General features: G+C 37.9%; 1 protein-coding gene and 1 long non-coding RNA gene across 2 annotated transcripts in view; one reads left to right on the top strand and one right to left on the bottom strand.

Annotated features, from left to right (window-relative positions):
- Nucleotides 1-72,863: 72,863 nt before the first annotated feature.
- On the bottom strand, nucleotides 72,864-135,959 carry NDFIP2 (Nedd4 family interacting protein 2). The gene is made up of 8 exons (XM_014862924.3): nucleotides 135,429-135,959; nucleotides 102,497-102,662; nucleotides 97,790-97,923; nucleotides 92,344-92,437; nucleotides 83,681-83,805; nucleotides 78,620-78,686; nucleotides 75,842-75,947; nucleotides 72,864-74,426 (listed from the first exon to the last, which is right to left on the bottom strand). Exons 1-7 carry the CDS (start codon nucleotides 135,747-135,749, stop codon nucleotides 75,844-75,846), a joined length of 1,011 nt encoding a protein of 336 aa, XP_014718410.2. The 5' UTR covers nucleotides 135,750-135,959; the 3' UTR covers nucleotides 72,864-74,426; nucleotides 75,842-75,843.
- A 4,379-nt stretch (nucleotides 135,960-140,338) lies between these two features.
- The window catches only part of LOC123289737 (uncharacterized), a 15,499-nt gene continuing 11,658 nt past the window's right edge, over nucleotides 140,339-144,179 (top strand). Inside the window, exon 1 of the long non-coding RNA XR_006533849.2 lies at nucleotides 140,339-140,557. This is a non-coding gene — a long non-coding RNA (uncharacterized lncRNA). The remainder of the gene's footprint in view (nucleotides 140,558-144,179) is intronic.

The raw sequence follows: 144,179 nt of genomic DNA, 5'->3' as shown, positions 1-144,179 counted from the left end.
GTCCGAACCGTTTACCATATACAGATTTTACCCAGGTAACACTTTAACAAGCTACATTATTTCTGCAGGCCACCAAGAAGACTTTCTTTTGCCCTGAAATATTAGTGTAGCTTCCAAGTGAAAAGGCCAGTATCTTGTCAGGGGCCTCAAGGACATGTACAGTTCTCAGGAACACTGAATTCTAATGCCCTTTTTAATCCTCAGCAATTTTTTGAAACTCTGCATGCTTTAACTTCACCTACAAAAGACCTAACAGCGATTTTCTACAGAACAAACATCAGCCGAGAGAATAATTGTAAGGCCTTTTACAAAAACAACTGTTAGGACTATTTAGAGAGAGCCAGCAACGTACAAACTTGTCTCCACTTGCTGAGAAATCCAGGAGCTGTTCTTACCCACCCTGACTCACACAGTAGACAAGCCTCCCAGCTTGGATCATGATGGGTCTTGTCATAATTCAGCTGGAGCCACTGGTAAATATCCACCTGTCTGTTACTCATTAATAGAGAGAGACAGGATGTCAGCTGTTTCCGTGACTTGGAGAAACATGGGCTTATACCACCTTCTGGCTTGCTCTCAAAGTAATATTAGAAACAATAAGGCAGACAAAGATTAAAAAAAGGACAGGAAGATGCAATGTCAAAAATAAAAATAAATCATCATTGTCTGATGGATACAAAGATTACAGCCTTTAACTTGCTTCACAGGTTTTCATAATTCAACTTTGGCAGTTTGGTCATCTTCTTAGAAGGTGGTGAAAAATAAGTCTCCAAACTGATAGACATATTAGGAAATTTTACTCTGCTAATGCTAATGGGTATTTTGATCTTTGGTGGTTACTAACCCCCATCGCTGATATCTAGATTATATAACTGGTGCTAACTTTTGTTTGGGCAGTAAATAATTTGTCAGAGTATGTTTAGTTATGATATGATTAGAGATCTTCCAATTTGTGTATTAAACAGAATTGTTTCCTGTCTTCAATTGTAATCCCAGAATGCATTTCCTGTGTCAGTTACAGTACTAGTGGTTGTAACAAATGAAAGTGAAAATTCATTGGTTCAACCCAACAGAAGTTTGTCATTCATCTAACAGTCCAGGATGGGGTTCTGGGACAGCTGAGGGCTTTCCAGCACACAGGGAGTCAAGGACTCAGGCTCTGTCCATGCTTTGGCTCTCCCATTCCTTAGAACCATGTCATCATCTGCATTCAGCAGTAGGAGAGGACAGGAATCATGAGGAAGGCACAGCACTAACCAGATGCCTTGGCCTAAAAGAGATACATGTCACACACGGGGCCCGATCTAGAAGTAAGGGGACTGAGACATGCAGTCTGGCTAGGCAGCCACTTCCCATAGTGTCTACAGCTTGGAAGGAAGAGAGAGCATAAATTCTAAGGGATAGTGGGCCACCTGTGTCACAAGCACACAGCTATATAGATGAGATGCACAAGGCAAATTATTCTCATATGGCTCCCCAATTCATTGGGTAATGCCTGAAATTTTACAAAGTTTCATTTATTTAGGTTAAGACTGTGACTGCCTGTTATAAGGCAAACATTCTTCCAACTGTTCAATTATTTACATTGCGAATGGCTTTCTGCTTTTTTCTTTATAGAAGAAATTGATAGCGTGAAAGAGACATGAGAAGACGAGAGCCTATGGATAAGGAGGGGAGAGAAATGACCAGGAGGAAGGCCATGGAGTTCCTCCCTCTGAGGCTTTCTCAAGCCTATAGCCCTGGGACCCACAGTGACATTTTCATCCCCAATGAAACTGTGAGACAAATTCTGACTTTTGCAGTGGAAAACTAAGGATCCTGAACTCAGTAGCTCTGGAAACTCATGGTCAGTCACACCTACAGCCAGTGAGGCTCTGGTCTTATATCCAGGACTAGTGCTTGGCCTTTTGTCAGCTGCCGTGACCAAGTCCCTGCCTTAAACAGTTCCTATAATTGGTTCCTTACCTCCATTATCTGAATAATGACTTAACTTTGCATGGCAATTTCATTAACAGTCTCATATAATTTCTACAACAATTAACGAGTAGAGTTGACACTATTATTCTCTTTATAAAATTAAAATAATAGAATCATAGTCAAATCAACAATCATTCATGTTAATGTAGCCATTACATGGCAGAGGCAAGACCAGAAATCAGACCTCTCATTCCCCATCCAATATTCTTTCCACTATGAAATGCTGTCTTATTGGATATGCTTCTTCCTTTAGGCCTGAGGCATGAGGTCCTGTTTGCTGGCACAGTCTTCTCACCCTCTCTGTGTCTAGAGTTCTGATCCTTTGATGCTTTTATCCCACAGATAATTAGTTATGGATCACTACTATGTGCCAAGCACTCGATAACCAAAGAAATAGGCCGAGCCCCTTATAGAGGTTAGTCTATTCAACAAATTACTGTATAATTTCACATTATGATGAATGCTACAACAGAAACAAATGGTACAATATAAGAAATGCAGATGGCAGAGGTAGAGAAATAGGGAGAGAGAACCTACTTGGACAGGGCTGCCAGGAAAACCTCTCTGAGGAGTTGACATTTAAGCAAAGACCTGAAAAATGGTGAGTGAGAGCCAGCCCTGATGGTCCAGGGCTTAAAGTTCAGCGCTCTCACTGCTTTGGTGGCCTGTATTCATTTCCCAGTTGCCGAACCATACCAGCTATCTGTCATTTGCCATTCTATGGTGGTGGCTCACAAAGAAGAACCAGAAAGGACTTACAACTAGGATATACAATCATGTACTGAGACCTTGGGGAGAAAAGAAAAAAAGAGGAAGATTGGCAACAGATGTTAGCTCAGGGCGAATACTTCCCTACAAAAAAAAGTGGTGAGTCAGCAGTGAATAGTAAGTGGTGGTATTGTGGTGGGTGGGAATCCCTGCGTCAAGGAAGAGCTTGGCAGTTTCGAGGAATGGGAAGGAGGCCAATGTGACTGAAGTGTGATGGGAGAGAGGAACAAAGATGAGTTTGGAGAAGTAAGCAGGCCCGATCATGGAGGAGTTTGGATTTGATCTGATTTGCAATAGGGATTCGCTGAAGAGTTTTAACAAGAAAGTGATGTGATTACACTTATTAAAAGATTACTCTGCCGGTGCAATGGAGAATAGAGGGAAGAAGGAATGGATGAAAGCCCAGAGGCGAGATGATGGTGTGTCAGAATATGGTAGCTGCAGACCGATGGAGCTCCGTGCACAGCGTTGAAGCGTATTTTGGAGGTAGAATGATAGGACTTGCTGATGGACTAGTTTTGAGAAGCAAAGGAAAGAGAGGAATCAAATTGTCTTTTCAGGCCGTTGGCTTTTGCAACAAGCCTCTAAAGCTGGTGTCTTTTTCAAGTGTTCACCCACCCTGATGGTAGATCCTGGCTAAGCTTTTGAATTGGGGTGGGATGGAAATTGGCCCATTTTGTAATGACCTTATTTTTCAATTTTAAGTTGCATTTTTCCCGTATTTTAATGACTCTGGAATCAGGATGTGTCTTCACATCAATATCAAAGGAAAGCTCCAGAGAAGAAAGCTGTGACATTGTCATTGCTTGTAACTATGTGAACTTAGCCTAGGGTAGAAGGCACCTGCTCATCACATTGTCAAGTTACCTAGGTTATCTGAATTGATTGCACAACAAATGGTGCACTTTAACATGTCTTATTTAACATGTTGGCATAGAGATTACACTATAAAGTAGTCTTGAAACAATAAGGAATTGTGTATGCAGAAGAACAAGAAATAAATTAAATAAATAAAGCTGGGGGACACAAATTTACAATAAATGAACCACACATCTGACTCTAGAAAAGTGTTTTAGTATAAAACAATGCACTAGTGTTTTCCAGGCTTTGAAACGTAAGAGCCACAAAAAGATAAACTGGGGTCGACGGGGTGGGAGGAGTGGCTGGAAGAGCTGTCATTGAGATATGTATAAATGTATTGCCTGTCATACAGCAGGTAATGTATTAAAGGCAGTATAAATTGCTCAATTCTAAGGATTTCCTCATAGAATTTTCAATGCTAGGAAATGTTCATTTGAGCCAATCAGGTACTGAACATTTATCTGACTGAAACATTCAGCTGAATTTCAAAGAAGCTATTTGAATTCTAGCGAGATGAAATTCAATTAATTGTAGTAAGATGATATGCCACACATTTCACTTGAACTTGGATTTTCTCTACTTTAGCAAGGAAACAAAGGATCTTGACTGTCTTGTTGAGGGGAGGTGCACCCCCACCCCCCAGCCCCAAAGAAAGCTAAATAGACTTGGGGCATCTAACATCTAAACCCTGCCCAATAGGCCATCAAGCATGACAAAGAGAGAAAGAGAATCAACTCTTTGTATTCCAGAAAATTAACACAGCCTGTTCTCTGGGTGGGTGACCAGAGCTGATACAAAGCAGCCAATCTGTGTACCATAACTCTGCACTCAGGGGGCAACCCCTGGCACTGAGAAGTGGCATCTTTGGTCAGGCATGGCACTGATGTAAGGACCAACCTCAACAAACCATGCTGACCAGTGCCAGGAGCTAGGTGTGGAAATAAAGAAAGGCCAACCAAATGAGAACAGGCAAAGGTTCTTTATTCAGCGATTGCTATAGCAAGGGAGTCACCCACTGCCACTTGAATTTTAGGAGAGACCCAAAGGCAGGCACAGGAGTGGGAAAGCTTTATGGTGGAGAAAACAGAAGGCTTCAAGTGAGCCCTGATTGAAGGTTGTTGGTATGGGGAACTGGAGTTAGGCTAACTAGAAGCCGGGCATCCTAGGTGATTGGTTAGGGGTACGTATTTGGCTTTCTCTAGCTGGTCTCATGTGGGAAACAGACATAAAAATAGGAAAGCTGTCAGTTATCAAACAAGTCCTGGCCTTTTGGGGCCAATTGTTAGAGAGGTTATTTTGGGGGTTTCTGGGCTGGTTGCTCGAGATAGCGGTCTGACTTCCTACACGTCTGACTTATAGATATTAGGCTGGCTTCCAGGTTGGTTATGGGAGATAATTGCTTGGTTTCCTGGACAAGTTGCGACAGACTGTGGGTCAGAGTCCTATTTCTGGTCTGGCCATTCTCTGTTTGTATATTTCAGTCTCTCACAGGGCTCCAGAGACCTTAGCCCAGTGGGGAGCAGCAGGGGCTCAGGCAGGGAAGGGCCATGCTTGGCAGCAGCACCACCCAGCATGACCAGCAGATGTTTCTTGTAGCCTACTACCTACAGGAGGACAAGGCATGGTACCATTGCCAGAGCAGGAAAAGACATTTGCTGTGGGACTCACCCAGATAAATACTAAGTATTTATTTCAAAAGTACTGAGGAAGCCTAGAAATGGAATACAATTAAATACGGATCTGAGCCGAACTGTGGGCAAGCAGGTGGGAAGAGAATATAATTCAGTGAAGTAATCAGAAACTCTTATAAAATATCATCTTTTCCATCACTTTTACTTTAATCATAACCTGTGATATACCTGTGAGTATAATTAAGTGAGAGCCATTGATGATTAAAAAATATTAGCTAATAGATCTAGGTTTAATGTTGGAATATCAGTGATAGCCTCACACACGCAGTGTTCTTGGACATAACACACAGTTCTTAATTAAGGTAGCATGAAATTATATATGTGCTTCATTATATGGATAATTACAAAACCCAAATTCAAGAAGGTAAAATAGCATTAATATTACGACCTTAATGAAAAGTTGCAACAAGCATCATATAAACAGATAATGTGGGTGGGATTGTTTCTTTAAGCAAGAATCTATTCCTTCTTAACACTGTATTTTAGTTGACGACAACATCAATGAAAAATAATTTCTTTGACCTATTTTTTGAAAAATTACTTGAAGATGCTCAGTAATTGATCTGGGTTGCGCTCACATGTACTAATACCACATTCATTGCTTGCCTGTTACAAGCAAGACACTGTCAACATTGTTCATTCTTCCTTAAATATTAGAATTCCATCTGTTACAACCACTGTGTTATGAGATGTTTTGTAGTACATGTTAGAACAACCCCACACAACAGACATCCTTATTCCCATTTTACTGGCATGGAAACTGAGGCTTAGAGAGGCTTCAAGACCAAATCAAAGTCGCTCAGCTAGTAAGAGAGCCAGTCTCAAAGTTTTGTCTTCCTCTTCAGAGCTCTGGCTCTTCCTACTCTTTATTTCCATGCGGCAATCTTCCTTACAGAGAAAATATTTTAATGGGACTCACCAGATATACCAGAAAACATACAGAAATGTGTACTGCACTTCAAAGTGTTTACTTCAGGGGGCTAACCACCAATTTCACCTTTGAACTCTTTTTTTGGAAAGTGCCTTCAGAGCCTGTTTACAAGCTGCAGAAGATAATGAGTCTAAAACTTATAATCACCCCTCAAAATGGGAGTAAGCAGCCGCTTCCTCTGTGTGAGTTTGGGGGCATGAAAATGCCTCAGCGTCCCCCCAGATAACTCTCTCACCCACTGGGTGAAGCCTGAAATCTCCCCAAGAAGAGCTTAATCCCTTTAATTTAAAAGTTTGATCTTGTGTTAAAATGGAAAACCCTGCAAGAGGAATAACAAAGGATCTAAAAGCAAAGTCCATGTACCAAGCTGGCTCGCTCTCACTACAATTTATACCTAATTCACTCTTATCCTATTGAATGCTCATTTATTCACATTTTTTCTCACTTTTGCTCCTTAGTTTGAAAACCAAATTCATGCTGGAATGGTAATATATATGTTTGCATTTAGTGTCTTACTTGCTCAAGGTAATTTGTATTTTAACAGTAGTCACCTGGAAATATATTCTAACTGGTAAAATTTTCAAGCCAATAATAAAAATATTTTTGTAGATGTGTCTTCCCATCCTGATAATCACTCTTTTTCAATCTCTTGATTCCATCACTTCTGACTAGCATAATGGTTTTGGAGAACCACTCAAATTCCATAGGGAAACTTGTTTTATAGGTCAAAAATCTCTAGGAACTTTAGTCTACACCAATTTTTTTCCACAAAAAGAAAAGTGGAATTATTGAGTCTTTTTTACTTTTCATGAAGGGAGGTCTTTCAAAAAATAATTATTGATAGAATTCATTTGTTATTTCTTTTAGCAACCATGCAGAATTATTCATTTCACTACCTAAAACTGAAACGTCAATAAAATCTTATTTCCAAATCATAGAATATGATGTTTTAGAATTTAGAATACGGATGTTTTTATCCCCTTACATGACCAAACAGAAAGTTAAGTCCAACCATTCAATTTAGTGCCTAAACAATCTTAAATGCTTGTTCAATATCCTCTTCACCTTGTGCTGCATGGAATGCATCCAGGTATGAATAAAAGAAACACAGTCACCAACCGTTTGTGCAACCAGCACCTCATACATCAAATACCATGTTACATTCTCATTTGTTGCTCCCTCAACTTATGTCACTCATTTAACATTGACTTAATACTTACAAAAGATATTTGATAAAAAGGCTTTCCATCAAAGAGGCATAATTTAGGGTACATATTTTGCTTCCTCTTTCTAAGTCTTGATGCAAATAGCAGTGAAACTGAGATTATTTATTCTCACTCCCAGCCTGTAGTAATCAGTATTTGAAGCAAAAGGAAAAAACAAATCTATAATCACATTACTCAGTCTTTAACCTTGACTTTGTCCCTACCCAATAGATCGATAACTAACAATATTAAGAGGTGTTAAAAAAAATTGGAAGGAAAGAAGCAAAGACAGAGGAAAGGAACAGCGGAAGAAAATAAAATAGGTGTTCTAGAGAGGGTTGCACCTGCTTACAGTACAGCAAAAAAAAATTAATGTCAGGGGCTGGCCCCGTGGCCTAGTGGTTAAGTCCACGCGCTCCGCTTCTGTGGCCCAGGGTATCGCCGGTTCAGATCCTGGCACAGACATGGCACTGCTCGTCAGGCTGTGCTGAGGCAGGGTCCCACACAGCACAACCAGAGGAACCCACAGCTAGAATATACAACTATGTACTGGGGGGCTTTGGGGAGAAGAAGGAGAAAAAAATAAAAGAAGATTGGCAACAGGTGTTAGCTCAGGTGCCAATCTTTAAAAAAAAAAAATTAAAGGCAGACCGTCTTTGCCTTCACCCCTCAAGCACTTGATTAAACAATTTGCAAAATGGTGGGGCAAAGAATTTTTTCTTTCTTCATACATTCTCCGCTCTTAATGTCTCAATACCTTCAGTGAGTTTTTTGGTTCATCAAATCCCCTCTTCACATTCTATTTAAATGACATTAACGTTTGCCCCCTGGGAACAGGGCTGATAATATCAATTTACTTAACAAGGGCTATGAAATTTGAGACAGACTGTGGGAAAATGTTGGCTCAATGGATAGTACTATATGTCTGTTTCTCTTTTCTGGGCCAGAATGTCAGAGAGATAAGTCTCTGAATTCCCACAAGTTACTTTCCCTGCCCTGGCTGCACACTGCATGGCAGATGGCCGAGTGTGGACTAACGTTCTTTAGTAACTTAAGTGTGGAATGGAACCGAAGCCAAGTTACTATCTTCACGTTTTTTTTCTTGATCAGAGAAAGCCTTGAAACTCATGACCCCATTCTTAAACAGTGAAATGTCTTTAAAAAAAAATCCTGGGTCACTTAACAAAACAGGGAGAGACTATATTCTATGTATTTATCTCTAAGCTACAAAGAACATTCTATAAGAGCAGAGGCTTTTGATAAATTAATAGATATTTTCCAGGCAATATTTTTCTTTCCTTGAAAAATGTTTATTATATCTCATAGATACAAATAGTATATAAAATATTCTTTACATGCAGTTTACATAGAGTGTATATAGAGAAATAGACTATACCAACATATAAGAGGACTCCTGGGTGCCCCTCTCTGATCACTTCTCCCTTCTCTCCAAGGGTAATCATCATTCTGAACTTATTATTCATTCCTTCCTTTTTATAGATTTACTTTGTCTGTGTGGATCACAAAACAACGTACTGTTTAGTTTTGCCAGTTTTTTGAGATTTACATAAAATCACACAGTATGCATGCTTACCTGATTTGCTTCTTTCACTCAATATTTAAGATTTATGTCAAGACTTGTAGCTTTTCATTCATTTATGTATCTTGCTACATAGCATAGTATAAATACAACAAGTTTTATTCATACATTCTATAACTGGTAAATATTTGGATTTTTTTCTGGTTCTTGACTCCTCAGAACTATGCGACTGTGAACATTTTTGTACACATCTCATGATGTCCTTGTGCAGGAATTCTTCAAGAGTTACATCAAAGAGTCCTAAACAAATTCTACCGACTAACACTCCCACTAGCAGTGGATTACGTTTCCATTGATCCATATCCTTTCCAAAACTTGATAATATCTAACTTAATTTTTGCCACTCTGTTAGGTGTTAAATGGTACTTCATTTGAGTCTGACATTTCATTTTAGTGATTACTAGTGAGATTAAGCACCTTTTCATATGTTTATGAGCCCTTCAGTTATTCTTTTCTATGAAAGTCTCCTCAAGTCTTTTACTTACTTTCCTATTGATTAACTTTGTGTTTCACTACTTGATTGGTAGGAACTCTTTATATATTTACAATACCAATCCTTTGTTAGTTGTAAATATTTGTAATATCTTCTCCTAGGTTTTTGTTCATTTTTCATTTTCTTTGTAGTACCAAAAGTTAATTTTAATATAGTAATTCAATGATTCTATTTATGGTTTGAATTTTTGGTGTCTTCTTTAAAAAATTCTTTCTTACCTAAAAGCCATAAAGTTATGCTTCAATATTTTTTCTAAAAGTTTTATAGTTTTGCCTCTCACATTAAAAGCTTTAATCCCCTGGAATGAATTCACCCAGCTTTCCCTCATGTTACCAATTTACGTAATCAGAGCATAGTTATCAAAACCAGGAAATTAACATGGATACAATACTACTAACTAAACTGCAAACCTTGTTAAAATTTCATCAATTTTTTCCCACAAAGACCTTTTTTATGTTTGAGCATCCAGTCCAATACCCCACACCTAATTTAGTTCTTATATGTTCTTAGTCTCTCCTAATCTGTGAGTTCTTCCATCTACTGTGAACTGAATGCTTTTGACGCATACTGATCAGTTATTTTGTAGAATGTATGTCAATGTTGATCTTTCTGATGTTTTCTCATGATTAGAACGAAATTATACATTTTTGTTAAGAAAATTCATAGATGTGATGGGGTGCCTCCTCATTTCTTCATACGAAAGGATTTATGACACCAATATCTTAACCATGATCACTTGGTAAAGGTGATGTCTGCCAGATGTCTCCACTGTAATGTTATTTTTACCTCTGCAACTGATAAATATCTTGGGAGAGAGACTTTGGACTACGTTAATATCCCATTTTTTTCAAACTTTTGCCCAGTAATTTTAGCATCCATTTGAGATCTCATTTTCAAAAATTATTACTTAGGGGTTTGCCATATGTGGTGTTTATATTTCTGTCATTCCCTCTACATTTATTCTTTTGAATTATTCCATAAGAAGGGACTATGCCTTATACTCATATTTATTTACCTATTCAATTATTTATATCAGTATGGACTCGAATACTTATTTTAATCTACGGGCTATAATCCAACACTTAAGCACTTTGTTGCTTAGATTGGTCCAGTTTTGAACATTGGAGCTTCTTCATTTGGTTCCTTGTGTCCTTTTGACATGCCCCAATCCTTTTTATTTTTTTTTTAATCACTTCCTTTTTTTCTGGTACCACAAGATAGTCCAGGCTCATCTTGTATATTTCCTGCACCAATCATGTAGTCAACCATTTTTCTGAGAATCACTAGTTCCTCTTATTGGAGAATGATATTTAGAAACCAAGATCTGGGTGATAGGTTTGCTTATTGCTACTGGGATGCCATTGCTCCTAGGCCCTCTCAGTAGAGAGAGCTGGGAAATAAACGTATGTGTACTAACTCACACCCACACACACATGTATTCCTATAAGTGTCTATCTGTGTGTGTATATATATATATATCTATATCTCAAATACTTTGAGTTCATACTGACACCTCTGATCCCAAATTAACACAAGATTCATTCTAGCCTTTCTCTTTTCCTTATTTTTAATATCTTCTTGACAGAGAAACCTGACTCTCAATATCTACAATGCATCCATTTATTCCCTCAGTCTTAGTAGACACATAAAGTAATTACAGAATTGTTAACCCAACTCCTATAAGAAACAGATTTACTAACTAGAGTCAGTTTTTGTTTACAGAGTTGGATTTTCTTTCTTTTCGTTTTGTTTGTTTTGTCTTTGCCTTACAACATCTAGTCAAAATACACTTTTCCAAAGTTACTCCAATTAGTTCTAATCTTCCCCATCCCCCTCAGAGCTTATGTTATGTATTTGTAATACAGTTAGGTTCATTTGTTACTGTTTACATTCCATTTTGGGATCTCTACATCCTGGTTGACTTTAATTATTTTTGAGTATATGAAACATTACTGTGGTTCTTCGAGTCAAAGCTATTGAAAATTTATACCCAGAGTGTAACTCTTCCACTCCCACACAATCTTATTCTCATTTGTCCTGTCTCTCCACCCATTTTCCATCTATGTATTTCTATCTTTCTTCTAGTGATTACCTTTACACATATACTCTTTTTAATGCCTTTAGGGCCCAATTTTCTCATTTACCTCTTTATTATCTAGTTTATCAGGGGTTTCTTCCCCCAATATCCTTCAATGTCCATCTATTGCTTATACAATTATTGGCGTTTTCTAACTTCTTCTCTCTTTTTCTCCCAATATTTAGTTGCATTATTTCCACTTTGTCACAGTATACGATATTTTAAAATTCATTTTCCACCTTCATTCTTACTTTCATGTGGTCTTAGATGCACCTTCATATGTTTTTTAAATGCTCACCATCAGTCTTTTTGCTGAAGTTTTACCAGTCACCACCTGGATAAAGCTCACCCTCTAGCAGATTTCTCAAGAAGTGATGAGTACAGAACTCTCCAAGTTCTCGTAAGTTGAGAATTATTTTTCTATAGCCTTAATATTTGACAGTCACCTTGGTTGAATGAAAAATGCTTGGCTTTCACTTTTTTCACTGATTTTCTTTTTAAATGTGCTCTCTTGTTGCCTTTGCTTTGTAGGTGAGTTTTCAAAAGTCTGATGCCAATCTAATTGTTTTGCCTTTGGAAGTTATTAGAATATTTTACTTGAAGGCCTTGAGGTGTTTATCTTAATCTTTGAAATCTAATAATTTATTGACTATTTGGGGTTTATATATAATCATATTATCTGAAATAAACGATATTTTCTTGCTTTTTTCCCCAATCTTCTTCCTTTCTTCCTCTTTCTGTCTGGCCCTCTGGTCCTAGCACAAGCTAGGACCACTTTCTTGATTACAGCCTAGTCCAGTCCCGCTCCCTATGAATAATTCTCTATAACTCCTGGCTCTCTGCTCTTGGTTCTGCCCTCTGAGTCATCCTTCCTTTTCCATAAAAATAGCCCGAGGTTGCAGCAGAGTAGATTTCTAAGCTTGTTCCTGTTGGCAGTGAGTTGGAAATCCATAATTTTCTTTCCACTTTGGGCTGGCTCTGCCCCCTTCAGTCCAAGCTAGTATAAACAGATATGTAACTTACCAATATAAAATGTTAAGATAGATAGCACTAAATTAAAAGCATACTAAACACTTACATAAAGAGGTAATTAAGAAAATAAGCAGTTTTAGGCTCTGATGCCAGGTAGACTTCAGTCAAACACACAATCTACCGCTTGCTGACTCTGCCAACGTGGGCTTGTGTAAGTTCTCTATTTCAGTTCTATCATGCTAAAATGTAGACGATGGTTGTAAATGAGTAAACATTTAAAATACTTTCAGGACCTGCTGCACAATGAAAACTAAATACATTTCAGTTATACATTAAATACATTTTGGTTAAATACATATTGGCCAAATGGTTGTTATTCCTTCCCACATAGCATTATATTCAGCACAGACAAATTAACAAGAAAAGACCGACAGCAAGAATTCAGCAAAGAAAAAAGAACTATAAACTATTAAGCCATTTTGACCAATATTTTTAAAAATAAACACATTCCTAAGGGAATGGATCTTGAAAGTTCTCATCACAAGAAAATAAATTTTGCGACTACATATAGTGACAGATGGTAACTGGACTTATATGTGGTGATCATTTTGCAATATACACAAATATCAAATCATTACATTGTACACCTGAAACTAATATAATGTTAAGTCGATTATACTTCAATAAAAAAATAAATATGAAAAGTAGTGGTAGAATTTTTCTTGCCAATTTTATTTTGTTTCATTTTAGCTTTTAGGTAAAGGCAGCACCACTTCATAAATAAAACTTTGACCAGAAGTTAGAAGTCTTGGCTTTTCATGATGGTTCCTCTTCTAACTAGTAGCCACTGGATGTGCTAACTCACAACCCTCCTGAGGCTTAATTTCTCTATCTGCAGAATGGGAATTCTATCCCTGTCCTATTCTCCCTCCATGGTTATTGTCACTATCAAAGGAGACAATGAAGCTATCAAAAGGAGAAGAAAACCATCTTTGAATACCCACTGGATGCCAAGTGCTTGAGATACGTCCTCCCACTTAAATTTCCAAAAGACCCTGAAAGGGAAGTATTATTTTGAGCAACTTACATATAATAAAACTGAGACTCAAAGCTTAAGTAGCTCATTTTGGGTTACATGCTGAATGGTGGAGCTGTATCTCAATCTCGATGTGTCTCCAGCCCACACATGTTGTCATGACGTCGTACTTGGAAAACTGTTATCCTCTTGACATTATTATGTCCCAGATCAGATTACCTAAGCTGAATGAGCCCAACTCAAGGAGACTGAGGCCTGGAAGCAGATGTGCTCGTTTAGGTGGGGGATGGCAAATGAGTGTAGCAAAGCATGTCCTCAAAGGTCAATGAGAGAGCCAGAGCCTAGGTGGGTGGCAGTAGTGCAGTCAGATGGATAAATGTAAGAAATCTAAATGGAGGGAATAGGACAATCTGGCTAGAAAGGCATCCGTAAGGGACCCAGAGATGAGGAGGCTTGCAGCCAAGGCAGATAAATTAGCTTCAGCATAAGGAAACAACCACACGTAGTGGGACCTCTGCCTTGGGTTAGAGCTCAAAGGGCAGGAGAGATTTTCATCCATTTTGCTCACTGCCACATTCCCTATGCCTGGGAGATAGCAGGTGCTCAAATAATTTTTGAATAAATCTGGGGGTCTAAGAGGAGGTCAACAAGGCTCTAGAAAGTTACTGAAATAGGTGAAGCTGGATTATCAGAACTAAAAGATCAGCAGGAATGACTTACTGCTGAGTCAAGAAACCCTGTCCTAGAGGGAGCGCTGACTGAAAGCCAAAAGTGGACCTTGGAATTCAGGTAAGGTTAGACGTGCAGGTGGGAGTCAAATGACCTGACTACAGGGAAGAAAGGACGAAGGGGGAAAAAAGTCAAGCACCTACCTTCCTTTAATGTTACCTCACATTGCTTCATGAAAGTCCTCAGCTGTCCCAACCCCATTGCAGCTGCCTGTAATGCTTTTCTACCTCCAACCTCTGTCTTGGATCAACGACAGTTGGGCATTCTGGTACGTTCACAAATGGGCTCTGAAAACATTCTTTTCTTCAGGTATCCAGATCCTAGTTCTCTCTCAAAGTTCACTTTGGAGACAGGACCCTAGCTCTTAATCCCAGCTTGTTCTCCCAGGATTCAATAAGTGTTCCCGTAGGCTCAAGTTTCTGGTGGCCCTTTTGTCGATACAAAACCCAAATTCATAACCTGATTCCCTTTTGAGACAAAGCATTGCCATCACTGAAAAGAAATATCAAGGATGGGCCATTACCTCCCCCGTCAGATAAGAACATCCATATTGACTCCTCCCTGGGGACTGGGTCCAAATCTGTTCCTTGATCTGTGAATTTATGGGAAAGGACTTTGCCTCACACAGTCCCATCCTCGTTTTTCACTCTCTCCCCTCAGTCCCCTCCATGTCATTGATCTCTCTCTCCTCACTGCATCCCTAAAGTTTGACAGGAGTTACCATCTTGTTTCATGGCCATAACTGACTATTTATGATATGCAGGTAATATGTCTTTATCCTGATACTTGTTGTCAAATACAGGTCTGGAAAGTTGCTTACTTCGGAAGCTCTCAACTCAGTAAGAGATATGGTCCTACAGCCCATTAGAAAGCTTTGGACTTTGATTTAGGGAAACTGCTCATAATCTGTTCTAGGTCATTGAAAATAGCAAAATTAAGGTCTCCATGGTCTTTTAGTATATTTATCTCCAAATGCTGAGAAAATACTGTATCAGGTGAGGTGGACAAATGAGTTGGTTAACAGTATTCTGAAAGAAGATAAGATTTAACGAGCAGTCACCCTCTGCACATTAGGAAAAGAATAGCCATCACTAGTACAGAGGATTCACATGTATTTCTGCTAGAATCTGAGCTCAATCAATATATCCACTGCTCATATTTATATCTACCCAACGCAAGTAATTAAGAGTAAAGGCAAGCACTATCTATCCTCATTTTAGCACCTGATTCGCAATGCAAATACTCTTAAAATATTTACTGATGCTTAAACATCAAATTAATCCCAGCAATTTCCTATATTAACTAAGAATCTGCTAGAACAAAGAGCAACAGAACATGTAGCTATGTTCTAAAAAGTGGACAAAGGGACACACTAAATAGGGTGATCTGGAGACAGCATAAAAGGCAGATGTCATCAGGAAGGTTATACTCTGAATTTTGTTTAATGTAGGGCAAAAAGAAAAATTGCTTGTATCCTCACTGCATTGTTTCATAGAAGACCCTGACATATTTTTGCCCCTCAGAAGGTTACTGAATTTGAGAATACGAATGCTAATAAAAACCTTTTGGCTTCTTTTCAGTTCCTAACACATTCTCTAGAGTTCATGCTCTGGTTATCAGGAGAAATCTATGGAAAATAAAGCTGAACAGAACTGCAGATTATCAACTGGCTTAACCTTGTCAAGCCGGGATGTAACCGGAAGTGCCATGTGACACTGACTGACAAAATGAAAATCAACTAAGGAAACACACCGAAGATAGTGAAAAAGTTAATGAGGCCTGTACTCTACCATGGCCAAGATCAGAGAAAAGTGATATACTCATTACATGTTTCCGCAAACAGGTAAGTTCCAGCAGCCTTTAACCTTTCTGCAGCCCTGGATATGCCATCTTGATGAGGGGCAATGAGGGTCATTTGGAGATAGAACATTTCCCAATGTCTTAATACCAAGGTTATTACAGTTCAAAAGTTGTACAGTGGACCATGTAAGGTCATAAATTAGAGAAAAAAGATTTGGGGATTATAGTAAAAAATTTTTTATTTCCTAGGGTTTTTTATTGTAGTCTTTTTAAAAATTGTGCTAAAATATGCATAATATAAAGTTTACCATTTTAATCTTTTTACAAGTATAGTTCAATAGTATTAAGTACACCTACACTAATGTACAACCAATCTCCAGAACGCTCTTCATCTTGCAAAATTGAAACTCTATTTCTATGCCCATAAACCAATTCCCATTTCCTCTTCTCCCTAGCCCCTGACAACCACCATTCTTTCTATCTCTATGAATTTGACTCTTCTAGGTACTTCATTTAAGTAGAATCATCCAGTATTTGTCTTTTCATGACCTGCTTATTTTACTTAGCATAATGTCCTCAGTGATCATCTGTGTTGCACGTGTCATAATTTCCTTCCTTTTTAAGGATAAATAATATTCTTTTGTCTGTGTATACCACATTTTGTTTATCCCTTCATCCACCAATGGACACTTGGGTTGCTTCCACCTTTTGGCTGTTGTACAATGCTGCTATGAACTAGTCTTTCTGTTTTAATCCTATGTTTAACTGTGCCTCAGATCCACATTCGTGAAAAAACCACAACATCAAGTCACTCACATTCCTGCTTGAATGGAAAGACAACCACAAAATATGATACGTCTTCTGCTAAAATATTAAATTATACTAAAGAAAGACAGAGTCCTCAAACATTATACTCCATGCTCAGAAATGTTTGTTTAGTGCTTTTTGTTGGTGATGTTATTTATTTTAATGAAAACTTCCATTGTATCATTCAAAAACATTTTCAGTCAACTAACACACACTCCATACCTGTTGGTTGGTCTTGTCAGCATGCTAATCTTGATTCTGAGGAGAGACAGCTAACTACCTGTTTCTCTGAGAGACGACAGACATCACAACACTTACCATTATATCCTATGGTTAACTGAGAATAAATAGATTCAAAATGATCTTTTTTAATATAAGAATGTACAAGGAAAGAAGAGAAATATTTAATTGGAAAATTCTAGACATTCAAAGACTAAATGTAACAGTATCAGAACATGGATAAGCATTTTGAAAAGGCAAACTGCTATAAAAGCAAGTACTCATATTGCACTAAATCACTATGACAATTGTTGGAATGACACTGTTACCATTTTCTGTGTGGACTCATGAAAATATCTGTCAGACAGAGACAGTAAACTGCTACAGGATTTGGGATAGTCACTGCTGACTACGACATTCAAGTTAGCTTTAAAATTACTGCAATTCTAATCAATCTTAGTGTATTTTTGTGGGGCCTAAGATTAACATAAAACAAAAGTATTGTTAAAAATAACTACTATTGGGGCTGGCCCCGTGGCCGAGTGGTTAAGTTCGCGCGCTCCGCTGCAGGCGGCCCAGTGTTTCGTTGGTTCGAATCCTGGGCGCGGACATGGCACTGCTCATCAGACCATGCTGAGGCGGCGTCCCACATGCCACAACTGGAAGAACCCACAACGAAGAATACACAACTATGTACCGGGGGGCTTTGGGGAGAAAAAGGAAAAAATAAAATCTTTAAAAAAAAAAAATAATAACTACTATTAAGATATAAATCAAATGATCAAGTTTGGAATCAAGAAATCACGTTCTTTTTTTTTTTCAGTGGTACATCATTATATTATTATATTTCAATTTCTGGGTAGATTACGTCATGTTCACCACCCAAAGACTAATTACCATTCATCACCACACACGTGTGCCTAATCACCCCTTTCATCCCCCTCCCTCCCTGATTCCCCTCTGGTAACCACCAATCCAATCTCTGTCTCTATGTGTTTGTTTGTTGTTGTTTTTATCTTCCATTTATGAGTGAGATCCTATGGTTTTTCACTTTCTCTCTCTGACTTATTTTGCTTAGCATAATACCCTCAAGTTCCAACCTTGTTGTCACAGATGGCAAGATTTCACCTTTTTTTATGGCTGAGAAGTATTCCATTGTGTATATATACCACCTCTTCTTTATCCATTCATCCCTTGATGGACACCTGAGTTGTGCCCAAGACTTAGCCATTGTGAATAATGCTGCAGTGAACACAGGAGTGCATGTATCTTTACATAGTCGTGTTTTCATGAAGAAACCACTTTCTAACTGAAATAGAGACACAGTCTTGGTATATTCAGAAGTAGAAATCTGACACTGTTATCTTCATTTGTTCAAGGGTGTGTGGACTTCACAATTTTCATTTCAGTGTAAATGTCTGATCAGCACTGACAAATGTGTGTACAAACCTGAAATCCGAAAAGGCCACTAAAGGAAATGCAGAGAAACTCATTAATTCCTTTTCCGTACGGGGCACAATATTAGATGTCTTTATATGCTTTCTCATTTAAGCCTGTAACAACTTTGCAAGGAAGGCAAGACTACACATAAATAAATTGGAGCTTAGAGAAATTATGTCATTTGTCCAGGGTCACATAGCTAGTAAGTGATAAAGCAGAGACAAATACTCAGTTCTATCTGAATCTCAAACCCACCGTCTTCCTTTAACATGATCTTAAATTTTAGAAACTATTCCTCTAATATTGCTGTACTAGAAGGCCGATGTATTATTTTTAGCTACACTTTTTTTCCAAATACTTCAAAGTTTGAACCGATAGAACCATGAGAATCTAATACATAATTGAGTGTGCACTAAAGAAGAAACACGAGATTAAACTTTGTATGTAATATTTTCTGGGTACTTCATGATTCTTAATTATTATCTATTCTAGAATGTAGTTTGAGGTTTTCTTTTGCATGTATATACCACTTGTCATTTAGTAGAATCACAAATACATAATGTTGTATGAAAGATGTGTCAACCACCTCTTTTAATATTATTGTCTACATTTAATGACTAATAAGAATTTTTTGAATAAAGGAGTAATTGAATGAATGCGCAAATATGAAAAATTGAAAAAAAAATGCTGAAATGGCTTACAATCTACTATAGAGGTTTCAGACAAGTCAGGAATTCCATTTCAGGACATGTGTCTAGGAGCCAGGAAACAGCAGATGTTCTACAGTTCACCAGATCTTTGAAGCATAGAAAATCCAAGAAACAGCCAAGCAAAATTAGATCCATCTTTTTTTTTCTTGAAAGTTCAGTAGGTTAGCAGGTTCCTGCCCACTGAAAATTAACATACCTTTTTCTGGCCTAAATCTTAATGGTGGCAACTCTCTGTTACCTTAATCCACCATGATATTTCAGGATAAGCCAGTGGCCTCCATACCACTGGAGTTGTCCCCAGTTTGTTATTTCCCCAATTAATCTGCGGGTACTTCTCATGCTATTAGCACCTGTATTTCCTAAACTCTCAACCTCCTAGTCCCTGAAATCTACTTGTGAGCCTTATAAACTAACACTATGTAGAGAGTAATTGTTCCCAAACTCGGGCTGAGTGGAGGCAGTATCAGAATGCCTAGGGTTGAATGGGTGGGATATCAGAAGATCCTGTGAGATTTTTTGAACCTGTACAACCTTGCCCCATCCTTTCTCCCCTCTGATGTTTTGATGTATACCTATAGGACCCCTGCAAAAATCTTGGAGAAGAGGCATAACATACGAACTTTGAAAAATTATATGCCACCCTGGGAGAAGGGTGATATGTCAGATTCTGGGGCAAAGGGCCAATGTGTTTGGCTTGAAAAAGCCCCAAAGTTATCCTGATGCACATAACTTCTTGAGACCTACACCACCAGTGGCTCCCTGGCTTTTAGCTTTTGTGATCAGTAAGCTACAAAAAATATTCCTAAAAAAAAATTCAAAATGAAGTCATTTGGAATTTAAGATAATTTGTTAAGTGTAAAAGATTTAACTCATTGAAAGACTCACGTTGCTAGAACAAATAAAAATTTTCACAAGCACATCATGCTACGTGGTCTATAATGGGGTCTCTAATGTGTAATTAGCACCTGACTAGTTACAAACCAAGCTTCCCTCCTTCCTGCCACATATCTTCACCATGCCCGATGAGAAGACAGGAATTGTTATATCCATTTCAGGGATAAAAAAACACGTGCTCTAGGTGGAGAAATGTGCTCCCTGAGGCAACATGATCTGGAAATGGCAGAATCAAAAGTAGAATCCTAGACTTCCCTGTAGAACACAGAACTGAGAGTAAGGGTTTAGGCACTTTTACAGCAATTTACAAAGTAAATTTTGTCCGTTAAATCTAAAAGTAAATAAATTAGGGTTTGTACTTTGTATGTCTTAGGGGTTTTATTTCATTTTTCTCATAATTAATTTTACTAAATTCTAAAAAGTATAAGTCCACAAGAGTTTGAAAACTAAAGAAAAAGAAACTAATCCTTTACCACAGAAAGTTTGAGAAGCACTGTTGGACTCTAAAATTCCTCCCACAACAAACTCAACCCCTACATAGATATGGGTGAAACTAAGAAGATATTAGCAATTCTATATACTACCTCAAAATATTTTATAAGTAATAGCAAAAGAAAGCAAATATTCACAAAATATGAAAATTGATGAGAATCAGGGCTGCCCCAGGGAGAGAAGCCCAAGGCGTCCTGGCCTACATGCCGATCTATATCATGCCCCAGGAAGCATAGGATGTCCTGACCTGATTCGACCTGATTCCTATCCAAAGTTATAGGACCACCCAATACCCAAACCCCATCTGCACTGATACCATTTTAGCAATGTTTTTCATGATCTTTCCTTTGTCTTGTAAAGAAATAACTCACATACTTATGCCTTATAAATTTAGCCCTGCCCTCAACCCATTACACTCTTCACTGCCCATGGGTCCTGTCCCCATGCTTGCAGCTCTGCACTGCCCATGGGTCCTGTCTCCATGCTAATCTCTGAATTTAAAAGAGCACTATTGACAAACCTTGAGAGTCCAAGAAATCTTTCTTTTGACTCCTCGGCTCGCTGAGCCCGCATCAAAAATGTTCTAACCAGCTTACAAAAGCAGCACATAATGCACAACGAGGTCAAGACTGCTCTTTAAAATAGCAGAAAAGCCAAGGACAGAATCTGAAAATGAAGATTAAACGTTACCATCAAGGAGGCAAGATGAGTTTGATAAAGCATAGTTCCTTCTTCATGGCACATAGACGAAACCACAGCCCCGGCACTGACCTTTCCAGGTATCCTCTGGTCGTCAGCCATTCCCTAAGGTCACTGAACCTCTCTCCCGGAGAGAACATCCAGTGCCTTCCTCGTCACTCCACAGGTCAGGAATGGGGTCCCTGGCACCCAGGAGAATAACAGTGTTATCTACTTAGCACAATCTCGTAGCAGTTTTTTTCAGAGAATACTTGAATTCAGGTTCAACACAAATTACAGCATGAAAACAAGATGATTTGGGAGGGTAACAAACTATGTTCTGCAGTTTTTATCTGTGGTAAATTGGTCCTTTAAAGCCACAAAGTTTATACTAGAACTGCCATGAACATTCATGTAAACAAGAATTGTTTTGTATTTAGGTTTCTTTTCATTGCCTTAATTTGCAGGTAATTATACTCCTTTGTTCCACCCCAAGTAGCACTTTACCTTTCTTGGTATTTACACATCCAAATAATTGCAGATAGTTATCAAGGCCTATCTTTGCTGTCTCTAAGCCAAGGTGAACCCATTTAATTCCTTTAACCTGTCCTCCTAAGTCAGTCCCTCCAACCCCCTCAATCATCTTCCTGACTTCTTGTCTGAACTTTTTCCAAGAAAATGTCTACATCTTTCCTGGTCTCAGGTTCCCAGAACAAGTGTGGTTTTCAGGTGTCATTTCATCTGAATCACTTCCCTACCCTGGGGTAAATCTCTTGAATTCTTCACATCCCTTTGTTCTTTCCCCCTCTTCCTATATCCAGGGTGGGTCCAAGGTATTTCACTGCTCAAGGCAAAATGATTCTTTTCCTTTCCTTCTATGCCACATAATTGGATTCATTTCAGAAAGCTTCACACTCTTTCCTCCACCCTTCTCCTTTTCACTTCTGAATTATAGATACTCGCTAAATTATCTGGCTACAAGAGACCATAAATAAATCCAAAGTCTTGTAGTATTTGGAAAGGTGACAGGCTCTAGGAGGCAGAACTGTGAAATCTGGCAATTCACTTAATTTCTAAAAGCCTCAGTGTCCTCATCTTAAAAGTGCACAGTAATGAGAAAATGTGTACAAAAATAAGAAAAAGTACACAAAATTATCTGCAACATTTAAGGGGTTACATAAAGTAAGGCTTTTTGTTCTTTTGTTATAATCATTCAGCATTTGTTAGAACAATTAGGTAACAATGACTTAGAAAAAGTAAACATGGTGTAAGGAAGAAATACTATAGGTAATCCAGACTTCATGCTTCCTCCCTCGAAAGTCTTCAAAATCATGAAGGATCTGTTGTATAAATATATGTTGAGTCAGCCCTAGTCCTACCACGGAAGAGTAATTCATACACTCCTCAGAGTCTGTGTGTTGTCCCTTCCATTACTCCTAAGAAGCAGCCTTTGTGTATCTACCAAACCTCATGTCTTCAAAAACCATGGTACAAAAGCTAATTTTTCAGTCACGGTGCAAAGGGGAAGGAATTTAGAGTATACAGATTATCAGACTCATTTTTTAAAAAGTTATTTTTTTATGCAGAAAATTTTTAAATATAAAGCTGTTTGCTATAGCTAGCTTTAAAAAAGTCAGACCATTTTACTAAACACACTCAATGTTGAACACTCTCGGCTTTTGTTCAAGAGTAAAAGCATTTCTTTTCCACATCTTTTCTGAGACATTGCTCACTGTCTCTAACACTCACATTGTTAGGATTATCAGCCTACTTGCAATTGCACAGCCTTCCACAGGATAAAGACTAAACCCAATAGTAAAGGAAGACTCTCTCACCTCTCCACTCCCACTGAATGTTTGAAAGTGCTGGGTGCTGGCCCAGATCCTGCTCCAGGATAGAAACGCTCACTCTTCACTTACCGGGTGTGTTGATGACCAACAGTTCTCAGTTGCACCTGTCTCCAGTAATTGCCTTTCATTGAAGACGGTCCTCTCACCAGAGGCTCACCGCCCCTTACCTGTGTCCAACGATTGGTCAATTAAGACGTTAAAGGCCTTAGAAGTGGCTGAGGCTTTTGTTGCAAGAGTGTTGTAGTCACCTTCTCCAGGAGCCCAATCTTGCTTCATTCATTCCCTCTAGAGGTTGAACTCACACACTCTCCAATGAACTTCCTGCACCTGATTCTCTGTCTCAGATTCTGCTTCCCAAGACCCCGGTGTGGTCTGAGGAAGGAGACTCTGAAGTGGGATTTTGTATAAGGATGAAGAGTTGGCCTGCCTGCCGTAAGGACCCCCTCACTGGTAGGGGAAGCATGGAAGGCTCCTCGCATAGGGAGCAGTCCAATTGTTAAAACTTTCACCAGTGGAGATCTGGGCCTGTGGACTCGTGGAAGGGAACACACAGGCTGATGCAATATGTCAGCTATTTGGAAGCACATTGCTGGGATCAACCAATGATTAAGGGGCAGACAGTAAACAGCTAAGAGTGATTAATCACCAATTAAAGTGTTTGTGTCCAAGCGGGGGCCTCCTTAGCAGTGTATAAAAATGACTGTCATCTTTTACAACCAGAGGACAAGAAAAATTTGGGATTAGATCCAGGACTTAATTTGAGAGTATCAGAACTCAAGGAGAGGTTTTGTTCTCACTTCCTTGGCCCGTTTACTACTCCAAGGTCAGGACCCTGATTGGGAAGTAATGGAAACCTAAGATATGGGGTGGGGATATCTGAGTTAATACATTAAAAAATCACGAGTACCCAGATTTTCCTGAGCACTCTGGGCCTGCGGAAGTGGTCCTCTCCTCCCTGTTAATGACTAGTGACTGACCTCCCTTTCCTAAAAATTATGAAGAGACGTCTGCCTTACAATACCACACACACACACACACACGCAGACACACACACGCGCAGACATGTACACACAAAGGGCTCGATCTACTCCCACCTCCTGGCCACCAGAGCAATAATTAGAATTAAGTCAAAATATAGTCCCACTGAAGAAGTATTGGGTCTGCTAAAAAGGAAAGAGATTATACCTTAATACTGCTGCAGGATCCCAGGGTGTACCAGCAGAAACTGGAAGAGTACATACGAGACTGAATTCCGAGAGTACCACGTCTATAGAAGCAGAACATACAATTGGCCTAGAAAGAGTTTCTGTTATGGCAGCACTCTCCTGTGATCCAGAATTTAACACCCTGGCAAGGATCCAGAGAGACAATACTAACACGTTGCTAGGATGGCTCTGGGAAGCTTGGAGAGAGTGATAGCCCTCATTAAATGAACAGAAATGCCGGAACTATCACGGTTAATAGTGAAGAAGGAATCAAAAGACTTGGAGAGTGGGCACTCTATAGTGGAATAAATAAATGGTAAGAATGAATGAATAAATGACATTGATCTTACTTTCCTCAGTAAGGTATATTTACACATGCTGCCAGAATTATAGTTCTAAAATTCAAATCTGATCACATTACTCCTTATTATCACATACCAAACAAAATTCAATTCAATTGTTTTAGATTTATCATACATATTTCTTATTATATGTGCCTGACATATTGCTACTCAAAAAATACTTAATGAATAAATCAACGGACCTAACAAGCTCTCAAGACTCAGCTCTTCCCACTACCTTCTCTTCCAAAGCCTCTCATTTAAAAGGACAGATACAATGACTTTCTCACCATCCCTTAAATACAACAGCCATCATGCCTGTGCCTTTGTATAAGCTGATTGCTCTGCCTCAAATGGTGTTTCAACATTCTTTGTGTTTTTGTCAAATCTAGCTATGTATCAGAATCATACTTTTTTAAACTACAGCTATCTGGGTTACCTACCAGTCAGCCAGATAGATTCTGAATCAACGGATCTGAGATAAAGCCTAAACATCTGGATTTTTTTCAGTTCTCAGGATCATAGTGATGCAAAGCTAGAATTGAGATCTAGAAAACTGCCAAGCACTCCTATCTGAATGAATTTTTTCTCTACCAGTTATCATGCAGGCAGCTATTTTAATGTCCATTATGTGAGATAGAAAACTTCAGCTAATGTTGAAGAGATGGTTAACGTTGTCATAAAGATATACTTAAGAAATGTGACATATTTCCATATCCAAGAGTTGGGGAATTCATGGCAATCTGAGAACAGAACCCTCCTGAATGTAAAGAGTCTACTGTCTTATAAATTTTGTTTAAGACTGCAATGGCGGCTGCATTATATTTAAAATTATTGAATTTTAGGACTCAGATAGACTTGTGAACTCATTCAGTCTAACTTCCTCATTTTACAGAAGAGGAATCAGAGGTATTGGTATTAACATATTAATGGATTTCATTCCGATGGCAAAAGAACTCTGAAATGTATATTTTACTGTAAATTTTTCAAATTATGCTTTAGTGAGCTCAGCAATCTCCTTAATCACTGAAGTCCTTCAAAAATACTGAAACTGATCCGTGGAGGCCATTGTGCCATTGGGTCAATAAGGAGCTGATTCCATCTATAAGAACCTCTCAGTTGTCAACCATGACTTCTTTCCATCTGTTAAAATGGTCAGTTGATCTGATCATTTATAAAACATCTAACTTGAAAAACAAGGATTCTAGAAATCAAGTTGAAAAATCTTGACAAATTATTGTGTTGTGTTCCAAGATGGAGCATATTCTAAAACAGGGTGGACCATGACAAGTTTGTGGCTCAGGTTTACTTTCAGGAACCATTCAAGGCTTCTTAAGTTTGATTAGTGAATCTAAGCAGAACATGTAACTTTCTAATCATAACAAACACAATGTTCAAAAAGAATACTAGTTATTGGCTTTCAAGAGAATTCCATCTCAAGTGAAACTGATAAAACATTCTTTGTAGACATGCATACATCAATTTATCTGTATACAGTGCCAGTTTCTGTAACACCAAGAATAAATACACTGCAAATGATACTAGTTCTTAAAAGTTATCTTTAAATGTTTACTGCCTGCCTAATTGAAGATACTTGTGACCTTAGGTTTTTACAGTATGTCGCTATTTCATATATCGACACTCCAAAGAAACCTGTCAAGTTTAGACTAAATATGTACAAGGCAAGATTTAGTATGAAATATATCCCAGAGGACTTCAGACATCTTTAGCGTACATATGAAGGTGCTCAGAGACAGAATGCCCACAATAGATCTTCTCCTGCAAGTCTGTAGGGTTGTGGTTTGGTTATAAAACCTGAAAGTCACATTTAGGTAGCATCTATCATCGGTCAACTATGCTTCAGACTGTGAACAAGTAGGTGAACTGCTAATTTGTAATGGAGGGAGAGAGAGAACCAGGCCTGAAAGGATCAGAGTTCGAAGGGAGATTATTTCTTTATTAGTTCATTTATTCAATAATCCTATGTTAAGCACATTCATTACAAACACAAACTGAGAACTTTTCATTGATAAGTTAACGGGTTATATAATGTAGCTTTATCTGCTAGAGATTTATTGAGCTGGGAAAAAACTTATTAGTTCAATCTGAAAATTGATTTAGAGAAAGAAAAAAGATATTCTCAGTTAATTATCATACTATAGAGATTATTGAAACTATTATTTAGGAACCATAGTGAGGCTGCCCTCTGGAAGTTTCTAAATAAGGAAAATAAATTGCCCTGTGAGCCTCAAATCAAAACCAAAAAGTGAAAAATCAACAAGCAACAGGTCATCCCATGTATGAAGGAGACAGAAAATATTTTAGGCTGGCATGATTCTAGAGGCCATTTGAATATATGGTCAACTCTGTTTTCAGGCAGTGGATAACGTATCCGAGCATTTTTAGGCAGTAACTAATTCACCCTGATTTAAGCCTTAGGGCTGAGTCAGGGGTAACAAACAGGAAGAGATCCTGAGCATCATCTAAATTTAACAAGAGCAGCTCTTTCCAGGCCCTTCAACTCCCATCAGTTTTTCTAACTGTTGAATTACATGCAATATTAATTAATTTTCAACACAAAAATAGTAAGGTAAGAGTTGACAAGATATTTTTAAATAGTCACATAATACAATGTGTATCCCTTCTATTACTTATTTTGTAATTTCATTATATCACATCTGAAATTTCAAAAGTAGTAATTTTTTTCTATGCCATCACATTTACTGTTTATTAACTCATGAATCATATCAGAAGTAATAAATGCTGTATTTAGGAAAAACAATGGCACATATTATGCCAGGAAATTCTAAAAACAAAAGAATGGTTTGGAAAAAATAGATCTCAACATCACATTAAAGAAATATTTTTTTTCTGAAGAAGACTAGCCCTGAGCTAACATCCATTGCAAATCTTCCACTTTTTGCTTGAGAAAGATTCGCCCTGAGCTAACATTATGCCAGTCTTCCTCTGTTTTGTATGTGGGTCACCACCACAACATGGCTGCCAATGAGGGATGTAGGTGTAAGCCCAGGAACTGAACCCAGGCAGCCAAAGTGGAGCACACGGAACTTAACCACTAGGCTGTGAGGGTGGCTCCCCAAGAGATTTTTTTGTTCTAACTATATTAGAGTAAATATTTGGAGCTTACATGCTCATATTTCTGTTTGAAATTTTTTTTCAACTCTTTCTACTCAGTCAACAACTTTGTCATTCTGAAAGATCTCTAACCTCTCCTAGGCCATATAATTTTTTATGAAAGCACTCAGCTCTCAAAAATTCTAGTGTCCCAAACCTTCATATTTGAAAAAAGAACAAAAGACAAAAAAGAGTTTAATCAAATCATTTGAATTTCTTTTTTTCCTATCCGGAAATAAGAAACATTTATAAATAGTTAGTGACATATGGAGAAAACCTTGTGCTATATTGCACAGTATAGAAAATACTTAGGACCTTTATAATACAATATTATGTTACCTTAAAATGTTTTAAGTCCTTTGTCTTTCTCAAAAAAAACAAAAAAAGCTTGAAAGAACTCACAAACTCACAGTAAAAGATATCTTAACATCTTAACAATAAGCTTACAAAAAGAAATTATAAAATAAAGACTAATAATTGAGGAGAAAACAAATGTGCCAACCATAACCATAAACATAACTGAGAGCAAAATTCATCTGTGATCTTCCTGAGAGAGAGAGCTAAAACAGGAAATACAGTCACCTAGGTTGGTCCTTTGAACAAAGAAGTGGAAACACATCAATTTCTTGACTAAAATAGTAAACATTATTAATATCATCTAGCATTTTATACATGTACATTATGTGGCTTAATAGCTAATGTTCTTGACAACAGTTTTCCAACAAATACAGAAGTCCACTTTAAATGACTCTGATATAACCCCTATTTTCCAGAGAGCACATCCTGGAGATAAAAATAGGGTCAACATAGCAGTAGTCTCCGATTCCATCCCAGTTAAGAAGCACAACCCATTTCAAATTCCCCAACAGAAGAAAAATTCCCAAGAAGAACCTTCTTTGCCACTATTTGGCATCCACCATTTTCTTTCCTTCTGTTTCTCTAACGATAGCTCCTACCACTGCTGAGGCCCAAAATGGCAGCTGTATCACTGTAACTCACAGACTGGTCATCAGCAATGGTTGAGAGTGACACTGATATTACTGCTGAGATCCATAAACCTCCAAATTGAGATCACTTCATATCCTCAGTTCTGACGTCTGTTATGAAACTGCCAGCTCCCATTTCTGCAGAGCTGCTGGCACTAGCAGTGATGAATAAATCATTGGGGACTTTATTGAAAGTGTTTACTTTAATTTTTATTGAGGATGTATTAATATCTCCTTTATCCTACAACATGTGGACTCAGCCAGATGATAAGGTGCTACGTACAGGATCACCAACGCTCTCCAACTCTGGCCTGTCTTCTGTCAACCAAATGAGAGCATCTTGACTTCTCTTAGGACAGTTCTTTCTCAAGAGGCTTCTGAACACTCAAGTAAATAGATCCCCTAAGGAACCGCCCCACCCATCCTCCAGGCATACACCAGAGCATCCGAACCCCCAACATCTCCCTCTTTATGCCTCCATGTGGATTTGTCCAACATAAACATTGCCAACTCCACCACAAACTTATTCTCGCCCTAATCTTCCTCATCTCAGGAAACGGCACCTGCATCTACTCAGTTGATCAAGCTAAAAATGTAGAAATCACCTATAATTCCTCTCTTTCCTTTATCCTCTATATATGATCCCCAGCAAGACCTATCAGCATCATGTCCAAACACATCAAATCCAACCAGTTCACATTTATCCTTCTGTGAGAGTGTCCTGCTTGGTTGTCCTGCCTCCACTCTTGCCCCGAGCTGTCGGGTCTCCACACAGAAAGCAGAGCGATTTTTTTGAAAGTGATTATATCCTTCCCTGCACTACAATGAGAGAGCATCCGAAGCCATGACCATAGCCTGTAAATCTCTACATGATCTGGCCCTCCCCACCTGTGCTGTTTATCTATTGCTGCGTAACAAATTACCCCAGAACTTAGTGGCTTGAAACAACGGTTTTTATCTTGTAGTTTCTTTGGGTAAGGAATCCAAGGGCAGCTTCGCTGGGTGCTCCACTTCAGGGCTCTTCCAAGCTGCACTCAAGGTGTTGGACAGGGCTGCCGGTCATCTCAGTGCCGGACCCAGGAGGGGCCTCTTCCCAGCTCCTTCACACGGTGGTTGGCAGGATTCAGTGCATCGTGGGCTGTTGGTCTGAGGGCCTCAGTTCTTTATTGGTTATAATAGGCCGAAGTCTGCCTCTGATTCTGTGCTACATGGGTCTCTCCATAGGGCAGCTCAAAATGTTGCAGCTTGCTTTACCAGAGGGAGGAGTAGAAAGAGGCAGAAAAAAAGAGAGAGAGAAAGAAGGGTGTCGCAGCTTTTTACAACCTAATCTCAGAAGTGACATTCCATCACTTCCGCATGTGCTATTGGTTAGAAGTGAGCCACTCAGTCCAGCCCACATACAAGGGGAGGGGATTACATAAGGGTGTGAACACTAGAAGGTGGGAACCCTTGGCAGCCGTGTCAGAACCTGCACACCACAGCTGCTCTAACTTCATCTCAACGCCTCTCACCTTTGTTCTCCAGGCTCCAGACGCACTGGCCTGCATCCTGTCCTGTGAGTACAGTGAGCTCGGCTTTACCTTAGGGCCTTGCCCGAGCTAGTCCTCTGCCTCGGAAGCTTTCTCCTCAGATCTTCATGTGATTAACCCTTGTGAGTCCATGTCTCTGCTCAGAATCCTGCCTTTCTGTGAACCTACCAGCTAAGGTTATGAGCATCCCCCTGTCCCTCTCTGTCCCCTAACCCCTGTTTTATTTGGGGTTTTGGACTAAGTCACCAAAACAATTATTCCTTGTTTCTGATTCTTCCTGGAGGACCGAAAAACAAAACCAATCAAACAAAAACAAAGAATAGAAACACTTAGAACTGGCCAAGTTAATGGGCAGATAGCAGAAAGAATTCCCCAAAAGAGTAAAGCATCAAGTAAATCAAGAACAGCCAATGCTCCGCTTCTGTCTGGTCAGGAAAGTCGTGTTGACTTCTCTGTTCCCATGGGCCCTGATTGCACCCCGGGAAGCCATACAGCAAAGAGTAAGAATGTAGCAAGTGCGTTTCAGGATGTTTTTCCCAAATTAAGTATCTGCACAAATTAATAAGGTTAATTTATCACTAGGCTTGAATTTTCCATTTGTCCCCAAAGTACAATCAATCAAACATTAAAAAAATAGAAAACATGCTGATCTCCAGAATAGAGGTGTTGGCATATGTGCTGCAAATAGGAATAATTTCAATTAAAACAAGTCCATCTCTAAAAAACAGGCACTCTTAAAACTTAACGCAGTGAAGAATCAAGAAAGCTTGGTTTGCTGTGAGAGGAAGTTCTTTACTTCTCGGCGAGTCAGAGCACGCAGAGAAGTCAGAACTATTTCATCAGATTTGCACAGTGGCTCCTTACGAACTGAAAGGACTCTTTGGCCATAATCTATGTACTTCCCAAAACAATGACACTGTGATTACAGCACAGGCCCAACATTGATAAGGATGTTTTTATTACCCAGGGAGTTGACTTCAAAAAGGTTCGGGTTTCACGTGCAGAATTTAAGACAAGATTTAAACAAGTAAATAAGCATTTGTTTAGGTTGTTCTTTTCGAATGTTGGCAGGAGAGTGAGGCTGGTTATGAAATGTTCATATGCTGCTTGCCATGGTGTCACCTGAACTGGATGACCTCCCGTTGCTGTTGGAGTCCCAAGGCCACAGCAAGGTACATTAATCCTTGGAAAACACAACCACGGGATACATTAGCAGGCAGAACTTGCAAAACACTACTGTGAATGAGCAAGGACTCCTTTAGTGAGTATTTACAGTTTGTTTCGTAGCCAAGTCTCTTTGGACAACAAGCAGACTTGGCACCACTGGGATTCACCTACCGGTGCAAACTGTCAGAGACTTCATGAGAGCAAACTTCCCTTTATTTCCATTATAACGTCAGTCACAAAATTGGTGAGTGATTTCAGAGGGACATTTTGACCAAATCTAAAGACCAAAAATCAAAAAATTCAAATTACACTGTTTCCTATTTCCTAAAGACAAATTTATCCTGAGAAAGAGAATCAAACATCTTTAGCTTAAAAACAAAAACTGGGGGCTGGCCCCGTGGCCGAGTGGTTAAGTTCGCGCGCTCCGCTGCAGGCGGCCCAGTGTTTCGTTGGTTCGAATCCTGGGCGCGGACATGGCACTGCTCATCAGACCACACTGAGGCAGTGTCCCACATACCACAACTAGAAGGATCCACAACGAAGAATATACAACTATGTACCGGAGGGCTTTGGGGAGAAAAAGGAAAAAATAAAATCTTTAAAAAACAAAACAAAACAAAAACTGGACCAAAAAAGTGCAAAGATACACTACCCCCTTTGATAGAACGGCAAAACATCAACAAAGATTTCCTGTTAGTTTACAAGTTTAGCTTAATTCTAATAATCAAACACACGAAATTCTGTGATTAGAAAAACTAAATGAAAAACAAAGAAAAAATTTTTAAATAACTACAAAATTTCTGAAATAATAGTGGTAGTCACAGAGACTAACCCTCCTAGATATTAAATCAATTATAAAGCTACAGTTATTACAAACAGCACGGTACTGTCATATGAACATGCAGATGGATCAACATAACAGAATAGAAATTGCAGAAATAAATGTGCTTAATATTTGATAAAAGTGATACTTCAAATCTATGGATAAAAAATATTCAATAAAAGGTGTGAACACAAATAGGCAGCTAACTAGGGGGGAAAAATTGGATTCCTGACTTCATAACGTACATTAAAAGAAATCCCAGTTCAGTCAAGTATTTAAACATGAAAATAAAACATTAAGAGCATTGGAAAAAAATATTGAAAACATTTAAATAATCTTTGAGCAGGGAAATCTTTCTAATATTGATATAAAAAATCCAGAAATCATAAAATAAGGCTTTAAATTTAATGACATAACAATAGAACATTTCTTCGTGGTTAAAAAAAGAAAAGAATACCATAAATCAAGTCAAAATGCTTAAGAACAAACGAGGAACAATATTTGCAAATCATGTCAAAAAAGTCTACTTCCTCTAATACCAGGTGCTTCTAGATATCAATAAGAAAAGACTAGTAAAAAGTAAGCCAAATTTAGAAACAGACAAGTCACAGAAGAGTAAATACAAATTTCTCTTAAAAATATGAAAAGGTCTTCAATTGAAGGATAATTTTTAAATGCTGATTAAAACTAGATGGAAATTCCATTTTTTACGCATCAGATTGGCAATGTTTGAAAAGTATGATTGCCGTATGATGGCAATGGCAAGTATATAGTGAAGCAGGAATTCCATTGCTGCTGGAGTGGAAATGAGCCCAGCTTCCACAGAGAGCAAGCGGCAATATCTATCAAATTTAAATGCACATACTTATGACCCAGAAATTCCACCTCTAGGAATTTATCCTATGGAAATACTTGCACATGTGCAAAATGACATCTGTATAAAGATCTTCACTGCAGCACAGTTTGTATTAGGAAAAGTTTAGAAATTGCCATCAGTAAGGTATTGCTTAAATAAATGACCAGTCATCTAAACCATGACAGATACTCTTGTCTCTCCAATAATCACTCCCTGTCTTCTGTCTTGCTACAGGCCATATTTTGCTAATCCTCTCCCCAGCCCTAGGAGATTAATCTTGAAGAGTCTAAATGGATCGTGTTCATTCCATTCTCCTTGTTGGAATCAATAAAATCTCCAGACCAGTGTCTCTGGGGGAACCCAGTGCCTGGAGGATAAGGACCAAAAGAAGCTTTACTTTTCCCTTAATACCTTTTTGAACTCTGAATTTTGCAACAAGAACATGTATGTATGAAAAAAAAGACATAAAGTTTGTAAATACAAAAAAATTAATTAAAATACAAAAAGTTTAATTAAAAAACTGTCCTAAAGAATAATTTTGTTTGTTTGTTTTGAGGAAGATTAGCCCTGAGTTAACATCCACTGCCAATGCTCCTCTGTTTGCTGAGGAAGACTGGCCCTGAGCCATCATCCATGCCCATCTTCCTCTACCTCATATGTGGGACGCCTGCCACAGCATGGCTTGATAAGTCACACTAGGTCCGCACCCAGGATTCGAACCAGCAAACCCTGGGCCGCCAAAGTGGTGCGTGCAAACTTAACCGGTACACTACCCGGCTGGCCCCCTAAAAAATAATTTTTGTAGGTTTTGAAAGCAGTAGTAGAAATAAAACCTAAGCCTACTGGACTCTAGCTGTGGAGTGAGTCCCAGCAAGGCCCAGCCTTTTTGGATGTGGGGTTTGCTGTTGTTTGTCTTATATCATCTCTTCTCTTCCCCAGCGACTACGCAGAATGGTTAAGAAGCTGACGACTCTATCAGGCAAACGAGTTCAAATTCTGTCTCTGTCACTCCTTACCAGATATATGACCTCAGGTAGGTAATGTACTTATGTGGTTCATCATCAAACAGGACAATAATGACCCTCAAGGTTGTGAGAATTCCATTAGTTTAAATGAGATAAACTAGATAAAGCCATTAACCCTGTGCTGGGCTTTAGTGAGCGCTCTAGTAGATGTTGGTTTTTGTAATGTGCTTATTTAAAGTAGATTTCAATGAATTTTTGGTTCAATATTGGGAAAATTTTCAGACTTCTGGAAATAACTGGGAACACGCATTAAGGGTCATAAAACTAAGACTGGCCTAACTCTTGTTGAATTAGCAAAAGAAAAGTGTTCTAGACAGTGTTTTCACACGTCTGCCTTGCCTAAACATTGGAATCACCTGGTGAGCTTTTTTGTTTTTTTTTTTTTTTTTAGGAAGATTAGCCCTGAGCTAACTGCTGCCAATCCTCCTCTTTTTGCTGAGGAAGACTGGCCCTGAGCGAACATCCATGCACATCTTCCTCTATGTTACATGTGGGACGCCTGCCACAGCATGGCTTGACAAGAGGTACCATGTCCACACCCAGGATCCGAACTGGAGAACCCTGGGCCACTGAAGCGGAACATGCAAACTTAACCGCTGCGCCACTGGCCCGGCCCCCACGTGGTGAGTTTTTAATTACACTGATGCCTGAGTTCCTTCAGAGATTCTAATTTAATTGGTTTGGGCTGCAGTGGGGGCAGCAGTATTTTTAAAGAATCTTTAAAGTTCTAATGTGCAGCCAAGGTTGAGAACCCCTGGCATAGACTCCTCATTAAATCACCTGCTCTTAATTAAGCCTTAGCTATTCTCATCATATTGGTAGAGGTTTTGAGGGCATAGCCATTTCCCCCATAGATTAAAAGTTTCATCAGGGCAAGAATTATTACCTCTTTCTTTCTTTATTTTTATTATTATGTTTTTAACCTCCACCTTCTATCTTCCCTCTAAGTATCACTAAGCGCCATTGAATCTCAGTCTTCTCTGTTCATTGATTGGCTATTAAAAATTGAAAACTGTGGGAGCAGCTGGCAGCCTCCTTCCACTAAGGTCTTCCTCCTCAGGTGGTAAACCCGCTCAATAAGAATCGCAATCAGGTTTGCCACATCTGCCGCATAGCTGTTGCTCCTTCCACAGGCAAATATTTCAGAAACAGGTTCTCATTCCCAGCCAAGGTGGTTGTGTTTCCTGCTGTTTTTCTTCCCAATTGTTTTCAACTTTTACTGGCTTAAACAATGATGCACACGCAATCGTGCCCAGAGGAAACCAAATATTTTGTTTTTGCTTTCATACATTAAGAGGACTACAGTAGAGCAAAAGAGTGCTGGATGTGAGGCCAGGACGTGGCTTCGGGTCCTGGTCTGCCTCTTACCACTGGGGAGTCACTTTACATCATTGCTAGGCCTCGATTTCCTAATCCATAAGGTGGGTGATGATAATATAGGGTTGTTAAGACAACGAGATCGTGTGTGTGAAAAGCACATTATAAAATACAAAGCACTTTTCAAATATTAATTACAGCATTATGATTAAAAAAGGAATAAGTGAAAACCTTAGGCTATTGATTAAATTGATTCTATATAACATTTACTTAGCATCCCTCATTTAGAATAGAAATAATTTGCCTTAAGTCTTTGCCTAATCTTTCAGATCCCACATCCCCATCTAAAATTTCACTTGGTTACCTTTATTCCTAACACTGTAACAGGACTAAATTTGTCGTCTAAACTCAAAGCAGGTATGTCATCATTGAGATATTCCTTTTCCCAACAAGCTCTTTGGGAGACACAATACAAAAGGCAAAGTGAGGGAAGCTAACAGGTACTGTTCATTCATTCATTCTCCAGGTGGGTAGTGAGAACCTGCCAGGTGGCAGGCGCTGTGCAAGGATCTGTGGTTGAAGTAATGACCAGGACAGACACAGGTGGAGCTTAAGTCTAGTGGGGCAACATGTGATAAATGTTACAACTGGGAAAGATGGTGATCGTTAGCAGGAGACCTCACACAGTCAAAGGTTAGAAGAGTGAAGCTGAAGGAAGTCTCCAGCCTGAACGGAGCTGGGCAGGATCCGTGCCCAGGCCTGGAGAACGGAAGGTCTGGGCGAGAGAGAACATGGTTCGTTAGAATAACTGAAAGAAGTTCAGTGTATCTGGAGTGTGTGAAGGAAAGTGGTGAGAGAAGAGGCTGGAAAGGTAAACATTAGCCATAAGGCGTGGAACCCTGTCAAGAAATTTGGATTTTGTCCTAAGGGCATTGGGAAATCATTCAAAGATTTGAAACAGGAGAGTGATGTAATCAGATTTCTAGGGGGTTTGTTGTTTGTTTTGCTGTTTCTTTGGTTTCAACGTGGAGCATGCGTTTGAGGGGAGAAGCAGTGAGACGAGGAGACCGGATGTAATACTTCAGGGGAGAGAGGCTTGTGGCCTGGTCTTGTGTTGTGACAAGTGGGGTTGGAGAGATGGAATGGAGCAATCTTTGTAAAACTCAAATCTGAGCACGTCACCCCCGTGCTTGACACTCTTCAAATTTTTCCCATTGTTCTTAGATAAAATTTCAAAAATTCTTAACATGGCTTGAAGGGCCCTTCGGGAACCAGCGCCCTTCCCCCTGGACACTGACCCTCTCTGTTCCTTCTGTGTACTAAGCTCTGTGGACCTGAGGATGATCACATATGACCTGCCTTGAAACTACACACAGGTCATAACTGTTTGCTTCACTGAGGAACAAACGATCGAAGTGGATGATTTAAGAGACTTGTAGGAGGTCAGATCAATAAGACTTGGAAGGAAGAAGGACACCAAGGATGAAACGAAGGTTTCTGGCTTGAGTAACTGGTTGGTTTAGGGAACAATTAGAGAGGAGGCAGAGAAGATGGTTCGATTTGGCTTATACTGAGCTTGAGGTGATCTCAAGTTATCCAAGAGGAGATGCTAAACAGGCAACTGGATATAAGTACTTAGCATATGCCAGATTCTGTGCCAGGCACTTTCATGTATATTATCTCATGTAATTAACTAAAGCCAAATGTAGATAAAAACAATTACCTATGTGACCTAATTTTAAAGTAGGCCCGACACTAATTATGTTAATCCACACTATGAACAGCCCACACCTATTCATCTGGGGAAATAAGCAATTTATCCCTGGGGAGTTAAAAACCATCTAATGATTGGAATCACTTCATTTCCAAAGTACCCCTATGGCTCAATTATGGGAAGACTTAGAAAACAAGTATAGATAGGTTAGTGAGTAATTTTATTTCCATGGAGCAGTTTTAGCCTGTCCCAGTCTTTTGCGTGAATAGTCATGGGGCCCAGTTCCTTTTAAATAAGCCCAATAGAGGTAAAGAGGAAAATACTCAACCACCATCACCTCCAACAACACTCCTCATTTCGTATTACCTTTTACACCAATTTCTATAAGGGGTCCCCCTTCCTGCTTTTGGCAAGGTATTAAAAGCCAGATGTGTGAAGTATTTCTTCTACCTAGTTGATATATTTTATGCATCTTTGTTGTATGTCTAGGTGTAACATTATGCATTCCAGAATGCATTTCCACTGCATCCTTCACACTTTCAGATTGTAAATTCCTCAGCTATAGAATTAAGTTCTTTGCTCCACAGTGTTTTAGAACAATGTTTCTCAAAGTGTGATCAGCAGCCAAACACACTGGAATCAACAAGGCTGCTTTCTTAAAACACAGACTTGGGGGGCTGGCCCCGTGGCCGAGTGGTTAAGTTCGCGCACTCCGCAGCAGGCGGCCCAGTGTTTCGTTAGTTCGAATCCTGGGCGCGGACATGGCACTACTCATCAGACCACGCTGAGGCAGTGTCCCACATGCCACAACTAGAAGAACCCACAACAAAGAATACACAACTATGTACCGGGGGGCTTTGGGGAGAAAAAGGAAAAAATAAAATCTTTAAAAAAAAAAAAAAAAAAAAACACAGACTTGGGTCCTTACCCCGGGAGCTACTAAGTCACATCCAGGAATCTACTTTTTTAAAAAGCTGCCCAGGTACTATTTATTCACACTGAAGTCTGAGAATTTGGATAATTTTTTTTTTTCCTTTTTGAGGAAGATTAGCCCTGAGTTAACTGCTGCCAATCCTCCTCTTTTTGCTGAGGAAGACTGGCCCTGAGCTAACATCCATGCCCATCTTCCTCTGCTTTATACGTGGGATGCCTACAGCGTGGCTTGCCAAGCAGTGCCATGTCCGCAGCCCGGGATCCGAAGTAGTGAACCCCCAGGCCGCCGAATTGGAACGTGCGAACTTAGCTGCTGCGCCACAGGGCCGACCCCCTGGATAATGTTTTCTTAAGTAAGGTACATGATTCTCATTACACATCTTGCTATCAGAAATAGTTATGGAATACCTTCTCACAGAGAAGCAATATACCAGAACATTAAATATGTTAAATAAATTAACAAAAGTTCGAATCCTTAGGTAAAAACAAGCGACGGTTTGAACACTCTGAACTGGACTCCATGAAAGAAGGTTTAAAAAGATTTCACTCAGCTATTGCTGCCACTAGAATAATTACTGGAGAAATGAGTTACAAATGCTTCACGCAGAACTACTAAATACCAGATAAGTAGTCGCTGATTACAAAAAAGTAAGCTGATTGCAGGGTGCTTTATAATGAAGATGTTTTACTGAGAGGAGGGAAGACTCAGTTACAGGGTAATTCCTACGTGATGAGGTTTTTGTTTTTAGTTTTTGTTATCTCTTTTGTTGATTTTTTTGTTCGGCTTTTGGTAAGTGCTTTTCAAAGAAGTTTCCTGAAAGGGATGGCAGAGTTGATCCACTGAATTAAACTCTCAATTATTGCCCACAAACCTTTATTCAATGTCTGTAGCATTACTCATAGGATGACTGTGTGTGTATATGAGCATATGTGTATGTACATATAATATCTCTATTTACATTTATTATATATTTGACTATTATATAGACAAAATATTTCTATTCATACATATGTAATAACTTAAGTATTAAATACATATGTGTGTGTATATATACATATAGGATATATATGTATATACAGATAGTAAGTATGTGTGTATATATATATTCACACATATATATTTCACACTCAACACAAATAAAGATATTTCAGTGTTGCTAAAACTCTTTTGTTTTTCAAGATACATATTGTTATTTGAAAGATACTGGACAAATAGAAGTATATGAGACTAGACTGCTACTTAAACTGTATTTCTCAAATCTGAAAAAGAGAAGAAAAAATCATTTCTGTGAACATTTTTCATCCACAAAGCTACAGTCTTTTTTTAGTCAGATACTAAAATATTAATTTTTAAGTACTTTTCTTTTGCAAAATAAAGTGAAAATTTTATTATCCATCAATTAAACATAGGTAAGAAGTAACAGACATTGAACAGAAGAGAGATACATATTACGCATGCAAAGAAAATGAAAACTTGCGGTGTTGGGGGGAGGTGTGCGCTTTGATGTACAAAAGAACCATTGTTAATGCGGGACAAAACCTCCCCAGTATGGAAGAGATAAAAAGGAGGGAGTTTCTAGCAGATCAAGGTCAACTGAGATCTATGAATAACATAAATGCTATTAATCTAGTACCAAATGAATCGCAGTGGTTCAGCAGGGTATGGTTATGTGGCGGAGTTCGTGGCAGGAGTGTTTTATGTCACTTTGTATTAGATAATGAGCATATTCATCAAGATTCCTAAATACTATCCAAACTGGCATAGAAGAAGCTTTAAGGAGCTTGAGAGAACAAATCAAAGAACTAGATCTGAGGCTCAGAAAGGTAATAGGGATGTTCAAACAGGGCAGAAAGTTTAGATATTTGCCCACATCCGTACAATCTCACTCTGCAGGAAATAGCGTGAGAAAGGATTTCTTAGTTGGACGGCTAGCAGCTTATTACAAATAATGTCGCCTCCCTCATTATGCCCTAGTTTAATAGAAGAGATGCAGATAGTAAAACCTTAAAAGACTGTGTGCTAGAAAACATAGAATTCTTTTCCTCTTATGACTAATTTAATACCCAAAATAGTTGCTTCTCTTTTCTTCAGGGAAACTCAGTATAATACCACTAAGTAAATATCATTCCTTTTTTTTTTCAGTTTCAAATCTACCTAAATGTTTGAGATCTCCTTGGCCTAAGTCTTAGTGAAATATATATTTGTTGAAATATACATTGAAATATTTATATTTACATTCCAGACCCATATCTTTTCAGAGCACAATTGTGAGGAGTTGAAAAAGGGAAAAGACATGAAAAGAAGAAAAGGAAAGAGAACTGAGAAGAAAACAGAGGACTTGTAACCGGTAATAATAGACTAATCCAACAGAAAAGAGGAGAAAACAAAAGAAAAAGAAATGAGAGAAAGTAAAAGTGAGGACATAATATAAAGGTGAGTTTTTTTAAAGTAGACTGCAAAGTAATACACTTTTCACTAATGGATTGCATTTCCATCACTCCATAACCCATAGAATCCTATATAAGTACATGGGAAACTAATAAAGAGCAAGCACCCTAGAAGTCTGGCCCAGGAACGGTATCTTAGTTTGAATGTAGCTGGCAATGTGTGCTGAATACTTACCACTTAGACCCTATTTCAGTCTTATTCATTCATTTATTCAACGAATATGAAATGCTTTGAGTTAGACACTGAGGATACTGCAGTGAACAAGACAAACATAATTCCTCCCCTCATAAAGCGTACTGTTTTAAGATTTATTTGGGTAGTTATAGTGGGTTGAATAAGGTTCTTTAAAAATGCATGTCTAGGGGGCTGGCCCGGTGGCGCAGCGGTTAAGTTCGCATGTTCCACTTCTCGGCAGCCCAGGGTTTGCTGGGTGCAGACATGGCACTGCTTGGCACATCATGCTGTGGTAGGCATCCCATGTATAAAATAGGGGAAGACGGGCACGATGTTAGCTCAGGACCAGTCTTCCTCAGCAAAAAGGAGGAGGACTGGCAGTAGTTAGCTCAGGGCTAATCTTCCTCAAAAAAAAAAAAAAATGCATGTCTACATGTAACCTCAGAATGTGAACCTATTTGGATATAGGGTCTTTTTAGATGTAACTAGCTAAGGATCTGGAGATTAAGTCAACCTAGATTTAGGGTAGGTCCTAAATCCAGTGACTGGTGTCATTATAAGAGAAGCAGACACAAGAGAAGGCAGAGATGGGAAGACGGAGGAAGATTGGAATGATTCATCTGCAAGCCAGGGAATGCCAAGAACTGCTGGCAGCCACCAGAAGCAGGGAGAGAGGCACCAGACGGATGGTTCTGCCTCAGAGCCTCCAGAAGGATCCGGCCCTGCTGGCACCTTGATTTCAGACTTTCTGGCCTCCAGAGCTGTGAGAGAATAAATTTCTGTTGTTTTAAGGCACCCAGTTTGTGATCATTTGTCATGGCAGCCCCAAGAAACTAATAAGGTGGCGAACAGAGTTAACGCAAAAATCAGCACTCGGACTTCAGTCTCCCTTCTCACAGAATGCACTGAGCACGTGAGTGGCCTGAGGAAACAACGGTGCAGAGGTGGCACTTTATTTATTTATTGTGCGTGTGTGTGTGTGTGTGTGTGTGTGTGAGGAAGATTGGTCCTGAGCTAACATGTGTGCCAATCTTCCTCTTTTTGCTTGAGGAAGATTGGCCCTGAGCTAACATCTGTTGCCAATCTTCTTATTTTTGCTTGAGGAAGATTGGCCTTGAGCTAACATCTGTTGCCAACCTTCCTCTTTTTGCTTGAGGAAGATTGTCCCTGAGCTAACATCTGTGCCAATCTTCCTCTATTTTGTATGTGGGATGCCACCACAGCATGTCTTGATGAGAGGTGCGTAGGTCCATGCCTGGGATCCAAACTCGCGAACCCTGGGCCACCAAAGCAGAGCACATGAACTTAACCACTATGGCACCTGGCTAGCCCCTAGCTGTAGCACTTTCTTAAGAATTTAACAAAATTCTTAATAAAGGACCAAAGAGTAAGGGTGGGTTCACTAACAGAAAGGACTCTGAGATCATTTGGAGTGACCCTATTCATTTTACAGCTGAAGAAACTGAAGCGATCTGCCTTTTGGCTTCCTTTCTCTTTTGCTCAAGCGAGACGCAGATGGTCTGTCCTATCTCAGCAGGAAATCTCTGTCTGGCTGACACCCTGAATGATTCAGCTGGATTCCCTACGTGGGGGGGTGGGGGGGGAGGATTTCTTGCCAGGAAGATGGTAACTATAAACTCCATTTATTCGACTGTTATTCTAGAGTACCTATTCTGTAAGTCACAACGGGAGAAGCAAGAAATATGAACTCCTGTTCTTTAGAAACACAAACACAATCCCAAATACGAAAGCTATTACATTTAGACTGTAAGTCAAGTCACGCAAGTATTATTTTTGAACCTTGGATTAAAACTAAAGGCTCAAAATAAGGGAGAAGAAAAGAAAACTGTGGAACATTTCCACCAGTGGCATTTAAAACAAGGGCAAGGCTTAGCTATCTGGCTTAAAGCAGACCAATTCTCCTACTTAGAAAAGCCAGAAAAGCAGAACGAAACACACACACACAAACACACACACACACACAGACCTCTATTTAATGTTGTTGAAGAACTGTGAAAGTAGCCAAAAACTTGAGAGGGTCAAAGCCCTTAAAAGAAGGAAAATGAATTGAGCCTGGGCAGAGAGGCAGAGAAGCTGGGCAGAAAGTGGCTCCTGAGGTGCAGAGAAACCGAGTGTAGCTGTTAGCAGGATCCTGGGACTGGAGAATCCAAAACGAGTTCAAGACTGTCAAGAGACCCAAGATGTAAGAAACCAAAATCCTAGAGAGAAGACAAACATGGGAAAATCAGCCTGATTGTCCAAGCCCCTTTTCCTCTTGAGACAGCCATCCATTTGTCTGTGGTGTGGGCCGACAGAGAGAAGCTGATCCTGCAAATGCTCCCTAAGAGGCTGAGATGCTAAGCACAGCTTTTGGCAGTCTCAATGTGCTGGGGACATAAAAAAGAAATGGAGGGTAGGGGCCGCCAAAGTGGAGGTGCCCGGGCAAACATTCCAGGATTTCAGCTGAGACTTCCTACACCTCAGAAGTAAGGGCCAACCCCACATAGTCAGAGCCTTAAAGACTGAGATGCTGGCTCAAATCAGCTTGCTCCCTGATGGGATTAAGGCGATCTGCTCCTATACTAACTGCCTTCCAGAAGCTGAACAACATTCTCTCTGAAAAAAGAGAAGAGCATCTAGACCTACAATTTTTCGTACACAGTCCAGTCTTCCCTGGAAGATTAGCAGACACACCCAGAGAGACTAAGAAAAAAAACGCCATAGTAGAACCAGACTGAGCAGTGATTCAGATATTGATGTTATCAGACCCAAACTTTAAAACAAAGGCAGATTTTTCCCCCTGCCACAGATAGTTCACAAAGGCTGACAGACAAACTTGCACCTCATGAAACTAGAACGGGACCTGGCGAGGAATCTCGGTAACTCAGAAACGGCCTCCTCTGGAGGCTGTTGTTCTGTGTGGAGAAACCTGGAGTAAGAGGAGGGAACTCTGACCGTCGCTCAGGGCCTCATTCCTTCACCCCCAAGTGATCACTCAGATGAAGCCAGTATCTCCCAAAACTCCCAGAGTCCTGAATTCTTGCACAGTACTTGAATTTTTGAAGAGTACAGCCAAATTGTGTGTGAGGAAAGGAGATGGGGGAGCCTGGGTTAACGGTCAGGTGAAAGAGAGGGGTCTCTGAATATCACCAGAGTTTCCTGTGAGTTGCAGTGGGGGTCAGACCCTGACACAGGCTGTGGGAAGAAAGAAAATGGAGTTCCTACATAGATTTCATTAGTGTCTCTTTAGTTTTATTAACCGGAGTTTAGGGGAGAACACAGGACAGGGAGCATTGAGAATTTTATTCCCTCTCCTGTCTTTTCCTGCCCTACACTCACTAAGTCCCAAATTAAAGAATTAATAAAATTCAGACAGGCCTCCCCATTACCTAATTCAGTTTACTTGCTTTGGTCTTTTCTCCTGTGTTTCGCCTTCCCAGATTTCCTCCACGGATACTGCATTTTATCCTTTTCCCTTAAAATGTCCTAAAAGCCACGCATACTCCCCCCTACCCTCCCCTAAGCCCTGGCACAGGACTATTCCTAATTATCAGCTCTGGGACCAAGACTAAGAGCAGAAGGGAAACTGAGGGGGTGCCCGGCTTTCTCCCGGGCAGCATCAAGCTGGCTCTCAAGCGAGGGAGAGCTCTGCCGCCGACAAGTGCACACACGGGAGTGAACCAGTCGCTTCATTGTTCTGGGACCGACGACAGGCTTTGCTCTGGTCACCACATCTGTGCTCTGAGTGCCTTTGCAAGCTAAAAACAAAGGAGAGGGGTTTACCCTCTCGCTCCCTTCCCGTAATTACTTTTAGTGGTGAAGCAGTTAATGCGGTGTTCCTCCTCTTGGCTGGAGTTTTCATTTTTTATTGGCACCGTCTTCTCCCCGGAGACAATAGCAGATTGTTTCTGGTGTGTGCAGAAGGATCTTGTTCTGGCAGGCAGGCTTCCAGGCAACAGGCTTCACATCCTCTGCAAAGAACGTGCGTGTGCCTTGTTCGAACCTGACTTTCAAGTGTCTTTTAGAACAACGATCATCCTAATCACAAGCTGCACCTGCATCAGGAACTTGCACAAAACTGAAACCAAAATCCTCTTCCCAGTCGAAAGGAGCAGCAAAGAGAGAGGGAGCCCCAGAGGGTACAGGGGAAGGTGTCAGCAACTGCAATGCTGGGACCAAAATGCTCCTGACCTCAGAGGAGCTTCATGTTACCTGATTGGAAAAAGCCCTTTTTTTCCCTCATACCTCTGACCTGGTTAACAGCCTTAAAACAGCTATATTGGGTAATCCCAACGGCAGCAATCACCTCAGAGGGGGAGCTTTCCTGGCAGGAAGGAAAGGAATTCAAAGCAATACAGAACTCCCTACTAGGGCCTGAGGGTCTGTCCCAAGCCAGCTCCCCGCAAGGCCATAGTTCCTCCTCCATCAGTGGCTGCTCCACTGTCACTGACAGTGGAAAGCACCTCATAGATAACCTCCAGGAAAGGCTCTCTTGGGGGACAAGAAATCTAAACTGAGAGAAAAAGTACTACGCCCTTTATATAGTCACAGTTTATAAAGCACAAAGCATTGTGGCCTCCCACGTCTCACAAATTTATGTGAAGAAGACAGATTTTAAAGATAAGGAAACAAACTCATCCAGGTAAAGTGACTAGCCAGAGGTCACATGGCTGGGAGACAACAAACTGGTGATTAAAATAAACTTTCCAGGGGAGAAAAGACAAATCTGTCATGCAGAAAAATTCCAAGTAATTTATGGAGATGCTCTGCCCTCAAGGAGGTGGAACGTAACTCCCCATTTCTTACGTGGGGGCTGTGCATAGTGACTTCCTTACAAAGAGCACAGCAGGGAATGTCGGGGGAGGAGGGGGCGAGGAGTGGAGAAACCTGATGAACACAAGCTCAGGCAGGCGATCAAGGTCAATATTAACAGTGATAAGTCATATTGATAGCGTGTGCCCTTGATTTGACATGATGAGAACAGTATTCTACCTCTGTGGCCTTCCTCCCCAAAACCCATGATGTCAGTCTAATCATGAGAAAAGCATCAAACAAATTTCAACTGAGGAACATTCTACAAAATACCCTACCAGTACTCCTCAAAACTGTCAAGGTCACCAAAGACAAGGAAAGTCTGAAAAAGTGTCACAGCCAAGAGGAGCATAAGAAGACATGATGACTAAATATAACATGGTATTCTAGATGGAATCCTAGAGCAGAAAAAGGAGATTAGGCAAACACTAAGGAAATTTAAATAAATTACGGACTTCAGTTAGTGATAATCTATCAATAGTGGTACATTAATTGTAAAAAATCTACCATACTAACATAAGATGTGAGTAATAGGGGAAACTGTGCTGGGTATTATGGGAATGCTCTGTACTGTCTTTGCAATTTTCCTGTAAATCTAAAACTGTTCTAAAATTAAAGGCTTATTTATCTAAAATATCAGGTTCTCTGCCCCAACCCTCAGATCTTTCCATAACAGTACACAGTTCTGCCTCTTATTAAGCATTTTCTTGGAAGGTCTGTAATTCAGTTAATAACTAGCTTCCCTACCAGACACTAGATTCTGAGAAGCCAAGGAACTATGCCTGGTTTTGCTGAGCACGAGACCCCTAGCACCTTGCACACTGCCTGGCTCATAGAAGGTGCTCAATAAATATTTGCTGAATGAATGAAACTAGATCCAGGAGTGTTTAGAACTGGTTTGTCTAAATACATTAAATTCAAATATTTAATCCTAGGGCAGAAAAGATGCCAAAATATTTAAAGTATCAAAATAAGAAAATAGGATGCCAGAGCCTATTTCAATTGTTTAAGTGTTAATTCCGATGGTGGGGTTGAAGGACATTTAAGAACACAGCATTAGCTAGAGCAAGGATAGAAACATGAGTTGGAACCCACAGTAGAAAGAAGAGGAATAGAAGAGTCAATGAACTTCATGACTACAAATAGTGTGGTGTCACGTTAAAAGTCCTTTATATCAGTGTGTACTCACAGAAATACAACATTTGTAGGCCCACCAGTTATTTTCACTCTCATGACTTCTTGGCTTTATTTAAAACACTGTATGCAGAAAGAAGACAGACTATTAAAATGATCACAGAATAGACAATACCCCTATGAAGAAAAGTTACAAAGTTGAGAAGTTCAGAAAAAGGAAAAGCTATTGAGTGACTCATTAACAGTTACTTAATATATAACAAGTTTTTGTAAGGAGAGAACTGACCCGTTCTGTGGCTTCAAAGAAGACCAGACAAGAGAAAAATGAGCTTAAATTGCCATGAGGCTTTATCACCAGAAACTTCCTCTTTTATATCCTGGATAACTTTAAAATTCGAATGGCCAACTATCTGGTCTCCATGGCCCACCAAGAAAGGTAGCCCTCAAGAAAGTCTTTTATACTCTTATCAACCTATGATTCTATTATTTGACTCTGCCTTGACTCTGCCCTTAAATAAAATGATGGCCACAATGCTTTCTCCCATTGCCAACCAGACCACAATTTTCGTGTAGGCTGAAACCATTTCTGTTTTGTTCACCTCTCTCCTCAGCATCTAACTTTAGTGCCTGGCAGTTGGTATTCTATAAATACTTGTTGAACAAACAAATTAACAGGTAAATCAACCTTGAATCATGAAAAATACGACCAATGATATTCTGCTTTTTTAGATTTATGAGAACATGAAGTAGAACAAGAACAAAAGAATGCTGCTGTCATTGATTTCTATTCAATCATCTAAAAGAACTTAAAGGGATATTCTAAAGAAAGCCTAGGAAAAGGCATTAACTCAGTGCCTGACACATTATAGGCACTGTGGCAAATGTATTTTCCAAAGATGACCACATTTAATATATAACCCATCCTACATGCTCTACTTACAAAGTGACCTTGACACACCTCCATTAGGGTCTACGTTCCCTCTCCTTGAGCCTAGGCACACCTTGTAGCTGTCCCAAGTATTGCAAAAATGACACTGCTAGACTTCTGAGGCCAAGTCACACAAGGCAATACGTGGCTTGTGCCTCTCTCTCTCTCTTAGGATTCTTACTCTTGAAACCCAGCCACCATCTTGGGAAGAAGCCCAGGCCACATGGAGAAGCCACACATGGTCACACCAATGTCAAGCACTAGACATGTGTGTGAATGAGCATGCAGAAGATTCCAGCCCCAAGCCTCTGAGTCTTCTGCCTGGGCCCCCAGTCATTATGAAGCCATCTGTCTCATGCTATGCCAAAATTTATGACCCACCAAAATTGTAAAAGATAATATATAATTATATTGTTGTTTTAAACCACTAAGTTTGAGGTAATTTGTTACACAGCAGTAGATAACTAATATGGGTACTTAGTAAATGTGAGTTTAATTGGTTTAATTGGCTTGAATATTCCCAGTTCAGCTAGACAAAGTTGCTCAATGCCTATTCCCACGTGACTGGCACAGTGTTAGGCCCTGGGAATATACACAATTGAGTAAGACATGACCCCTCCTTTCCACCAGCTTCCTATAAGGGGAATATACACAAAGTAAAAAGCTAACTTCAGAATAATATGATCTATATTATTTATTCTACTAGTTAGTCCCTCCTGGCTCAAACTTGGATCCTGAATTGGAGAGCTGGCAACCCTTGTGGACACTTATTTACTTGAACTGATTAGTATGTGGTCTTGTAGCTTTTCTTGTGAAGGGGGGGACAAGAGACGCAGCTAAAGAAGGAGGCAGAAGTTATGTTTTCAGTGGGGTGAGGCGCCTGAGAAGAGGGGAAGAGATACTGAATGAGGACTGGCATCTGTCACACACCCCAGACCTGATTCCAAGTCTCTCTGAGAGAGGAGTCAATTGAGAAGCAGAGGGAGTTAAGTTCCTGAAAGATCTTGTGAGACCCTCAGCACGGTCAGGGCTGTTTCAGGGGCACAAGTGAGAAAGACACAGTCTACAAGACTTCAAATATTATGTTACTGTGTTGGTTATTTCTTTCTCTTTTTTTTGAGGAAGAATAGCCCTGAGCTAACTGCTGCCAATCCTCCTCTTTTTGCTGAGGAAGACTGGCCTTGAGCTAACATCCATGCCCATCTTCCTCTACTTTATATATGGGAAGCCTACCACAGCATGGCTTTACCAAGCCGTGCCATGTCTGCACCTGGGATCCGAACCGGCGAACCCCGGGCCGCTGAAGCAGAATATCCGAACTTAACTGCTGCGCTGCCGGGCCAGCCCCTGGTTATTTCTTATTGAATTAACACATTCAAAATCTGGGGGTTTTTATTGTGGTAAAATATACATAACATAAAGTTTACCATTTTAAATCGTTTTAAGTTCAATGGCATTACGTACATTCACAATGTTGTGCAACAATCACCATCATTTTTCATCATCCCAAAACGAAACTCCATAGCCATTAAACAATAACTCCCCCCCACTCCCCTCTGCCCCTGGTACCTACCATTCTACTTTCTGTCTCTATCAACTTCGCTATTCTACGTGTTTGTTCACAAACTCGGGAGCTTCCAGGGTGAAATCTGAAACTGATCCGTGTACACGGAGGGCAAGGAGAGACTGAAGAAAGACGCAGACCGCTCCACATTGGTACGTGGCAGGTTTCATAAGCAAGGGAACTTACTTGTGAGTCTTGTCTTGCGTGCTGCAAGATGAGATGTCCACATCCGCCCGCCAGAATCTTAAAAGTCTCTGGAGGCCTTAATGGGGTTCAGTCGCCTATGCCGTCCAGTTGGCCTCAACAACACATTGCTCTCAAGTCTGTGTCCTTGAAAATGGCTCCCACTATGGAAGCGGTGGGCGGAATGTACATTCGACGAACAGGAGAGGCGGTGCGGAGCCTCCGATTGCCCATCTCGGGTCAGCTGGCGGTCACGTCCTCCCGATGACCTCCTTCAATGTTCCACTCCGTTACCGGCTTACGATCTTACCACGCCCCACTTCCGCAATGTGCCCTGAACAGTCAGCAAGGGGCTTCCTTAGCATGGAGGTGGTTCATTTGGTGGATCTCTGGCTGCACTGGAGGCAGATACCACAGCAACGACATAGGCACATGCAAGAGAAAAACACAGATTCCCAAAATAAGTAACAGTTTTTTCCATTAAGAGCCCCATGAGCTGAACTGTTGATTTATTGGGTTCCCTAGGCTGGGTGGGAGTCGGACCACTCGGCGTTCACCTGTGTCCTCCTGTGATTTAATAAAGATGATACATTAGCAGACTCATCAGATACAGACACACAGCATTATGTTTGGATAATGGCACAGGTGCCTCCTTGAAAGGTAGTGATAATGTCCAAGGCCATCCCATTTTGGAAGACAGCTTTTCTTTTTAGAGACATTTTGGTGTTCAGTAAAGACAGGCATTGCTGGCTATCATTTAAGGCTTGCTGGGTGAATTTAGTAAGGGCTTCTCTGTGTGCTGTTATGTTCTCCAAGCCAATAGAGGGGATAAAGATGGTAGCTAAATGATCGTACCACTGGACAAGAGAATATGCCCATCTGGCCTTGAGGAGAAGGAGCCTGGCAATTTTTGTTGTCATGGGGCAGATTTTCCCCTGTGCCCAGGGAAAACCCAGGGTGCAGCGGCCCAACCACCCAGGTGGAAGCAACAGCCAAAGATTTGTGCCACACAACTATTGAATCCCATTCAGGGCTACCCAATAAATACCTTGGCCATGAGACCAGTTAGTGCCAAACCAGTTATTATCCTTCAATGTAACAGAATTACTACACAGTTGTAATGATATCCATCCTATATCGCTGGTACAGTTGGGGTGGTTCTGTTTGGAGTGATTTCTCTGTTCCCAACATAGGGCTACCCAGATGTCCAAATGTCCATAACCCAGGATGAGCCACATAGTCCCATCCCAAATCTGAGTGTACACAGCCATGGCTCTGATGCTTGTATTTTTAGGACCCTTCCATTCAGCAGTTTGATAGGCTGCCTGTGTAGTTTGATTAACAGAAATACCCATGCCCAGTCTTATTGACAGTCTGTGCCACAGGCCAGGTTTCTGGATCAGTATTGGCAATGTCAGATGAATTAAGAGTGCTAGTCCTAGCTTATTCTTCCTTAAGGTACTGCTTTAGGACCTTCCAATCGCTTCCCTAGAGTAGTGATACCTACCTTGACAATCTTGACGAGCTAGAGAGGGGCAGCTGCCCACACACCCAACAGCTGGATTGATCCCTTTGCTGGGCATATGAGTGGGCCCACTGTAGTAAAGTACTTCCATCAGGTGCCCATCCCATGACCAACCACCATGGGAGAAGCAGAATTCTGAGGTCGAAAAGACAGATATTTAGTAGGAATTTGTGTGGGAAGCACTTCCCCTTCTACAAGAATTACACTTGTGGCCTGATCCTTAGATCTTAATGTGGCTGCAGCCTTAAGAACTTGACCTGGCTGTGCATACCTTGCATGTTGGTAGGGGGAGGCAGCACTGTCAGGTGTGAGGAGATGGAGTGGAGGCAGGATATGTCAGACCAGGACCCCCACCTTCTCCCCTCTTTCAATGGTGTATGTTCCATTCCAGGTATAGTGCGTTTCAATAGGTCTGACCAGCAGCCTGACAATAGGACCCCGGTGGTGATTAAGTAGTTCCCTCTCACCTAGGAGTGCAAAGTGGGACACCCATTGCAAATCCCAGTAGATAAACCTGTCTCAGTCATGATGGGGCTTCATGTTCTCGCAGCATAGCACATTGATCACTGTGAGAGTTGGAGAAAAGGCTGTTTCCTGAGACTTCCATACCTTTACAGCACTGGATGTCTTGCAGGGGTCCCCAGTCTGGCATATGGAGCAACAGGCCCTACCGATTGATCATTTGAATGTATCAAAGCCTGGGGTAATACTTTAGTCCACCCAGCCAAGGTAGTTTTACTTCGTAGTGATTTAATCTGTTGCTTTAATATTCCATTCTTCCTTTCTACCAACCCTGCTGCTTGTGAGTTATGGGGGAGATGGAACCTCCATTCAATGTCATGTTCTTTTGCTCAGTCTTACACATCATGACCTTTGAAACTGTGATTTCCAATCACTGTCTATTTGATGAGGTACATGGTACTCAGCTTCTCTAATCCTCTAATAGTGGCAGCCTGGTTTGCATGGCAACAGGGGAAAGCTTGGGTTAGGCAAAGTGTCCACACAAACCAACATATTTAGTACCCTCTCTTGGAGGGAGGGGCTGACATAATCAATTTGCCAATTCCTCACTGGTTGGGAACTCTTGTGAATAGCCCCAGACTCCTTTGGCAGTTGCCTTGGGCACTATTTAGAACACACAGGACATGCTGTTACTGTATTAACCAAGTCATTGTATTTCAAAGGCAATCTGGCAACCTCATCAATATGCCACCTGGGCGCTATGGTGGTAGCTCTTTCTAGACACCCAATTCGCTGTATCTACTGAAGGATCAGGTGCTTATGGCTCATACCTGAGCCATATCAGGTATCATATCAGCTTCCTGATTGCCAGGGTGGCAGCACCTTGTCAGCCAGAATGTGGAAGACAGTGAAGAATGCCTCAGGATCTTGTAGGCAAACCCAAATGTCTTTCCATGTATCTTGACCCTACGTGGGCTTATTCATGACTGTCCATCCTTCGGCTTTCCATAGTCCAAGCCATAGGCTTAATGCCTTTAAAAGAGCCCACCTGTCAGTGTCATGTCCTCTTGATAACCTCCTTCAACACTAGTATTAACATAAGTGGAATCATACAATATTTGTCTTTTTGTGTCTGGCTTATTTCACTTAACATAATGTTTTTAAGGTCCATCCATGCTGTAGCATACATCAGAATTTCATTCCTTTTTAAGGCTGAATAATCTTTCACTGTATTTATATATGCCACACTTTGTTATCCACTCATCTGTCAATGGACATTTGGTTTCATCTACCTTTTGGCTACTGTGAGTAATGGTGCTATGAACATGAGTGTGAAAATAGCTCTTTGTGTCCCCTGCTTTTGATTCTTTTGGGTATACATCCAGAAGTGGAATTACACTGTGTAGTTGATCACTTGGATCACCTTCTCAAAGGTTCCCTCAACTTCCCTACATCTCCAACCCTCACGCAAACTCTTCCCACAAAACCCCACCCTGGATCCAGGCTGCCTTCTTAGTCCTTATTGCAGGTGGCTGAGCTGCTGGGACAAATCTTAAAACCAAACAGATTGGCTAGAGTACACAGTCTTATGTCTCCAGCCTCAGCTGGGCCCACCACACTGCTTATTAATTTTTCCATTGTCCTAGAACTCCATGGCTCACCCCTTCAGTGTCTATTCCACACCTTCACCACACCCCTCAAGCCCCACTCCTTCCTGGGCTCTTTTCTCTCAACACCTCACTTCGCCTCTTGTATCCAGTTTCCCCAACCTCCACCATTCACCAACATCTTCATGATTTTTACCCTAATCATTTACCCTGGAACTATCACTTAATATTTTTCTTTAAATCATTGTGTCTTTAATTTTTTATTTATTTATTAGCGATAATATCTAGAAGGTCTCAATTGTGCTATACGAGGTATCTTGTCTATAACACAACTACTAAAAATATTCATCCACACACCACTTAAAATTATTACCCTCAGTAAGTATACTAGAATTTGGAAAAGTGTCTCCTGTAAATGAGGAGATTAAAGGCATCGAGCAAGCACCTGCTCAACCTCTACAGGTTCTCCTACATCCATACGCAAAGAGTCCACCACCTGGGATCTTGATTCCATCACCCACTATCCTACTAGGAAACTCGATCCTTCAGGAGTCTCCTCACTCCTCCACCCTCCCATGTCTTGACCTCTTCCAGCTCTCCTGGTTCCCATCTCTCGTACTATGACTTCATCATCTGTCCCTGCTGAAGTCTCCAGGCTCCTCTCCCATTACACGCTCCCTCTGACTCTGCTCCGCAACACTAAACTTCTTGAGTTTTTCACATGTATTGTTTTCTCTCACCTTCTCACCATTGCTCAGGCTCTTTTCTCCATCTGTAACTGCTTTCCTCTACCTCCTCTCCCTATTTAAAAAATAAGAAGAAGGGGCCAGCCTCGTGCTGCAGCAGTTAGTTTGCATGTTCCACTTTGGCGGCCCGGGGTTCGCCACTTCAGATCCCAGTTGCAGACCTACGCAAGGCTTATCAAACCATGCTGTGGCAGGCATCCCACATATAAAATCGAGGAAGATGGGCACAGATGTTAACTCAGGGCCAGTCTTCCTCAGCAAAAAGAGGAAGATTGGTGGCAGATGTTAGCTCAGGGCTAATCTTCCTAAAAAGAAAAAAAAAGAAGAAGAAGAAGCAGCAGCTATGGACCTAGCAGAGGGTAAGAGGTTTTATTTATTTATTTTATGATCTCAAATTTTAAATAGAGACAACATGTGGACAAGTTATATAAGTTTGCTCAATTTTACCACAGTCCCTCATTCTCAGCCACCACTTTTTTATAAAACTCTATTATAAAATGTTTATAATATTTTTTTCCATTCTTTTCTCCTGCATCAAAATGCCTTGTAGTTCTGTAATATTGACAATAACACTATCAAGTCCAGGAACACGGTTCTGACTTCAAGGTAAAAGAAACGTATCAAAAATTTCTCTTGAGCCAGCCCTGATGGCCTAGCAGTTAAAGTTCAATCTGCTCCATGTCAGTGGCCCAAGTTCAGTTCCCAGGTGTGGAACCACACCACTCGTCTGTCAGTAGCCATGCTGTGGTGGCAGCTCACATAGAAGAACTAGAAGGACTTACAACTATACACAACTATGTACTGGGGCTTTCGGGGGGTCAGGAGAAGGAAGGAAAAAGGAGGAAGATTGGCAATAGATGTTTGCGTAGGGCAAATCTTCCCCTGGAAAAAAAATTTCTCTTGCCACAATAGAAAATCACTCTCAGTAGATATATTTATATGTAACACAAATTAAATCTTTAAACAACATTTCATTACTAAAATAAAAGTTCTGATTTCACCAACATAAATATTTTTAAAATTTATTACACTTATAATGATCTTTTCGTTACCAATTAGTAATTATATAATTACTACATATAATATAATGTTTTGATTTGTTCAGATTATTTGACCAATGTAATCTTTCCTAGAAGACTTCATACCGATGAGTTTTGTCATCAAGGTTTTTGTTCATGGTAATATTTGCCAAAAGAAAGCACTAAAATGTAAACTCAAAGCTAATTTTTAAAATAATTTGACAATGTTTATAGGAAAGATATTCCCTATAGAAATCTAAGCCTCTTAAGTATCTTATGAAATTCCTTCCTAAGTTTTATTTTTCCAAGATCACAAAGAGAAACAGAAAATTTAGTCTAACACTTCAGTTTCCAAACCTAGTAGAATGCCAGCAACTTTCTTTCACATTATTAAAGCAGCAGAAATTCTAGGGACTTTCTTTCTTCTCACAGACTTCCCATAGATCCTAGATTCCACTGGATTCTGGACAGTGGTTATTGAATAAGGCACATTTCAAATGTCAGTTTTTCACAGAACATGTCTATAAAAATATTAATCTTTTTAATATTGTTCATAGTTGTCCCTGAAAACTGGCAAGCTAGTAGTTAGGAAATATCCCATATTTTATTCTTCAAGCTTCTCAACCTAATAAAGTCTTACATTTTTTGTTCTTTCACATATTTTATGTTGTTTCATCTCCATCACAATCTTGTGAGGTAGACAAGGTTTGTGGCAAGTCCTCTCTTCCCCGTTCCACTTTCTTCGGAGATAAACTAGCCTAATCCACATTTTGGCAGGCCGTATGCTTTAGAGGAGCTGGATATTTCCCCTATCTTGTTAGCCTCAGCTGCAATCGTTATATTGCCCTCGACAGTGATTGGTTTAGGAATGGAAAAGAGCGGTGACAGAAAGTCTCTGAGGGGCCTCTGGAGGAGTTTTAAAATACATCTCAGGGGAACAGCTCTCTTTTCCTGTCTCTGGATGTATAGTCACAAAGGAAGAGAGTGAGGCTATGAGGGGTCCTGTACATTAATGGGAGTGAATGGGAGAGAGTAAATAGGGGGGAGAAATACTTACAAACAGTGGGCAACATATGTAAATATAAAATAAATATACATAAAACATATATAAAAGTATACAAGAACATGCTGACATAGACCCTTAATGCCTCCACCGAAACCACTCTTGGGCTCATCCACACCGAGCTTCCAGCAATCTGTCAATTATAGTTTACGTTTTCCTACCCTCATACTGCCTTCTGCTCCCATTAAGTTACTATTCTCTGTATTCACCCATCTTTCCAGTTTTTAGGGTGTCTTGCTCTGTGACCTCAATCCTCTGACGGATCCAAGAAGAGTTGTTCCTTTTCAGTTCGTTCAGCTTTTTCTTGTTGTGAGGACAGGAGTGAGGACTTCAAAGCTCTTTGCATGTCAGACAGGAATCAAGCAGCTCACACTTCACTCTGCAAATTTTCACATTTTATAAATAAAACTTTATAAGTGAGACACTTACATTTTCTTCCCTTCTACCTAAATAGTATGTTTAAAGTCCGAGAGAAAAGGAAAGAGAGACCAAATCAAAAGTAAGAAGATTGGCTGAGATGAGGGCAAGGCATCAGACCGCTGCTCCCAGATGGGTCACCCCAGAGGACAGAGCAGAGAACCAAAAAAGCAGACCCATGCAGGAGGATGTGCTATACATTTTCTTATAAGGAAACACATCAGTAGATATAAATATTCTCTAGAGTAGGTTTAAAATACTGTCAAGAACAGTTTCACTAAAACACACAGACAAGTTTTGGGAAATGCTCATACCAAACAATGTGTACTTTAAGGCAAGAAGTATTTTTGGAGACCGAGATTTTTCATAAAGATAAAGTATCCAATGCACTATGAGCACCATAACAAATATAATACTATACGTTGGGGCTGGCCCCGTGGCCTAGTGGTTAAATTCGGGGCTCTCCACTTCAGTGGCCCAGGTTTGGTTCCCAGGCATGGACCTATACCACTTGTCAGTGGCCATGCTATTGTGATGATCCACGTACGAAATAGAGGAAGATTGGCACAGATGCTAGCTCAGGGCGAATCTTCCTCAAGCAAAAAGAGGAAGATGGGCAACGGATGTTAGCTCAGGGCAAAACTTCCTCAGCAAAAATTAATAGTAATAATAATAATAGTACTATACGTCCAGTGACCTACTTTCACAATATATAAAACAAAAATTAGCAGAGCTAAAATCCCAGGGTACTGCAGCCAACTCACAGGGGGGCCACAGGCTGATTTAAATTTTTGAGAGAAACAGCAACATTTATCAGACAGTGCACAAACTATTCATTCAAAGTAGCTGCATAACCTCAACCTTAGATCACACTGTTTTTTCCCATGACACCGTATTTTTGGGAAGCTGTTTTCAGTGATGGCTGTGATAAAAAATAAGCATGGGGGCCAGCCGGGTGGTGCAGCAGTTAAGTTCGCACGTTCTGCTCCAGCAGCTCGGGATTTGCTGGTTCGGGATCCCAGGTGTGGCCCTACGCACTGCTTGTCGAGCCATGCTGTGGCAGGCATCCCACATACAACGTAGAGAAAGATGGGCAAGAATATTAGCTGAGGGCCAGTCTTCCCCAGCAAAAAGAGGAGGATTGGTGGCAGATGTTAGCTCAGGGCTAATCCTCCTCAAAAAAAACACAAAACACACACACAAACATAAGCATGCACCACTTGAAAAATCAATACAGAACAGGAAACAAGAGTGGTAGTGTTGAATCCGATTCCACGGTTTAAGAAGTTGGGTAGCACCCAACAGGTACGTACATGTCATTGGTAAGTAATTGTGGTTGTCAAAGAATAAACTGAATAGAAAATAAAATTATGTCTTTTCTCTTAAAAAACAAGACAAGAGCTAGGTCATATAGGGCTGGCTCGAGAAGCTTTGTGAGCTGATTTCAGAAAGAACACTTTGTATTGTTTGTGCTTTGTACATGTTTGAAGTGGGATATGAAAAAGTCAGGGAAATAGAGACCCACATGCGAGACAAGACCCTCTGATGTCACCCAGGACATTGTAGTAGGGCTTCGTTGCCTAACGTAGATTTCTTTCATTTCATTAAGTGAGGATACCGTTGTAAGCAGGAGTTAAAAGACTCTTGGTTTTAAGTATCAGAAACCAATCTAGCTAACTTAAAAATGATGAAAAGATTTTAGAAAAGCTCATGAAAGCCAAAGATTCTTGAAAACCAAGCTTTTAAGTCTCCAGTCAGACCTTCTCTGAGAATCTCACCACATGAATTTACAGTGTCTAAGTTACCAAATCTCCTAGCCTCTGTATTTTAAGTCTTGACTTTCCAGAAGAGAGAATCCGATTGGCCCAGCCTGGGTGAATTGTGCACCTTTGGACCAATTAGCTATGGCGGGGGATTGTAGAAATGAGACAGCTGGATTAACACCTCCGTGGTCTAGATAGAAGGCTCTTCTCTAAGAACCAGATACAGAGTCAGCTTAACAGGGACCCAGTATTGGGGAGACTCTTTTTCTCACAAAGGGGAAAAAGCACAGTTCTAACCCATTGGCTTCTCTGAATCAAGGTCCTCATTTAAACTTAGTTTTATGTAACAATATTTTTTCTCCGCAAAGGAAACTACTGTAACAGCACTGACATTTACGTCACAAGGACGCTGTTGAAATTAGAGTGGGAACCCCTTCCAAATGTATTAAATCTTGATGGAACTCATCTATAAAATAAAAACCTCCCTCTACAGGTTGATATTTAAACTTTTATATGTGGTATTTTAAGATATTTCATTTTATTTGAATGTGTAAGGTTCTGATACAAATTTTTGACTGGGTCTTTATGCTAATAATTATGAAGAGACATTGAATCTCAGGCTGCAAACTCAGGTGGGCAAAAAAATATTTATTTTTCTATAACTAAACTTATTTTCTTTCTTGAGCCCTCATTCCATTAATGACATAAAATTAAGTAGAATTTCCCTAGCCAATTCAGAATGTTTTCCCATCCCTTTTCCATTTCTCCAAGATTGCATCTAAGATACAGAAGGATCTATACCATGCAGGCATAGTGGAGGTTGGAAGGCATCTGGGCCCTGCTGTCATCAGACCGTGCTGGCATTTTCTACTGGTTGTCACTCTGGTCCCTAGGGTGGGACATCTATCTGTGCTGACATCTATAGTCCCATGATCCCATCTGGTCTACAGTCTAAACTCCTTGACAGTTTCTCTGTGTCACAACTGTCCTAATCTTGGGGCTCTGCAGGTCCAACAGCTCTCTCTGTTTGTTTCCATGCCAGGGACAGGGCAAGGTTTTAAATACTCTTCATGCCACTTTGCCTAGACACCCTGACCTGCACCATAATGTGGCAGAAATCTGGAACCCCGTCCCTCTCCCAGTTCTCACCAGGAAACAAAGCAGAGTTACAGCGCACTCCTGTACCCTCACGCTTGGTGATGGAGTCTTTCATTCCCTCATATCACGCCCTCACCACAGCTCTCCCTGTCTAATCTCTTCTCCCCCCAAAGTGTGGTAACTTTATCTAGTCTTGGTAGGTGGGCTACCTGGATCTGTCCAACATTCTTCTGTGCCTCTTGCTGGTGGCATAGGGTTATCCTTCCGTTCGTCAGAGTACTGATTTTTCATACTGATTTTCTTACACCTCAAAACCCTTTTTCTCTTCAACCACTGTCCCTGCCATGAATGTCAAATGTGTACTTGAGAACGTGAAACTAAACACAGACTTTTTTGTTAGTCAACCCCCTTACTTGTTAATCCTTGCATTGCTGTTCTAATAACCAAACACTGAAAAGTGTTAGTATTTCCTTCCCTGCTGCCTGACTGGGGAGCACATGGCAGGGGTTACAGGATAGACCAAGAAAAGAAGCATACATCAACATTTTAGGCAATTATTTGACTGCACTAAAGAAATTTTCAATTATTTTTGATATTTCATTTCAAAATGACATTAAAAACGCAAGATGTTTTCCTTTGACTTACCATAAATAAGTGAAATGGAACATTTATTAATGACGTATCAATGAACAGCAAACTTACTCGTGAAAACTCTGATCCATTTTTATTTTGGGTTTTATTTTAACATATTTTGAGGGTCCTTAGTTAAAGGTAATGAGGTTAAATTAAAATGTTTCTTAAATGTGTTTCCAGTGGGACAGCTATATCCAATGAAAACTCAAAGTCCCAATTTGACCTGGCTAATTTGCCCTGCCTTATCCCCACAGAACACAGATGAGAACTACAAGGATATTGTAGGCATCAACCACAATCCTGGCTCTTTCTGTTGAAGGCACAGTTGCAATTTGCACTGGGAGCTGAATATTTTGATCTATATTGGACCCATTCCGCCCCGGCTGCCTGCATCCAGGGTTTCAACGCAGTTTAATCCAGTCCCTCCATGCCATTTCTTTGCCTGTCAGGTTACTTTCTTCTATTCTGGTTTCCAGAGCCAGGTGACCTCAGTCAGCTCAGCACAACAGTCCTTCCGTATATAAAAACTTGATGGGAAAGAATAACGTCTTCAACTTGCCAACTCATCTCTGCTTATAGCCCTGCCAAATTTTGGGGTGTACTTCACTCTTGGTTTGTTCTAAATGCCAACGAATGGTTAGGCCATCCCTGGGGCTCCCTCACTCGTTGGTCTTCTCCTCACATTCTGTCTGTCAAGTGAGGCTTTTTGTTGGGACATAACACAGAACACTGAAAGATTATTCAACCTGCTGTGACACTCAGCTTCACCATCAGGGTCCCTGGAGCTGACCAAAGAGCCATGATCAGAATCTTCATCTTTTTGGCTACTGTTGAAAGCATTAACGTCATATTCCATACCTTTTATAGGCCATGATTTACTACCCCTGTGACAGTGATTGTATTCATTATTTTATTACTAGCCTGTCACGAACATCTTTATAAAGTATTTGTTTCTTCTGTTGAATTTTTTCCATGCAATAAATTCCCATAAATGAGATTACTGAAACTATTACAAATGACAATTATGACAATTGTATAAAAGTAAAATCTAGGGTAAAACATTGCTAAGAAAAAGAGAACACAATTTGCCTGAAAAATAGTAATGACTATGCATGGGGTCAAGACTCGGAAGAAATGTGCCAAAATGAACATTGTATCAAGACAATGAGATTATGAGTGATTTTTTTCCCCAAAACTTTATAAAATAATGTTAAATTTTGCTGGAAGTTTTTAGAAGACTACTGAAGTTTTCTAATTATAAGGGCACATAAGTTTCTCATTGAAAACGTATTTATTTTTATTGTTTAAAGAGTATATGGGAAAGGAATGGCTTTTGTTCAGAGCATAATAGCTTTTTAATAGCATAACCAAACTACGCTTGTATTATTTGCATTGTATTGCTGTTTCAATATTTGAAAAGTATCTAAAGAGCAATAAGCGCAACAAAAAGCTTCTCAAATTGCCCTGTTTTTATGGCACTGCTCTTTCTCATAAATATGCACATGGGGGAGGGCTGTAATAATGGCTGATCAAACAGAATTGAATAACAATTTTTTCATATTTTAGTCTTCATTCATTCAGATTTGAATTTCATCTACATCTTGCATGTAAATTCCAGAGGAAAGACAAAATAAACAATAAGAAGGAAATAACACCAAGGATTAAGTGGATTTGCTTTGTGTGGTCAAGTAAAAATATTTCCTCTATTTGTAAAATTGTCTAAAAGATGGCTAATAGCATTAATGCATTCTAGTTGCTGACTTTCAATCAAAATATAACAGATCCTATTGCTTTCGTCCTTTAGCTTCCAAGTATCATTATGTATCACTTTATCCTTATTTCAACAATTAGGTGGGCTCCGGTGCTTAATGAGAAACTTTTGTTCGGTGTCTAAAAACTCCCACATAGGCTAAAGTAGATACTATTTAAAAAAACAAAAAATCAAATTCATTTCATTCTGAAATCACAGTACAAAAATACTATAGACTGTTTCTGTGAATGCTCTTTTGATTGTTTTTGGTTTTTGCTTAAGAGTTTATTCTGTATGGGTGTGTGTGCGTGTGTGTGTGTGTGTGTGTGTGTGTGTGTGTGTTTCCCCCCTCGGTAGGTCCAGCAGAGGGAATATAAGGAAAAGGAAGCCATAAGAAAAAAGTTCTCTATCAACTTGTATTTGCCAATCCGGAAGGGAGTTTTACAAAAAGGTCACTCATTAAAAGTTTATATGGTAAATTCAGGAAGGCTCATCCTGAGGAGAACAAGAGTGAAGGTTTTATGGAGCATTCTGGGTGGGCAAAAGTGTCGGGCAGAACCCAAAGCTTACATAAACCATCACTCTTTCAGATACTCATCTAGTCACTCAACAGGCATCCAGTTACTACCTACCCTTAAGTAAACACATCTAATCATTTTTTTCCTCAGGAATCAAAAAAAGACAAACCTGGTTACACAATTAAACAAGTTATTCGTTTCTCATACCCCTTTTACAGATATGTGAATGCTAATGAATGCCAGACCTGGGGGAACGGAGTGATATGAAATAAATTATTTAAGGAATTAGTAATACTTTTAATATTTTTTACTTAAGAATGTCATCTTTTTATTTCTAAAAATTTTCAAAATTCGCCCAAAAATCTGTGGGATGAGCGCCAACAATATACACTAGAGATGGAAATTTTTAAGATTTTTAGAGCATTTTACATTTTTACTGATATGGGCAACTAAATAGATGATCTATTTACTTATGAAAACATAAAACATTTCTCTTAGAAAAGCTAAAAAATATTCCTACCCCAAAGAAACTTGCTAGCTTTATTTTCGAGGTACTTCCAGAAAAATTTCAGGGTATACATGTCCCATTGTACATCTGGACTCTTTAGTCTCATAATAAGACGGCTAGCCTCTTCATGGGTCTCTGGATAATCTGGTTCTTTCATTTCATTCTCCTTCCAAGCCCTCCTCTCCACGGCTCTATCTTTTACAGGTTCAGCCCAGCATCAAACTCAGGGCTTAATAATCATAAGGCTTTGCCTGTTTCCCCCTGTTAGCATTCCTGAAATACATTGAAATAAATAACTAGTGACTGTAATCATTTGGATTTTTCTCCAACCTAAGTTACTTGTAAGATTAAATACTTACTTGAAGAGTCACGTGAGCACTTCCTGACATTTCTTTCCTGGTTCGGATTTTAGTAACTGCACAGTTGAATCTTTGTTGTGACTAGTGATTTTTTGGATGAAACCTGGACATTTCGTATTATGTTATGAGACCCTGGATCTTATCTAAAGCTTCTGCTTTAACTAGCTGTCTCTGGCGAGGGAAAGGAGTTACTGCCAGGCAGAGCAGAAGTCCAGGTTTCTCACTCAGCCCGCATTGACACTCAAGGAGGGGGCCTGCTTGTTACTGCTGAGGAGGGAAAGGGGGTCCAGCACCCCTTGTGGTGTCCACTGACACTGAGGAAGGGTGGCCTTGTTATCACTGGATGTCCAAAGTTCTAACTCCCCACTAGGCCTCCTCTGACATCCAAGTACAATGTCCCTGCTCGACCTTCTCGGCCCAGTGGAGAGCGGGGTGCCTTGTGGAAGTCTGGGCTCCTCACTTTGTCGGTGGAGGTAGGGATGAGACCATAATTTTGTGTGTTTGGCTGCAGTAGAATGGCTAGTTTTTTTAAAGTTTTCTGTCTTGTTAGGTCCCTCCTTTCCTGGTCTTTTAGCAGAGCATTTTACTGGGAGCTCTCTTTGTCTGAGCTCTTTAATGTTTCCAGGTTGCTGGTTTCTTCGGCTCCATATCTGGGATACACAAGGCCAAAGAAAACTCAAGGAGCTCACTCCCACATTGTTCCCTGGGTCCCAAGGTCCCTAGCTGGTCTGCCTTCTTCTCCACCTTTTCTTAGGTCTGTTTTATATAGTGTTCAGATATAAATCTAGCGAAATATGTGTAAGATCTGTATGAAAAAAATTACAAAACTCTGATGAATGAAATCAAAGAAGAACTAAACAAATGGAGAGAATTTCCACGTTCATGGATAGGAAGACTCAATATTATCAAGATTTCAGTTCTTCCCAAGTTGATCAATAGATTTAATGCAATCCCACCTAGGATGGACTTTCACTTATTTCGTCACAACTGCTTTGAAAGCAAAACATTTGGGCTTGAAGATAAATGAAGTTTGAATGTAAATTTTGGTCATCTCATGATGGTACAGTTTCTTCAGATTTTGTTCTAGGTAAAATAAAACTGGTTAAAGGATTTCAACTGCAGACTCCTGCTTCTAGGAAGATGGAGTAGACATACTTTTCTCTTGCCTCCCACTATGGACAACTGCAAACCCTGCTTCCAGTACATCCTTCATCAAAATTTTGCTGCAGATTTTAATAAGTTATGTTTTCATTTTTATTTCATTCAAAATATTTTAAAATTTCTCTTGAGATTTCTTCTTTGACCCACGTGCTATTTAGAAGTCTGTTGTTTAATCTCCACACATTTTGGGATTTTTTAGTTATCTTTCTGTTTTTGCTTTCAAGTTTAATTCCATTGTGGTCTGAGAACAGACATGGTATGATTTTTATTTCTAAATTTTTTAAGGTGTGCCTTGTGACCCAGACTGTGATCTATCTTGGTGACAGTTCCATGTGAGCTTGAGAAAAATGCGTATTCTGCTGTTGTTGAATGAAATAGTCTATGGGTGTCAATTACATCCAGTAGATTGATGATATTGTTGAGTTCAACTATGTCCTTACTGATTTTCTACCTGCTGGATCTGTCAAAAAATCCTCCTCTAAAAGACTTCAAATATAAGAATTCAGACAGTCTTGCATTTGAGTCATGTATATTGAAGATGGTTAATGGGACATCTAGTCAACAGCTGATCTAATGGGATGTATATTGTGAATTTCTGAGGATCCCAATAAAGCACTTCTCTTTCCCATCTGGGTTGTGTATAAATAAGAAATAAAACAAAAGAGTGGCACATGGAGAACTAAACTATTATTACTGATAAAACTAGATTGGAGGGCATAGCTTAGCTAAATGAAGTCCAGAACTGGGCAGATGTAGCCTACACAGGTAGGGCTAGACCGTGGCTGGCTTCCCTGGGCAGGGGCAGAGCAGAGCTCGCCCTGGAGAACAGAGCACCACTGGAACTCCTGTGAGCTGCAAGCTCCCCAGAGGAAGAAGAGAAGCTGCGCAGAGCAGACCCCGGTATTTACATTTCAAATTTACCCATCAAATAAATTACTCCCCTGAGGAAGAGCTAATAAAGAGGTGGAGGGAGGTCAGGAGTTACACTAATTTCATTCCCTCCAGATGGAAGAAACATCAAAAGTGGTGGAGAACTTCCTCCCGCTTTCCAACAGTACGTTAAATCTTTGAAAAAAAAAAACAAAACTGAAGTTCACAAACATGTAAGATATTAGCATTATTGGAAACATTCTCCTAGAAATTGAAGACCCAGAGATTTGCCAAATGTCGATGAATGGCTGAAGTTAATACACAGGACGGAGCTCATGTTACAAGTAATTTCTCTTCCAGAATTTTTTGTGTTTTGCCTTTACTCTTGACTTCATACAATGATAAACTGGGTTTATGTCAGCAAAGAAATGGTTAGAGAGGCAGGAGGGGATAAAGGAAGAAAGGGCAGGAAGTAAGGAGACAGCAACAAAGAAAAGAAAGAGAGGAGAGGAAGGGAAGAGGGAATCACTGTTAACAGGCAGGTGTCAACAGCCCCAGACTTTCATACGTCTCCCCTGCGTTCTGCTATGCAGAGTTGAGAGAAAGTCAATTTCAGAATCTGGAAACTGAACAGGCAAGAGGTCTTTATTTCTGTAGGACTTCTTTCCATTTTCTTTCTTTGACTCTTCTATGAGCAAAAATTATTTTTGTCTGGGGATAGAGTTTGGAGTGGAGAAATACATATTTCTAACTAATATTAAGGGGGAATGTGAAGCAGCACTCAAAGCTGTAGTCATCACTGTAAACATGTTATAGGGAAGTGTCTGTGCGAGGCTCTCCTCGTGTGGACACCAATGAATCTGAGTCATTTACCCTGCACTAGACCAGAGGGCAAAACTCAGGGCACATGGGAGCGAAGAGTGTGAGTGCCCTTTTGGCCCATCTGAACAGCAAGGTCCTTACCTAGAATCCTCCTTGGCTCAAAAGAAGCAGCAGACAGTTTCGTTTCTAAAACTAAAAACCAAGATCGTGCAACTGGGAGCTAGATCATTGTAAAAGTCTATTTCACCTGGGCCCTTCTCATTTGTTGTGTTACCAAGCAGAGATTTGAAAATGGCACCTGTGTTCCTTGGCAAAGTTTTGTTGATGAACAGTGTGGGTAGCATTGAATGATCTTTGAGAGAGCAGTTGAATTGTGATTGCTGACGTTTTCACCAAGCCCATCTCTAGAAGCAATCGTTGGGAAGTTAGTCACTCTGTGGGACTCCCAACTGGAGAATGAAGAGAATGAAGGGGTGGGAGGAAAGCAGATATAAACTCACTGCTTACACACTGCCACTGCAGTGAGTTGATGGACAATCAATAAACCAAGTGCAAGGAGCTTAGATGGTCAGTAACCCCTGTGGGCAGGTAAGACTTGTGACTCCTTTTTCCCGTTGGTGGCTTCTGATGACCTGACTAGCTCTCCTGCCAATTTCGGGGAAATGGATGGTTATGCTTGTGTGTCAATTTGGATCACTCTTAAATATCAGTAGCCCAAAACCTGACTAACAATAACTAAGCAACTATTTTTCTCATTGAGCAAAAAGTTGTAAGGTAGGGAGCTCCAGGGCTGGTGCAGTGCTCTGTGATGTCCGCAAAATTAAGGCTCCACCTTCCTTACCACTCTGCATCCTTAGTCTATCAACTGTTGCCTCAATGGTACAAGATAGCTGCTCCAGCTCCAGATGTCACATGTGAGCTCAAGGCAGGAAGAATTTGGGAAGAAGAAAGAAGGAATTCTAAAGTCTGTTGGTTTAGCTCAGGAGCAGTGACTGCCACATCCCGGGACAGAATTTTGTTCCTGAAACAAGAGAATTAATTTTAAACCCAGAATCATTTTTGTCTTCCCTAAACCTATCCAGTTTGGATATTCTTGTCAACTCGGATCCCTCTCCTCCTGATAACCTGGTTTCAGAGACTTCTCACCAAAACGGAGCTATAAGAAGACCATAAAGCAGGAAGTTTAAATGCTGCAAATATCAGATCCTGGAATAGCCCAGTTCCCAAAGGCCTTGAAGCCACAAGGCACCCTTCACCTAGAGACTAAAGGACCAAGAAAATAAACCTTGGTTTCTCAGGAGAGACAAACTACGCTTGCAGGAAGAAATAGAACTCTCCCCTGAGAACGTCTCCTGGAATACAGAGAAAAAGGCACACTATCTCAGACATGGTACCTGAGATCATCTCACCTTTATGTGCGGCCAGAAACTATGATGACATCACAGAACACGGGGTCATCCTAGTAAAAAATTTATGTGGAAAAAGTCTGTAAGAGTATATAATAAATAGTTAACAGTAGTTACTTCTGGTGACGCAGAGGGAGTTGGGAGCTACGGGAAAAGGAGAAATCACAATTTATCCTCTACACTTCTTGTACCAGTGTATTTGGAGCACAGGGTGCCTATACTCCTGTTGACTTCCGAAGTTAGTAATACCTGCAGTGGCAAAGTGAGCAGCTCACAATGACATGTGGGAAACCTCAGACTTGATGTCTTATAGGCCCTTCTCTGTGCTGGCACATTGGTGGCTATGAAGTTACACCAGGCGCTGTATCTTGCCCACAAGCATAAGTGATGAGGCATGAATGCAAATTACTGTGACACACAGTAGAAAGTGCCTGAATAATAAAGAGGCTCAAATGAAGTGTTGTGAGAATTGGAAAGACGATTACTTCCTTCTGAGGAGGATCAAGGAAGGCAGAGAATCACGCAAGGGATGGCAAAACATGACACATTTATGAAATGTTTAAACATACTGGCACACTTCTATTTTTTAAGGTCTAGTTCCACCATCACCTCTATAGTGAAGGGGGTCCTGGTTCTGCCAGAGATCGATTGCTTGGACTCATGATTTTTCTTCCTACCTCACATTAGCACATTTTCCTGTTTCTAAATCTTCCTCAATTAGACTCAGAGTTAAAGTGCAGAAAGCATTCTATGCGTCCCGGTATACACACAGCCTGGCACTAGCAGCCATCCCATTCATCACATCCATCCATTCATTCCATTTATTGAGCTCTGTGCTAGGTGTTGGGCTAGGTGTTGGGGAGGCATGCAAAGCTGAATAAGATACAATATCTACCATTGAGAATAGTAACACAAAAATCAGTGTCAGCGCAGTGTCATAGCCACCTTGACAGAAATAAGGCACAGGGCTAGGGGAACCAAGAGGACCAGAATTAGAGTGAAAGGTTGAGAGAGAAAGCCTTCCCAATATGCAATTTTGGATGAAGGTGGAAAGAGGAATAGGGTAGGGGATGGATTTCATGTGGAGGCAACAGCATCACCCCTTCAAGAACTATAAACAGGCACTCAAAAATATTTAATTGACCCCGATTACCATCAGGGTAGAGTCTACGGGACTTAACTCCCATCTAAGTATTTCCCTTTTGAAGTAATAGACATTTTTGAAAATAAATCCCAGATTAAGAACCCATGATTATGAGAAAGCTAGTGAAGTAATTTATCCTAGAATCAGAAACAACCTGCCCTCCAACTTTTTTTCTGATCACTTCCCAGCCAGGATTTCAGTGCACTGGCTCCCTGAGCAAAAGCAATGAGTCACCAGTTCTCAAGCAGTATCTTCTCATCAATTTACAGTGAAACCCAGGGACTGGCCTCTGGGGCCTCCCAGCTTTGCCCTGGGGAGATCTGTGTGAGCTTCCTCGCTCCCCACCACCTGGAGTGCTTTCTTCCTTGGTAAATATGAAACTCGCTTCCCCTGTTTGCGTGATTGTGTCCCTTAAAATCAGCTGTCATCTAAGCAACTTTTGCTTTAATTCCACTTGCCGCAGAGAAGATATAAGGAGCCAATACTAGGCCAACATGATCCTATTATAATCACCCTTTTCAAAAGGTCTGGCAGATACAATGCCCACATCAGGCAAGAGTTTATTTCAAGTCCTGGAGGCATCTGCTAAGACTAATAGGCAGCCTGGTCAGGAAACACACTGAGCAAAGATGTAATAATGCCTACCTTTTTCTTTTATATAAATCTCACCTAATCCTCAGGTACGTATTGTGCTTCCCAACCACCAGGTAAGGAAACTGAGGCTTTGGTTAAGCAAATTGCCTGGACTTGCCTGAGAGTTGATATTTGAGTCCAGGGTTAACCTGGCTCCAAACTCAGTCTTTCTGTTACACAAAGCTCCCTCTCTGAAAATCCATAGGCTCCTCAAAGATAGAGAAGGGAAGATGCTAGTGGCAAGAAATTGTATTTTTTTGAGACAAGAAAAATCAACTGTATGATAATTAATCCAATTCTGTTCGCTTTGCAGGATCAGGGAGAAAATAACTGCCTTCTCAGCACAAATGGCTCCATTCTGTCACAAGGCTCCCAGCACTGCCCTGGTGATACAGCCCTGCAGAGCCATGTTGTGTGTGTAAACGCATGGAAACCAGAAGAGCTCTCATTCAGGGAGGTCAGAAAGCAAGAACTCAAGAAATGCTCATTCACTTGTTAAGATGTTTTACGTGCTTCTTCCTTTCCCTGCAAAAAGTCTGACTGATACATTGATCCTAACACTTTAGCTTTTTATCATGTCTATACAAGAAGCTAGATATAGAGAAGACACAAGGAATCAGCAATACTACTAGACCAAAATCCAAGAACTTCAAACTACAGGAAGGAAATGTGCTGCATGGCGCAGATGTATTGCATTTGAACCTCCGGAAATTGAAGCTGGAATGTTAATTCCCCCAGAACTCCCAGTTGATTACAACGTACCATATTGAAGAACAATCAAGTTCTAGAGAGAGGTCCTAAGAATCATTCGATCAAGAATTCATCCCTGGAGATCCCACAGGATTATGGTAATGTAAGACTTCAGATGTCTTTTAAAAGTTCTTAACTCTCAATGAACTGATGATGTTTTCCATAGTCTGCTCATCATCTTAAAAATCTGGATTTAGGAAGTGATACTTCACACTTACTCCATCACCACCTATTATATTAGGATGAATGGTCACCTATGCTTGCTAGCAATTAAGTATCTTAGGTCTTATCTCTGAATGAATTAAATGGGAATTAAAATTTTAGAGCCCAAATCCCATAGATTGCATAGCCAACTGAAATCACCACGCAGGAATTCAGATGGCTGGGAAACTAAGTTTAATGAGAAAGGAATAATAAATATATTTCCACACTAGAGATTTATGCACAAGTACTGTTCTTGTACCTCTGAAGAGTTCATACGTTCCAACAAGGTTATTTGCTACTTTTCATATTTTGAGGGCAGAGGCTGCCCTCCAGATTTCTCCTGAGCTTTGGGCAAACTTATGTTTTACTTGCTGATCTTGCTATGGCTTCTGGTAAAGGTAAAAGAAGAAAAGAAACTATGCTCTAAGGACAGATAGCCTATGCCCCTTCTTCTTGTGTCACCGAAGGTAAAGTGTTGATTTAATTAAAACAAACACAAAAGGAGTGGGAAAGTAATAAAGTGGTTCTTTTTGCAAGTGTGAGATAGGAAAACAACCTCGAAGATTCTGTGAACTGGAAGTGTATGATTTTGGCTTGCTATAAACTCAGCTGTTAAAGGGGTAACACTCTATCTCTTCTCTATTTAGCTACTGGATATTTTTTTTAACGGTTTTCATGAAAATCAAGAGGGTTTTTTAGAAGCGGGTAGCTCAATCTCTCAAAACAAAGACAAAAAAATGAAGCTAAACTGAAAACATTAAGGTAAAACAAGCAAATATATTAAGTTCAAAATAGACATTTTTTAAACTTTTATGAGGTATGGAATGAACTTTTTGATTTCCTTTTTCCTAAATAACTTGAGGGAAGTTTTGCACTCTAGGTGATGAGGCCCAAATAATAATACAAGCCCATAAGCAGGTCTGACGTAGGGTGACCACTGATCTTTTGCAAAGTAGAAATGAACACAATTTATTTCCATAAAGCTGGTTTTTTGCATTTATTAAAATTAAATGGTAATCTATCTCCTAACATACAAATTACTGTGACAAGTTAAATGATGTTCCACACTCCAAACTAATTCCACGCCAGTTGGTTTCATCTCAAATAAGGTCTACCAGATAAACACTTTGTGAGGCCAAGGTGGTGGTGACATATTGTGGATCTTACACTGATTTTCAAAAAGATGCATCACAGGTTCACATTTCCACATCTATAAAACTTTATTAACAAGTAAAACACGTCAGCATGTTTTATATATGGGCAAAGATATCCTATAATACTAAATGGCACATTATCATCTAACAGTTGAACTTTATCAAGGATGAGGTTTTAAAAAATAATACACTAATATTTCATATGACTTTTAAGAATTAAGTAATCAACAATTAAAATAACAGCAGTTTAAAAATATAAGATCTCATTGTTTACCGTTTACTGTAAGCTGCAATCATTCCAATACAACTTTTATCAAAAAAGAAAAGATACTATGCGTGTTCTACAGGCCAAGTGGTCGGGTTTTAGGAAAGGCTGTGACGACACAAACTGGCTCCTGCCCCAGTGCTCCAGTTCCTTCTCTCAAAAGGTGATGGGCTTAGGCAGTCACTGCTCAGTACAGTGCACAGAGGTATACAGGGCGATCACATATAATTTAGCCTCCACAGTAGGACACTTTCGGGAGAGGAGGCACTATTTAAGCTGAGAAAACAGAATAACCAGCACTGTTCTGAGCAAACACAGGACACATGCCATTCTAGTAAAAACGGGATCAGATGCATTATCATTACTTCTGTGCTTTGGGGGACGGTATAGAACAGCTGAAAAACAAGTTAAATTAAGGAACCCTGAATTTTTCGGACTCCACTTTTCCTATTACAAGAGGTTTTGCTGGAAATATTAGTGATTATTAACAGGTTAAAATTTGTGAACAACCTCAAAGACGTGATATATCTTACAGACGCAAAATAAAGGGCTAGAGATTAATATTTTTTGTTAAACAGAGATTCTCATTTTAACTGAATGTAATAAGATTTGTATTTCAATTTTAAATTTATAAAATCCATTCTGAACACACTTTTTAGAAAAATGCATTTTTATCTTAGATTCAGTTTATAAAAATGAATTACCCTGGCCATAACTAGCTAATTCAAATATAACAGAAATAATTTAATAAACTTTTGCATTACTCCCAAGGCCCAGTTCACATTCATTCAAAAATTGTTTATACACCCAACAAAGATTATGATTTTCAATCTTTAAGGTACAGCGTAAGTGTGGTTAAGTGTCCCCAAAACACAACAGCAGCTCACAGGAAATGAGGGGAAGGATGCAGGGTTTGAGAAATCTGGAAGAGGTTAGGTTTTTAAAAATAATATTCTGATACCCCTGAATGGATGATGAGATTTAAGGCTACCATTGAATTGCAACAATTATGAAGGATCAGGTAACACGCACAGTGAAATCTTATAGATTTGGAGGGAAAAAAATCAAAACAAAAAGTAAACTTTTGATGTTGAATCAAAAGTGACATATTCACATTCAGAAACCAAATATAAATACCACAAAATAAAATAAAATTTTAATAAATTGATGTGTTTATAGCTGATTTAGTAATTTAAATTTACCATGTATCATAGCTTAATTTCATTTAAAAATTAATACAAAAAACAAAGTATATGTCTATAGGAAATTAACGAGATAAAGAAGAGATCCAGCATGAGTTTACATTTCTTATAAGCACATTCAAATTTTAATTTCCAAATCAGAAAACGACATTCAATATTTTGTTTTCTTTCCCCCATGCTATTGTTTTACTGCCAGGGGTGTAATATGGTACTTTAATCAACCATAAAATTCTATGCAGGAGAGAATGAATGAGAGAAAACAAAAAATAGGAGGCTCAATTAGCAAAACAAAGCTGCATGTTTTATTTATCAAAGACAATGAAATAAAATCAGAAAATACAGAGAAATACAAAAGAAGTTATAAAGCATAATAAATTTTATTTTTTCAGAAATGGAAAAATGTCCCTGAATAGTTTTAGATGTATTTTTTAGTAGTAGTCAGTGTCTAGTAAGAAACAAGCAATTTTATATATTCTATATAGCTGCATTAAATGATTTTTAAGTTTAAAAGATGACACAAGTCCCATCATTTTTAATGTTGGCATTCAAAAGTAAAGATATAACTGAAAAGAAAACAGATGAGACATAAAATGATTTGCAAAATGTAGTAGCTTATGGATGTAAAGTCGATTCCAGTTGTAACAATGGTCACATACACACATACTCTCGCAACACACACACCCCCCATATCCCTATATTCCACAGACATATTTCCAGAACTTGAAAACAGATATTTTGCATATCTCAATTTAGGATATGATTTTTACAAGTTAATCCTACAATTACAATGCAAGAAGCTGTTAATGTACAAGTTTTTATTTGCTAAGTTTCAGAAACTAAACATCTAAAGGAAAAAATTATTACAATGATGTTGAAAGATACTTTTATTGGCTTTTTAAAAGATAAATGCAAATGAGAATATCTTATCAGAAAATTAATTTTCAAAAATGTCTTAAATGAAATAAATATAATATCTAACACAATCTCCTCCTGCAAGAATCTCTACAACAGGCAATGCTAAAAACCAAGCTTCTCATTTGAGAACCCCTAAAACTGGCAAGTCCTTTAAAAAAAAAAAAAAAAAGATTTTCTTGTAAAGGACATATTGAATACCCACATTTTCTTAAAATTTGTCCTAAAACAATCTATCTTTAACACCCAAATTTTCTCTATATATTAAGTTCACTTAATTTAAAATTAACGAAAAGATATCTGGACACAATTTCTAAGAAAACACTGCAGAAAGTAATTTATGTATGGTTATTTACAGAAAGAATTTTGCTAAATAATGATATAAATATCATGTTCAAAAATCTGACAAAGCCTTTCTAATAGTCAGCAATGCACGTTTCAAAACCCTTGTATATAAGAAAGGATGCTTCACGTGTGGAGTTACTACGTGAATCTAAGAGCCAGAAACTAAAGCATTCGACATGGGTAATAATTTTATTTTTATTATACTAAAAGTCAGGTCAGAAGTCAATGGCATTTCATGCTGGAAGACTGGCTATCACTCAACTCTTTCAATTATATCAAACACTGATTAACCAAATGTGATTGGACTTTACTGCTACAACTTTACGGTCTCTTCCAAGTATATGCAAATCTTTTAAATGGGCACATATGCAAATGTGCAAAACAAATGAAATATAAATATTTAAGAGAATGAACAGAAATGGCTTTTAAGCGTAAACCACCCTGCCATTCAATTTTGAAGCTCTATCTTTTCGTCACTAATCGGTCTTTTGTTTTTAGTAGTCTTCTATCCCATTAAAGTTGTAGGTTTACAGATGTCTGGAAGTTTCACATTGGTGTAAGAAAGGAATGTCTGGTGGAGGCAGTCTAGGGACAAAGAAAAAATCAGTCTTAAAATGTCTTAAATTTCAATTATCTAAATGATAGTACAACAAAAACCATTTTATAGCAGTATTACATCAAGTATATAATGTTCTTTTGATAAAGATGACATAAAGTAGCATATATCAGAATATATTCTAAAGTTTAAGCTTCCATAGGAGACTGTCTAGAAAATATTTACATTATATTTTAGACTCTTGAAAATGCCAACAAAATAATCCCACTGAATACTCACAGAAGATCATTTAAATTAGTAAAATGACTTTGCTTTTTATCTCACAGTTAATACTGACAAACTCAATGTTACTGATTGCAAAGACATTTTACTGGTTAAAGAGAAAATGTGACATCTAGAGGGAGGAAAAAATCCTAATGGAACATTAAAATTGATACTTTAATATGACCTAGAAATGTATTTGTATTCATTGTACTCTTCAGCAGAAATAAGTAAATTCTGTTAGCTTATGTAAATTCATCTAAGTTATAAATAAAATTTAAGCAACCAAATCACAAACCATACAATTTATTAAAAGAATATTTAATGTTAGTAACCTTGAGCCATTTTGTACTTGTAGACAGATCCAGAAGTTAAGTGTTTTAGAAGACATGCTTATGCAGTTCAAATACTTCAAAAGTTCAAATCATTTATAGATATAAAGTGTACGGTACTTGCTTTAAAAATCGTATAAAGAGTAGAGATATGAGGTCTCTTAATGTGAAGACATTACTAGGCGCACAATAAATAAACACTATTAATATATATACTGTATCCAGAAACTCACTAGATAACTAGCAAGACAACCTCTGCTCATTTCTTTATATTCCCATTTATTCAAGTTATAGCTTTCATTATTGATACAAATTGGCACACACTAAAAAAAACAAGAACAGCCCCTATTTTCTTCACACAAATTTTATTCCTTCCTCCAGTTTGTTAAGATCAGTGCATGGTAAATTGCTTTTCGATCACAGATTTTTTCATTTCTTTCACCAGATGTCTATGTGGATTTCACATTGTTTTATGCAAAATGCCCAACCCCTCTGGTTAAGTGCTTTGTCATATATTGCTTTTCAAGCTTTCAAATTTTGTGCTGGTGCTTACTCATACACATCTTGTGGTCAGTCTTTAAAAAGAAGTTTTAAAAATCTGATTTAAAGTTTCAGTTTACTCATAATATATTTAAAAAATTAAAATTTATGAAATTCAATTTTAAAAATCAAAGTTATCTTTAAAAATTCACAACTTATTAAATTTCAATAAGCTAATTAACAGTATAAAAACATATTAATATGCTAAATTTGAGTAAATAATATGAGTACACATTAAGCATTTAATACGCATCTGGTAAATTTGAGTACATAAAGGGAATAAAGAGAGTTTAACATATTAATATTCTTACCTCTATAATAAGAAGAAATATCTTGCTCTATGAGCAGCTGCCATGCTTTCAGACATGTTTCTGACTTTTAGATAATTAACAAATCCTCTGAAGAAAAGAAGCAGACCTAAGAAGGTTGAAATAATACAGATGTATTATGTTTTTATAGAGAGAGGGGGCATGATAAATTTAAAACAGACAATTATAAACAAGATCTTTCTGGCTTAAGGAATTTAATCTGTAGGGTTCCATTCATTCCATAATTTATTTTACACTATAATAATAATTCTATCATGAGGAAGTATAACAAAATTTTACTGCCACCCAAAACTTCTTCCAATTTGTTAAGCCTCGATGTATCTAAAGTAAAGTAAAAAGTGAAGTAAAGCCAATCCAGCCATGAAAATCCAGAATAACACAAAAATATATGTTTATTAAGTGATTTCCTTAAATGGCAAAGCTATCTAATGCGTTTAAACTGATTCACCTCATAGAAACCCCATATTATACCAAACTTTTCAATAACTATAACCACGAAGCAAACTAGGACATATTTACTGATATATAGTATTGAAGAAAGAATACATGCATGCAATTGCTAACAACTGTGGGATAAAACCAATAAGTCAGTCTAGCAATATCAATGCCTGTCATCTGTGAAATCTGTATTTGAAGATACATAATGTAAATAATTTTAATTATTAGTTCTTATTTTCAAGTAATAAAAAAGGTAAACTTATAATAAAAATTAAGATGAGAAGAATCAGGAAAGAAGACTTGGGAAGCAGCCACTCTAGTGATTTCTTAAGTGATATGGGATATTATCATATCTATCTCAGTGCTCCCCTTGTAAAAAAAAGTATTTTAAAATAATAACCATTTACATTATAGCTATCTTTGGTAATTAATAAGATAATGGCCGTCAAAAGCCTCAAATGAAAAATATTACCTAAGTATAGGAAGCATTACCACTATCAGTAGAGTTAAGTCTTTGATATACTTAAGCATACAATTTTAAGGGAAACATTTATTAACTCCAGTAACTTTTTAACCAGGTAATGGTGGCCAGCAAAAACGAAAACAGAAGATATGTATACAAGCAACTTTCCTCACCAGGAGGAAGAGTCTGTCAATTTAAAATGCAAAGTCCCAAACTAAATTTGTACCCCAACTCCAAGACAGTAGTCACAGCACTAAAAAGAGACACATGATTATGATAGATAGGGAGATAGAAGAGAGATACAAATAATGACTTAAACAAATGGTAGAAATTTCAGCTAAATCTGATCCCTTCTGCTTCTCATATCCTAACTCCTTCCATTTCGGACTCCCACTCTGAATTCCACCCTCATGCCCTTCCAGATGCTGTTCAAAGATAACGGTATTGTGATCCAAATGTAAAAGCATTACTGAAAAACATAAACCAAAATTATTTGTGAAATCTCTTCATTTGTCTAAGAAGCTGCTTTTTCTAAGCAAGGCATGTTCTGCTCAGGCATTTTTCTAAAATAGCTCAATTTATATCTAGAAACCAATCACTCAGCAGCTATCATTTCTCAGCATTCTACAATGTGCAACGTTCTTAGGAGTATATGTGAGAGCAACATTTTTTTCATCGATTAAATGTTCACATTCCCCTAAAGGCTAGATTATGGCTCTGATGTGGAACTGGGGTTGTCCTCTGCATTTCACTCTGCCCCATAGTCCTCTTCCTAAGACTGCTCAATACCTTAATAATATTTATAAGCAGAAATGCTCATTTAATATGCTGAAATACCTAACAGACTTCGTACATTTTTTCACTTTTAAGTAAGAGAGTCAATAAACGAGCATAGAATTCAGGTAGTCAGAACACAATTAACAATATAAAAAACTGACTAAACCCTTGTATGAGTCTGACTTCCCAAGAAAATCACAACACTAGAACGATTTCACTATAATTATTAGAGAAAGAATCCAAGCTCTTTAATGACCTTAACTGACCACTTAGAATTTGTTTCCCAAAAGATCCGAAAGATCCAACAGCAGAACTAAATAAAAAGGAGAATACTGCCACCTACTGAAATGCTATTATTTTCTGGTACAATTATGTCAGTGGAGAAATGTGGGCTTTTAAACCTAAGTAGAAACAAAATGTATTCTGCATGTCAGTAAACAAATTGGAAAAGTGGATTAAAGGTACAATGTGATTTTAAGGTTAACTCATCCAAAGTGAAAAACATAGGGAATAAAAAGTGGAAATCCATAAAATTCATCAATATTAATAAAAAGACATGCCTTGTAAGAAGAAATCTGAACAGAAGTCTGTGATCATTAGGCATGAAGCCCTTCCTTATGCCTGGCTGATTAATGATTAATTCAGGGTACATTTCAAAAGTATAAAGAATGCTTCAATGATCCAAAAATAAGAGAATAGATAAAATATCCAACTATCCTACTCTCAACATTTCCTATGATCATTAAAAGAAATTATGCGTGTACATTTTCCAAAATAAATGCTGAAGACAATTATTTTTTAATCATCTGAAGATTTTCAAGTTTTGCAGTATTCCCTTATCATTCAACCACTGATTCTTTAAACTGACAGCCTCTGGATTTTAAATCAGAAATCTAGAATGCTACGTAGAATCAGTTAAAGAGCTGAGATGATATAAGTGTTTGGATATGAGAATTTTATAGTTGAAAAATTATTTCCACGTAAGTTGTAACACAATGTATTTACATCTTACAGTTTTAGGAAAAACCAAAGTTAAACTAAATGCAAATTATCAAACTGAAATGCATTAAGAATAAACTTACCAAGCACAAGAAATATCCACCAAAGCCAATACTGTCCATTGAAATATCCAGTAAAATAATCTGAAAACTATGGAGTGAACATAAAAATATTAACATATTTATGTACCAAAATTTGAAAATCATAGATTAGCCTCAGTTTCAGAATGATTTACCTCAAATAATCTTTAGCACATAAAACAGCATAAAAAGAAAAATAGAGAAGGAAAAAAATACTTAATGACATAAATAATTATTTGAGAAAAGAATCTCTTATATAATAGCAAACAAACTTATGCAAAATATTTTAGAAACAAAAATCAGTTTCAAATGCTTGTAAGAAAGAAAGGTAAATGCTATACATCTGAATCCAACATTTTCTCATTAAAGAGTTCATATGTCAGTTCTTTTTTCATAATCTCTCAAAGCCACAACTACCATCCCAAACACACTACTACAGCAACCCGCTGCTTTAGATATTAACACCAAAAGCCACATTAGTTTAATCTTATCAGATGGGGATGTTCTCCCGACCTCTAAAAAGAAGAGCTTTTGACCTTCTGTACACCCCCTACTGTTAATCACTGCCAAGAATACTAGGCACATAAAGACCTCCAACTCATTAGAGTCTTTTTATTTTCAAACTAGATGCTCCAGCATTCAGTTCCCAGCAGAGAGCTGAGAACAGCTAAATGAACCTTGAAGTGGCATTTCAACAGTTCCTGTTAGTGGCCATGGTAGACAGTTACACGTTTTCTGTGAAATGAGACTATGAACAGGCAGATGGAAGGCAGAGTTTGATGATACTGGACCCAGGTATCTTTTCCTTGATTAAACTCTGGACATTGTGATCACTATCTTAAGAAGTCAATCTAATTTTCTTCAGAGTTACTTCAGATAATTCTTCACTATTACCCTTTAGCACCTAAACAATGCTCCAAAACAGCTGGTTTTTAAGACTGTTTAATATAATCTAAAATTGCTAAAAATTAGCTTCTTTTATCTACTCTGATTCCATTGGTCTCCAAACTGAATCTGATTTAAGTAAAAATGATTTTGTTAAATGCAGATTTGTCCTCAAATTTGAAATTAACTAAAAGAATTTACTGCCAACTTCAGAGGTAATTATTTGCAACTATTCTTTGGTAATTTCCATAAAAGCTTAAAAATCCTATAGCTTTGGTTATAACAAAAACGCTTACAAATTGTAAATAATGTCACTATTGAGAAAACATATCTATTAAAGATTATCTAAATCTGTCTTTTTAAAGCTTTTAAGTACTTTCAAAGGAAGTACTACAATTAACAAATGAACCATGATCTAAATTTTCAGCTTAGAGCTCTAGAAATTTTAAAGATTAAAAACTTCAAAGTACTTTTATAGATGCAAATCCCAGATATTTCTACACCCTTAAAATATGTACAATGAAGGGAGAACTAGAAAATTTAGAAAATATAGCTTGTAAAGTAGGACTGCATTACATTACTTTTTAATCAAGTGACTAATAATTAGAAATTAAAGGTTTTTGTGTAGGTTTTAGAGGCTATAAGAACAAAAAAGAATAAAGAACCAAAGAAACAAATTTTTAACTTTCTAATTTTTAAACATATTTTAAAATATACTTACTATATAATATTACCTGGCAAGAGGCAACCAGAAAATTAAGAACAATGTCATCCTTGACCAAAAATATTGACCTAAAGCTATTCTTTATTTACTCCAAAGCGAAGAATATAATTACCTCCACTTTGAAGTCAAAGAGAAAGACTCACTATGTAAAAAAGATAAAGTGCTAAGTTTTTGGGGTCATTCCTGAGTTTATCAAAAATGTTTTAAAATACTAAAAATCATAGGGCTGAGCCAAGTTGTTGTTTGGTTTTATTTATTTATTTACTTTTCTGAGGAACATTAGCCCTGAGCTAAGATCTGCTGCCAATCGTGCTCTTTTTGTTGAGGAAGACTGGCCCTGAGCTAACATCCATGCCCATCCTCCTCTACTCTATATGTGGGATGCCTACCACAGCATGGCTTGCCAAGCGGTGCCATGTCCACACTGGGATCCGAACCAGCGAACCTTGGGCCGCCAAAGTGGAACGTGTGCCCTTAACTGCTGTGCCACTGGGCCGGCCCCTGTTGGTTTTATTTTTAAATAAACATATCAATAATATTGATTGGCCAAACTCAGGCTACAGAAATAAAATTTTGAAAAATAACTTAACCAACAATAAGAATTTATCTGATTTTATTTTATTAACACCAGTATTTTATTGTTTACCTCCTGTCTACTTTCAAAAAGACTTGTTCATTTTTAATAAAACATATGTGTTTTTAAACTAACAATAAAAACATCAAAAGCCTTAGACAAAAATAATATCAGAATCTTGGGATAAATATATTTACACTAGATCTGAGGTTCACGGCACCTCAGAAACAAAAAGAAAAGCAGCAGTAATGATTTATAAATTACTTATTGTCTAATAAAAGGAAACAGTAGGCTTTTGGGAGTAAACCTTTCCCTCAGCACTGAACTCCAAGGGGAGTTTACTGCTTGGAGCATTACAATAGAAGTCAAAGTACAGTGTCACTGTCAGAGGCAGCACAGAATTAGGAGAATGGGCACTGAAGTGCGACCAGGCTACATCCTACCAACAGTGGGACATACCAACTGTGGGACACTGGGCAAGTTACTAGGCTATTTTTATTCTTAGTATCATCATCAATAAAATAGCTGGATTAGCACCTGCATCACTGATTCAGATAGGCTTAAAAAAATTAGTGTTTGTAACAAATTATGCCTGGAACATAGTAGGTACTCAATGAATGGCAGCTACTGTTATTTTACACAAAAGATTTTTAAAAATCCTTTTCTTATATCAATTCTCAACAAACAACTAAAGGTATAATATTAACCTTAATTCAGTAAAGGTATTTTAAAAGGAAACTAAACAGTCCTGGTGATGAAACTTGATGCTAGTACACACCTTACAGCATTGAGAAACTCCAGTCTTTGAATTTAAGTTCCCCATCTTAGCACATTAACTGATGTTGATTACTTATAGATAATCTAACCCCTTCTCAACCTGCGGTTCTATGAGAGAATCGGGCCTTAATACCCTAATGGCATAAGTTGCATATAATAGACTAACATCTTTTTTATGAATCTAGAATGACACTAGCAATTTACTAACTTTAGGAGAATTGAGAAAACTGTCTTCAAATCATCTTCTGTGTTCTGTGACTTGGATGAGAAATCCCATTTGAACAACTGTAATTAATTCTACTAACAACATAACCAAAGTGGGACATATTTAGCGCCAAGACTTTTGAGGTTTTTCTAGTAAGAGCTTCTGCAAGGGGAGGGATTGTCTCTTTATCTTTGAATGCTCCATAACACCTAACAAATTCATGCTAATGGTGGAAACCCACTTTATATTTTCCAAAACAAAACTAGAACAAGAACCTGTCAGGGGCAGTTCTTACAACAGCCCATGTTTTAATCATCTTAGAAGAAGCCAGTCCACAGATTCCCAACCAAGAATCAACTGATTAACAACCAAAACTCATAATCTGGTCTGAACAGAGACAGGGTCTGACAAGATTACTGAAACCCTGAGAAGTGATAAAATAAGTTTAAAAATAATTTTAAAAACCACATTAAATCCATAGTTTTAATATTTTGTAATGGGTATTTTTAAATCAATTTGACAATGTAGGCATGTAACTGAAGTGTCTGAAACACTTAAGAGAAGCTGACATATTAGTATGTGATTCTACTGAAAATTTCAGGAGGATTTGATTCATTCAATTAGAAATCAATGTTTAAATAAACATGATATGCAGAAATTATGTATTTTACTAATTGTATAACAGCATTTATGTGTGCAACTTTTTTTTTCTTAAGGAAGATTGGCGCTGTGCTAACATCTGTTGCCAATCTTCCTTCTTTTTTTTTTTTTCTGCCCAAAGCCCCAGTACACGGTTGTATATCCTAGGTGCGAGTCATTCTAGTTCCTCCATATAGGATGCCGCATAGCATGGCTTGATGAGCGTTGTATAGTTCCTCACCCAGGATCCAAACCGGCAAACCCCAGGCTGCCAAAGTGCAGCACGTAAACTTAACCACTCAGCCATGGGGCTGGCCCCTAAAGGTGTGGGTAACTTTTAAAAGAGGACTTCTTAAAACAATAAATAAAGCCACTCTTGATTGTTCTCCTAAGCCTTATCCTAAAGAAACTAGGAAAAAAAGCTTTGTAAAAAGGAGCAAAAAAGGGGCTTGAGGAGGTAAAGGTAAAGAGTTGGGGAGGATTATGCTGACAACACTAATGCGTGTACAAGAGTTAAGGAAAATTATTTTGGGGTCTAGAAAAGTTGTTGAGCCGGGAGAAAGAAAAGGATGTATTATCATCTCCCTACACACCATCTTGTAAATGGCAAGAAGCAGACAGAGGGTGACTTCCAGGACCAACAGGAAAATGAGAAGAAAGGCTAACAAGGAACATAAAGGAAAAAAACGGGCTCTGATAGCCACCTCAAAGGCTTCTGCTTTACTTTTGAGCTCTTAATGTTACTAAAAGAAGTGAGAAGATATTTAAGTCCGTGACAACTTTACTAACCAATAGAAACGTTGATGTGTTAACTGATCTGAGACTTGCCTGCACTGTGCTACAACAGTGGCAGTCATGACTTGTTGAGCACATATATTTGAGCAGCAGCTGGGCAAGGTATTCTGATTTTATGTATTTCTATAACTCATAAAAATCCTGAAAGGCAGCTATTATCAGCCTATTATGAAGAAACTAATGCTCAAAACAATTTAAAAACTTAAAGTTAGAACCCTAAATAAAAAAAACAGAAGATTTGAACTCAAATTTTTCTGATTTCAAAGCTCTTTCTATGTACTAACAAGCTCTCCTATAATTATAAAATGTTCACACTACAGAGATCATTACAATAATTAAGTATATAAGTTAAGTCTTGAATTAATTGAGTTGATATACATTAAATGAACATTGATGAACCACACAGGAAATTTCACATATTTTAATTTTAGAGATAAAAGTGATAGAGGCTATCAAGACACTCACCCTGACAATGAGGATCCATTTGATCAATGAAAGGCCAAATCCACAGATGGCACCATATCTTCCAGCTATGGTATTGGTGATACAGAAGGATAAACAAAATCCAAGCCAGTTGAAAATAAATGCCACTAAAAGCAAGAGAAATAGCTCTTTTACAAACCATACTTTGGAAACAAATTAACAGAGAGATAATATTAACAATACTTCATTGCTCAATGGAAATAGCAATTCCCCTTCTTTGAACTCTTACCAATTAAGTCTTCTTTACAGACTACAGTTTATGTATTAGTTATTTACTATATATTAACCAATGAGTAAGCTTGATTTCTTGTCAGTTTGGTCAACAGGAAACAATTCCTTAGAGCTTACCACTAACAGGTGAAACTGCATTTTTAAACCAGCTAAACACCCGGTCACAATGTAGCTCCCATGTGATCCCACCCAACAAGTCCAGCCTAAGCAATCAATTAAATTGGTTTTTTTTAAAGCAATATTAAAGATGAGCCAAATAAGTTATGAAATATCTTTCCCAGAGCAGATATTGTTCATTGCCTCTTCCTCCTACCTAACAAAACCTGTTTTCCCCCTCCCCAGGAACCCACCACCTCTACAGAGTCTTTATTTCAGGGAAGGCTGACCCCATACTTAGCTCCAAAACGTAGGTCCTGAGTAGTCTGGGAAAAATCAGAGGAGGAAGAAACTCTCTGCCAATGATATTTTTTTCAATAGGACTTGTAAAAAACATTCTTTGGCTCTCAAAAACACAGCAAGAATGGGGCCAGCCTGGTGGTGTAGTGGTTAAGTTTGCACATTCCACTTCAGCAACCTGAGGTTCGCGGGTTTGGATCCTGGGTGCAGACCTGCCCCTGCTCATCAAGCCATGCTGTGGTGGTGTCCCATACACAAAATAGAGGAAGACTGCCACAGATGTTAGCAATGGTCTTCCTCAAGCAACAAACAAAGAGGAAGAATGGCAACAGATGTTAGCTCAGGGCCAATCTTCCTCACCAAACAACAACAACAACACACACACAGAGCAAGGAGAGGGAAGATGGAAAATAGGTTAAATAACAGTGGCTCTACATTGATCACTGTTGAAGCTGGGTGATGGATACATAGAGGTTTATTATACTCCTGCCTAGTTTATTTGAGAATTTCTACAATAAAAGCTTTTAAAAAGAAAAAGAAAAGAAATGGCTCCTCCTCTTCCACTGGATGTCATGCTTGGATGTAATACCTGGAGCTGTTGCAGGGATCCTGCTTTCAGCCTGAGGACTAAACCATCGCTCCAAGTGGGAGAGGGTGAGGAAAAGTGAAGACACGCAGAGCCACGGCACTGATACTTTCTGTGCCTGAGGTCCGCGCATCAGTGGACTTCTTGTTCTGTGAGATAACCTCCTAACTATTTAAAACAGTCGAGGAGGGTTTTCTATTACTTACAGCAGAAACCATTCTGACGCAGGTCCTTGAGATATAATCAGAGTGCCCTATTTGTGTCCAAGACATCAACATTATCAAAATAGTAAACGTAGTAATAGTAAAACTACAGATCAATTTGAGCCTAGGTTCAGTGCCCATCCCTAAATATCTTCAGCCAACACTAAGAGAGAACAAAGTAAATTACCTAGAGAAATTCTGATTTCTCAGAATTCTAAAGAGAGGAAACACGTTAAAGTTTAAATGAAATAGCTATTTCTTCGAAGCCATTCCCCTACCCCTGTAATTTCTTCCTTCCTCATTCCTTCTAGTGGCAGCTTTCTTGATCATTTATGGGAAGCTGTACTATGTGGTACAATAGTCAGAAGAAATCATTTTGAAATAAGAGACTTGTGTTTGAGTCACAGTGTGCTCACTCACTAGATACGTGCCCTTGGACTCACTGCTGACTTCTATGAGCCACAGTTCTCTGATCTGTGAGCACCTACTCCACAAGGCTGATAAGGGGATTAAGTGAGATATGAATGTAAAGAGCACAGCACAGAACCCGGCACATGGTGACTGCTAAAGAATGACTGTTAGCCATCATTACTACCCACATGAAATGATCTCTTTACCTTACAGAGGAGGTCCTATCTTGTGTGCAGAAATAAATCGAGGAGACACTGCTGGAAATAAAGCTTGTTTACTCTCACTTTTTCTTTTTATAAACCTAGATACTGATCAGTATTGTGCTATCCTCTGCATCTGTGTTATCCAATGCCACTAGCCACACTGCCTCTTCCTCCTGACCCAAGAATTCAACCTACTCTACAAAGAAGGCTATTTAAATTTAAATTAATTAAAACTAAAAATTTAGTTCTTCAGTGGCACTAGCCACATTTCAAGTGCTCAAGAGTCAGTCATATGTAACTTGTAGCTACCATATTGGACAGTGGAGATATAGAATATTTCCATCATCACACAATATTTTATTGGACATAGCTGCTGTATATCTAATTGGCTAATATTTGTGTTGGCCTTGGGGAAAACATATAACGGCCAATCAAAAGATAATTTTCTATTTAAAATAAAGAATTTACACTAACAAATAGCAGCAGAGGTTCCCAACTGGTGTACCAGACACGTGCTAGTGACAGGCTGAGATATTTCTCCCCTCAGCCCTCAGGGCAGGCAGGTGAGGTCTGGGGCAGAGGACAGACTACCACCAGCCTTAAGCACCTTATTTCTTTATCTTGGTGTGCTACAAACATTCTATCGTTTTGTAAACATGTCATGTTGTTAAAACATCAGAAGCACTGATGGAGAAAATCCAAAACAGCAAAATACTTCAAAAGTGTATTTCTACCCTTGAGTATGTGCATGCTTAGCTTGGAGAAAAAATAATTCAAACACTGTCCAATTTTTTCAAAATTAGACTTACTATTAACTATTACACATATCATTGTACCCACACCAGTAATAAGATCCAAACAACAAACAAGGACTTAGTGAGCCATCATGTTTTCTTCTGGCTCTCTGCCAGAAGAATAGATTCCTATAAGCTGTGCTCATGCAATATAACTTGTTATGGACTAAACTGTGTTCCCTCAAAATTCACAGATTGAAGTCATAAGCCCCAATGTGACTGTATTTAGAGATAGGGCCCTTCCAGGAGGTAATTATGGTTAAATGAGGTTATAAGGGTGGAGCCCTAATCTGATAGGATTGGTGTCCTTATAGGAAGACAAAGAGATTCCAGAATTCTCTCTCCATACACATGGAGAGAAGAGGTCATGTGAGGACACAGCAAGAAGACAGCCATCTGCAAGCCAGGAAGAGAACCCTCACCAGAAACCAAATTTCCCGGCACCTTGATCTTGGAATTCCAGCCTCCAGAACTGTGAGAAAATAAGTTTCCATTGTTTAAGCCACCCAGCCTCTCATATTTCATTATGGCAGCCCTGAAAGACTAATATATAACTTAACCATCTTTACTTGGTTTAAGCACCAGGAAAACAGTGAAGCTCATGACTACTTGAGCACAGATAGATTCACTTTTTATGCCCCTTGGTCTAAAGATAGAAAGTAAAGCTGAATAGGTCTTTAAGGTAGAGAAAGGGCAGAAGCATTCAATTCTGGATCCTCTGACATGTCTGAGTTGGCAAGAAAGAGAATTTAAGAAGTGTACACTAAACCTTAAGTGTGTAAAATCCATAAAAGAAAGAACATGTAGTAGAGGCAGATGAACATATACATGCCTAGGAAAGAAGACAAGAACACTTTGCTTTCAGCTGTACTTCACTCATGTTCCCCTGGAAACCCAGGACAAAATAAGGAAGCTTAAGAGGTATAGGACACCTGTTTCCCACACAGTGAGGCCCAAGATGGAACCCAAAGAAGTAACAGGCTTCAACAGCCTATATCCCTTGGGAAAAGTAAGATTTGGGAGAGCAAGCAGCAGGGAAGCAGGGCATTTAACTCAGAAAAGTTGGTAAAGAATGCTTAGTGTTGCTCTAATTACACTTCTCTGCATTCACTGTCAGAGTACCCTTGTCTCTAAGAAAGCAAACGAGGCAGGTTCAGACAGGTTAATGACATTTGAAAGAAGGCTGCTAATCACTTTAAATCATACTACTTATTATAACTAAAAGGTGAATTCCCAGTAAAGAATGGGGAAGGAGAACATTACCACCACCTTCCCTAAATAGCACTCTATAATTTATGACATTTCATATATTCTAACTCATTTGATCCTCCCATTAGCCTTTTAAGATGGGCAAGGTCAAAAATAATTCCATTTTATGGAAGGGCAAATTGAGACTTAGAACGGTTAAGCTCCACATAAAGTCACAAAGCTACTAAGATGTATAGCCAGTGATCTTTATCACTCTATCCAGTGATCTTTTGATTATATGTACCTCCCGCTCACACAAAGAGGTTAACAGGATAATCTAGAAAACAATATTGTACACTATTGTTTATCCATTAACTAGTAGGGCTATACTTTTAAATTTTCAATAGCCACGAGATACTTATTAATTACAAAGGGGAAAACATTAACTCCATGGTGAAGAAGGCAGACCACCTTAACCTGATGAGAATTAACATCACCAGAAACAAGACATAGGTAGCTACATCACTGCCTCCTGATACGACACACTGAGGAAGGTACACCATTTCTGTGGTATTCTTGCAAAAAAGAAAACAAAAGAAAGAGAAAGAAAAAAAAAAAGATAGGCATAACCTGAATCTAATCATAAGAAAACATCAGATAAATTCAAATTGAGAGACATTCTACAAAACAACTGGCCAGTACTCTTCAAAAGAATCAAAGTCATAAGAAACAAAGACAGACTAAGAAACTGTTCCAGATTACGACAGACTAACCAAACATGGCAACTAAATACAATGTGTAATCTTGGATTCCATCCTGGACCAGAAAAAGGACATCAGTGTGACAACTGGCAAAATCTGAATAAAGTCTGTAAACTAGTTAGTAGTAGTTCATAATGTTAACTTCCTGATGTTGATCACTGGACTGAAGTTACATGAAATGTTAACAATTGGAAAAGCTGGATGAAAGTTAGATAGCAATTTGTAACTTTTTCCTAAATTTGCAATTATTTCAAAACGAAAAGTTAAAAAAGTTTTAAATTTTAAAAAATTTGATAATTGCTTTGAAAATAAACAAATGAAAATCATTAATGAATGTAAATAATATTAATATTGAGCACTTATTAATTTTTTGGAGCACAGAAAAATTCTCATTACATATAAATGCACTAGGTTTCAAAGACAATAAGTTCCCAGACAAGAATAATCAATTTCACTACACTTAATTCTGAACTGCATAGGGATTAATTTCTGTTGTATCCTTACACAATTCTCTTTCTTTAAACTGTCAATCATTAAGAAAGATAAGAAGCAAACAATTTATTAGTTTTAAGACACTTCCACTAAACGATAAGCAAGGAGATGACAGATTTATTTTTCTTGTAAACAAAACATATTGAATAAACTTTAATACTTTGCAAATTTTATATGAGTTTCTTAAGGTAAAATTACAATTCTTAGATGTTCCCTTTCTGGATGTACTTACAGTATGTAACCCCATCTAAAAGCTATATAAAACACAGCTTTTATGCACAGAACAAGCCATCAATGTATTGTTTTCCAATGTGCGGTGCCCAGACAACCCTTTCAGAACTGTAACTTTTATGACTTGTTCATGGTAGGTGCTCAAAAGAATTTACTGAATAAAGATGCTCAACATCATTAATCATGGGGGAAATGCAAATTAAACCACAGTGAGATACCACCACACACCTATTAGAATGTCTAAAATTTTAAAAAAATTTTCAATACCAAATGATAATGAGGATCAGAGCACAAGAACTCTCATTCACTGCTGGTGGGAATGCAAAAACGGTACAGCCACTTTGGAAGACAGTTTGGCAATTTCTTAGAAATCAGAATTCACGTTTCAAAACACTCTTCTAATTCTTTTCAATGTTACAAATAACTTAACTGCTCTTTCATTATGTTTCCCTCAAGTCTAAAATGGGAATAATGCAGGTGATCAATTATTACTACAGCACGCTGATGTGAAGATGCACACATGGTACAAACAGCTAAACTTCAGAAGAAAAGTTTTCTAAACAGAGTCCACTACATTTTTAAACCCTAGAGTTCAAGGTCATTTCTACGGACTATCAATTATCCAACGAACCAAGTTTTAATTTCTAGCTTTTAATTAACTGACTTCCATACTCTTAGAGAGAAAATCTGTTAAAAATAAGATCAGGTACAAGCACGTTAAGCAGGTATGAGGCATTCTGTGGTGACGCTTCAAGGGACTATGAGAAGCAAAAAATTATCAGGAATTATATACATGTACTTCTTTTCATTTTCTGAACATGAAAATGCAATTACCTTACCAAATTTAAGAGTAAACTTTTTTTAGGGTTATATGTGCTAAGAGACTGAAATGTAGATGTTTAAAACAGAGAAGGTAAGAATTAAACCAATAAAAAGTTTTAATGAAAATATTCTTATTGATATTCATTATAGTTTTATTTGCATAACTTATATAACCTGAAATGTTTAAGTTATAAACCACATTAAAGAAAATCTATTTCTGGACCTTAGAAAAATACAATAGAACAGAATCTAGATAATAGCTTCTATACAGTTTAAGGAGCATGGAAAATACAGTAAGTTGCAATTTGTAGAACAGCCACTAGATGGTAGTGATTACAAATAAATCCATGCTTATCAAAGCAAAATAAGCTTAAACACTGGCCCACAGACTCTCAGAAAAAATATATCAGGAAATGAAAGTGAAATATAATTCATAATTTTACTTCTATAATATTGGTGCAATATTTGTAGAATAGGAAGCATAAAATATAAGCTGCAGAAACATAATTTAATAAAAAGGTAGTAAAGGTCAGATAACTGACAGTAAATAGCTTAAATATAAATATATATTTACATTTTTATAAAGTAATATACCATCACTGGCCAAAAATAAAGCCAACCAAGAGTTTAGGTTATCATGCATTTAAAACACTGTTAAACCAGTAAAATCTTTTTAAATCTAAAAAAACAAAGATTAAACAGAAGATAGCAGGGTTAAGTGAAATACAAAAATAGAGAAATAATAACTAAGCTGAGTCATTTAGATAATATCAAATAACATGGGGGTTTTTTTTGTCGTTTTTGTTTTGTGAGGAAGATTGGCCCTGAGCCAACACCTGTGCCAATCTTCCTCTGTTTTATGTGGGATGCTGCCACAGCACGACTTGACAAGTGGTGCTAGGTCTGCACCTGGGATCCAAACCACAAACCCTGGGTCACTGAAAGGGAGTGTGCAAAATTAACCACTATGCCACCAGGCCAGCCCTTCAAATAACATGTTTTTATTCCTAAGAATCAGGTAATTATCCTATACAAAGTACAAAACATTTAAATTCTTTCTTTTCCAATTAAGATTTCTTAAAAGAGGGGCCAGCCTGTGGTGTAGTATAAAACTAATAGTATAAAACAGTATTTATTTGTAGCCAAAGTGTTCATTTCCTTTTCATTGCACCTAACATCATATTTAACTACAAACTGTTACTAAAACCACAAGATTTAAATTTTGCATATACATTATTAGCTGGCTGCCAACCTGAATATAATCTAGCACATTTGAAAAGAAAAATATAACTGCCTGCCGATCCACTCAGTCATTTCTGAGTGGTTATCCACTTCTATTCTTTAGCTGATGAAATGAAAGGAAGCAAGAAACCACTTCAAAATAGAGGAAAAAGTAAGTGAATTTCCAGACTCAAAAGTAACTCAACTCAGGAAGTATGTATTTTCTATTTTTAAAGTTGAATGTGGTACTTTAAATAAGTAAACTATTCCTCAGTTTTATTATCAAAATAAACCTTATAGTTAAAATGAATTAAACCAGCATTCTATCAAAGAAGGTATGAAAGCTCGATCATTTAACCAAGTTGAGGACAGAAATTAACTACATCATAGTCTGATAAATTTACTTATATAAATATTGGGTTTCCAAAACTGGGTTTAGCAATTTAAACAGTTTGAGTGTCATAATATTACTTACTGAGTATACTACATGCCAATCCCTGTGTTAGGAATTGTATAATGAAGACTAACACAGTCTTCCCTCCAGTAGCTTGTCTACTCTATAAGTCAAATATTAAATTAAGAACTTTACGAGATGTTAAAAAATATCACTTAGGTTTCTAGTCTTCTAATTACTCACCATTCCACCCAAATAAGACATATTTTCTTACTTTTGTGTCTCAAATCACATTGTTCCAGTTGCCCAAAATATCTCCTTTTCCAACCCTTCCTCCTGCTTAAAGACTCTACATGGAAGTCCTCTGCTGCAAAAGCAGAATTTCGTTTCATTCTCCATGCTCCTACAGCACTGAACGGACATGCAGCATTTCTCATGCAAAAACATATTCAGCTTAAATATGCTTATATATTTCTATACAGTCAGCATCTAGCACGATGACTGCAATACATAGTTATCTGATAAGCATTTAATAAATTCTAGAATTCATACTGTAACGTATGATCACACAATACAGAATCAGAAACAATTTACATTTTAAACAAGGTAGACACACTAACAATATTTACCTTTCCTCACTGTCTATGTTACTTTAAATACACATACAGCCAACATAACGCAAAAAAAAGTTTGGGAATGACAGATCACTTACTGAAAAACGCCAGCATAAAAATCCCATCATTACCCACTCTGAGCTGGTCTGCATCACTGAAGTCATCTCTTGGTGGACATTCTTCCTCCTGAATCTGTGAAACATATAACATTAGAAGAGCTTGCTAAAGTAATTACAACTTTATTACCTTAAGCGTAAAGATAAGAATTTAAATAAAGTTTAGCATCCTCAATTTGCTATAACATAGGCAAAATGAGATAATGAGTACAATGTCTGGAACAGTATTTACTCAAAAAATACCAGCAAATATTAATTTTTCATGGGCACCCTTGAATAGTTTTAAAGATAAACACAAAAAAGATAAAAATTGAATAGCATTGAATTAATGAAAATGGTATCTAGAAAGACAGATGTGACATTGCCACATTAGTGTCAAAGGGAAAAGAGGAATTTTCATAATCTGTGGTAGAGTCTAAATTGGTAAAACCTCTATGGTTGACAATATTTACCAAAATAAAAATGCACACACCCTTTGACTCAGCAATTCTAGCTCTTGAAATATATTGTACAAATATACACATATATTCCTACCTGCAAGAAATGATGTAATAAAGATAATTCATTGCAGCAATTGCTAATAAGAGCAATAGATGAGACACAATATAAATGTCCATCAATAGTGGACTATTGTCAGGAGATAATTCTCCAACAGTCTTTGATGTTTCTGCATGTCTTCCAGATAGAGGCACTGGCTGCCTTTTTTCTGTACTTCCTTTTGAGGATGTTTATATAGCAGATGGCTTTGGAAGAGATAGTCTCTCCCTCCAGAGCAGAGATGTGGGCATGCTTATTAACCATTAGAAAATATTGGGTTCCCTAAACGCAGGGTTCCACACTGCATGTGGAGGCATCACTTGGCCCTCTTTGAGTTGCCCTATGGATAATGAGGCTCAGGAAACTGGCGTGAAAAAATGCTAATACTCTGGCTACTACTACTTCTGTGAATAATAGAGTTTTTGTCTCTGATCCAGCAGTCTCATGTCTTCTGCCAGCACCCATAAAACTCTGACAAGCTAATCAGTTATTTTGCAAGTAGGATAAAATCTCAGACTGTTCATAATTCTTGACAGACCAATGAAATAAATTATTGCATATCTATACAATGAAATTCAAAAAAAAACTTAAAAATTTAAAAGTAAATAAAAAAGAAAAAAGTTCTTAATATTCTAATGACAATTTCTAAAATATACTGAGTAAAAATCATTTGTATTACAGCACGGCATCTTTTGTGTACAGAAATAATATACTAACATATTAATATATTTGTTTATAAATGCAGAGAACTTCTCTGAAAGTATACACAAAACCTGTTATCACTGATTGCCTTCAATATTTAGCAAATCTTGATGGAATATCCCTTCTACACAAGATTCTGCTTCCTGGTACTGGAGATATATGAATGTAGATAAAACAAAGATGTTTGTCTTTCTGGAGCCTATATTCCAGTGGGGGGAGCCAGACAAGAAGGATATAATAAATAAATTATTTATATAATTACTAAAAGGTATAAATACACTGCAAAAAAAAAAGTAAGAAAAGGATATTTAGGAATGCTATGAAATTAAGAGTTACAGTTTTTTGGTCTTTGGGTTTTTTTGCTTTTTTGGTGAGGAAGATTGGCCCTGAGCTAACATCTGTTGCCAATCTTACTCTTTTTGCCTGAAGAAGACTGCTGCTGAGCTAACATCTGTGCCAATCCTCCTCTATTTTGCATGTGGGATGCTGCCACAGCATGGCTTGATGATGAGCAGTGTGTAGGTCTCTGTCTGGGATCCCAACCCACAAACCCCAGGCTGCTGAAATGGAGCACACGAACTTAACCACTACGCCACTGGGCCAGTATCTAAGGATTACAGTTTTAAATATGTTGGTCAGATAGGCCTCAATGAGGTGACACTTGAGCAAAGACTTAAGGGAGAGGTAAGAGAGCCATGCAGATATCTCATAGAGAAAGTATTTCAGGTACAGGAATAAGCCAGCACCAAGGTCCTAAGACAGGATTACAGCTGGCATGTTAGAGAAATAGCAAGGAGTCTAGTATGGTTGAAGCAGAGTAAATAAGAGAGGAAATAGGAAGAAATGAGGTCAGAGAGTCCACTTAAGGACCTTGGATTTTACTGCATGATTTTGGAAATGTTACAGGGTTTTGATCAGACAAGTGACATGATCTGATTTACATATACATTATCTCCATGTTACATATACATAATCTCAGTTGAGTGTTGATGTTTCAATTTTGTGTTAGTACACACAGAGGCTCAGAGAAGCTAAGTGCCCTGCCCATAATTAGTCAACGCACGACTTGAATCCAGGACACTGATTTCCTTTCCATCCAATCATGTAGGCTCATTACATATGTAGCTTTCCTAGAAGAAAAAGATTTTCAAAACCATATTGCTCATTATTTGGGCAAAAAGATCCCTTCACCTCTGCAAACATATATCCTAGGCAACTCACTTATAGTAAACAGAATGATTGGCAATAATTAAATATACAAATAAAATTTCAAGTTTATTCAAGAAATAAACATTAAAGCACAGTATGAGGCCCCCAAAACCACTGTCAATATGATGGCAAGAATATAAATATTTCATACTCTTTTGAAACACTAGTCCAGAGATTTTATCATAGGACATCATTTTAAAAACTATAGAAGATATATGCACAAAGATGTCCTTTACAACATTAACATTGGAAAACACTCACACACACAAACACACATTTGAAAATAATCTAATTGTTCACTAAAGAGGAATGGCCACTAATTTATAGTATATTGATTCCATGGAATTTAACTCATGCATTAAAATAACAGAAAAATATTTATATAAAATGTTTAAAGAATAAAAGATGGTAATTATACAATAATTTCAACTACATTCAACACTGATTTATAAACCCTAAAACTGGTAAAAGACATCAAAATATTTTAAAATGAAGAGCTGTAATAGAATCACTGTGGTATTTTCTTCTTCCTAATTTCCCACATTGGCTAACTTTTTAAAAAAGCATTCATTAACTTAATTAACTGTCATCTATTAAGAACCAAATATGTGCCAGATAATAGCCAGGTGCTGGAAATATAAACACAAGGTCCTTGTCCTGAACTTGCTCACAATTCGTCAAGTGCTAGTTTTTATGTCAAAAGACAAGTTACTGACATACAATTTAAAACGAGGTACAAAAAACAAACCCTACCCACTCTAAAGTTATAAGACTGATGAACAAGCTATGTTTTAAAAGTTTTATAAAGTGAATTATCTGGAATTCAAATATTTATCATAGAAATATTAAAAATGACTTCATTTCCATATGTCTATTTAACCAACCATAACTATACATGCAACCCTATACATTAGAAATAGGAAACTGTAGAAAACAGTATTTCCAGGTCTCCTGGTTACCTACAGTCTCTCAATGACAATCCAGCTGAGATTCATTTACAACTGAATATACTCAGATGCCAATCAGGCCAGTTTTTTATCTGAATCAGGTACAGAAACTCATACTCAATCATACTTTGCAGAAAGAGGGTCCTGGAGCACTGAGTTACAAAGTGATGAATTTAAAAGATTGTTTACAAGGACCTCTCTCGTGTACAGTTCTGTTTTGCTTTCCATTAAACTTTCCACAATCCTTACAGGCTCGAGTTACAACGCTATGAGAAGCAGGTGGAAACAGAACACTTTTCTCTATGGACATGTTCCAATACAGGCTGGGGATCACATTACTTTCTAAAACAAGACACAGGGAATGATGACAGTGAAGGGTTGGAATAGTAACACTTCAGAGTTTTCTCTCCAAAACGTAGAATCACCTTTATGCTTTTCTCAAAGCACAGAGAGCAAGACTTAATGCTTTCTACCTTCTCTCTCGAGTTCTAATCTATTTTGTGGAAGTTAGGGCAGTTGAGGACCCAAGGTTTCTAAGATCCTTTAAGGACCGTTGCCATTTCCAAGATCTCTAGGGAAATACTCCATGAGAAAAGGAGTTACTGTCCTTCTACTTCACTGAGAATGTGTGCATGTATACAAATTCATGAACAAATACATATGCACTGAGCAATCTAGAGCTGATTTTGATAGAAACTCCACACTTTATAGATCTATCCTCCTGTTCTATGATTCTCTCTTCCCAGTATCAAAAATCCTTACTGAATGATATATATTTATGCCACTGTTTTAACAGAGACTTACTTCCCCCTCAGAGGGAAAAGGCATAAATAACAAATTTCAGGTTTACTGTCTTTACTTATGTGCCCAAAACTATTGTTGACATTTAACTGTGTATGTGTGGGAGGATGGGCATGGGAGTAGGTATGGAAAGGGTTGTAGCTGATGAAAGAAACCCATCCAGGAAAAACTCTCACCCATAGATAGTCTACTCGCTAGGCACTGGCTGAGGGCAGGAAGAAGAGAATGCTGTACACAGCAATGCCTTTCTCTCCCTCTGCCCCTCACCTAATTCTAGCTTTCCTGTGTGAAGTGATTTTTTTGTGTCCTTTTCCTGACAACATGGGATGAATCCAGGGATCTGAAATGATATTTCTAAAGTTTGAAGCAAAAAAAAGGGCAACAAACTTGTCTTGCTTGCAGCCCACTAAAATGTAGATAATTTCCACCTTTTACCTGCCTGTAGAATAGCATACATGCATCTCAACGATTCTTCTATACTGAGACAGCCAATCCTTTTCATCAGAATGAGTAATAACATACATGTGTATCACTGACCCTATTACTAAGACAGGAAGATGAGGAAGAAAGGGCAGGTGGAATCCTTGACTATTATTCCAAAATTCTAGGATGGGAAGTGTTAAAAGGAAAAAAAAAAAAGACCCAAAGTGAATTGACAAACATAATTTAAAGGCTTGTACATTATTTCTCTTGTAAATTAATCTACCTTGAGTTCACACATAGTCAATAGACCAGCTATGCTAATACATAACATACGAATAGAAAAAAAGATGATCTATAATTACTTATGGACCACAAAATCTAAATTATAAAAGAAGGAAAATAAGGACACCACAGTGAAGAGGTTGATGGGATGGGGGTAACTAGAGTGAAGGAGTCAGAATGGGTAGTAAAGGTCAGGACACAAGGTGAGAGAAATCAAACTTTAGCAAGTGATAAATGTATCAGTAAAGATAAGGTCTAAGATGACCACAAGCTAAGATGGGGTGCAGGGGAAGATCAACAGAAACAGAAATGGAGATAGAAATGAGGAGACCAAGGAACGGAGAAGGCGAATGGAGAAGGAGAGTGCTAATTTCATTCAAAAATAATGACACACATAAGTGGTAGCAGAGAAAATACTAAACAAAATCTACGCACACAAACACAAAGAACTATTTTTGATATTACTAAATGTACATGTCAATTAATAAAAATAATATTCTCAAAAGGAAATGATAAAATCTTCTTACTCTTTGAGATGTTTCTGCTGCTGCAGCTGCCATTGCAGCAGCTTTGGCCTTCTCAGCTTCATCATATGTAGGAAGAGAGGTAGCAACACTGTAGGGAGGTGGCACAGGATAAAACTCACTGTAAACTTCCGTATCTGAAGAAAAAAGATTAAAAAAGATATCCATTAAAATAAAACTATTTATTACAATTTTTATAGCCAAAAATATAATTTAATAATTTACAACAGGCCACTAAAGATTAATACTGCTATTTGTAGTCCTATAAGATATATAACATACAAATTACTACTACAATTATACATATTATTTTAATCTTACATTTTATCATAAACAGAAAAGATTAATAATATCATCTAAAGGCTGAAAGACAAAATAAGAACATCAAGAATGAGACTTGGCAAATTTGTGCAAGACAGTGGAGGTAAGAAACTCAACACATGTGAGCATCCTCTATAAGGCTATTGCCCTGGTTAAAGAATTTACTTGCCCATAACCTCACAGCAAAAAAAGTACAAATATCAGAAGTAATAACACTTAAATAGTACTAACTATTTAAAATACCATTTCTATAGACATTAATCTTAGCAACTCTGGGGTTCAAAAAGCTAAGTGATTTGCCCAGTATTACACTACCAGTAAGTGGCAGAACCCAGGGATTTCCTCACTCCAAGCACTTTTCTCTGATAATATATGAGGTTAATCTTCTACACATGTCAGTTTTAGCAACTGCTCAAATCTCATAAGCAAATTCAGTACTTGTCTTTTTTTTTATTAGTTTTTTTTTTTTTTTTTTTTGAGGAAGATTAGCCCTGAGCTAACTACTGTCAATCCTCCTCTTCTTGCTGAGGAAGACTGGCCCTGAGCTAACATCCACACCCATCTTCCTCTACTTAATGCGTGGGACGCCTACCACAACATGGCTTTTTGCCAACCGGGGCCATCTCCGCATCCGGGATCTGAACTGGCGAACCCTGGGCTGTCGAAGTGCAACATGCAAACTTAGCCACTGCACCACCAGGCCGGCTCCTCAGTATTTCTTTGCTAAAAGATTAATTTTAAATTGTTCTTCACTCTTGTCCCTTTCTCCTCCCGTTTTTTTCATATCTACCTTGCTCTTTAGATTTTTCTTTTATGAAGAATTTCTTTCTCCTCAATTTGTAAACTATTGTTGAAATATGATCTCCAGAAATATATTACAATAGTAAGTACAAATTACTAATTTAAAAAAAAAAAAACTGCAACACTTAGTGCCAAACTTAAGTAGTGTAAGCAAAATGATACATACAGGTCAATCAACTGATTAAACTTACGGTAGAATCACTGACATGAAATACAGGTAGATTCTTAAAGTAGTATATATCACAATGTTCGACATCACTTCTGTGATTTCCTCTATTATAACAGCAGTATTTTTATATTTTCTATGTTGGTTTATAATTTTCTCTATCTTTATCAGAATTTCTTACATTTCTAACATGAAAACACATTTCACTCTAATAATATTTTTCCTATTATGTTTTAACATACAGGTTTTAAAATAAGTTTTTTTAATGCTATCAATAAGAGCTAAGGAACTGAAGTTAGGCAATTTTTAATCTAACGACAGGAAGTGGTAGTAGAAGTATAACACTGAATGTTATCCACCACAGGACACAAGAGTCACAAATTCATTGAAAAGACTTATTATTAGGATGTAAAAACACCATACACAATCAAGTAGATTTCTTTAGTACTGAAGACAACAGAAGAAGCAAAATTTAACTGAAAACAATGGTGACGAATTCTAAGGCAAAAACATTAATAATGTAAATTTTAAAAACTGGAACAATGACATACATTCCAAGGAGATGAGATCTTTTACATTAACAACAGTTAATGTAAGTTTGTGAAAAGTTTTAACACCCAAGATGGAAAAAATATCCTCACCAGTAAGAGATGAAAGTTGGGAAGGAGCCTAAAATGCTACAGCTTTAATTTTTACATGTGAGTTTTACTTATTTTTCTTCTACCCTTTAAGGCAGTGGATCTCAACCATAGGAGTTAAAGTCTGGGGAGCTCTGGTTCCAGCTCTTCTTCTTAGAAGTTGTGTGATTTCAAGCAAATCACTTAAGCACTATGAAGTTCCACTTTCTCATCCATAAAATGGACCCAGAAAGGCTATCACTTGCTATTATGGGATGAAATAGAAAAGTATTCAAGAGGACTCTGTAAACTGTGAAGCATTATACAAATGTCACTTATTATTACTGACGTTGCTCAGATCTATGAAACCAGCCATAAAGTGACCTCCTGAAGAACAGTCTCCACAGAAAACCAGCACGACCTACGCTTCAAATACAACAGTACTGACCAAGAAGCTGAAGAAAAACAATATCAATAGTTTTCATTAAATAGAGACTCAAAATTCTAGAATTACTCAGCTCTTGTGCTCAATTATAGTTATGAATGGCCTTTTAACACAGGTATAAAAAATAAAAAAGACCAGTGATCACAGAGGAGACTGTGAGAATAACTGAACATCTAGGTACCGGGCTCAACTTGCTTTACAGTTGAAATTTATCTAATCTTTAAAAATGTCATGTCACATTATGAAAACTATTCCAGATCACAGAAAAATGAGAAGCTTCTCAATTCATTATACGTTGCTTCCATAATAATTAATACCAAAACCATAAAGACAGTACAAAAAGTTACAGATCCCTCTAATAAAGCTGCAAAAACTCTAAATAAAATATTAACAAATCTAAATCCAGAAGAGACTAGAACATGATGACAAACAGAATTTATTCCAGGAATACAGGGATGAATTATCTTAAATAAGAAATGTACTAATAACATACTTCATTATATCAAAAATTGAAGGAGAAAAACCACATAATTTTATAAGGTACCAAAAAGATAAGTCCAAGCTTTCTGGCCTACTGGAGCCATTTATTGAAATGGGGAAGACTGCCAAAGGAGGTTTGGTGGTGGAGGAAGAGGCAGTGTGCAGTTGTGGTAGTTTTAAACCTTAGTCTAGTCTTTGAAACTCTTCCCATCAAGAGGTGGAGACTAATTCCTCAAGAGTCTTGAATAAGGACTAAATTAAGTCACTCACTTCTAACAAACCAAATGTGGCAGGTGTGACACTGTGTGACTTCTGAAGCAATATCATAAAAGGTAATATAGATTCCACCAGGCTTTCTCTCAGAATGCTTGTTCTTAGAACCCAGCGTCCATTCTGTGAAACCCCAGGCCACAACAGGAGACCACATGCAGGCATTCTGGCCGGCAGCCACAGCTGAGGCCCTAGCTGAAGCCTGCATCAACTGCCAATAGGTGAATAAGGAAGCCTGAAAGATGCCTCCAGCCCCAGTCACTATCAGACAACAGAGACCCTGGGAGAGAAGTGCATAATTGAGCCCAGTCCACCCCCAAAACCAAGAGAATTAATAATAATCAATGATTGCTATTTTACTCCATTAGATCTCAAGTATTTGTTACATGACAATAGCAATGGTAGCACAACAAAGAGATTGCAATTTCACTCTTACATCCTCCATCATTCAGACACAGACATCATTAGGATTTTCCTTCCTCAAGATTACCATCAAATTTTTTTTAAAATCTAGGGTAGCAAATTCACTGCACTATACTCTGTAAACTTGAAAAATAATGAAGAAAATTTAGCCCATAATAAATTTTAGCAACCACCAATCTATCTGTTAAATATTATAGGCAAAGACCCATAAAACTGATATAAATCAATATAAAAACTGCACCAAACTGGGCACAGGACAAGCATATTGATCAACAAACATTATATGCAAATAGAAGGAGTAAGCATTTACTAATTTAACTAGTGAGAACACCATGGAGATGATTTTTCATAACTGCATAAAAAAGGAAATAGATTTGGTGGAAGGAATATTAAGTCTTTTTACACATCCCATATGATCTTGATAAAATTTGGACAGGCAAAAAGGGTAACCAGAGAAAGCTGGCATGAGGCAGAGGTTATTTATAATAGCAGAGGTTTATTTATAATAATGCAGAGGTTTATTTATTTATAACAGCAGAGGTTATTTAAAATAATATACAAAATTGTATTTAAAATATTATACAGTGATTAATTTCTTAGCATTACTGGGAAAATACAAATTGTGGCCAAAGAAATAGATGAGGGCAGTTCTTTAGAATGACCTGAAAGGACAGATGAACAGTAGCAAGCAGGAATCACCGCCCTATATCTAAGAATGATTACCATTTGTATGGGATATACCCTTCATCTCCATTCACATATACTCACCACATTCCCACTCACACTCATCATCTGTAACTCGTTTTACGACTATGTAAGTAGATAAAAACACACACACATATATGCATGTATGTGTGTATATTTATATATGCATGTGTGCATAAATGTATATATGTTCATTTATTTCTTCCAAAAGTTATATACTAGTCCATTGGGAAAAGATTCTAGTGAGAATAAGGAAGTTTAAATAGCTACACTTTTAAATTAATTTTTAAAACAACAATATGAGACAAGTAATGTATGAAGTAAACATTTTAGAAACTATCCTTAGGAAAACCTTTTTTAAAAAATCATAAACTCAAAGAACCCCATTAACAGACTTGATAACTACACAAAACTACGTTAAAAAAAAAAAAGCTAAACTATTAAAAATATTACTGGTGGTTTCACACTAAAAACAACAATACCTGAAGTTGTAGGTACTTCCACAGTAATACTACTATAAGGTGGAGGAGAAGAGTCAGTTTCTAGTACTGCTGCTGAAGGGATGCTCTGTACAACCTGTGGTGCTGGGTTGGAAGTTGATGGTTGCTCCACAGCAGATGATTCTGAATTATCCTCTTCATTATGAAGCTAAGAGAACAAAGCAAAAAGGAAACATTAAGGTGACTCTGATTATTACTTTTTAGAATTTTAAGCCAATTTATGAAGATCATTTCAGGCAAGGGTCACTTTTTAGTTAAAAACAAAGTAAAACAGCAGTTAAAAAGATGAGCATAATTTCAAGAGACCTAATCAGTTCTTAAGAAGTTTAGAATTTTGAGTTTCTTTACAATAAAGATGAAGTTCAAACCATTAAGAATTTATAAAGAAAAAAAATTCATGATTACAAATAGATTTAAATTCATTCAATATTACTGTAAATATTGTCTATCATTTATCAATCACTGCGTAGCGCAAAGAAAAGTAAAATCCTAATAATACAAGTACCACACCATTTCTATTACACTAGTATCTAGAATAACTGGGAATATAAACTGAATTAATGAAATGGAATAACAATGTTTAAACTTTCCAAAAACATGGAATATTCTAACAAGGTTTTCTCAAATACCAAAAGAACTACTTATAAGCAAAAAGAGTCAATATATATATAAAATTCTGGAAAATGTTCTTCATCACAAGAAATTTACTGAAATCTCAGTAAGTGCTAGATAATATGCTGAGATCTTTAATAACTTAACTCACTTAATCCTCACAACAAACCTGTAAAATAGAAACTGCTAGCCCCATTTGACAAATTAAAAGGGAAAAAAACCGACAGTACAGAAGCTTAAAGTAACTTTCCAACATCACAATAGCTAGGAAGGTAAAGCCAGGAATCACACCCGAGCAGTGTGGCTGCAGACCTCTTACTTCATTTATGGCCATCTTTTAAATGGTCATTCTTTAGGAGGCAGTAGTAACTACACACAGGCAAACTAATCCAAGGTCAACCAAAAGCATCAATACTCTAAAAAGTGACTCATCAAAAAGGTACTATAATTGAGCCTTAAATATATTTGGAAAACAGGTCTTATTAAAATATCTTTAAGATAATTTAAAAATAACTAAAATCTTGGTTTGAATAGAAAACACAGGTTTTCAACATTATTCAACTTTTGTATCTTAATTTATTCCTGTTATTTTAAGCAATTCAGTGCTAAAAATAATCCCCCCAAAAGATTTTGTCACAGAGCAAATCTGTACACATACAAATCTATGTTGTGATGTAGTGAAACGGACATGCATTTTGGAGTTTAGAAAGAGGAGCATGCAAATTCTTGCTCCATCTTTTAGGAACTTTGATAAACTCATCTTCTCTGTGCCTCAGTGTCTTCTCCACCTGTAAGTTCTGAAAGCAGCCAAACTCCCCACAGAACGGTAAAACAGTATTTAGAAAGCATCTAGCATAACACCTAACACAGAGAAGGCATTTAATAAATACTAGTTGCCTCTTCTTCCCTTTCATTTGATATACTTTATTTCATGGACTCAAAACCAGAAATTTTGTGGTGCTCTCTACCAGTCCAATAAGTAGTCATTCACTTGCCTCTAAAAACTAAAAGATAAATATGCAAAGCAAAATAGGAGGTCAATTTACTTCATTGCTGTTGGCATGTGTCTTGGTAAGTGATCACTAACAAAACACTTTTGTGAGTTCATAAATGTACTATAATTTTTAACAAAACTGTCATGAACATAGCTAAAATCATTTCTCAAGTTAGTAAGACAACTTTTTCCACAACATCAAGGTTTATACAATAAAATCCATTCACAAAGACTGAATTCTAAGGCCAAATAACCATAAAGTGAACTTTGTATGAGCTTAACGTTTACTTGCAGCACTTTTCCAAGTAGGCACTAAATGACCACCATCCTGACCAGCAACACTCCACCCCGGTGTCACAAAGCATCTTCCATGTTTCCCATTACAAGCAACCCAGGAGAATTTCTAATTTAGTCATCTTGATGATACTTTTAAGAACAAAAACGTTAGATGAATAAGTTAAGGCAAATAAAAGTAAAGTACAGATATATACTTAGCAATATCAATTAAACAAGTGACTAACAGTGAAGGTGTCAAAAGAGGAAACCGTTTTTCCATATCTACTATTATGCTGCAAAGGGAGATGAATCACACTACAGAAAACAATCCTACATGACACAACAGCTCTCCTCTAGTTCCTCACAAGAAACACTCTTTATCACATCAAATACATAAATGTGCTCTCCACAGCACGGCCAACTCATTTTTAAAACCTGTCAAATATATTCAAATAACTACAATAAAAAGAATAACTACAGACACTTTTACATATGATCTCAGAAGTAAAGCTTTGGAATTTGTAAAACATACCCTATGTACGTATGTAAAACTGCCCTATGTAACACCTCCAGTTTTATTTTTCCAAAATGTCCAATTGTAGCAAAATTACTTTTGCTACAAGTCAACAGTAAAACCCAACAGCTCAGTCAACAATCTCTACCCACTGCAGCATAGAATGTCCAATTTACTTTAAATGCAATATTGTAACTTTGATATCTTTAGTACCTCTATAAATTAACCTACTCTGAATACTTGGTAACTAAATCCCTACAAAGGTTCAAATCAAATTACATGTTTATCAAATTAGACAAGCTATATGTGAAAATTTTTCCTTAATCATGCTGTCCAGTGGTTCCATTTTACATTCTTTAATGATTATCTAAACAGCAAAAAAAAGGGGTGGGGGGAGTAAGGTGGGACCTACATATATACAGTAGTGGACTGGGCTCTGTGTCCTCTCCACACCTCACCTCAAGTTATCCTCCCAGCTTGTCCTATTTATGATCCTTCTGAAAAAACGTGGGCAATAGCACATGAAAATTAAAATATGTCTTTAATATAGTGACTAGGGTGATGAAAAGTTGCATATTGAACCATGAGTTTTTAGCCTGAAGGATGAAAGGATGACAAGAAGGCTTTCTTAAATGTATCTGTAGTTAGTCTTTAGAGATGTATATTGAGTATTTTTAATGATAAGAAAACTGTAAGCATTATGATTAACTCTAGCTGGAAGTCTAGCATTCCTGTGTATAACTATTGTTTCTTTTCCCTTAACAGGCCTGTCTCCTATACTATAGCCCCTCATTCTATGTTAAGGTGATAAAATATTAATGTAATAACTGGAAGCTTTGAGAAGCTAGAGACCTCACTGAATGTTTTCTAAATGTACCAAGATGAGAATGTATGGAAGTGCTATAGAGTGGTGTTTGGTGAACAGCGCCCTGTAACAGAGCCTGGTGGGCCCGCCAGTAGTATGGCCTTTTTTTCATTTTTCTTCTCATTTCTTTTCTCTTCTTTTCTGCTTCAATTTGGGCATAGGTCATAAATACAACAAAAGAACTAAGATTTTTGAAAAAAAAATTTTAAGTTGTGTTAAAACAAAGGCACCAGAGTGAGGGGGGTTGAAAAGGGTAAAGGAGCACATACATACAGTGACGGATGGCCACTAGACCTCTGGTGGTGAACACAGCATAGTCTTATAGAAGCTGAAATATAATAATGTACACCTGAAACTTATATAATGTTATAGGCCAATGTTACCTCAATTCAAAAAAGGTATCTGAAGAGCTAACATATTTTGTATACTACCATATTATGACTAGGTTTAGTACTACAGGGCAAAACTGGAAGAAGAGTTAGGAGCTGTAAGGAGACAAATTTTAGTTCTATAAAAGGACTTTTTAATTTTTTAACTACTAGAGTCCTAGCTTTTCTGTGAAGCAACAAATAATTTCAGGCAAGGCTGATGTATAATTAGGATGACCATACAGCTGTTTTCCCTAGAACAGTCCCACGATATGCCTGTTGATCCAGGGCTTCATTCAATTTAGCATTTTCTCCATCTCTTCATTCTCAAAAAAAATTATATGGTCAACCTACATATAATGGAATTCTTGTCCTCTGTATGATATTAATAGATGACAAAGGTTCCTTCCAACTCTAAGATAACATAATTCTAATAAAAACTTATGTTAGTCTTGGGGCTGGCCCCGTGGCCGAGTGGTTAAGTTTGCGCACTCCACTGCAGGCGGCCCAGTGTTTCCTTGGTTCGAATCCTGGGCGCGGACACGGTACTGCTCATCAAACCACGCTGAGGCAGCGTCCCGCATGCCACAACTAGAAGGACCCACAACGAAAAATATACAACTATGTACCACGGGACTTTGGGGAGAAAAAGGAAAAAATAAAATCTTTAAAAAAAAAAATTATGTTAGTCTCTATCATTCTATATTGCCTTATTTAATACCTAATTTAGAGAAGAAAACAGATTAGAGCTGCAATAAAAACCTACTGGACGAGTCAAGCGACTCATTTTCATCACCCAAGAAGAAAGTGAGCTACCTTATCTATGCTCCCGAGGACAAGGTAATAGCAGGTGCTGAGAAATCTCTGCAGATAGCCCCAGGGCTCTAAATCAACAGCTTAAGAGACAGATTCCCACAAAACACTGCTGCTTGGCAAATGGAGCTAAATTTTCTACCAATAAAACTGAATTACAGCAGTCTTCCTCATGTACACACACATGCCACTAAGCAAATTAACAGAATTTTCTTAAATTTAGGGTTTTTTCCCCAAATATGGTTTCCACTAAACCTTTGCTGTCTCTGGATACTTTTCCATAAATGAGAGCTATCACATGACAAAGAAAAAATACAAACAATTAGGAAAGAATGTCTAAGCAACAAATGACTGTTAATGAAAAACCTCAGAGTTGGCAAATCATGCCTACTTTTCAGCTGCTTCTTTCAAAAGTATCGAAGTTTGGTTGTGGTTTCATATTTCATAATATAGGCATATTTCTGCTAGCAAACCTTTCTTGTTAGCATGAAAGAATATCATTATCTCATGGTGCTCCACAAAGAGCATCATGAGGTCCAGATACTCCATCACCCGAATAAGTTTACAAAACAACTGGTTAAAAGCAAGTGTCATCAGATATTTTATCAAGGCAAAACTAAGTTGCCTTTTAAACAAATAAGAGTTTCTGTTTCATTTTAAAACTGCTATTGTCTGCTTACAATATGCCAACTGAAAGAAAGGTGTAGAAAAGTATATAGAGAGCATAATTGGATTTTTTAAATAATAAGAGAGATGTTATTTGGGTAATACATATGTACAATCAAGAAAGAGCAAGGAGCCGCAGGTAGGGGAGAGAGACTTCATAGTTCTCTACTACTTGAATTTGCCACCCTAAACATAAACTAATTTGAAATTTTTAATAAGTAAAACCAAAATGTAATAAAATAAAACCTCTAATTTCTGGTTTGGTATGTCTTAGAAGCAAAAATGTTAAGGTAAACACTATATTCTATGATAAAAACCTTCTCCAACACAAAATACATTTTATAAATCACTACAATAGCTTCCCTAGGTTTATGTGTATGCAATTTTCTGTTGAAAATGACACAACATGGAATTGTAACCAAACAAAAGTATATTTGAAGAATGCAAATCGGAATCTGTATCTGTCTTTTTAAGGAAAAATAAAGAGTGGCATAATTAGAGGTAATAGAATGATTAAAGAATAGAAGACCAAATTTATATTGTCAGACCAGACTGTTTTTCTGAGCTTCAGATCTATATATCTACTCATTAATTCATTTCTTAAAACATTAAACATAACTCACATATAAAAAAGGGCTCTGGGCTATCTATGTTCAATTCTTTTCCTCCCATATTGCACTGCCTAGCACATTCTTCAGATTTTAGCTTAAAATTAAGTTCTCAGGAAAGCCTATGTTCCCAAAGTAGATTAGGACTCTCAGACGTAATCTTAAAACAAGACGTAATCTTAAAACACTCTGTTCTTCAGAGCACTTATCAAAATAGCACTTATTTATGTAATCAGTCATTTACAATCTGTTTTGCCAGCTAAAGTGAGAGCTCTGGAAAGGGGAGGTCATATCTGTCTTGTTGAACACTGTCAAAATAAAAGGAGGCTCCAAAGTATCTGGATTCAGCCTTGGTAAAAATGAAAGGAAAATGCAATACAGGTCACCAGTCACAGACCTGAGAAAAAACAATGCTGCTAACTTAAGTATTTTGAAGTCTCTTAACAGCTAGTTATTACCTTAGTAAGTGAAAGGAGAAAGAGTTAGAGCATACTTGCATCCCAAAGACCTCCAAGGAACAAACAAGCCAAACAGATGGGATAAAAAATCTTATATAAATTTCTATTTTCAAAAGAATTCAACCTCTTGTTAAATTCCTTTTTATATGCTAAAACTGCAATGTAAATATACTGGATCCTAAGATTCCCTCTTCGAATACAAAGTGCTCTATATGGCACATTCATTAGTTGTGTTCATAGTCCTTTAATTAAAAATGACAAATACTTGACCTGATTCTTAAATTGTTATAAAATATCAACAGAAAGATACTTTTGCAAAATTCTGTTTAGCTTACTCAGATCTTACCCAAGAAAATATGTATTTACAAATCTGCCCTACAATTTTGCCTCTTTATCAATAGGTCAATATATTCTTAACACAGATTTTTAACAGCTTGTGATCTTATAGACCTCAAAGAAAAAAAAAAAGAGAAAACAAAAAAAGAGGAGAGAAAAATACTTGAGTGTGCTGGGTTGGCACCTTCTCATACTTTCATCTAAGGTTGTCCAGCTTCAGGACACTGCTCTCTGCTGGCCTCCTCTTATCTTCTCAAAATCTCTTCATAATCCAACAATCTAGCTCACACCAATTTCTCATGAAAAGACCATAATGTATGCCATAAATGTCTATATATTTCATCACAGGAAGATGTTCAACCACACCTTTTGTGGTTTTATACTAAAATATCTGTTACATATAACATATTTTAAGTTTACTTCAAAGCCTGGCCACTAACTTGGGTTTTTGTCTCTCTACAATACAAGCAGCTTTTTGAGATATACTCATTAGTGACTGTGTTGAGGTCTTAAGTGATTAGGTTATCTGTGGAGACATGTAAACGTCTCCCTAAAATCCCTTCCATCCCTTTTTCACTATAGATTTACAGTAATCTGGGTAGGACTGAACCCACCCCATTCCAAGACTAGGCCCTGACTGTCTCCATCGGTCAGGATAATGCTCTCTCCACTTTGGCACAGCAACTAGTTCCCAACCAGCATGGCCCTCCTTCCTGATGGTAGGGGGAGAATTGATGACTAGAAAAGAAACAGATAAAGTTGGGAGGGAGATGAGACCCTCTCTTCCTTCCTCAACACAGCTGAGGAAACACCATGGCACTTTTTAGTATTTGAATAAATTAACATAGATGAATAATTTCCAAGACAAACCTGCCTTCCACCCAATTATGCTTTATTAGAAATAACGATACAGAGCAATTCCAGTGTTTAAGATTTCCATAATGGCGTGGGAACCATAATTTAGAAATCCCAACAGAGAAGGTGCTCCCATGCATTTTGCTGAAGCAAAAGAAATTTCAAATGATAATGTTTGAATTTACAAAAACTATTCAAATCCTGAGTTTTCAAAATATTCCAGTGCTTTGATTTTTACGAGCTAACACACTGATATTCTATTCAACATAGGCGTTGATAAATATAATGACAATGGCAACTTGTAATGAAAGGTTTAATTTGTTTCTGTTTTCATAATCAAACTAAATAAGAACACTTTGACAGATTCTCCAGAAAGTTTCTGATTTGCATGCACCAAAATAAGTCAGAAAATGTGGTAACTGGTAAAGTTTAAAAAGCACAATTGACTGAAGAGTATACTCATACTAAAGAACTGAGATTCAAGACATTAAAGGACAGTAAAAATAAAAGAAGAGATATGAGACTTGCAACATGCTCCCTTTCAGCAACCAGAATCGAAACATTCAAGAAGTTTTAGGGGCCGGCTCCGTGGTCGAGTGGTTAAGTTCGCGTGCTCCGCTGCGGCGGCCCAGGGTTCAGATGCTGGGCGCGGATATGGCACCGCTCATCAGGCCACGTTGAGACGGCGTCCCACATCCCACAACTAGAAGGACGTGCAACCAAGATATACAACTGTGTACGGCGGGGGGGGTGGGGGGGGGAGAGGTTGGGGAGATAAAGTAGAAAAAACAAAATTGGCAACAGTTGTTAGCCCAGGTGCCAATCTTTTTTTTTTTTTTAAAAAAAAAAGTTTTAAAAGCAAACCTATTCAGGCAAAAGAATGCAAAACAAGAGCTAGTAAATTCTAACTGCAACCATTTCCTTCCAGGAAACTACCACCTGTAAGTTTGTGTTGTGCTTCATGAGGCCCTGGGGGCTTAGGGACCCTGGCAACTTCTAATTAGATTAGGGAATGTTTCTACCTGCCAATCAGTCCTCAAGCTTCCGAAATTTAGAAAGTATGCTTTATTCATCTTGGTATCCCCTAAAACAGAGAGTAAAGTTTAGGGCACAGAGTAAGCTTCATATTACATACAGTCCTCTAAGCCTCTTGCAGTTTTTCTTTTACCAAAATGCAGTAGCGAGCTGAGTCAAGTAACGGATTCACTGAACATCTCAAAATCAAGAAGCACACCTCATACATTCCTAGGACTCCCACCTGCTTTACACATAGTAGAAACTTGAAATATTTAATCATTCAATTTTTGTAGGCAGTTACCATAACTTAATAAGCAAATATTTCCCCCCAAAAGTTTACTAAATAAAACTGTTTTTCAAAAACCATACACAGATCACTGAATTATACATCCTAAACAAGAATATAATTCCAGCTGCACACCACCCAGTCTTTATAACAATGACTCTAAAGACAGTCGTTCTTACCACAGCTAGACAAGAAACCCAACAGTAAAGAATGTCACAAAAATCACCAGAAGCCATCCTCACCAACCACAAAATAGTAGGCAAGGCTAAGCTTACTGGATTAGAGATAAACTATCTGACGCTTTACACACTGATGAAAGAAGCATCAGTGACTTACAGCACAGCAACAAATGTTCATACACAGGACTTCTTTTATTCATCAAAAAGCAATTTACTGTTATAATTTATATTTTTATACTATTTATATTTTTTACTACTATAATTTTTATTTATATTTTTGTATCTGTCTTGCTTACAAAATCCAAAAACTGGTTACAAAAGGGGTGATCTTTTGATACAAGTTAGTAAAAATGAAAACACTGGGAAAACCAAATTTTATTGAACAAAAGAAATGAAACAGCACAAAGAAGGCACATAAATTATTAATGAAAAAGAAAATATTCCCAATTATTAAAGAAGCAAAAACTGTGTGTTAGAAAGGATGGAGTAGGAGTTGAACTACTGCTAGGAAGAGTATTCATTCAACAAAGTTGAAGCACAATTTCACAATTCCTGTTACAGCTGAAAGTGTGGCGGACCCAACAATTCTACTTCTAGATGTCAACACTAGAAAACCCTCACACGTGGACATAAAGGGACACATACTAGAATACTCGTGGCAGTACTACCTATAATAGTGAGACATGGAAAACAACTGTCTGGTCTGCAAGAAATGAATAAATATTATTCCATGATTTATGTAATACAAGTCAACATTTTAAATTGATGAATTAGATCTATATGAATCAGCATAAATCTTCAAAACACGCTAAGTGAATAAAGCAAGCTAAAAAAGTATAAAACAGTAAAATTCTGTAGCAAATATATTTTCATGTAATCTAAAACTAAAGTATCTATTGTAAACAGACACACATATATGTAGTAAAACCATTCACAGAAACTATATACACCAACTTCAAGACAGCAGAAGGGAAGGAAGGGAAGAGGAAGGCATGAATGTAAGGCTTATCTTTCTTTAAAAAAAAGTAAAAATGTTCAAGACCTGAAACAAATATGGCAAAATACTAGCATCTATTATCCACAGTGGATCTAGAACTATCTTTTACATTATTTTCTGCACTATTCTTTCTGTTTGAAAAGTTTCATAGTTTTTTTGTTCACATTTAAAAAAAAAGTCAAGCTAGCCAAGTTGTCTTCCATATATAAAGTATACATAGCACCTATGAGTCCTTAGAAAAAAACTACTCCATGATGAAAACTGGGCAATCAGGAAATTAATCAAATAAAAATCAAAGAAAGAGAAAAACAGTGGGAAAAGATCTGGTGTTTAGCACTGAATCCTTTTCAGTACAGCACTAATGCTAAATATAGAGCTGAAGACTAAATGGCTGCTGACAAACAGAAAGTAAACATTATATGCCCTGAAAAAGAAAAAATATAAGCAACATAAAAATCAGGAACCAGGGAAAGAAGAGATGAGAGAAATCTCAGTACCACTCACTTCATCTTTCACAGCATACACTTAATCTCTAACATCTAAAATTAAAACATGCAGTTTTAAAAATTACTCCAATTTCTTACCAGTTTTCATACTTTTTTCTTAATTTTAGTGAAATTCCACAGAACTGTTAGGTTCTGAGGTAAAGAAACCTTTATCTAGAATTCAGCAGTTTTTTAAAGTTTTTTTCCTTGCTGTGAAATTCAAACAAAATCATATTTCATATTTTCATTTTTAAAAATAGCATTATCCCATTCTTATAACATTATTCTTGTCTATAAGCACAAATGGAATGATGTTCACCAAATGTTAACACGAGCTATTTCTGGTTGGTGAGATATGGGTGCCTAGATTGCTTCTTTCTTTGTACTTATGCTGCCAGAGTTCTTTAAAATAAGTACATATTACTTTTTACAGAAATAAAAAAGGTCATTACAAAAACACACACACTTTAGCCTAGTAATTGCCATTTTAAGACTACACCCAAGAAAACTAATCAGAAACTTAAAACAGGATTTCTTTATGAAGCTGTTCATCACAGTGTTATAATAATGGAAAACTGGAAACAATCTATTCATCCAAAATAGAATAAACACACCATATAAATATAATGGAATATTTTACAGCCATTTAAGGTACGGTTTCAAAAAGATAGTTAATGACATAAGGAAATGCTCATGATACAGTGCTAAAGTAACAAAATTGCGTGTGTGTAAATCATATATGATTTGAATTTTAAATAAGACAAAATGTTAACAGTTTCAAAATGACTGTTAACAGACAAAATGGGCAGCATGGGTGCTTGCAAGTTGTATTTTGTTTGTTTTACGCAAGTTCTCTAGAACAGAAATAAAAGAAGGAAACATTCTTTTTGTTCTTAATGTAGGACAGAATGTATTATGTTAAAGAGATTTCCATCTATACTTAAAGGAATAAGTTTCTATAAATTAGAAAACTGACATTTGTAAAATCTCTCGATAGTTAAAAAAATTGTCACAGACTCTACATCCATTTAGCAACCTTCTATAACCATTATCATCTTTACAAGAAAACAAAGTCAGGTACATAAGCCCAGAAGTGATCGTGCTTGTTATTTCCCATGAATCAGCTAACAGTACTAATACATAAAGTAACACCAATATGTATCTGTTTGAGTATGATGATTTTCTAATGAAACTCATTTAGAGGTCAAAATGATTCATAAGGGCTTTTTCTTTGTCTCTTTCTCACCTATAAAAAGAGTTTTCTTCATGGTGCCCTTTTGCCTTAACTAGTTTTTAATCACATTATATATTCATCCCCATAATCTGCGAAGGCATTCTGTTTTTACAGAATACTCTCTTTTCCTTAGAACTCCAATTATAAGGATGGCACACTAACATTGTGAGCAACATGCCACCAAGGTTCCAACAGCTTTATTTAACAACCCAGTTGATAAAAGATTCTGCAAACTTTCCACAAACAACTCTGCAAAAAATACTCATTAAGCACCCAGCATAGCAGCAGTAAGCCTCTGTGGCAATGATGATTGTGTTGGTCAGTTTTCTTCCACTGCAACGTTATGCATTAAGTGTAAACAGTACTTCCTTAATGCAAACTAAACTCTAGAAATCAGACACTTTCACACTATATAAAAGTTATATGGCAGGAAAATGCAAAAATGATAGGGATATGTCACAAGGACATAGGAGCAAATTAAAGAGACTCTACTGGGTCAAATCCAGGATGATCTGAGCTTCAAAATAAATGAGGATAGTATCAAATTATAACCAAGAGAATAAAATAAAAATCAATGAATTCATACTGACACAAATGACTGTAGTTTTTAAGAGAATGTCTTTCTTTTTGGAAAATAGACACTGAAATATTTAGATGTAAAGGGATAGCACGTCTGCTATTTATTTTCAAATGTTTCAGAAGAAAATATAGCCTGCGTATGTGTGTATATATACATACATATAAAAAGAAAATCACAAAGCAAATCTAAGAAAATGTCAACATTTGAGGAAACTGGGTGAATGGTATACAGAAATTCTTTGTACTATTTTTTCCACATTTTTCTATAAGTCTAAAATTATTTTAAAAGAATGAAAAAACAAAATGGTATATGTAAGAAAATCAAACAATATATTGTATAAAAACAAACAGATTAACCTAAAACTCTACAATCCAGCTTCCAACAATTTCCACTCAACACTAGAAACCCTATATGATCATTAAAAAGCTCTATACCTTCAGTCACCTTACAAAATGATCTACCCACATTTAATCAAAGTCCAGCATTCCCTGGATGGCACTACATCCCTCAAAGGCCTCTCAAACAAAAATGTTAATCCTCCCCCTACTCCCCCTTATGTGGAACAAGAAGACATGGAAAATTTTCCTGGATATTGCCAATTCTAGATCAAGAGCCTCTCTTGAAATTCACACTGTACATCCTACCAGACCCTCTCTCATCCTATTCTTATAATTAGTATTTACAAGAGACCAAATCATTCCCCAAAATGTAAGACTTAGAAGCCAGCCCCCTACCCTCAACATCGTTCCCTCTACCTTAAATCCTACTATAACACAGGATGGCTAAACCAACTTAACACCTCAGCTATAAAACAGCAAGTACCGACATCCAGTAACTACCTCAGTTCTCTACTTCCCTGACCTAATACTCATCCAGAACTACTACTAAAAAAGATTAGATTTCTACATTTTAGTCCCTGGTCACAACATTCTGGCCTTTACCTTTCTCACTCCCTTACTTCTACTAAGTCTTCTTTGGGCCCTACATTCTCTGCCACCTGGTTTTTCTTCCTATCCTATGTAACCTGGACTATAAAGTGAAAAAGTTGCATGACATTCACCCTCAATTTCCTAGTTCCCAAATCCTCTGCCACATCTAGCCCATCAAGACCCAACTTGGGATGAGTCTTTCTACTATCTTCCAGTAGGAGAGAAACAAGTCACACGACTGTATAGATTGGTGCCACTACGAATTTAGTTTCTAATCCCAGCAGGGCCATCAGAACTAGTCATCACCATGGCAGGTGTTTCAGCCCCTCCACTCTCCTATTTGCCACCTCCGACCATGGAACTCTCAGTCAAAATCTTTGCTTCCTACTTCACAGAGGAAAACAGGTTTTCAAGCAAAAATTCCTTCAACTTCTCTCCTCTGCATCTCTAAATTTAGCACCATGGCATCCATCCTAACTTATATTCTTTGCTCCTAAATGCCAGACAACTGTACAGAGAAGATTCTGTCTCCCAAAGCATCGTTTTTTCTTTAAACTATGTCTCTCTTTCCTTTTCTCTACTAACTAATGCTTTCTCTCCACCCACATGTATATTCTATTCATGTCATAATTGAAAAAGAAAAAGTCTGCCCCCAGCGACAAACTAACGATCTTTTTTCCTCATGTTTTTTGAACTATTTCCACCTCTCCCTTCTTTCCTTCAGCGACAGTCATCTCAAAAAGAAAAACGACAACAACAACATATCTATTCTCATTCTGGGCACTTCTAATTCTCATCTCTTCCTCCATCCATTACCGTCTGGCTTTCACTCAAACAGCTCTTGCTAAGAACACTGACCTTCTAATTGTTAAATCCAAAAGCCTTTTTTCAGTCTTCATCCTACTGAAAAATCTTTAATACATTCAACACAGTTAAGTGTACTTTTAACTGTTTTTTCTTTAGTTTCCAGAGAACAACTTCCTTCTGGTTTCCCTCTGACCTGTGACTATTCATTCTGTTTCTTTTGTAGGGGTCCCTATTTTCCTCTGCCAACTTTTAAAGAGTCCTCGCTAAAACCGAATCCAGAGCTGTTGATATTGCCTCGACACAGACCGAACTGACACAGGATGTTGTATAATTGGCTTCATTTAGTCTCATTTGCAAGGGCATAAGGCAACTGACCTCATGTAATATTGTTCAAGTTACTATTAAAAGCATTCATTTGTCATTTAAAAAATTAGCACGGGTACTATCTTGTTTGATTTCGTATTTTTTCAGATGACCATGTAGTTGCTACACAAATAAACTGGAAAAGAAGATAATTTGATGCCAAAAGATCTAAATTTAAGACACGGATCTACCACCTCCTAGCTGCATAACCCTGACTAGGTCTTTGGGCCTCATCTTTTTTCTGTGATTCATTCATTTTCATTCATTCACTCAGTTATCAGTCACTCAACGAACATTTACTATATGCCTAATATGTTCTAGGTACTAAGTTGGGTGCAGGAAATAGGTAGGAAACCCATCCCATCAATCCCTAAAACTTCTGGCTTCTAACAACTGGGAGCTCTGAGGCAAGGCCTTAATACAGTGTGACTTAGGGCTGCATTAGGAGGAATAAAGGAAAATTAAAGTGTGCTTATTTTATCATAGGTAAACCAAGGAGCCAAGGTCAGTAAGGACCAGTCCTGAAACACCAACTTTCTTCAGAGAAAGCTTCATTCTTTCCTCAGCAAACACAGAGAAGCTAAGAACAGAATCCTCAAGCCAAACTAAATGCAGTAATACCAATTACTAAGACATGCTGTTGATGATTCATCCAGGAAGCACAGCAAATGCCAGATGCCACTGCAGGCAATAAAGGGCTCATCCATCAGTGTTACATGCCAAAGCAAACCCTCAAAAGTTAGCTGATAAATCTAAATACACAATCTGAATAAAACTTCATAAAATATCAGAAGCCAAATATATACATACCACACACACGTGCAAGCACACATGCTCCCTGTTTCACTCTCTCAAAAAGTTAGCAATCATGTGCCCTATACATTTCTTAATTCCTGCATAATATTTATTCTCATGTTACAATGATCACTATAATGACACATTTCTAAAGGCACTAGTCAATACAAAAACACCAGTACGCCCAGGTTTTCCACAAAACTTGACATGACTGGCATTTTCTACTAATAATTTACACACATGAATTCCATTACTGCACTGATTTGCATTAAGAGTAAAGATGCATAAGACAAAAATGTGTTATAACTTGTGCCTTTGAAGAAACCAGAGCAAGATTACTATCCAGAGAGAAGCTGAGTAGTTGATTCTCTATGGTACTCAAATTCCAAATGTTAGCAAACCTAATAAAATGAATTTACCAAACATTTTTGGAGGGGAAAAAAAAACCCTGGCAATCTACATTTTTAACTTTACTTTTTGAAAGACTGAATTTTGCTTAAAGAGAAACCTTTAGTTAGCACAACCAAAACTATGATAAAGACTTAGAAGTATTTCATTATACAGTAATTTTCCTTTTAATTAGGTCAATGAAAAGCACTGTGTAGGAATATATTAGGTACAGATAAATGAAATAAAATTCTGGCACAAACAGTGCTGAGCCTATCCTCAATCATCCACATGGGCTAAGAATAAGACGCACGCTGGTTAAGCACACAAATGTTGGAATCAGCTCTTCCAGACTGACACCTAGGCTCCAGCACTTACTAACTCTATGACTTGCCTGGTACTCATTTTTATTATCTATAAAATGGAGACTATTTTCTCACAGGGTTTTTGTAAGGATTACAAAAATTAACACCTGTAAATATTTAGAATAATGCCTGATGTACTGAAGGCCCAATAAGTCTTAGTTTAAACGAACAAAACAAAGGCACTTTATATATATCATCTACTTTAGTCCCTACAACAACCCTCTGAGGTGAGTATAACAGAACAAACTTTAAATAACTGAATAGACACACCTAGTTAGGGGCAAAGTCAAGATTCAAATTTAGGCTTTACTGTCTCTAAATTCAGGCTCTTTCTATTTCAAAATGCCTTCAATACAAATTCACGAGTAGTAATCTATTTTGCCACAAAATCACCTTTATGAGTACCTCTAATCCTGATTGGAGTACACATATACATACACTCCACGTATCTTTGAATTCACCCATCTACTTTTCTTCAATGCCACTACTCTAATCCAAGCCACGATTATCACTTACCTAAACTACTGCCATAGCTTCCTAACTGAACTGCCGACACTGACATTGGGAGGCTCCCAATGAAAAGGTTGGCTCACCAAAAAATGACACAACACTGAAGCCCAGAGATCAACATGTCAAGAACACACAAACACACCTTACAGAATATATATAGGCAAAGAAGGAAGACCCAAATTTAAAGAAAATGTCCACAATGAAACAAAAACAAAACAAATATATTAGGAGGAAAGTTAACGTAGGGAGTAGAAAAACAAAAACCTCAAAATCTACAGTAGATTCTAGTTCCAACGCAGCAGCATAGGCCTCCTAAGTCCAACACTCCCACTGACAGCAACTGTAAACTTGGAACAAAATATAAAAAAACAACTACTTGAGCATTCTGAACATTAAAGGAAATAGAGATGTAGAGGGAAGTTAACACTTGGAGAAACAACCTGTACAAAGGAGAGTTTCCCCTTTTTTTCTCTTTTTTACAGCTTTGCTCTGAGACAGAACCACAGTTGAGGAGAGGCACCGCAGCTTGAGCTGCTAAAACCCCAATAGAAACCCTGCTATTTATAGTCGAAGGAAGCATGGAATGGAGCCCAGGCAGGCCAGAAAGTGAGGGGAGATCACTAAGACCCAAACCATGCATGTGTAGGACTGACTCAAAGCAGATTAGCAAAGGCCTAAGGAATTCAGAGTGAGACAGTACTTACAATCTAAAGCTGAGTTGACTGCCTCTAAAACAAAACATCTACATTCTCCAGAGGACCAAAGCAAAACACTCAGAAGATCCAGGATAAAATCCAAAATTACTAGAAATACAAAATATTAGAAAATATAAATCATTCTCCAGGGAAAATGCACTCAAGAGATGCCAACTCCAAGATGACTCAGATTATAGTTACCATACAAGGATTTTAAAGCAGCTATTATAACTATGTTCCAGGAAGTAAAGCAAAATTACCCTGAAACCAATGAAATGACAGAGAATCTCAGCAAGTAAATAAGAAACATACTAAAAATAAAAAATGAACCAAGTAGAAATTTTAGAATGGAAAAATAAGATACATGAAATAAAAAAACAACTGGATAAGATCACTAACACATGAAGATACACAAAAGAGATAGTGAATTTAAATTGATTGATAGAATTTATCCATTCTAAAGAACCGAAAGAAAAAGGACTAAAAAAACAAGTGAACAAGCAAACAAAGCCAGAGGGACTTTAAACCTTTAAAAGGTCTTAAAAAAAGAGCACATAATTTGAGGCTCAAAGAAAACAAAAATAAAAGACTGGAGCAGGAAAGAAATTTGAAGAAATAACGTCCATAATTCTTTAAAGTAGTGAAGAACATAAATTTACAAATTCAACCTCAGTGAGGCTAAAACAGAACAAATTCAAAGAAACCCATACCCAGAAACATTATTATAAAACTCCTAAAAGTGAAAAATAAAGAAGAGTTATTGGAAGCAGCCTGAGAAAAACAACATATTACACACAGAGAAACAATTATTCAAATAACTACAGGTTTCTCATCAGAAATCATGGTCATCAAAAGAAAATGGAACAACATCTTAAAGGGCTGAAAGAAAAAAACTCAGTCAAGAATTCTACACTCACAATATCTATCTATATACTTCAGGAGTGAAAGCAAAATAAAGATATTTCAGAAAAAAGAAAGATAAGAGAATTGATTAGCAGCTGATCTGCACTTTAAGAAATGGTAAAGGAAGTCCTTAGACTGAAAAAAATTTGATAACAAAGAGAAACTTGTTTCTTTGGGAATTAAGAGACCACAGGAAATGGTAAATGTCTAAATATATGAAAGATTTTTTCCTCTTAAGTTTTCTAAAATACATGTTGCTATTTAAATAAAAAATTGTAACATGGTCTGTTGGGGTTTTCAATGGCCTTATAGGTAATACAAACTACAAACAACAACTATAACATCAAGGTTGGCAGGAGGTAGGGAATACACAGACCAAATGGTTACAATGTTCTACATTTTACATGAAGTGATATGACATTAATGTTAAATACACAGAACTAAATTTTCACCATTTATTGTAAAAAATAATGTAAAGAGGAATAGCTAAAAAGGCAATAGATATATTACAAAGGACACTAAAAATTTTTTTGTCAAATGATCCAAAAGGCAGGTGAAAGGAGGAACAAAAAAACAGGATAAACTAAAAACAAATAATACAATGGTGGGGGCCAGCCCCAAGCCGAGTCGTTCAGTTCGCTGGCTCTGCTTCATCGGCCCAGGGTTTTGCTGGTTTGGATCCTGGACACGGACCTAGCACCACTCATCAAGCCATGCTGAGGCAGTGTCCCACGTAGCAGAGCCAGAAGGACCTACAACTAGAATATACAACTAGGTACTGGGGGGCTTTGCGGAGAGGAAGAAAAAAAATAAAAGTAAATAATACAATGGTAGACGTAAACCAACCATATCAATAATTACACTAAAAATACAAACACTCCAACTAAAAGGCAGAGGCTATCAGAGTGAATAAAAAAGCAAGACCCAATTATATGCTACCAACAAAACAGACACTTTAAGGATTCAGATGGGTTGAAGGTAAAACAGATAGAAAAAGATACACCATGCAAAAAAGTAAGAAGGCTAGAATTGCTATATTAATATCAAATAAAATAGACGAAGATAAAGAGCACTACCAGAGGTAAAGAGGGGCATTTCATAACAATAGAGACTCAGAGTATAGGAAGCAAAGAATGAAGATAAAGGGAAACAGACAATTCCACAATCACAGCAGATTTTAACACCCCTTGCTCAGCAACTAACAGAATAACACACAAACAAAAATCAGTAAAGACACAGAAGATCAAAACAATCCTATAAACCAACTTGATCTGACATTTATAGAACACTATATCCAACAACTTAAGAATACACATTCTTTTCAAGTGCATATAACATTACTGAGATAAATATACTGGGTCATAAGACAAGTCTCAAAAAATTTAAAGGGAATGAGATCATACTTAGTGTGTTCTCTTAGCACAAAAGAATTAAATTAGAAATTTAAAAAAATCCCAAATAAATGGAAATTAAATAAACTTCTAAATATGTGTGGTTCAAAGAAGAACTCACAAGTGAAATTAGAAAACATCTGAATTGAATGATAACAAAAATACTACATATAAAAATTTGCAGGACACAGCAAAAACACTGTTAGAGGAAGACCTATATTAGGAAGAAAAATGCTTATATTACCAAAAAAAAGCCTAAAATCAATCACCAAAGGTTCCACTATTAGAAGATAGAAAATAAAAAACAAAGTAAGAGGCCAGCCCGGTGGCACAGCAGTTAAGTTCGCACGTTCCGCTTTGGCAGCCCAGTGTTCACCAGTATGGATCCTAGGTGCGGACCTATGCACTGCTCATCACACCGTGCTGTGGCAGGCATCCCACAGATAAAGTAGAGGAAGACGGGCACAGATGTTAGCTCAGGGTCAGTCTTCCTCAGCAAAAAGAGGAGGATTGGTGGCAGATGTTAGCTCAGGGCTGATCTTCCTCAAAAAAATAAATAAATAAAAAATAAAAAAATAGGCAAAGTAAACCACAAAAAAAGAAAAGAAACAGTAAATAAATAAGGTAAAAGAAGAAGTCAGTAAAATAGAACACAGAGACATTCAACAAAGCCAAAAGCTGGTTCTTTGAATAGGCTGACAAAATTGACAGAAATCACAGCTAGACTATTCAAAGGAAAAAAAGAGAAGGCAAATTCCTAATATTAGGAATGAAAAAGAGTTATCACTACAAATCCTACAGACATTAAAATGATACAAGATTATAAACTTGATGCCAACAAATTCAATACCTTATTTTTATTTTTATTTTTTACCTCCAGGCATCTTTCTTGGGAACCTATTAGAAAACATGTTCCACTAAAATAAAGGAGTAAACCAAAACCAGAAAAAGACTTAGAATTCAAGAACTAGAGAATCCAACATAGCAAGTAATGAAAGGAAAAGTCTCAGTACGACAGCTGTGCACCAGGCTTAGAGAACAAACAGCACAGACAAAAAGAAACAAACAGGACGATGGAGGGCTCCAGGAAGAATGTCTTCAAAGAAGAAAATAAAGGAACTAATAATTAACCAATGCATTTGACCAAGAAAAACATATTGCTGAGAAGCTAATTTTGGAAAATCACCAGAGGATATGCAAAGAATTAACGGATACATAGAAAAATAAAGAAATAAAAACTAGACAACTCCACAAAAAACTTTAAGATGTTATACATATATATCACTGACTCAGTAGTGAACATTTTCATAGTCATAAAATGTAAATACTAATTACTGATTTAACCAAAAACTACTGCTTTTTATACATTTAATCCTCACAATAATTCTATGAGGTAGGTATTGGTACTACACATACTTTACAGATGAGGAAGCCATGGCACAGAGAGGTTAAGTAATTGGCCCAAAGTTACAGTGCTTGTAAGTGAGGAGCCAGGATTTGAATCTAAGAGATGAGACTATAGCGAGCATGATCTGGGAAGGAAAAGCAGGTCATGTAAGAAAGGAAAGTAAGATTAACGAATCAACAAAGAGCTGAATATACAAATATGTCAAAAATAGAGTTAACAAAGCAGCCAAAAGAGTTAAAAACTGTTTTCTTTTGAGGAGAAAGGCTTGGAAGACAAAGGGTGGAAAAGCAGACTGCTGTTTCTCATTATTTCTATTTTGGTACTCCAACTTTTCAAACTGTATACCTGTATTACTTTGATTTTTAAAAAACATGCTGGTCAAAGAAAACTTGTCTACAAGCTGAATCCAGCCCACTGACCGATTAGTGAGTTAAGGGTTCTGGATAATCAGCCAGGTTCACTTATGAGCTAGGTGACTACCCGACTCATGCTATACCATCCGTGCTCCCCATGTCTGCCATCACCACAAATAAAAGAAAGTTAACTATAATGGAAGTTCTATTTCCCAGGGTTTTTCATATATTTTAACTCAGCTGATACGTTTACAAGTAACAGAATAAAATTTGTCCTCCAAGCTTCACCGCATAACCTTGAGCAGATCCTCCCTCAGACAACCGTCTATAAAATGAGAAGGCTAAAGAACATGATCACGAACTACGTCCACATCTGGAAACCGTTTATTTTCCTTCTTTCCATAGGTAGACCAAATACCTTAACCATGGTTAACTATCTTGCAAATGCAAGCCACCAGTCAGATGAGGAATTATGTAAAAACACCCAAATTCATCTAAACAGATTCCTTGGCACTATTCTAAAAGCCAAGTACATACCCTAATTACGAACAAGAATATCAACATTGTACAGGGTAGGGAACACATTGGTACTTTTATATAACAGAATTCTGGAAAACTGTTCACTTTATAGATAAAAGATAATATATCAGTAATCTCATACATACACTTGAAATCATTCAGAAAATGCATTCATTTATTTCTTCAATAAGTATTTATTATGCACCTTTAATGGGTCCAGAACTATACTACGTACTATTACACACCAGACAGGTCTAAGCCTTACTTCTCATTGAGTTTACAAAATACAGACCATGGAATAAGGACTATGATAGGGATAAGTGCACAGTGTTAAAAGAATACAGAGAACTTGGTAGTAAAAGGTGGGAAATGCAGGTGGGAGGTAGAGGGTGAGAGAAGGTTTTCTGGAGATAAGAACACAAAAAGAGATCTAAATAAAGAATAGAAATTAGTCCTGGAGGAAGGAGGGGAAAAAAAGAACAGGGAACTAAATGTTCAAAAGCCAGAAGGCAAGAGACAGCATGGTTTGAAGTGATGGTTGGAGAGAGGCAGGACAGAAGAGCAAAAGTATTATAGTTCAAAATACAGCTGTGTGCAGTGCAGTAACAAATCAAGCAGATAAGCAGAGGCTCATGTTGCTTCCTAAAGGTTATAAACAAAAACTTAAAAGGGTCTCAAGTGTTATTTTAAGACCTTTCCCCTTTTGGGGAATTAACACAAAAAGTCATACTGGTATAAATGAAAGTTCTACTCAAGTGAGAACAAATATTCCATAAAAACTGTGACTACTGCACTTCTTCAGTCCAACATCCAAAAGGCTACAAGTCCTAAGAGCCTCAAAATTAGTAAAGAGGTAAAACTATCCGGTTTATTTCCTTATTCTCAAAGCCTCTGCCACACAGCACAATTTCTTTACATAATTTAATGGCTAATTCTGGAAAAACATCATAGACAAAACTAAACCGCAGCACATTCCTAAACTTTTAAAATATTAAAACTGTTCATGTTGAAACAAATCTTAAAAGTAAGCAAGTCAAAACTTTGAAATAATCGGATAGTAAATCTCAGACTACTGCAGCATTTCCCAACTTGCATTTGGCATGTCTTTAACAAGAATTTTACTCACACCTTAATTCCAGCTAAGTGATCAAACTTTTGGAAGAAACCATTAACAACATGGCATGAAAACAGAGGATGATTTACAATCACAAGGTAGGTAGGATAGCCTTAATTACAATGATTTTTTTAGTAAATTTACATTTAATAAACGTCAGCAGAATGTATCCCATAACTGCTTAAACTTAAGTCAGGCCTACATACATAGAATATATACAAAATTCTAAAATAATATATTAATACACATAGAATCAGATAATGTTTTAGAATGTAGGTTTGACATTAAGGAAAGAATAAAAATAAAATTCTCTAAGTAATCAATATAAAACAGATGAGGAAAATCAAAGCAATACCCATAACTCCACAGTTAATAAAGGTACTAAGTGGGGCCACTGCATACGGCTTCATGGACTTACTGAACGACTCTAAGGGGCACGATTCAGAGAGAGGAGACTAAGCAATATATGTTATGTATAACATATATGTTAAGTGCATAACATATATGCTTATAACTATGCTGGAAGGTAATGCAAACACACACACACACACACACACACACAACGACCTTAGCTAGCCAAAGTCTCAGTAGCAATGAAAAAACAAATATAAAAATAAAAATTAGAATAAAATAACATAAGCAAGGTTTTAAGTCTATGAAATTGGTCTTGAGCTAGCACCATTCATTCATTCATTCTTATCAAATACTTCCTAAGTGCCTATCGTATGTCAGGTACTGAAAGATACAGCAGTGAACAAAATAGACAAAAATCCCTGTCTTCATGAAGCTTACAATAGAGGGGGAAGAGGAGAGGTAAGCATTAAATAAGCAAAATATTTAGAATACCAGTTGCTGATAAGTAGTATGGAAACAAATGAAACAGGGAATGGGGCTAAGGAGTACTGTGAAGGGAGTGCAGTGATTTTAAATAGGGGGGTCAAGAATGGCCTTGATGAGGTGACCACTCCAACAGAATGAAGATTCTACCAGACACGAGAAACTTGTCTTTGTCATTCTCACAGGGAATTTTATACCCTATTCCACTACCCATTCATCTCTACCCCAATTTTTAGTGACAAGGTGCCTGCCTGATTACCAAGTACAAGTAAGGGATGAAAAACAGGTTTGACCACATTCCTAAAGGTTTATTTCTACACTGGGTGAAATAAAAAATTAATTTGTCAGTAGCATCCTGCAACAGGCCCAGGCTTCAGGCCTGTATGAGGTACGTTCCTATATCATCTACAGGAGGATGGGGAAATTAGAGCCAGTAGGCCAAATCCAGCCCACCGTCTGTTTTTGTAAATAAAGTTTTATTGGAATACAGCCACATTAATTTGTTCACATATTGAGTATGGATATTTTTGTGCTATTATTATAGGTTTGAGTAGCTGTGACAGAGACCACACAGCCTGGAAAGTCTAAAATATTTACCATCTGGCCCTTTACAGAACAAGTTTGCTGAGCCCTGGTCTACATCATCACCACCGCTACCATTACTCCCACAGTGAGACTACTTTCAGGCTATCTTCACAAGGACATGACAAGTGTAGTTACAAGGACCTTGCTTCAGGGGGGCCCCATGCTTGGGGTTTAATGCTCTGTAGTCACTGTCTTGAAATTCTTAATAATGTTATCTTTGGGGGCTGGTCTGGCAGCATAGTGGTTAAGTTCCAGTGCTCAGCTTTGGTGGTCCAGGGTTTGGGGGTTCAGATCCCAGGCACAGACTATACACTGCTCACCAAGCCATGCTGTGCCAGCATCCCACATACAAAATAGAGGAAGAGTGTCTGTGCCAATCTTCCTCAAGCAAAAAGAGAGAGACTGACAACAGATGTTAGCTCAGGTCAATCTTCCTCACCAAAAAACAATAATAATAATAATAATTTTATCTTTGAATCTGAGTTTTATATGTGAACTCCAATGAAACAGCGCATGTGCCAGGGTCTTGGAACCTCAGCTCATAAGCAGTCTGCCTTCTGAGGAAGGATTCTCTATCTGAACCCCCGGCTCAGCTCAACCTCCCCATCCTCATCCCATGATTAGGGGTATGGCAAGGTGGTGGCCATCCCCATCCCAGGCTGGCATCACATTACACATTTACAGGCAAATCTGCAGGGTCTCTTACCTACCACCAATTTGGGTATCGAGCAAGTCCTGGCATGGAGGTTGCAATCTCTTGAGGGTTGTCTCTGTGCTGTGGGCTGATACAGTAAGCCTGTAGGAAGGGGAGATTGGCTGCTCTGCCCCAGGCCCAGGCCCCACATTTTCAGGTGGTATTGGGCCTTGCAAATTATGTAACCGGACTTGACTCTTTCATGAAACAAAAATTATAAACAGAAGTTATAAATGAGAGTTCCATTATGCTATCAAATTCAGCATAAAATTTATTTCCATGTCTTTTCCCATTCCACTGAGCCATGCCCCCTCATCTTGCTCTAGTCACACAGATTTCCTCATATTTCTTAAACCAACAAACTCATTTTCACCACAAGCCATTATCACAACTGAAATATTCACCAACTAGAACATTTCAATCAAGTCTCAGCCTGAGTATCACACCTTCATAATAGATGGAGTTCCTGATTATTCTGATTTCAATCAACTGAGGGGTAAAACGGACTAGTGTGGCACATGGTCTCCAAAGATACCCACCATCAATTTCTTGCCATCATGTATGTTCACGCCTCTCCCTCATTGAGAAATGGAGCTTATTTCCTCTCCTTTTGAATCTGGGCTGGACTTATTACTGCTTGAACCAGCAGAATGCAGCAGAAATGACATTCTGGACTCCTAAACCCAAGCCTTAAGAGGAATGGCACCTTCCTCTTCCTCTATGATGTGAGAAGCCAAGGGCACAAGAAGAGGGCACACAGAGGAGAACTGAAATGATCCAGTCAATAGTCCCAGCTGAGCTCCCAGTCAACAGTCAGCTTCAAGTGGGTGGGCAATCTTAGATGTTCCAACTCAATCAAGCCCCAAAACGGCTGCAGCTCCAGCTAACATCACATGGAGCAGAAGAATGGCTCTGCTGATCAGAGTCAACCCACGGAATCCTGAAACATAATAAAATGCTTGTGTTTGGAGTAGTTTGTTACAAAGCAATATAAAACTAAAACACCAAGATTTGAATACCAGATCCCTTACAGCTGGGCCTATTACTTAACCTCTTTATGTCTTACTTTTCTCATCTGCAAAATGAGCATCACGATATTATCTATTTGACTACTACTACTATCCGAAATTATGATTATTTTTTTTTAAAGATTGGCACCTGAGCTAACATCTGTTGCCAATCTTTTTTTTTTCTTCTTCTTCTTCTCCTCAAAGCCCCCCCAGTACATAGTTCTATATTCTAATTGTAGAATATTCTGGTTGTGCTATGTGGGACGCCATCTCAGCATGGCCTGATGAGCAGTGCCATGTCTATGCCCAGGATCTGAACCACCAAAACCCTGGGTTGCCAAAGTGGAGCATGCAAAGTTAACTACTCAGCCACGGGGCCGGCCCCATATGCTAACTTATTTATCTGCCTCTGCTGCACCAAAGTATGAGCCATGAGACAAGAACTTAACTGTCTTGTTCACCAGCACCTAAAACAAAATTTGGCAGAGATCCTTCATAAATTACTATTTATTGAATAAATGAGTTACAAGACGTTTGTTTCATAGTTAATCAATAATGATATCTAGAAACTGCTCCCATACCTTATCTTAAGTATAAATCAGACAAGAGGCACTCAAATAAACTAAAACATATAAACTATCTATAATGTGGTATTTTCGTGATATAATTCCAATGCATTTACTTGTTACTGTACAAATATTACACCATTACTAGATCAAGTACTGCTCAAATATGCCTAAGTGATGGCTAGCATTTGATTCAGCATCATTCAGGTGTGCTAAAGTAGTTTACTCATTTGTATAATTTTTTAAACAAATGAGCTGCACCCAATCAATCCAATCAACGACACACTTACAGTTAATATCACTACATGCACAGAAATACCCAGAGAAACTTTAATCTGGGGTCTGTTCAAAAACAAACTACCCTAGCAACACAAATTAACATAATACTAGTCTTGAAGCTGTGAAAACTTGGTATAAAACACATCTGAGCGTGAATTTCCTCAATTACAGTTTTTTAAAAGTTTAAAACTTATTTTAAAGATGAAATAAATATCACACATTCACACAACCCTTAAGCACCTCTGAGGAAAAGCACCAGTCTAGAAGGTAGAAAGACATACAAAAACATAATTCAGTATCACAAGGCTGTGATTCTCCACTTTTCCTGTCTTGATGTAGATGACAGATGCAAGAAACTCGCCCTGCCTCCCTCTTCCAATTATAGTTTCGTAGGAGTTTTTACATTCAAGAACAGGATTTTATGAGGCAAACAAACCAGAAGGGTGTGGTATAGAACTTCAGATGAGAAATAAACATATGTAAAATCAGGGAAGTAAGAGAGAACGCATTATGGCTGAAGAACTAATAATAAGTAGGTCCTGCTGGACTCCAACAGTTGGTGCCTAAAAATTAAGAAGGAGGGTTGCTAAAGTATGGCACTGTACAAGTATAGGAACGTCCATTCTAGGAAGCTGAATGTTACGAATAGAAACTTACACTTTAAAAATCCAATAAGCCCACTAGAACAGCTAAAATTAAAAAGACTGACAACACCCAAACTTTGGGAAGGTGGTGAAGCAATCAAAACTTTCACACATTGTTGGTGGAAGTGTTAAATGGTACAATTAGTTCTGAAAAAAGTCTGGTGGTTTCTTATAAAATTAAATATACACCTACCCTATCACCCAGTAATTCCACCCAAGAGAAATGACAACATATGCCCACAAAAAGATTTGTACAAGCTTTATCTATAATAGTCAAAAAATGGAAACAATCCAAAGGTGCATCAACAGATCAATGGATAAACTATAGTAATAGCCATACAATTTATACAATGAAATACTATTCAGAAATAAAAAGGGATGAGCTACTGATGTAGACAATAAAATGGGTCAATCTCCAAACCTTCATGCAGAGTAAAACAAGCTTTGTGGACTATATGCTGTATGACTCTAGAGTAGGCAAAACTAATTTGAAGTGAAAAAAAATCAGAACAACAATGACCTAGGGGGTAGGAATCAACAGGGAAGTGTCAAAAGGGAACTTTCTAGGCCGATAGTAATGTTTTCTATCAGGGGTCAGTAAACTTTCTGTAGAGGGCAGAACAGTAAATATTTCAGGCTTTGTGGGTTCTGCCTCAAATACTCAATTCTCCCATTGTAAATGAACGGGCACGGCTGTGTTACAATACAACTTTATTTACAAAAACAGGAACTGAAACACAGTTTGCTGATCCCTGCTCTATATTTTGAAAGTGATTTGGGTTACACAGGTGTATGCATTTGTCAAAATTCATCCAATAGGCCATGTATGATTTGTACATTTCATTATATGTCAATTTTATCCCAAAGAACTATAAAGAAATACTGAACTCTAGACTAATGATAAGCACGTAGTTTGCAGTGAGGTACATTAATATCTGCAACTTACTTTGAAAGCATCAAGAAATAAGATGGCTTGACAGATATACCATAACTTGACTACATAACAAACTGTTGGTAACTGTTGACCCTATAGTCTTTCAACTTTTCTATACATTTGAAAGTTTTAATATTAAATGTGGGAGAAGAGGGAACTCACTAAGAGGCCACTGAAGATTTCTGAGGAAAGAAATGAAAATTAAATTTATATTCTACAAATACAACTCACGTAATGCAAACAATACACTGAGGGATGGTCACACGAACGAAGAAAGTACTAAGTAGGCTATTACAATAGACCATGCCACAGAAAGCACCAACATTTAAGGAGTAGGTACAAAATGAGTTCATGAACAAAAGAAGTCAGAGAAGTAAAGAGCAGAAAGCTGCTTCACATCAGGAATAAGGAAGGAGTTTCAAGGAGAAAGTACACAGCGTCAATGTAACAAATCAAACAAAACAAGAAATGAAAAGTATCTATTAGATTAAGCAATAAGCAAACTTGATGATGTCAAAGGGGTGTGGTAAGAATATAAACCAGATAAAGAATATTGATAAATTCAAAGGAAACAAACAACTGAAGACAAAAGGAACCAAGCTGGGCCAAGAAAAGAAGGCAATAACAAGAGAGCAACATAAGGTAAAAGACTGCAATATTTCTTTAAAATAGAAAGCAAAAGTAAACGACTGCCCTAAAAATTGCATAGATTATCTCATCCAGAACATGTACTACTGAGTAAGGCAGTCTGCCATGGACCTGAGTGCCCCTGCACATTCTTGCTGAGTGTGACAGTCTGCAAAACTTATCCATTTCCTGATACTGAGTGGATTCCTGTAGTAAGTCACATAGACAACAAAGAAGTTCAAGGTTACCACAGCACATAACTGCCCTCCCAGGGAGAGGTGAACTAGCTTGTTTGTTGTTTGCTACAATGTTTGCTGCTTGCTAAAAAAGTGCTGGACTCTTGGCCCTGAGTTCCTCAGCTGTGACCAACAACTATATCCATTTAGACCCAACACCCTCATGGGACCTGCTTGCAAGGAAAACCTACACAAATACACTGAAGTTATGCAGCTTGCTGTCCCTTGAATAATAATGTCACTTGTTTCTGACCTGGGAGTCTCCTGTTTTCTGCCAGCAACCATGAAACATTAATAGACTAACTTATTAGCTTTGTACATGTGGTAAAAATCAAATCTTAACACTTGTCACAGTTCTTGACATGGACAGTAAAGAACTAGTTGATACTCATGTTGCTAAATAATACAAGAGACACAAAGGTGGTGACCAGCAAAAACTGAAATCTGTATAGTATTTTATGGTTTATTTACCTTATGTTATTCATAATAACATTTATCATTTATCCATTTCTATACTATATCTTTTACATATATTACATTATATAATTCTTATAATAATCCTAATGAGGTAGGTGCTAAAGGAGGAAACTGAAGTTTCAAGATCTTAAGTAACTAAGCCAAGGGCTCACAAATTGTAAACAGCACAACCTAAATATAAGCCCAGATGACTTTAAAACAGGTAGTTTTTTAAAGCATTAATAGTCAGCCTCCTTTCTAGCTGATTTATCAAGGAAAATTCTAATTCTCCAGATACAAGAGCTAAGTATCTAGATCTTTGCAGTATGAATACTTCATTATGTTCACAGAAAACTAATATTTTGGAAATGTTAGTAAAATCTTAAAATTTTTCTTTAGAAGTTTGTAGTTAAGGTTTAGCAAGAGCTAGGTCAAACAAATCCAAACCACTGCCTTTACTGCAGAATTTCTCATGGCTTTAATATACAAATACATGTTTTAATATGCTAACATATGCTATAAATCTTCTAAGACCATCTATTATCAACATTCTGGAATACAGTTTGGGAAACTACTGCTACAATCAAGAGTGTCAACTCAACTTGTACACAGAATACCTTTGAAATTTTAGTAGTCAGCTTGGTACAGGTACATAATCCTTTCAAATATAGAACATCAAAGTTAGAATGGGGCCTAACGCTCCCAGCCAAGTCAACTTACTTCCTAGTTTGGCAACATTGCTCATTTCCTACCAAACAAAACTGAATTTCCCATAATACAATGAAACTACACATCATACCTGGCTTTTTCTGAAATCAGAAGGGTAACAATCAAGGCTTTTTGTACCTCTATGTTGTTATCCACTGCTTTACTTAACAAAATTCAGATCCTTTTAACAATGGAAAGGAAGAATAGAGACAGAAAAGCAGTTTTACATAAAGCTTGTGCCTTGATCAATGGTAGTAAGTCACTCTGATGGTCCTGGGCATTGCCACTAACTTGCCAAAACGAAAAGCTAAATTTTTAACACTAATAATAAGTGATAAATTAACATCATATACCACTTCATCCCTAAGCATTCTTGCCTGCCTCCTACTTAGTCATCTCTTAACATTCAACAACTGCAATTGTTCACTGCTCAAGTTTATTAATCATACCAGAGTTTTCAAAAGAACTCAGCTAAAGGCCACCACACAACAGTTGTGTTCACCATATAAGTCAGGGCTGCAGATTGGTCTCTAGCTAAATAGTCCACTGGAAACCAATTCAGCTGCTTCTCTGGGACATACCTAGAAATAGTTATTGATCTGACCACTCTCAACAAAACCAAGAGTTACACTAGACAGATGAAATTACTGTAATTATACAGTAACAGGAATTAAAATCCAAATTTAAACTGTGCTAAGATTCTCAAACACTTTGCCTTACAAGGAAAACAAACTGGTGTCCTACCTACTGAAAGTGAGTAGTATCTTTAGAAGGACTGAATTTTGCCCTCTGCTCTGAAAGAATACCTCTACCCATTCAAAGTCTATGTACGACACATCTCCAGTTTGAAAAAAAAGAAATAAAATATAATATTGTCCATTTATTTTGAAAGGAGTTGAAAAGAAAAAGAAAATACCTTAAAACTGAGAGAGCAAACTTCAATATTCTGGTGTCAGAAATTTTTCAAAAGAATAAGTCATCTTAACTAGTCATAACTACTGAAAGCAAATATGACAAGACGATAAATTATTTTAAGGCACAGCTACATCAGGTAAAAATGTTTTGAGTAGTAACTTGTGTATGACAATATGGTTGATTCTAACAAGCAAAACCCCCAAAGAGAAAAAATTTTAAATCAGCTAATACCATTAAAGAAACAAATAGGAACAGGAAAGAAGAGATTAGGAAAAAAAACAAGTTCTGCTGATAAGAGTATTCGATATTTACCTACTGCATTTTATTATTGCTAACATTTACAAAAATAAGAATACCTTTAAAAACTAAAATCAAACCACCAAAAACGTATACACACTGATAACTTGAAAAATGCTTTCCAAACTGGCAGCAAAGATATTTTTCAAAGCGTTCTGAAAATACTGACAAATTTTCACAGAATTCAGAATATGGACCATTTGAAGGTTTTACAGGACGTAAACCAGATGAAATGGAAGCATCCTGAGCTTTTATCTTAGAAAAATGCAAAATTACATATATCGGGATTTCAAGATTCAGTAGCTTTCCTATTTGTCAAAATGTGCTTATTGAGAAATTCTTAGTTCACAACTCTCACATGTGCAGATCTGAAAGGTGAAATCTGCAATAACATATCTACATTTGTAAAATTTCACATAGTACTATTAATTGCACCATGAGTGCTCATATTAACGTTTTTCTCCTCTCCCTCAGTAAAAAGGTTAAACTAAATTACCACCTCAAAGTTTATAGTATACACTACCTCGCTGCAACAAAATAGTCAACTATTGCTGAATCCATTTTTTAAATAGGGCTTACAAGAACAATCTCCAATGACATTACCAGAATACTAGAGGGAAAAATATATTAGAAAAATTGACACTGAAAATATAGAGGGACAGTTTTCGCTCATTACAACATACAAAGGTTTATATGATTAAACAGGAAAACTTTGTATTTAATGAAAAATAATTTTTCAAACGAGATTAGCATGTTTTCTAGCAAAATCTTCATGTTTCCCCTCTTGCCAAAAAAAATGCGCGGACAGAAAAAAAGAATAGAGTCACTTTAATATTAACAGAATGAAAAAGGACAAAATGACAAGGTTAACAGGCTGAGAGACAAGATCAGCACCATGACCCCTCTTCACAGTTGCACAATTTTTAAATCCACATTTTTTACCAAATCCAGGTCCCATCCTACGTAGTGCTAACATCTGCTCCCCCCTAGTCCCCCACCCCACCCCCATTTATGACGGCGATCACCTTCGACCACCTCGGCAGGTACGTGAACTCTGCACCATTTCCAGAAGACAATCCACGGGAATGTCTCAGAATGCCTCTGGCTTACGGAATAAGGAAATGATCGAGAAAGTGAGAAATAAAACAAATCTAAGTTTTAAGGGGGTGGAGGGGGGTATCTTACAGCGGGGTATAGGGTGCGGGCGAGGGGTGAGGAGCCAGGAGGAGACTTGGGTCGACAGGGAAGAGTCTCGAAAGAGTCCGAGGCAAGATCCACAGGAGAGGTGTGAGGGAAACAGGTCCCGCCAGAAGAGCCAAAGAAAAATTCGCCAGCACGTCCCCTCTGCGAATAACCTGAGGAAAGGGACCCTGGGGGCCACAGTGGGAGGCAGTCCCGAGGTCCCCGGCGGCGCGGGAGGCCGGGGCAGGGGCCAGGAACTCACCACCTGGTAGCGGCCAGTCCCGGGCTGGTGGTGATCCATCCTTCCCGGCTCGGGATCCGGCTTCCGAGCGGGCGACTCCCCTCGGCGCTCAGCCCCCTCGGCCACCCCGGGGGACGACGTCGTCGCCGAAGAGCCCCTTCCGCTTCTGTTTCTACCGCCGCGGTCGCCGGGCCCGGCCGCTTCACTTCCTGCCGCTCCCGCAGAAGCCGCGGAGACCTCCGCGTCGACCGCGGCTCGGTGGAGAAGCTCCGGGGCGCTTCGCGCGCTACTGAGCATGCTCGGTATGGTCGCGCATGCTCGGTGGGTCTTCCGGCGGCCCATCCGCGTCGTGAGTGTGGGGTTAAACCGAGTGGGAGGATGTGGAAAAGTAAAGACAAGTCCGGGGGAGCTGTCTAGGTTGTCAGCCTGTCGGGAGTGGGCGGTGGCACAGAGAGGGGAAAAAAGATATCACCGTCCTTGATTGGTCTTTTCTATTGGACGGGTTTCGCGCAGGCACAGGCGGGTACGCAATCACACCACGCAGACTGGTGTGGAGGAGGGAGGGGACGCATTCCTAGGACACCTGAGGACAGGTCACCTATTTACCCAGCATTCCTCCTATTACTCACCCAGGCTAGGACAATGCAGGGAGATCCGTCTTTAGGACAGTCCTAAAATGCTCATTCAAAATGATTAGTGAGTTAGGGGATATCTTTTTAAAAAATCTTTTTTGTCCCCCTCTTGGTAGTAAGAGATTTAAGAATCAAACAGGGACTCTTCAGCCATGCTTATGTATCTCGTCAAGAAAAGAAGCCTCTAGAGCCCTAGGTTGCTGAAAAGATACAAGAAAATAATGAAATAAGATAGGAGTATTTTGTGGTCATACATCAAAAATTCCGAAGTGTTTAACAGTAAGGAATCACTTGGTGTGTAGCATTGTAAGACTGTCTTAGGTCTGGTTAACCGCACATGACCTGCTATGTGTGAGTATCTCCAAAGGGCTGGAAGAAGGCCACTGGATGAGCCTCATCAGCTGGTTAAAATAGCGAAAATACAGTAACAACAGAAACTCATTGAGAGATCATCAACTAAAATATTTAAGCCTTCTTGATAGTTTTATTCAAAGCATTAATCAATTCTTGCTGGTTTTGCCATCTTGACATATCTACTGGTAGAGAGCATTAATAGACTAACATAGGCTAACAATAACAGGCAGTAATATCCTACTTAAATTTCTTTAAGCTTGCTGTCTTTTGATCTTAATGTATTTTACATTCTAAGACAATAAACATATGACATTTTATTGTATTACTGTACGAGAGCCTACCCTCACAATTTCACCCCAAATGGTATCAATGATCAAAACAGCAGCCGGAGTCAGCAAAATGAAATTAGATTCCTACATCACTTATGTTCTATACAGTTCATTTAGAACTTAATTTTATATACACTTGCCTTTTCACGAATCATTTATATGTCCATTTGTTTTTCAAATAGACTGCTGCTCAGGGCAGAGGCCATGTTTTACACCTAGCACACCCTGAACAGTACTGAGAACATAGCGATGAAAACCAAAGACCTAAACAAAAGCAGACATCCTGAATACTGTTAGAATAAGAGATTCTTTCCGTTTTACCCTCCTCCTAGGTTTTGTGAACGTTTTGCTAGTCTAGAGAGCACGTGACACAATTCAGCAGGAAAGGGTTTTTTCAGTGAAGAGGAGGACGAGACAGAGGGGAAAGAGAAGTAGAATAACAGCTAACAGGTATTGAGCCCTTCCCAAGCCAGGGACTGCATGCGTTAGATCATTTCATCCTCACAACAGTTCCATGACGTAGGCATGTGTAATCCTTGTTTAACAAATCAGGAAACTAAGATACTGAGAGGTTCAAGAACTTATAAAGCTAAATCACTAGTAAGTGGTGACAGATTCCAGAGCCTCCGCTATATTAAGTGCTATGTATAATACATCCCCCTCCTCCCAAAAAAAACCCCTTGTCTCTTTCTGTCCACCACGATTATGGAACTTGTGAAGAAGACCAAAAAAAAGAAAAATAGTGATGCATCACAAAGAGCTAACCTGACTTCCTTAAATCTCACCTTCTTCATCTATATGAAATAAATGATTCTTTTTCATCATCCCCAAAGGAGCCATTCTGAGCTCCTTTTGCCCATTCCACAACTAAGCCAATGTGACCTGTAACAGGACATCACAAGCAGAGGCCCTGAGTTGTCCCTCTAGGAGCAACTTATGTGGGATGAAATGGGAGTAACAATATTATTTTAGAGGCCTTAAGCAACGTCTGATATTTTCAATCCCTAATCTTTCAGTAGTGACAACCCTGGTTACCTAAGGAATAGGTAGCTATAAACTACCTCAAGTGGATTTTAGAATTCTAGTGCACTTCACAGACACCTCTTGTTCTGGCCTAGTCAGTTTTCATCTCTAAATACACAGCCGCCAAAATTTTACTGGTGCCACACTGCACACTTCAGTACTGGGGAAGACATGGAGATGAGCTGCCTGGATTCCCTGTCAAGAAAGGACACTCTGCCCAGCTGCAAGGAGCGTGATTAACCCACAGCTTCCAACTTTTAGTTTTGTTCAAGAGTCTTTCAGCTTTCAACCTGAGGTCATGCTATTTTCAGGGTGGCACCAGGCCATTGACTAGACAAGGCAGTGGTACGGGTCTAGCCATTTTTACCTGACACTGGACCCTGTGGAGGAGCAATCTTTGCTTCAGAGCTCCCTGCTGAACTGGCAGAGATTTTGTCAGCTCTGCAGTATTTTGTGATAACTCTCCCTGACCAATCCTTTTTCCTTTCACAGAATTTAACTACCCAATAAATCTCTTGCAGTCGTAACTTCACATCAGCATCTGTTTTGTAGAGAACCTGACCTAGACAAGTACCAAGATATAAAGTGATAGAACATTGTTAATATAATCAAAATTGTTTTAAATGACTACAACCATCCTTTCACATGATTGATGTTTCATCTGCAGAATAACCCTCAATACCCTCCATTGTTACCATTTTCTCATGTGGATGTAACGTATCTACAGCCTTCCCACATTGACTTTGATGTTGTTCTGTTCTGTGATGTTGTCAAGTCATAGGGACATACTTCCCATTGGGAATCCCTCTTACCTTCCCAGAAGTACAGACATTCTCTCCAGAGGTAAACTAATTTCTTTATCATCCTCCATATTCTCCTCTTACTTCTAACCAGGTATGCTAAACTGCATAGACATGTGCCAGGATTCTTTGTTAAGAGCCCCACCTGTCAGAGAGCAGTAGGCATGCCATTGCCTGCAAATGGCCGTCTACACCAGCCTAAGTTACTGGTGGGCAATGCTCCAAATTTTCCTTTCTTCTTCAGTGATTTTTAGTTTTTTCTTACTCGCTCTGCAACCTAGAACTACTCCTTTAGTAGCTGCTGATGGCTAGTGTGACCACAGATCCTAACAGTTAATTGCACTTGGAAGATGTATGATTTTGTGTATTTACCTAGAGAATCATTGAAAAGCAGTAAAATTACTTTCTCTACCTGAAGATTTCTCTCTCTACCTAAGAAATTCAACAGCCGTTATTTTCTTTTCTTATTTTTTTTTTTTTTTAAGGATTGGCACCTGGGCTAACAACCGTTGCCAATCTTTTTTTTTTCTGCTTTATTTCCCAAACCCGCCCCGGTACATAGTTGTATATCTTAGTTGCAGGTCCTTCTAGTTGTGGAATGTGGGATGCTGTGTCAACGTGGCCTGACAAGCGGTGCCATGTCCACGCCCAGGGTCCGAACCCTGGGCCACTGCAGCGGAATGCGCAAACTTAACCACTCAGCCACGGAGCCAGCCCCAACAGCCATTATTTTCTAAACGTTAAGTTCTAAAGTAGATTTTAGAAAATACAAGAAATACTGTTCATCATTTTAGCGAATGGAAATAAGCATAATTCTTGCTGCAAAGTTGTATCTCTGCTACCATGTGTGTGGATCTTTTAAACAGTTTGTAGGCTTCAGCCTCAGTTTAGCTTCACATAGGGTTCCTTATTTAACTGGTTCTGAGATTCTTGTCGTCTGTTCAGCTCTATAATTTTAGAGAGAAAGTCTTCTAAAGTGAGCAGTTTGACACTCAGGTATCTACTTCCTTTCCCTCTCTTTATTCTTGTCTAGTGTGTTAGAAGAATCTAAAGTGCAGCTAATGTTTTTGATCAGTCAGGGTTCAACCAAAGAAACAGAACCAATAAAAGGTATACATTAATAGATTTATTGCAAGGGATTAGCGTATGCTGTTGTGAGGGCTGACTAGGCAAGTCCAAAATCCATAGCACAGGCAACTGGAACTCTAGAAGGCTTCTGGAAGTTTCTGTCTACAGGCAAAATTTCTTCTTCCTCAGAGAAGCCTCTACTCTGCTCTTAAGGCCTTTCAATGGATTGAATCAGGCCCACCCAGATTATAGAGGATTGTGTCCTTTACTTAAAGTCAACTGATTTTGTACTTTAATCATATCTATAAGATACCCCACAGCAAAGCCTAAATTAGTGTTTAATTGAATAATTGGGACTATAGCCTAACCAAGTTGACACAGAAAACTATCACATGTTTGTTTAAATACTACAAGCTGAAATTGTCTCCGTATAATAAAGAACAAACAGCGAGAGAGGAACAGAAGAAAGGGAGGAAGTATGTGAGAATTAGCTTTGAGATTAAAATAAATTTCCGTATTAAGTATTTCCTATTGGCTTCATTTTATATATGTACTGTTGTATACGGAGGCACCACCAGGCAACAATTAGAGAAGATTTGCACTCTAATAAGCTGCATCTTAGTCTTAACAATATTTTTATTTAGCATTTTCATTTTTCCTTTGTTCATAAGCAACAAAGGTGAGCAAATCAAAAGCTGCTTGCCTTAGGGATTACCTGTGTTAAACTGGGCCAAGTCATAAGTTATTACGATGATCTTTGCTTTACCTTGAGTAAGGAAGGCTGTTCTTTGACCATACCAAAGCTGGACTTTAGATGTTGTTATTTGTCTCCGTTTTTCTCTGCAAGCCTGATAATCACTTTCATCATAGAGGAGCAGAGCTGGCATTGAGTATATTGCCTATTATGACAGGTTCTTCTTGACCAATTCATGTATGACTATCGTGTAAGTAAACAAACAGTATATGTGTGCATGTGGGTGTGTGTATAAAATACTAGGAGAGAATGATGTCTTCTACATGTCAAGATTTTCTCACTGTGTTAAAGATCCTTTGCTCTCTTCTTCCGTGATAGGAACCAGGCCTCATTTGTTAAACAGTCTGATGTCAGTATGCTGCTTCACGATTAACAACATAGTACAACATTAACAACAAGGTCACCATCTAGTAAAGTTGGCTGATCTCAGTACTGAGGATAAAGGGCATTCAATATCCAAAGGGACAAAATGATGACAGTTATCAGATGGAGTGATTTACCAGATGCTGCCTTTCCAGAACTAGGAAGACATTGATACCCATTTCCTGGCCTTAAGATTCAAATAGGCAAAACCTAATGGCCTGACAGAGCCAAAGTAAGCCAAGAGAGTGAAATATGGGAGTTCCTTTTATATCTGGCAGTTATATCCTAGAATAAATAAAATATTTATACTGTATCCCACTTCACTTGTCGATAATATGAAATGTCTATAAATTCTGCTTCTGAAGAACGATCACTGAAAAATCTGGCATGATTTCCCTAATGAAAGTAAAGACATCAAGCTCAGATCTTCTTTTTTATCCAGTATGCTAGTCTGTTTGGGCTGCTATAACAAAATACCATAGATTGGGTGGCTTATAAACAACCAAAATTTATTTCTCACAGTTTTGGAGGCTGGAAGTCCAAAATCAGGGGGCTAGCATGGTTGGGTTCTAGTGAGGGCCCCCTTCCAGGTTTCAGATTCCTGACTTTTTATTATATTCTCACACGGCAAAAGGGGCCGTGAAGGGGTCTCTCTAGGGACTCTTTTATAAGGGCATTAATCCCATTCATGAGGGTTCAGCCTCTGGACTTTATCACCTCCCAAAGACCTGTCCTCCTAATACAATCAACTTGAGCATTAGATTTTTTTTTTTTAAAGATTTTATTTTTTTCCTGTTTCTCCCCAAAGCCCCCTGGTGCATAGTTGTATTATATTCTTTGTTGTGGGTCCTTCTAGTTGTGGCATGTGGGTCGCTGCCTCAGCGTGGTTTGATGAGCAGTGCCATGTCCACGCCCAGGATTTGAACCAACGAAACACTGGGCCACCTGCAGTGGAGCGCGCGAACTTAACCACTCGGCCACGGGGCCAGCCCCTTGAGCATTAGATTTTTGACATTTGAATTTGGGGGGGGGGGCACAAACATTCACACCATAGCATTCAGATACTGACTTTTAAAAACAAAAGTGTTAATGTTACGAGTATACACACATACACACAAAAATAGCACGTACAGTAGAAAATAAAATTTAATTTTTTTTGTTTAAATGGGACAGATGATTTGGTTCATCATAGGCCCCTGAAATTTCCTTAAAACTCAATTGTCTGGGAAAGAGAGAAATATATGTTTCCATGGAGCCATACCGTAAAACTTTAGCATTTGTGAGGAACTTCCAGATCACCCATCCCAACACCTTCATTTTGGAGATCTGGAAACTGCGGCTCGGAGAGGTAAATGCAGACTTTGAGTGATATCTGTGAAACTATCACTCCACTTGCAGCTTGGTTCAAATATGATAACTCTTAAAATAATCCAAAATACTCCACTGACTGTTCCCACCACATCTAACAAGAAACAGCCCTCCAAAACAGTACTAATGAAACTAAAAAATATAGAACTTCAGCACATCATGAGCTCTACGTGTCAAAATTTCTTTTAGAAGAAACAGTCAAATGCATTACCACCAAAAAGGATAAATTCTAAGATATTTACTAATCCTCTCAAGGTGTGCTGCTTTGTGACAAATAAAACATCCACTTTTTAAAATACAATAATTGGCCCGGTGGCCCAGCGGTTAAGTTTGCATGTTCCGCTTTGGCAGTCCAGAGTTTGCCAGTTCGGATCCCGGTTACACACCTATGCACCACTTGTGGAGCCATGCTGAGGCAGGCGTCCCACATGTAAAGTGGAGGAAGATGGGCATGGATGTTAGCTCAGGGCCAATCTTCCTCATCAAAAAAGAGGAGGATTGGCAGCAGATGTTAGCTCAGGGCTAATCTTTCTCAAAAAAAATAAAGTAAAATACAATAAATAGGCCCTCCAAAAATATAATCTTTGAAAATATAATAGGTACATAACATTAGTTGTGTGAATGCAAGCTTAAAAACCAAACAATCCCAGCCCAATTCATACAAATCCGCTCACGGAAGGTGGGATATAAGATGACCTAAATATGTGCAGTGAATGGGGTGCTAACTCTGTTAGCCCAGCCCCCACTCCTTGACCATGGGACGTTACGATGACTCCTGAAACAACACAGTTGCACATACAATACAGTAGTCCCTAGCTACATGTGGCCATTTAAATTTAAATTAATAATATTAAAAATTTGGTTCCTCAGTGATACTAGCCACTAATGTTTAGTCTCTACAGGGTTGGACAGTGCACGTAAAGAACATTTGCTCATCACAGAAAGTTCCATAGGACATCATTGCTCAAGCAAAGATTCTTTTACTATTCACCTTAAATTACCCTTTGTGTTTTACTCCTGAATTATCCTTTGTAATTTTCTAATAGCTTTGGTGCCAACTATGCCATATCTCAGCAATGTCGTTCTGAACAAGTCACTTAACCTGCTGAGCTGGTTTGCTCATCTTTAACATCAGAATGCTAATTCCTTCCCTGTCTGTCTCATAGGTTGTTGTGAAGCTCAAATGAAAATGTAACCATACAAATATAAAGTGTTATTATTCCTGGAGGCCCTTTTCCTTTTTTCATTTTCTAGTGACTGCCAGAAAAAAGTGATGTTTAACACCTTTTATACTTAAAATGTGGAAAAATATAATTTAGGAAAGATCAAGACTACTTAAAAGAACACAGAAGCTGGTTAGGCCTCTCAACTTGGCCACATCGTATTTTTTCTAGGCTAAGTGACTGGGCTTCTACTCTACATAATGAGTCTTCATAAAATAAGTTATAGACTCCAATGTGTGTAACCATAGAAACTATGTCAGTTGTTGTTTATCCAGCAGTAAAACTATTCCATAGTATATTTGTCAATCCTTATAATTATAGTAATAATAGCTAACTTTTATTGAGTGCTGTCAGCCATTTTGCTAAGTGCTTCATATGTATTATCTCACTATATTTCACAACAAACATATGGAGTAAGTACTATTGTTATTACCATTTTATATAGCAGGAGTTGGAGTCTTAAGAAATTTACGAAAGGTCACAAAGCAAGTGAGAGAAAGGGGATTTGCCGGATTTTGTTTTTTACTTTAACAACTTTTTATTTAAACATACATACGTACAGGAAAGTATGAAATTCATAAGTATACGGCTCAAAGATTTTTCATAAACTGAACAAACCCATGCAACCAGCACCCACATTAAGAAATAGAGTATGTCCAGAACCTCAGAAAACCCCTTGTCCCACTTCCTGTCTCTCCTCCCATACAAAGAATAACCATAATCCTGACTTGTAACACCATAAATTAGTTTTGGCTAATTTATAGGTTTGACTTTATATACATAGAATCATATTATATGTACTCTTTTGAGTCTGATTCTTTTGCTCAACTTTACATTTTAAGATTTATTCATATTGTT

The sequence above is a fragment of the Equus asinus genome, chromosome 11 (genome assembly GCF_041296235.1).
Source record: "Equus asinus isolate D_3611 breed Donkey chromosome 11, EquAss-T2T_v2, whole genome shotgun sequence".
NCBI classification, from domain to species: Eukaryota; Metazoa; Chordata; class Mammalia; order Perissodactyla; family Equidae; genus Equus; species Equus asinus.
The sequence above is the reverse complement of the archived record's forward strand: the minus strand, read 5'-3'. Positions and strand labels throughout refer to the sequence as shown.

Excerpts from the sequence above, each read along its gene's own strand:
- NDFIP2 (XM_014862924.3), bottom strand. The coding sequence starts at position 135,749 with ATGGGCCGCCGGAAGACCCACCGAGCATGCGCGACCATACCGAGCATG. Across the intron at positions 102,663-135,428 it reads GGACTGGCCGCTACCAGGTG|CTTCATAATGAAGAGGATAA; the intron begins GTGAGTTCCTGG and ends TTGTTCTCTTAG. Across the intron at positions 97,924-102,496 it reads GGAAGTACCTACAACTTCAG|ATACGGAAGTTTACAGTGAG; the intron begins GTATTGTTGTTT and ends TTTTTTCTTCAG.